Source organism: Barbatula barbatula, assembly GCF_947034865.1.
Source record: "Barbatula barbatula genome assembly, chromosome: 1".
NCBI classification, from domain to species: domain Eukaryota; kingdom Metazoa; phylum Chordata; class Actinopteri; order Cypriniformes; family Nemacheilidae; genus Barbatula; species Barbatula barbatula.
Genome location: NC_136766.1, coordinates 22,963,738 through 23,107,916, shown reverse-complemented (window position 1 = coordinate 23,107,916; position 144,179 = coordinate 22,963,738). Strand labels below are relative to the sequence as shown.

At 39.2% G+C, this 144,179-nt stretch overlaps 2 protein-coding genes across 8 annotated transcripts; one reads left to right on the top strand and one right to left on the bottom strand.

Moving 5' to 3' along the window:
* Positions 1-56,929: 56,929 nt before the first annotated feature.
* Positions 56,930-126,754, bottom strand: dysf (dysferlin, limb girdle muscular dystrophy 2B (autosomal recessive)). Of its 6 annotated transcripts, XM_079459148.1 has the most exons (56): positions 124,754-124,820; positions 124,422-124,670; positions 120,603-120,658; positions 120,432-120,523; positions 118,277-118,382; positions 117,255-117,369; positions 116,743-116,960; positions 116,064-116,192; positions 115,913-115,975; positions 115,754-115,804; positions 115,500-115,530; positions 115,197-115,312; positions 114,939-115,065; positions 114,757-114,860; positions 114,579-114,647; positions 114,448-114,491; positions 113,323-113,405; positions 112,222-112,337; positions 109,628-109,741; positions 109,342-109,519; positions 107,798-107,922; positions 107,002-107,108; positions 106,727-106,922; positions 106,415-106,561; positions 106,165-106,296; positions 105,828-105,994; positions 105,625-105,739; positions 105,360-105,465; positions 105,065-105,207; positions 102,997-103,170; positions 100,923-101,007; positions 100,758-100,835; positions 96,521-96,702; positions 95,011-95,151; positions 94,305-94,334; positions 93,867-93,899; positions 93,700-93,741; positions 92,367-92,468; positions 91,741-91,902; positions 90,957-91,122; positions 90,732-90,808; positions 74,293-74,391; positions 72,128-72,256; positions 70,367-70,522; positions 69,601-69,692; positions 68,935-69,105; positions 68,640-68,782; positions 66,901-67,040; positions 66,633-66,721; positions 66,432-66,527; positions 66,015-66,156; positions 64,599-64,698; positions 63,730-63,902; positions 63,315-63,424; positions 62,953-63,100; positions 56,930-59,497 (listed from the first exon to the last, which is right to left on the bottom strand). In XM_079459148.1, the coding sequence occupies exons 2-56, from the start codon at positions 124,513-124,515 to the stop codon at positions 59,441-59,443; spliced, it is 6,261 nt and encodes a 2,086-aa protein (XP_079315274.1). In that variant the 5' UTR covers positions 124,516-124,670; positions 124,754-124,820; the 3' UTR covers positions 56,930-59,440. The 6 variants fall into 6 exon arrangements, with proteins under 6 accessions (XP_079315274.1, XP_079315276.1, XP_079315273.1 ...); XM_079459150.1 differs by lacking the exons at positions 124,422-124,670; positions 124,754-124,820 and adding an exon at positions 126,612-126,754; XM_079459147.1 differs by having other exon boundaries at positions 124,422-124,820.
* Positions 126,755-136,693: 9,939 nt separating this feature from the next.
* On the top strand, positions 136,694-142,907 carry LOC306898974 (uncharacterized protein). Of its 2 annotated transcripts, none has more exons than XM_079464902.1 (8): positions 136,694-136,803; positions 137,833-138,335; positions 138,458-138,553; positions 138,710-138,943; positions 139,016-139,166; positions 139,705-140,016; positions 140,098-140,127; positions 141,027-142,907. In XM_079464902.1, exons 2-8 carry the CDS (start codon positions 138,009-138,011, stop codon positions 141,575-141,577), a joined length of 1,701 nt encoding a protein of 566 aa, XP_079321028.1. In that variant the 5' UTR covers positions 136,694-136,803; positions 137,833-138,008; the 3' UTR covers positions 141,578-142,907. The 2 variants fall into 2 exon arrangements, with proteins under 2 accessions (XP_079321028.1, XP_079321029.1); XM_079464903.1 differs by having other exon boundaries at positions 140,222-142,898.
* The last annotated feature ends 1,272 nt before the right edge of the window (positions 142,908-144,179 follow it).

The following is a 144,179-nucleotide window of genomic DNA, read 5'->3' as shown; positions in this document are numbered from 1 at the left end:
CCAAACCAAGTGACCAATTCAGCTCTGTGCTTCTCCTGGAGGACCACTTGAAGCCCGAAGCAGACTGATGTATAACTTACATTGCCACCATAAAGTAAAACAGTAAAATTTATTTTTCTATTTAGGAAAACCTATTTGCTTTGCTTCATTCAATACCCTGTGTAATGTATACAATCATCATCACAAGTGTTAGGGTACACCATGAATCAGAACTAAAAACATTGAAAGAAATAGGAAGAAACTTTCTAGCCTTCACCCTTATATATTTCCATGAGTTAGATCAAATTCGTCTTTGGCACAGCAGAACCATGTTTTCTTTGATCAAGACCCAATGCTTTATTTTCAAAGAAAAATATGTCTAATCTCCAGCACTCAACCAGGGGTAAAAAGGGCACATGTATGGCTTACAGACAATACCAAGATCATGTTAACAAAGCAAGCTGCAGGAGGTGTTTTTGCCCACTCCCCGTGTAGGAAAATATGTCAGTCTGTTGTGGTCTTTTTATAGTAACATGCTTTTAAAGGCCCCTTTGAAATAAATACATTTTTAGAACCATTTTCGGTGGAATGATTCCACAAAGAACATAAGAAAAATCACTCGGTTTCACAAAAAGGTTTGAAGTGGTACCTTCTTTAGATTTGAAAGAAATGGTTATTACATCATATAAGAGCCTATGTGTAAATGGGGAACCAAAAATGCCATAGAAGAACCATTCAGTCAAAGGTTCTTTCAAGAACCATCTCTTTCTTACCTTTTTATAATCCAAAGAACCTTCTGTTTTTTTTAAAGTATTAAATGTTCTTTATGGAACCATTTAGACAATAAAAGGTCCTTCAAAGCACCTCGAAGCTTTATTTTTAAGAGTTTCGTGGACAACGCAATCCTAGAATGTACTGTGTAAATATAAATGTATATAAACGCTCACACTTTACAATAAAGTTTAATTTGTTAACATTAGTAAATGCATTAGCAATATTAATCTTTGTTAACGTCAGTCATCACGTTTGTTCATTGCGCACAAACTCAATTAAACAGATACAACCAAATTGAACAGTGTTACCAAATAAACTCATTCAAAATATAGCTGTAAATTAAAGTGACTACATTTGTTCCATGTATTTTAGATAATGATAATGTCTTTTGATAATGACAAAATCAAATATGCTGTGAGGAGCACTAAAAGCTATAGAATGCTCCAAAGCACTTATAAAATGTTATATATATATGTCTCTCAGATGGCAGTGAAACAGCTGGCTACGCTTTTGACCAGACCAAAAGACTGAGGTGAAGACTGTCACCTTATCCCATTGAATTCTCACATCAGCATTATTGCAGCCATATAAAACTACCCTTCCACTGACACAATGACCCATGGGTAACATTCACACAGTTTTCTGCAAAAACTAAATTACTTGGCATGCCATCTCGACAACTCATTCTCCTTTCATCAGTCACCCACTCAGACGCTTTCGTTCTCCATCTCAGCTCTTTCGTTTCCTGGGCAGGTTATCCTTTTTTCAAAACAGTGAATGAGTAAACGTGCTTGCGACCTCCAGATGCTGGTTTGAATACAGCCACACATTATGCCCCATAGAAAGACACTTTATTTTCAAAGGACAAGACACAACTCAAAATCCCTCAAGGGGAAAAAAAGGAACAATAAGCATGAGCAACTCAAACTCCACTTAAACTTAACTAGGACTACGATGACGACTACGACGACTACGACGACCATGGGCGTAAATTTAATTTAACAGTAGGGGGGACAATAAACATAAAATTTCTTAAGAGCAATTTTTGAAGGGGACACAAATAATGAAGTCAAAATTGTATAAATATATGTGAACACAGAGGTATGCCTTGCTACTATCATAATTGTAGCATGGAGACGGCATCATTATCAATTTTTTTACTTTTCTTTGGATCAATGAAAAAGCCTTTTTTCTTCAAAACTATTTTTTGAAATGTTTTTTAGTTGTTTAGAATCAAGCCATCAACATACAACCACATCTAAATGCTATCTCTGTTATTGTGAAAACGTATGTAGTATAAAAAACAAACAAAAAAATAACAGACTGACTCCTAAAGCAGCAGAAAATAATGTTTTCATACTCATAATAACTAATCTGTTTTCATTACACTTGTAAAATTGACAGATCCAACTGTTAATTGGTGAGGCTGTGATGTTCGTCTGCTTAACAGCCACAACTCCAAAAACATTTAAGGGATAGTTCACAGAAAAATCCTGCCATTACTCACCAAATCTGTATAAATTTCTTTGTTCTGATGAACAGAGAGAAGGATATTTGGACAAATGCTTGTGACCAAATAGTGTTTGGACCCCACTGACTACCATAAGAACATTGCTTGTTTTGTTGTGCCAAATGTCCTGTCCCGGGGACTGTCATGACCCTGCCACAAGGCTAGGAAAGCATGACACAGAGGCAGGATCGTGACAAGGGCAGTGAGAATGGGGTCCACCGTACTTGGGCCTCCAGAGCTGGGTGATAGGAGGTGTTGGGGGAGGGGGTTCTGTCTTGTGTTTTCTCTGTAACCTTCCCCTTAATTCAAGAAAATGTGTTTCGCAGTGGGAGGAATGTTCCAGGGCTCAAAGCAGGGTAATAAGTGTGTCTAAGTAATTCCGGCTTAAGCATACAAAGCAATGAGGCCTCTTGCGTGTACTTGAATTAATATAGCACCACTATGGTGGCAAGAAAAGGTCAAAAGGGCTAACAAAGAATTTTTTGTTGTTCCAGGTAAAATCATTTTGTTAGATTTATTTTATCCCAAGGGAGAAAATGTGCCATTTATATGTTTTCCATGCCTCATTTAATCCCCTTTCAAAGCCTTAAACTTTGTAACGAATGCTGCCATGATTGTAGTTTAGCAGGGCATCTCCTATGATCCTTCAGGCCTTGAGCCGTGCCTTGCCATTGTACTGAGACTGAAGTTGAGCGTAGCAGTTCGACCATAAGAACAGACTGGCCTTAGTTTCAACTCTAAGCTCCAAAGAGCAAATTCTGTGTATCTGCTCTACAGCTCCTGTGGAATCGTTTGCACAGTCCCAGAGCTCTGATTGGAAAATCAAAGGATGGATCTTAGAGCCTGGCCAGGCTCCCAGGTGGCTCTAGAATCCCTTTTTTGAACCATGTGCTGTGTATGATGTTCTTTAAAGATTACACATTCTTCATTTCTTTGTCTATATCTCACTTTGATTCTAGTACTGTAATACTGTACACTCTTAAAAATAAGGCACTTAACAGCGATACCATAGAAGACCCGATTTTGGTTCCACAAAGAACCATTTAGTTTTTTTAGAAACCATCTCTTTCTAACCTTTTCATACCTTTTCTTTCTTACCTTTTCACAAAGAGCCTTTTGTGAAACAGAAAGGTTTTTCGGATGTTAACGGTTCTTTATGGAACCATTTAGACAAAATAGGTATTTCTATGAAATCCAAGAACCTTTTGAAGCACCTTTACTTTTTAGTGTACATGCTAGTTGTCAGTAGAAGTAGTAAATGTATAATAATCTTAAAATACAGAAGTAAATAGTTAATAGTTACGTTCTGCACCATTATATTGCAAGCACTTTACAGAGACCATCAGCTACTACAGTAAACACATGTCTCAGATTATTTAGTCCCTTTCCCTTGATATGGTTCTGTGAACATCTCTCTTACAGTATGCCCTCATGCTGAGCCACACTGTTTCATTTCCTGCATATTAGTCTTCAGTCCATTCAGACAACAAACATCTCATGAGATCTTTGCTCTCTGATTTTTCTTTCATTTAAACAGCTTGCCTCCACCGCATTGCTGTCTTGAAGCATTTAATCTCCAAGACCAGTCTGACTCTATCAGTGTGAAGGGATTAGCCATCTGAGCGATCTGATGGATGACTGGTTGACCTCACAATGGGGAAGAACCCATGAGAGGAAGTGAGTCTGGTTAGGAGGGCAGAACTACCCTGCAGGGTTGAGGCTCAATCCTATTACCTTTTCTGCCTTCCTAAACATCTATTTCACTCTTTTTCCCCCTCACTATTTTCACCCAATTCGCTCTGAAGCACAAAATTGTTGTTTGGGGGAAAACAGTAGGAAAATAAATAGTTTACAGGGCATTTTTCCAGTGATGTTTTGGTATTATTCAGATTGGGAAACGATTAAGTGTTGATGTCTTTTTGAAACATTTTCTTTAAATAAAAAATTAAACAATGCCCAGATTCAGATATAATACAACAATTATATGTTGTTTGACATACTGTATAAGATTAATTGCTTGGTTGGTCGGTGGGGAGTTACATTATATTACTCCATTCCTTTAATATAGGATTTCTTTCCTCCCCAATACTTGTCACATGAAATCAGCAGGCAGGACTGAGCACATGATGCAATGAAGGGATGAATCGAGGTGTTGAAACAGCGGGGCCTCTGTAGGACCCAAGGATTTGGCAACCTCTCAGAGCTACAGATGGACAGCTAATTACACCTTCTAGAATAACTGTGGCCTCAGAGTAAGAACTCAGGTGGGACAACATACCTCTCCCAAAATGACTGGTAATGAGCTTTCAACCAAGACAGACCTGGCGTTCAAGTGCCTTGATTTATTTTTAAATTGAAACTGTACAAGAGGGAGAAATTAGTAACATGAGCGTAAAAACATCTTGTCAAGTGCTACCAGAGGTGAATGAAGGACAAAGAACATTCATTTACGCGTTGTTGCAACATGTCAACCACAACAGGCTCCAAAGTGCTATTTTGAAAAGCTCCACTGAAAACATGGATAGAAATATGAGGATTCCCGAAGGTAACTGCCTTTGATCTATTTCACATGGCCAAGTAGAAACGCAAACGAACGTTTGGATCTGCTCAGTTTCTAAAGCATTCAGAAGGTTATTCTCAGTGTCCGTCTCAAGGCCATGCTTTAGTTCAAGGAAAGGTACATCAAATTTGATCTGGTTCTTTATTAGCCTTTGCACTTCAATACACTTAAGACTTTTTTTTTATTGTATGTATGTATCTTGCTTTCATCTTTATTTGCTTCTCAGGCAAGTTTAAATCCTACCATGCAGCCCATGTTTTGTACCAAAGGGGGTAATAGATTTCCTGGATGCAACCTTATCAGACAGTTGTGGTATTCAGCCGGAGCATCCTCTGGCCTCATCCCAAAGAAAGAGAAAAGGGGATGGTTTGACGTTCCTCTCTTCGTTTCCTTTTTGTCACTGGTCCTCTTTTTTAAAAGGGGGCTATTTTTGTCTGGGATTCTCTCCAAACTGTTCTCAGGTTCATTTCTCTGGACAGCAAATTAAAGATGTGCCGGAGATGGGGTCAGATGATACCACATGAAGAATTACGAATTCTCCCAAATGATCAACATGCAATAAAAGACAAAAGTCTTTCTGTCACGTCTACAGTATATCAATTTTTGCCATGACAGAATAATACAGCAAAAAAACTTGCGATGGCTTTTATTTGTCTCATAAACTCACAGGACTGTCTGTCAGCTGTTCCCCTGTGTGAATAGAATGTTACAAATCTTTATTTGTTCCCATGTGTTGCTGAACAATGTAATAAGTATGGTAAATGAAATGCTGAGAAATTCAATGAATCCTTTACTGTCTTTTCACAGTAATCACATCCCATCCTTACAGTACATTCTTTTTGTATTAAGCAACACCCTCTTTAAACCTTTTACAATTTATCCTTAAAATATGCATACGTTAAGTCAACAGTAACCCTATAGTATGCACAGTAGCGGTTTAAGGCAGAGGCGAACCGGGCAGGCGCCCGGGGCGGCATTTTTTCATGTCACATGAGGAGCGGCACCTTAAATAAAAAAAACTCTCTGCCGCGGCGAAGCGGTTTTCTATTATCTATCATTCATTCATTGTGCAGGGAATTGGCAAATTGGCGCCCCTGCATGTGTGTGAGAAGGGGAAAGGGGATTGTTCACCTCTGGGTAATAGTATGTTCACACCAAACACGAATGAAGTGTTAGCGCGAGTGATTTACATGCTAAGTCAATGCAAAGACGCGATGACCTACTTGCAGTGCGATTCAATAATATGAATTTTGTCGAAAATTCTAACAGCGTCAATCAGGAGCTTGCTCTAGTAAGGCCGTGATTATGACATAGCGAGCGGCAAAAGCCCATCCCATGACACGAATTCAATTAGTGGGCTAAAGTCAGTCACACACCTCCTCGACTTTCTTCCAAATAACGCACATTTTATTCATAATGTAATGAATACAGGCCTGTAGTTCCTGCACATTTGAGTTTTCTGAATTGTGTGAAATGGCTAATAAAAAAGAAGTAATACAAAACGATCAAAGGTGGTCTCGCCCGGGGTGAAATTCAATGTAGAATCGCCACTGAGTGTGCACATATTTACACTAAGTCTACTTTTTTAAATCTTGATATATGTGTGGAAATGTGGAATTCACACATTTCAATGCAACATTAGACCCCAGTAGTAATATACATACATTTTAATAACAAATAATCGAAAGTGGCATTAACTCAGTAAATGCCCTGGAGAGTTCTCTTTTTAAATGGAAAATACCATTTTAAGAAAAATATTGTGAGTCATTATGGGGCGGTGTCTAGTCCTAAAACAGGACTAGGCCTTAGTTACAGTAAATTTGAATATTCAAGTAGTTTTTCAACATATTTTACAAAAAACATTACTGGTGTGCATCCTGAGACAAAACAATCGCACTGATATATTTTAAGATATGTCAGTGCAAGTCAGTAACAGTGTTAGATTACTGTAATCGAATGACTTTAAAGTAAGTAAAGTAAGGGATGAACCTTATTTTTGCTGTAATTTAATTACAGTTACTTTGGAGTTGATTGAATTTATGTACACAATAATCTAAAAGTCTAACTTTAAAATGCATGAATTAATGTCTTTCTCACATTTTTAATACTTTGGTCGATTAATAAGAGTATTTTATGTAGTTTTACATTATTTATTTGAATGTATTAAGAGTGATTTCATTTCATTCACTTAACTAATCAAGGTTGATGTAGGTCCAGGATATAGAAAGTAATTAGTCATAAGTAAGTTAATACTTTTTTAGAGAGTCATTTGTACAGTAATCTAATTACACTATTGAATATGTAATTAGTAACTAGTAATTAATCACTAAGTTACTTAGCCAACACTGGTCAGTAAGACACCTTTAAGATAAAAGAATAGTTCACGCAAAAATTGAATTTCTGTCACCATTTATTCACCCTCACGTTGTTTCAAACCTGTATACATTTCGTTGTTCTGTGAAAACAAAGAACGAAATTTGGAAGAATGTGACATCATTCACTAGCAGATTAAAATTAGTTTTTATTCTGTTGAACACAAAATTCAATATTTTGAAGAAATTTAAAAGCACACAGTTCTGGGGCACCTTTGAGTACCATTAAAACTTTTCCTACTCTGGTAGTCAATGATGTCCCAAAAACAAAAACAATGTGCAGAAAATCTTTTGCTATTGAACAAATATTTTCTTTTATTTTGTATAATATAATGTTTTAGTTCCAGATTGTTGTTAAAACCAGTTTAAATCAATATTTTCTATTGATACTGTGATCAATATCACAATTGATTTCAGGAAATTGATTTAAGGGAAAAACATTTTGGCTTTGATTCGTTTAGGTATCACGTCTGTTCCGTCGTAATTGGTCTCTCTTTGTGTGGTCGGTTTTCAGTGCATCAACCTTTCAATGAACCTACAGACTCGCACCTCAGTTTCCCATGTACAGCAAAGGGTATCACGCACACTATCTCCATCTCTTGTCGTGCTGATGCCTGCATGTGTGTGTGGAGGGTGTGCGTTTCACTAATGTGAGGGGAAGGTAAGAGCTATGTCACTACTGAAAGACTGATAGAGCTGCACAAAAGGGAAGTTGAGGGCCACATTGAAGAGCGGACAGCGATACAGGGTGTGGAGTCAGGGGAGAGAGAGAGAAGAAAGACATGGGCTCAGAAGCATGAGGGTCAGAGAGATAGATAGAAAGAAAGACGAAGGAGAGATGAATGAACATTACAGAGGCGTCTGGGGTATCAGCTGCCTTGAGAAGCTCTCTGTCTCCGAGCCCAATTAAGGGCACAAAGATAAACCGGTGCTTCTTTTGTAGAAAAAAGGGAGGGCTAAAAAAGGGGGAGAAAAGAAGAAGAGGAAGGATCTTTTTACAGTCTGGAGACAGTTTTTATCTGCTAACTACCCCACTTTCTGAAACAGCCCCATTTGCTGTTGGCCTCCGTTTCTATTCAGTGTCTTTTTCTCTCTCTTTCACAGTTCGGGCCCGAGTGTTTGTCTCCACATGCATACTGTCCTCTCGCTGGCTCTGGTTTCTCTTTAAAGGGCAGTGGTAGAGAATAGGGGAACAAGGGAGCAAGGGCTTAGAGTATAATACAACCACTTAAACCTAGTGAATGAAGAGATAGATGTGCACAGGAGACACAGTGACCCCAGCCGGTCCCTCCCTTGATTTTATCACTCACTTTACCTTCGTCTTTTAATCCATCTTTCACTAAGTGGAATCACAGTGTGCCCCAACGTGCCTCATATGGCATTTTTGGAAATTCTGACAGTATGTCCATATACAGTAATGTGACTTGAACACATTCATGACACATGTCCACACATGTGCTTAAACTCGTTCACAACTTTCAAAACGAAATTGTATAATATATTAACCAGAATTAATATATAGTGCAACTTTAATGCAACAGCGAATTGTAACCTGTGAATATTCAAGTAGTCTTTTAACGGCATCACGTTAAAATGTATTCGTTTATTAAGATTGAAGAGCTAATAATCATGTGGTGAGAAAAGATAAATTAAACAAACCTAGGAATTCATCTGTATTTCTGGCAACAAAACACATCACAGATGCATAAAAGATTACATTAGCGCCATCTCATGGTAATGTGGGGAACAAAGGTGTACTGCAGGAAACGGCAGCATGCAGAAGGTTTATAGAAAAAAACTTGGATCTTATGTGGTTGTATTTTTATTGCAGAATTTACTTAGTATATTGTTTTAGAGAATCATAGAGTATGTGAGTGCAGAGTGGTATAGGTCTCAAGTGTCTTTTTACTGAGTACCATTACAGGTCTCCACAGCTTAGATGAGGTAAATTATAGGATTTCTGCTCTCAAAACTATTTACAGCTTGAGTTTAATCACGGTTAGGTTCATTTATCGTACTTGAGCAGAGACATTTAGTGAATACACTGAGGTTTGCTTTTATAACTGTGCTTTACTGGGTGCAATTTGTACGGTTTTAGAGGTGCATGTGGTTGAAAATGCGTGGTGCCTTGTAAAGTCTAATGAAAGTCAATTAAAAGATTCAGTTTGATTACATCTGAGCTGTAAAGTTTATGGAGTGGCCACTGGACAGCCTGCATAGGCTACTAGGCCAAAGGACTACGGTACAATGCAACAATTCAACAGGCAGTGTAGAAATAGATATTGTGTACAGCCAGTATGTGATAAATACAGAATTTTTTATTTACATTAGTTATTTACGAACAAACATTTTGCAAACCTTTGCTCAACAAGTGGCACATCATCTAAAAAGGGTTAAAACTATAAGCAAACTAGCACAGCGCTACAAGAGAAGAAAAAAAACACTAAATTTAAACTTAATGCAATAGAGTAACATTACATATAAGAATCAATCTCAAGCAGACACAATATATTAGTAGCCTACATAAATATCCTCAAATACAATTAAAATCAACCACATGTGGTCTAAAGTGTGACTTATTAAAAGTCTTCTGGAGGGAGCCTCTGGCTTATTTCTTTACAAGAAGAGTCAAAGCTAAAGAGTCGAAGTTTAGGAGGGTGGCACACTTTGTAGTCACCCAACATTAAATAATATCCAAATTATGTTCTTACCACTGAAGAATGTTAATACTAAGCCATAAAAGGGGTCAATAAAAGAGACGACTAATGATTTCTGCACACAACAATCCACACACAAACCTGCTCATTACCAAATACGGCTGACACGCACCGAAGCAAGTAGACTAGACCTATCATAGCGAATAAAGTTCCTCAGTTCCTTACGCATTTTTTGGACAAAACAGTTAGAGAGATGCTTGTAAATGTATTCCTCTTCAAAAATATGTGAAAAGGTACATTATGGGTACAGTATGAGGTGGCCGTAATGATGTGTGTGTGCACAAATGTTCCCGTATTAATAAAAGCTTGCAGAGAGGGACATTGTGACTCATTACTTCTCTATATACTTGCTTGTTCATTAATTTCTTCATACCTTCCTTCATTTGGTCGTTCACACATTGGTTCCAGGTGTGAGAGGGCGGGCAGAATCAGGCAAAGGTATGAGAATGTACTTAGGCAAGAATGTGTCTGCATATGTGTACATGTGCGCGAGGAGGCAAATAAATACCATACACTGCGGGGGCCAGTTTTTGTGGGTACCAGGGTGTTTTTTAGACCGAGAAAAGGCGTCTGTACTGAGCTTAATTGCCCCTCACGCCCCGAGGGAACCCAGTATCCAATGTGGACATAGTTTTAGGGTCTGGAGGGGGGCGTACAGTGTAGAGAAACAGAGGGAAGTACTTCCGCTGGCCCCTGTAGTCAACCGAGGGGGATCAGTGTGGGGTGTCTGCTCGAGCATCGGGGCCCTGCTTCTGAATTTCCCGCTGCTACATAGCCTAAGGGTTCGGCGACACCTGGCACATGAAGAGGGATACATGGGAATAGAAGCAGACACCAGAAATGATAGATATAGCTAGATTTCAGACTGAACCGTATCCCTGTGATATGGCAATAACAAATGTGTGCACATTTGTTCATTTGTATGATAACACTTACAAATTGATAATATCTAGCACAAACCCACATGTGTTGCATGTAATGCTCTTAAACCATTACAAATTTTATAGGCTTTTCTCCCTTTTTATCAGAGCACAGCACACACTGTGAGAGCACACACCCCAGCCTCTGTGCTCTGGATCTTAAACTCTTTCCAGTGCCAGTGGCTTAACATCCCAGGCACCTATCGTCTCCATGGCACCATCTGAATGTTCCCTTTGTTCAAAAAAACCCCAATTCCATTGACGTACAGCACACACAGACGCACATTCACATACTGTATACACACCCACAAAATTTACAGAATTATTAAATGACTTTACTGTGAGAGAATGAAATAGATGCTGAATCTACAGTAGCACAATTTGAGGAAAAGATGACAAAAATAAACACAGATTATTTAGTTTTTCTCACTTTTTCCACCAGTATAAGAATCAAGTGTGCTTGGATCTGCAGGTGGAGCATTTGTGCCCATGGGACATGGTTGAAGTGTGAACGCTATTAACGTAAACATTTCTCACACCCATTAATGTTTCATATGGTATATATGGGCTGGATACGACAAAAGGGAATGTTTTAATTAAACCGTGCACATCCACAAAGAGAATATTATATGTTAGATGAATAGTATTAATGTTTCACTCGCAGCAAAAATATGATATGTTTTATATCTTATCTGTATCATGAAATCTTCCATAAAACAAGGTATTAAATGAGTGCTTGTTGCAATTTTCCTTGGAGCTTTGGTTTCTCGCAAAAATCTACTGTAGCATCTTGGTTATTCTTAATTCTCTGTCGCCTTTGGCCTTGTAAAGCTGCTTTGGAACAATGTGCTTTGTAAAAAGAGTGTACGGATAAATTGAATAAATAAATTGAATTTAAATTCATTTCATCTTGTTGCAATGCGAGCTCTGTTTTAATCAAAAGAGCTCGTTCGGTATCATTTTTTTAATTCACTTTATTCAGTTTCTATGAATTGAGGTTACACTCACTATTTTTTTAACTGAGAAAAGCCATGACCATGTGTTCCAACAAGGTTTACTCTATTTAAATGTGCATGATTTTGCCATGGAAGCCAAGATAAACCTAGAGGCTACAGTAGAGTGTCTACAACACCATTGTGTCTTTTGCTGTGAATGAAAATCATTTTCCAATAGATAAAAGCTACAGTATATGCAAGAAAACAAAAGCTCAGTGCAGCAGGTGACACGTGTTTTAATTGTTCATGGCTTTCGTTCACGGTCACAGAGTCTCCAGTGTTCTATGCTGAATCATTATACTTTGCTTGAATATGTCCGAGCCTTTACTCCGAGTTGTTTGCCGTTGAATAGTTTGTGAACGTGTGAGGCTAAGAGTGAGAGAGTTTATGAAAAATGATGTCTCAATCTCATTTCCAGACCTGTAGTTATGCTAAACTTGGTGAGGTGATTTCAAAAGAATGACTCGATTTTTTTGTTCGGTGATGACTGCAATTTACAACATGGCAGCTCTGTGGCTGTTTGTTTAGCTGTAATCGTTGTGATCAATGGTTACAGGCAAAAGTGACTTAATGGAACTCTAACTGATGTCTGTCCCTTTGCACTTTTAACCTCTTTAGTGTTGGAAGGAAATCAGGACATCTGATAAATGTCATTTGGTAATCTCAATGACATGGAATTAATCACAATCTAAAGTGACTATAAGGTTTATTAATGAATATTCAATTGAACTGTAATACATCCTTTAATGTTTAAAAATGCTAGTCACTTCAGGTCAACAACATCAATTACATCAATTACACCAACCCACAACAGTAATGGTGGCTCCTTATGTAATATGTTATTGCCCTATTTGCCAGATGAGAGTTGCCAAGCACTGCCAGGTCTTTCCTTCAAAAATTGCCTTTCATCCCGGGGGACAGCTTGGTTTAAGAAAGGTTACGTAAATAGGTTAAGTATGAATAAAATTAAGCATTAAGTTTTAACAAGGACTCATTCAGCAGTGTCATTTCTTTGAGCTGAGAGGGGAGAAAGTCAACAGCCTTGAGTAACACAGCAGCTCTGACTATACAGACTGAGTCTCCACTGGGTCAAGGTAATCACATCCACATATGATTTCGATCTGAATCTGGCAATAATATGACATAAGAAAGAAACAGAAAAGCTGTTTTCATTTGAATCGAGATGAATTCAAAGAGTCTGGCTGTCATAGTAACTCCAGGCAACAAACACGAACTGAACTCTTTACATCTCCTAAATCTGTTATTCGTAGTATTTGATGCTGCTGTTTCATTTTCCAACATCAGAGTAAAACTTCCTCCAAACAAAAACTTTATTTGTCTCTGTGTGTGAGGTTCTAGTTATATAACAATAGTCTTTAAAGGGGAAGGGGAAAATGGAGAGTAAGAGAGCAGCATGCATAAGGCATGTTTGACAACAAAAACACAATTTTCAGTTTTACAAAAAATATATAGTTCACTCTAAAAGTGCTGGGTTGTTTTCAAACCATGCTCATGCTGGGTAAATATTGGACAGAACTGGGTTTTTCAACCCAGCTGCTGGGTCGTTTCGTTGGGTAAAGACAACCCAGCGACTGGGTTAAAAACAAGTGAGTGTTGTAGTGTGTTCTGTCCAATATTTACCCAGCATGGGTCAAAAACAACCCAGCACTTCTTGGTTTGTAAACTATGTTTGTAATAAGGTCAAGACTTACAATGTCAATTGACTAACTACACACCTTTGGATGATAAATCCGAAAGCAGACTCAAAACCTAGTGGAATATACATTTTGTGGATGTTTATTTGGTCTTCAGTGTTTCTGACAAGCTCTTAAATGTCTTTCGAAATGCCATGAATCTTTTCAAGTTTGGACAATCTAGAGACTTCTGATAAAACCCTGTACAGCCAAACTCAAATTGTTTTCGGGTGCAGTATGGGTCAGTAATGTTCCATAATCATGCAGTCTGTCAAGACAAGCACAAATAAACTCATTGGCTTAGGAACAAGACATTTCTATGCACACGTGTTTAAGTTTGAACGTTAAGTTAGTATGTTTCAATATCAGATTGCACAGGTACATTTTAAGATACATAAATTCAGGAGCAGAGGCCTTTACTGTAAGTTGAAGTGATACTTGATGTCTGACCCAATTGCTGCATCCCTCTTAGTTAAGCATTCAGAGTAAGCCGAGCAATAATAATTTATTAGAAATATTGTTTAATTACAAACTTTAGTATTAATATATACTAAATATGCCCATTCATGCACCGTTTTAGGTTAATTTAGGTGCTACTAGCAGATGTAGAGAAGATGTAAAATCTGCGGAAATATAGTGTATACAAACAAACAATGCACTGACATCTCTGATTTTGATTTAATATAATGGCTCAAACCCAAGAACAACCAAACGGCCACATGCACCACATGTTAATAAAATCTTTGCGCAGTGGGGCTCATGATCGCATGTTTTCGGTGCTGATCTCATACAGGCTGTCTGGCAGAGACAGGCTACGTTCGCCAGGCTGTAATGTTTCAGTCTGACCAGAAACTATTTGGAAGCAGGACAGCATTCACCGCACTTTCACTGCCATGGCACTCAACCACAAACCACTGGGGCAGCTGCCCAGGGCACCAGAGCCAGCAGGCTGGCAGAGGCTTTCCCCTGCAGAGCATCTCTGTGTTGGTTAAGGAGGCCCACGGATGTCCTTTTGCTCTTGGTTGAGGTGGGAACACCAGAGGAACAGGGGAACCGATTGTCGGCCTCAGACATACCACTTCAAAAAGGAACAGAATAACAGAAGACAACCCCTGGGTAAGTCTGTGTTCTCATTTCACTCCTACCGATGACTAACAACTGTTGCATATCTTCCCTCACTCATCGCCATATCTGTCCTCTCTCTAAGGCTTTCCATGGCATTTGAACTGGAAAGAGGGGCCTCAGCCAAATCATCAAAAGAATGTGGTCAACTCTGAATTTGACTAATGGGAAAAGAAGGCAATCTGATCATTTAAATGTGCTCCAGTCATTATATATTTATATACCTATACGTTTCAGACCACAGAATATGAAGAACATGGACCAAAATCACTCTCTGACTTTTGTTGGTGTAAGGATGGAAAATGCATACTAATAAGTTAGCATAGTGTTCCGAATAAATTAGATTTCTCTTTTTTCAGTGATAGTGGGATTAAAGGGACAGTTCACCAGAAAATAAAACAATTATGTTACAATTTACTCACACACAAGTTGTTTCAAATCTGTATACATTTCTTTGGTCTGAAAGATATTTGGAAGAATGCTTGTAACCAAACAGTTCTGGGCCACCATTAACTGCCATAGTAGTCAAAATGACAGTGTTCAACAGAACAAATACTGTAAATGTATAAAGCAATTTTTCCTACACTGTGGTAGTCCATGGTGGCCAAGAACTGTTTAGTTACAAACATTTTTCCAAATATCTTTCTCTGACACCACAACAAATAAATGTATATAGGTTTGGAACAACTTGTTCATTTTTGGGTAAACTATTTTATCAAAAATACCATAGACTATTTGGAAAATGTAAGAGAAAATATTTGTAAGAATTAGAAGGTAAATAGGAGATTATACTTTATAATTGCACTATAACCACAGTATAATTCCATGCAGTCAAGTTAATCAACATGTTTTTGTTTTTTTAAGGGAAAGACATAACGACTAGCACGTACTTTTAGCTACTGAGTTCATGGGCTGCCAAGTGCGTGTAACCACTTCTGGAATAAGAATAGCGGCCTTCCCTCAATACCGCGGAGGAACAGCTTCTGATGCAATGCGGAGCTCCTAATACGACAAACCCACACAACCACTCAAGCGACGGTAAACAAAACTTTGGTGACTGGCAATTGATGGTGAGCACAATCTTCCAAGATAGGCCCGGCACATTTAGTCATGCTTTTGTTTTGTTTTCATTTGGAAGAAACGGTCGACCCAGAAACTTTCCTTCTTCAAATCACATATTGTACTTACCAACACCATGTTGTTTTGGAGGTGATGACGACCCAAATGAAGCAAGTGGACAAAACTGGGCCGTGATGTAGATTGAGGCTGTAAAACCCCTGAAGGCAAACCTAAAACAAGGTTGTGGCTTGAAGTTTGCAGTGTTATATAACAGCTGGTAGTGTTCTGTGGGCCTGTTTGTTGAGGAGTACGATGACATCACAGGTCATATCAGGGTCAGTAGAGCAAAGTAGAGACTCAGCTTTCACCTAAGTGGCGATGTTTCACATTACCGTGCTGCTTCAGACTAATGTACCATTGTTCTTTAGAACATTTAGTTAACAGATTATTATTAATTAAATGTTTTTTTTTTCATTTTCAGAACAAACCATCTTCACAGTGCAGTTGGTGCTTTGGAGCACTTCACTGCATTGTTCTGATTTAAGTAGGGAATGTCTTTGTTGTTCGTTTTGCTGTTGAGTAAAGTTACTTGGAGAGAATAAAAAGAAGAAATATCACATTTCCAGCTTGCAACAATCCATTGAACATATATTTAGCAAATGCACAAATATACTGAGAGGGAGGGATGTGACAAAAGCTATCTTAGACCTTGACCTGCGGAAGATTTTCCTGCTCTTCTATAGCAAAGGAGACCTAATCGCGTTCTCAGCTACAGCTAGATATCAAGAATAGTTTTGTGCCTATTTATTAGGTTCCTATTTACTGTTTAGGTTTTAGGGTTGGATCAAACGCTTTTTGTTTTTCTCTGTCTGAGACATGCTCTCTGCAGGATGTCGGTAGAAGCCTCTGGAAACATGGCTCAGAACACCGATCATTCCTGAATGCTGTTTGAAAGCAATATGGTGTAACGTGCTACCATGGCGTATTTGTATTCAGACTCTTAACTTTTTCTATTATTAACTCCACAAGGATGTCCTTTTGGAGGCATGTTTGAGTCTAAATTGCACCGAACAAACACTTTTCAGTGAAGGCTTCAAGAAATGGTCTTGAGTTCACTTAAAGGGATTGTAATAAATATATGTTGTAGGTCAGAAGAGTTCAATGGAGAATCTGGATTTCCATGGCATGAACACAAAAACAAAAAATCTTTGAGAGGTTTTTCATGTTATGCACATTGGCAGTGCCAAACGTAACGGTTCATGGAATGGATTACTCAAGTCAGAAGATCTAAACTTCTTGTATTCAAAGAGCACTTCAAATAGATGTTTTTACAGTGAATTATGTATGGGCTCTTTTTCTCTCTTATGCTTTCTCTCATCTTTTCTCTTTATATTTCTTTCTTTCCTTTTTGTTTTTAGAGTGCCAGAGCCCATGCAGCTCAAAGCAGTGAGTTCTGTCAAACTGTTACTGCTCATAGATCCGCATCCCCTGACATAAGCAGTCCTCAATCTCAACTGGGCCAAAGAGAGACATATTATAACAAAACCAGCACACACTTGATACTTATAGTTTCTAATATTAAACTAATTTGCATTTAGATTGATATTTACGTTTTACATTTTGATGTATATGTAGATATTTACAAAATTAAAGTATACTTCAGACACATGCAGCTTTAAACACAAATGCCCAATCAAAATGGACGGCCAAATAAATACAGTACAAAACTTCTCACAACAACAATGTGACTGACATCCATTGATCAATGGAAGCAAACACATCCAAATTTAGTGAAAGAAAAGTGTTTTTTTTCCTCAAAATGTCACATAATTACGGCTTTTCATACTTTTCTCTCTCCAATGTGCTGGTAGAAAGTAAATGTTTCCTTAGCATTGCCATACTTATGAGCTCATCCTTTTTGGAAATCATTATTTTCCTGTAACAGTTAGGAAAATAAAAATAAATGAGGGGTAAAAATAAAAACAAACTATTTTACAGAGTAACATTTGATTGTGAAGGCATAAAAAACTGAAAAAAGTTCTTGTTTTCTCGTAAGAAATACACTGTACAGCACAACACAACATTCCTGAATCAAAAGGAATTGGGCACCCTGTAAATGAGCACACATATTCACAGTTTTGTAATTTGTTATTAAATATCTGTTAACCCCTTACCCGCTGTCTGCACCTGGGTCCTCTGTCCGTGTCTCACCACCCGTGATCATGACAACGTGTGAAAAATCTGTTAAAAAATCACTTAAAGTCTTCATTATGTTTATGAAGCTTTATATTTGAAATATTTCTCTTGTGTTTTACATCATCCTCTTGATTCTCAGAAAACAGGCTATTGAGTTCCTGGTTCTATGAAGTCCCTCCTTCCGAGACACTCTGATTGATCAAGCTGAGCTAGTCTTTTGTGATTTGTCTACCACTTAGAGAATGCGTGGAGATGTCCTGCCCATTACCCTGTCCATGTTCCTGGGAGCAGGGTCAATGAAGATTTTGGGATTCATGATGTCACTGACCCAGGAAAAGTGTGTTGTAGTGCAGAAGAGCTGTTCACTGTAGTCTTTCAAACGTGATGACTGTTTGAGAAAATATCTTCCTTTTCTGTGAATTTTGGCAGATTATTGTTTATGCTCAAACAGGCGTATTACTCACCAACTAAATTTAGAGAAGTGAAATTCCATCATGCCCCCCCTTTAAAGAATGGCAATTGCTAGATTTAAATATAGCACATCTGTACATAGATAAAGCATGGTTAAACTGAATTGTGTGTTGTTAATAACTATGATGTAACCAATAAGTAAATTCACCTCAGAAGGTTTTGTCTGATGAGGCAGAGAAGAATTCTTTGGAGCTTGTTACAGAAGCTTTTGTTTTTGGACACAGTTTTCTTGCATGATACTGTAATCTTGAGTATAGACTCATCTCCGTTTCACTCTGCCAATGTCTCCGTTGTACTGGTCAAGCTCCAGGCTCAATATTTTCTCTCATATGAGTCTGAATCGGAGTGCATGTCCGCCAGGCTTCTGTCTAGCAGAAGAAAGATGGCGTGGGTTCGAAGTCAAACACACCTCCCCGTCCAAAGCATATATGCAGAGGCTTTAGCAACCCATGCAGTGTGAACTGAAGGGTAATGGCTGTCACCATGGTAATGGACATTCATGGTGGTTGAGGGCTGTGATCCGGGAAATATGCGGCGAAGCAAAGAGGAAAGAGAGGATTTGAATCTGGACCGAACACAGCGAGACTTGGATTTGCTGAGCACATTGACATTTACATTTACATTTATTCATTTGGCAGACGCTTTTATCCAAAGCGACTTACAAGTAGTTTTATACAGTGGCACATTACTGCAGAGCAATCAGGGGTAAGGTGCCTTGCTCAAGGGCCCTTCAGTCATGACCTGCTGGCACTGAGATTAGAACCGGCAACCTTCTGATCACAAGCCCAACGCTCTAACCATTAGGCCACAGCTGACCCTGTTGAGAGACGGGACCACATTGAGAGACGGGAAATGTTGTATTAAGGCGGCAGTACTTTGAATATTATTACATTTTGTAATTCACCTCTTGTGGGGTAAATATAGTGCGGGTAACTATGTTATGTTAGACACGTAAAATACCACAACATTAAAAGGTCTTTAAATGTTCAGTTCAATCAACGGTGTCTAATTGTAAACCATTGTAGATAGCTGTCTAGTTGAATCGAAACTAAAATGAAATACCAATTAAATACAACACACAAATAAATTTGAACATTTCAGCTCATAGTTCACAGAGAACATATTTGAAAATGTGATTGACGGATGGCAGAGATGGTGTGCAAACTGTTGTAACTCAAGGTCACGTTTCCAAACCTTAATACGCCTCTCCTGTAACAAAGACACTGGAAGTAAGTGAGTCCCAGAAGAGCCCTGAAAGCCCCCCTCCTTTCCTTCCATCTCTTTATTACCCCCAGTCATTTTTAACAGGATTGTAAAACTTCCTTGAAAGGGTGTGAGGTTGGTTTACTGGTCTCCTCATCAGGGTCACAAGTATTTATTTATGTACTGGTCACTTGTACTTGAGCTTTTTATATGTTAAACCATTGAGACCAACGAAGAAGTGGATACCATGGATAAGGCATTTTAGTAATTAATCATAGCCTACCTTCCAAGAAATCTGCACTCAGTATTTCTAATGTACGAACATCACCAGAGCCATGAATGTTTCAAATGCACGTAAGACTTTAAATGTCAGATGATGGAAGTATTTCCAGAATATTCATTTTGACTTCAAAATGAGCAGTGTAACATAAGCTTTACAGTCTATTATATTATTTCATCCATAAACAAGCACTTTGTAAAGAAGCCGTAATTGTGGGTTACAATTTTTGTGCTCAATGGATTTCCATCCACAGGGTCAAGTTTTCAGAAATGTTTTGCATTGCAGTGGTGATGGATGTTCAGCCATTAACAACAAAACAAATGCTGTCACTTTTATGAAATAACCTTTGCACCTAAATAGTGCCAAATATTACCTCAAGGTACCAAGTCTATACCTAAATGATATTTAGCATTTAGCATATTTATATCCTGGTGACAGCTTTTGTGCCTTTTTACAGACAATGTGGCCATCTGGTGGGTTTATTCTCATAATACTTATTCATGTTTATAAGAATAAGGCTCATAACATCATCTGGTAGGTATAGATTTTTTTTGGTCTGAATGAACCAAAGCACTGCTTTGCTTCACATTCTCATTTCTTACAATGTGAAATCCAAACAGATGCGATATGATATATGGTAACGTAATTAGGATTTTTTCCGAACGTTGGTAGGCCTATATGTTCTTGTTTTACTGGATTGCAGCGTGTGTCAGAATTATTGAAAAGAGCAGGTCCGGCTGCTGATGGGTCCAGCTTCTGGTTTGGACTGGTAAGGAACAGAGGGTGGATACTCAACCCGGTCAGTGGTTTCATGCAGCCTGCGGTCAGTCTTCAGTCCAATGTAGGTCTCAGTGACACACACTGTTAGCATGTGTGTGTGTAATCCACAGAGGCCTCTGACCACCCAAGCACATCCATTCTCAAATGATCTGAGAAATGTGTTATTGTCTGTCTAAAACGATACACATTTGACAGATTCAAGGTTAAGGGAAGGTGAGAGCTTAATTTGTCCAAAAATGCACCCAAGCTTTTGGAAGTCCAGTGCCTTTTTCCTGTTGTAGTGTGATACTTTCTCAACATTCAAGGCATCTGATCAAATCGGACTATTCAGATTTAACCAGTTCAAAGTCAACATTAATTTAATGTCTGTCTTTGTAAAAAGTTTGGTTTAACAACATTTAAACATACTAGAAATTAGCTCCAGTCATCCCTGTTTCCATGTGTGTTTGCTTACAGGTGTGTTTAGTCATCTCTGGTGCTCACCGATTGGTGCCACAGTAACTCCAATTGGCATTTAAAAGACATGCCAGATTTAAAAGAGATTCAGATTTGTAACTCAGAATTTGTAACTGCTCAACAATATTAAGTGTGAAAAATATATATAAAATGTTATTATAATATTTGAGAAATAAAATTCTACTATTTACTCTAAACTCTGTTAATCCAGATATGTATTGAGTTTGATTTTATTCGCAGTAAATGACAGATGCGAATGCCTGAACAATGACAATAGCTGTATTGCCGTCACAGTACAGAGAAAAACAGGACAAAGGAGTAGGACAATCAATAGTACCAAAACAGTACATACCGGTGGTGAGGAAGAGGAAATGAATTTTTAAAGATGTGTCACATTGCCATGGCTGTGTGGGAGACATGCAACTTCCCACCACTGTAAAATGAGGGTCATTTTCAGTAAAATCAGGTATTAGTCAATCCAAGAGCGCTTGTTTTTGGAAGGAACACTACGGTCTTGAGGTCAGAGACCTTTTGCCCACACAACAGAGTTTCATCCTGTACACAGACTCAAAATTCCTCTGTATATTTTTCTCAGACGTTTATTACCACAGTTAACATTGCGTTCAGTGAACGCTTACATATGCCTCATCGCTTCCCATAATAGCAACGTTTATGTGTCCGGTCTATGAAAATACACACTAAACATCGGCCTGGTGATAAAGTCACTTCCTATAGAGATAGATCCGTGCCCTACTCAGCACTGTTGTTAAAAATTAACCAATTACTCTGACTCAAAAATCATGGCTGTGGGCTTCAATAAATATAACCTTTTCACCTCTCTAAAACAAGCCGTTTCATCCCTTCCCTCGTTTCTTTCTTTTTTCTAATGAGAACAGGGTGAAAAGTGCAAAAACATACCACAACAGAGCTTCGGCAAGTATTTACTATGAGAACATGAGCCATTATTCTAGAGCACATAGGCCTGTGAAATCCTGCCAGGGGATGGTGGCAATGTGTGTATGTGTTTGTGCATGTGTGTATGAGGGGGTTACAGATTTACTGCTAGAGTCAAATGGTCTCAGCCTCTCATTAGTCTTTATTCCTAGCTTACACACACAACGAGAGAGAGAGTTCCTCCTCCTGTGATAGTTTTAACAGACCTGGGCTACATGGGCCTCGCGAGGGACACCCGTGGGTCAAAGGGCAAACAAATTTTCTGTCAGATTTACAGGCGAAGCAAGGTTGGTGGCAGTGCAGTAAAAATGTTCAACACAAGTTCAGCAGTGCAACCCAACCGTGCAGCCCGCAGAGAAGGACAGAGCCAGCACAAAGGATATTAGCTCCAATCAGGTCCCTAATGGCATTGACTATAATGCATTTACAGTCCAAATATGATATGGATTATTGTTGAATGTATGGCCTTGTATGAGAGGTATAAGCAGGGGTTTTCTGTATGTCAACATTATGATAGTGATTATGAGTTGGTGTCTACATTAATGAGCGTCTGGTGACCTGCCTTTGACCAGAGTGGACCTCTGATTTAGAAATGGCCTATTGCTGACCCTGACACACACATACACGCACACGCACACGCACAAATCTGTTAATGGAGTGCTGATGAGGACATGGATATAGTGTTAACCTTAGTGACCCTCACCAGATTTCTGTCATGGGAAACACATGAAAACTCACAAAGACACACACACGTACATACTGTAGCACTAAAAGCCATTGGGCGTTCAACAACACCACAAGGTAAATGTGGCAGCATATCACTATGCTAAATTGTTTGGCCAGTTTTCCTAAGATGGGATAGAGATATTTTCAGTTAAGCCCCACCAGAGGTAATGCTGACTGCCCTGGCCGAAGTAAAGGCAGGACAGGAAACACTTTCACATTGATGTCAGAATGCAAATTCTACCCACAAACTGTGGTTTTAGTTTTGCTATTATCAAACAACACTATTAGGAGGTTTGGAGGATGATTCATGATAAATAAATATATACTGTAAATAATCATACTCTTCAAAACCACAACAAAGGGTTCCCATTAAGACCAGGATGAAACGCTGAAGGAAAGCAAATATTTCTAATAGTAAGAGCACAAAGAATTCACGTGAGATGATGGGGTGCCAAAAGACAACTGTTCAGAGAATGCGGTGCTCATCAAATAGGACATTTGAAGGAAAGACCTTCAAATCAATGTGGTATGTTAACTAGCCGAACAGTTCAAAGTAGTATGTTGTTTTGGCTCAGATCTTAGTGTTAAACAAGGAAAACATCTTTTAAAAACATTTCCACAGACACCCGCAAAGAGGAAAGGGATTTGTGTTTGATCTTTTGTCTCTTGTGTGTGTGTTAGAGAACATGTTTCGACTTGAAATTTTAACTTGAATTGTAATCACATCGTTTGACAGGCGGCTGATAAAAAGTTTTATCCGAAATATTATCTTTATGTCTCACCTGTCAACCCCTGAGCCAGAAGGCTAATAAGATGAGATTGACCCGTCTGTTCCTGAATATCAGACCCTCACACCTGTGCAAATCATCTTTGCATCACTCATCATCATAGCATATTTCTACCCACCTGTTGAGTGTATAAATCGTTGACCAACACATCAACTCATCACAAGCTTTTTAGAAAAAGTTTTCATTACAACTAAACTATTTCAAGCCAAATACTCCCCTTTGATCACTAACAGGATAGATTTCTTTTACTCATGTCAGAATTTCAGAGATGGTGAAAGGTACATGAGATGAGCTGCAACGAATGTGTTTTAGGTGAGCAGGTGGATTTGGTTCTACAGCATAACATCACACTCATGCACGTACTGTAGAAATCCTACTCCACTAACACCCTGTCAGCCTTCTTCTAACAGCCCATGAGGTCTGGATCAAGCAACTAGAATGCTTTTTGATCTTCTGACAGACTTTTTCTGACTTAAATTATTCCAATTGGCAGTATACTGCAAAAAATCTGTTATTAATCAGAATTTTTGTCTTGTTTTCCTGATAAAAAATCGAAACATCCTTAAAACAAGACAAATTATGACAAAACCTGGAAAGTATATTTTATCTTGTTCTATTGGTTGACTTTTTATCTACTTTTCTTTAGACCTGGCTAAATGTATCACCTGATTTATTATCATCTAAGTCTTTTTTTTGTAATGTTCACAGTGCACTGCAGTGTTTTTTCTCATGTAATTCTTCTTTCTTTCCTAAAACAGTAAAAAAAAGGAATATACTGGACAATATAATGCAAAAATATTTTTTTGTATTATTCAATATATTGTAATATACTGTATTAAATATATTTGAAATGATTATATGTATTTACATATTATAAATACATGTATATTAATATAAAGATAAATTATATTTTAAGTGCATATAGGTTCAAATGCTAACTCAAAATTAACTTGTTTTGTAACATATTAAAATTTCCTGCATGGCTTTCTGGAATACTTGATTCTGATTGGCCAATCGCTACATTCCAAGGTCAGATATTCCCAGATATCAACTACTCAAAACTAATAACACATCAATTGACATCATACAAATGATCAAACCAAATTGACTGTTCCTGTTCCCTAACGTTTTCCTTGTCTACATTTATTAATAATGACCTAATAAATATGTGAAATCGTATCGGGTCCTGATCACACTGTTGGGGTTTACAGGCTGCCTTGTTTATCATCCCTTACTAATTTATACTAAACACTAAAATAGTAATGCTATGTAAAGACAACATTGAGAAATACAGAAGATATTTAGTAAATATCACTGAATATAGCTGAAATATGATTTTCATAGAATTATTACAGTGCACAGTGATGTAGTTAGGAATTCTGTCTCGTATCATTTTGAGCCTCAGGGTATTGATATGATCTTCAACACACGCTCATTATTTACAGAGATTACAAGCAGATCTATCAGTTGATGGTCATAATATTATTTACCTATGAGCATTGGCGATAAGTTTGATTCATTGTTTAGAGTGAATCAAAGAATGGGGAAAGAAGAATGAATTGAACCAATGGAATGCTTTAATTATATGCGTCTGATTGGGTTAGTAATGAAACCAAAACACAATATTATGGCTGGCAGCAGGTCAAAGCACAGATGACCTCATCCTTCAGAGCTTTAACTTATTTGCTTTCCTCCTCTAGTTTCAGGACTGATGGAGATGAGAAGATCATTGGAGCAGTAGCCCGCATGTTGTGTGAACCCTTGCTTTAGCTACAGGCCACAAATGGCCTGTTTGGAAAACCATCAGTCATGCATTCATTCAAGAGTCCTCAAATGCAGGAACGTCACACCCAAATGCAGTTCTCTGGCATGGGCAAAACTTGTCTCAAAGATATACATTTGACTTGTAGCTTGTAGGAATGTCAGCCTTGCAGCTCTGGTTCTTCTCAGCGACCACTCTGTGCGACTTGAGAACAAATCAGAGATCAGCCTGAAGGAAATGAGTCCAAAGGGTAGATTAAAAAAGAGATTTAAAAGGGAAGAAATATGATGGTTTTAAACTATTCAGGGGAGTCTAATGGAAAAGTCAACAGAAGTGGTCTACCAGAGCTCCTGCAGGCCTTCAATTAGTGTTTCAAAACAGTAAGAACAAAGGTAGGAGAGTTAAGAAAGACACTGAGAAGATCCCAAAGTTACATTATATACCACAACGATATACAGTAATGTGATGATATTACAACATTTATTATACTTAAAACGTGGGTAATGCTACAGTCATAAGAAGAAGAACGTGAGGGAGCAGACACTGGACAGGACCACAGCCTAAACGTAGAAAAACTGTTAACTTCAGAGAACGAAGGTTCCTTGCTGGAGTCTTTCTGCCTCGCTCTCTCTTTCTGCGGGTTCTGGAAAGTTCAGGTTTAATGCTTCATTGATTGCAGATGTTGCAGCCATTGCGAAATCTAGAGTCTTCTTTCTCTCTGCGCCAGCTCATCCCCACTCTTAGTCTGGTTTGGTCTCCTCTCATAGCTTAAAGACTGATTGGGCTCAACCCCTCGAATCGATTCTCAGCTCGTAGGATATGTTGTTGTGGTAATGATGAAACAGCATGTTTGCTATTTCAAGTTTTCGCTAGCTAATGTGATTCTGGAAAATGAAGCCACAGGCCTAATTAGGTTCATAAGTATGCACACGGTCATCTTGAAGTCATTTGTGGACAGTTTGAGAAAAATGTCTAAACGGAGTTGAGTCATTAAGTCTGAATAAAATGAGATATTTGAAGCTAAAAAAAGACATGATATAAAATAATAAAAGGTTTTTTTTTGTTTACTGTAAATGTTGGCTTAAACTTTTGTTACATGATCATACACAATATAAGGCAACACATTATGTAAGGAAATAAAATCAGCTAGACACTATTTAAAAACATGAAACTGAAAGGGTTTATCTGTCATGGTTCTGCCTCCTTATGTCTTGATGTCCTAGTCTAGTGGCAGGATCATGACAGAGCCACGTGTTTTGTGTGGAGAGAAACATATTTTTGTCGTTGATGACATAATATGCACTCTCTCCAGTCTCATCATTGGCCCCGCCCTCTCGTTTCCTCGTTAGCTTTCAATTAGTGTTCATTCCCTACACATGCTTTGTGTTAATACACCTCTTGTTAGTCTCCCTATATAATGCCCTCGTGTCTATTGTCATGTGTGCATTTGTTGTGCTATGTACATTGTGGTGGTTTGATGTTGTGGCGTGGTTAGTATATTATTGCACCCTTGTGGCAATTGTTTTGGATTCTTTTGTTATAGGGTGTCTAGTTTGTGTTTTGTTGTTATCCCCATCCTGGGACTTTGTTTTGTGTTTAATTAAATCGTCTTTTGTTAACCTCTTCACTGCAGCCTGCATGTGGGTCCTTCCTGCGATCCTGACATAATCCTGCAAAAGAAAATCACAGGTTGACTACACTGTAAAACATTTTTTTATAATTTCGTTTTATTTTTACACAATTTCAAAAACTGTAACTATAACTGAGTTAATAAATACATGAAGAAATAATGTTATTTATAATATAATGAATAAATAAACTGAAAACATTTCACTTTGCAGAAGTAATTTTTTTCTGGTGCCCCAGATTTGAATAATGCAGTTTTTAGGACTTTTACAATGTGCAGCTACTTATAAAATAAATTAATGCGTAAAGCAACATGAAATTTACAACATGAATATTAAATTAATTTGTGATAAGAATAAAACTGCAAGGTATACATCAAATTACAGTAGCTTTGTGGGAGTTTTTTGACAATATTCTGTCATTATAGAAAAATATCTGACCACATTCTGAAATTCCTGATTCAGAGTCTAATATTCCAGACAATTAACTAAAAATATTTATTGTATAAAGAAAGTGTTGTTGATCATTACGTTGAAGCTTCGAATCCATGGCTTATGCCGTCTTTCTTTTTATTGATTCCATGGCAACATGTATGATGTGCTGTGCCTCAATTCACACTATCCGTCCTAAATAGTTTTCGAAAATATAATTAGTATGTCCCAAATCATAGTATGCTGAAATTAGTATTCTCAAATACCCACATGGTCTGTTTCCGGAGAAATTCAAAGTGTGAATCCATTGACACTGATGTTACCCACCACTCACTCAGGATGGCGGAGTTAAGTGACGCTCCACATAATTAAAAACAAAAGTTTGGCTTCGCTAAATTAATAAATGTAAGTATAACGTTAACATTACATATGAAGTAAGAAGAGATGTTTTTTTATTTCGTGATCATAGTCTCATCTAGTCAAACACGGCCACTTCCGTTTCGTGTTAGTATGTCCCTGTGCGTCTATACAGTTGTACATACTTTTCCATAACAAAAACAGTACATACCTTTAGTGAATAGTATAAGTAGACAAACTGGGAAGCAGACATAACAAATCCATCAACACTCAGTCATGTTACGAAACTGATTTTATTCAGTGATGGATAAACCTTCATGTCCTGGAATCTATCAGGAAGACTCAATCTGATTTCAGTTTTAAACTACAACAGCTCTGAAACAGTTTACCCCCTTTACATATGCCACCCTGAACTCAACCCATTCACTGGCAAAATGCCTTTGCTTTTTAAGATGTCTCTCGTTTCTTGGCCTTCTTGGCCTCCTGGTTGTTTTTTTGAACTCGATGGGAATGCTTAAAAAAAAAAGATACTTTTTACTGCAGAACATGCCCTGAGCACACTGTTAGTGAGAAAGATTTAAAGGGCCCTTTAATCAAACCCAGATCATGGTTCATGGCAGGGTCAGCAGGGCACCCAAAACTACACCACACCTATGTGTCTCTCAGAAACTGGGGATCTGTCCTTCTGCTGAACATCCAGGTGTGAGGATAAGATTTTAGGTCATAAAAGCTTTTGCACACTCCCTCACCCTGTGAACTAAACTCAAACCTCACAGCTATATAGTTCCACTAAATACAGGCTATTGGCGTAGTATTTTATCAGATCCCTTTTATTAACCATATTAACAAGAGGTGAAAAAAGGAAGAATGGTAAAACAACAGTAAAAAAGTGCCGATGGGGCTCCAGAAATTAATGAAGGTACGGTTTGTTCTGGTTGACTGTTTGTGGGAATTTTCAGGGTGTCAAGAAGTTAACATCCAAACTTATGAACTGTAACGATTGCAGTAGTAACACTGCTTTGGAAGGTTTCATTAGTTGTAGTCTACGCTAGAATAAACAATCTTTAAGACATTGCGTTTGTGTATTTAAAACCCATAAGATATCAATATATTTCAACAAACATGCATAAACACCTTTACTTTAATACTTAACTATTAGCTATGGTGCCCAAATAACAGAAAATATTAAGAATTAAGCTAGCGCCTTATGACTTAACAGCTTTATAAATAGTCTTAAGAAAATGATTAGCTGCAAATGCAGTATTCTCTCACCTGCTTTCTTCTGCTAGTGTCACATTCCTCACCTCTAGCACCTCCAGGGTGAAGGCATGAGATACAGAGCTCATGTACCAATAAAGAGTAAACGAGATCTGCTGGCTTTGAGCCCCGCAGTAAACTGAAGTGTGGAAAACCGTCCAACTGAGCAGAAATGTTAGAATGTTGGAATTTGATCGTATTAATTATTATCTGCTTGTGTTTGTTGCAAAAACAAACATGCCCATGAATTTACGGTTTAGTACAACGTGAGCTCGGGCCATTGATTGTAGATACATAGATGCCTCATTTGACATGTGAGTGGCGCGTACCTACATTAAAATTACATTTATACAAAACTATGCTCCAAGGGGCGTTCTTGAGCCTTCCTGATCAATCAAGCTCCCCGCATGTTGTTATGGAAACGACAGGTCTCTGCCATTGGTAAGCTGTGAAAAAGGTGCTTGACATGGGCCGTTTTTTTTTTCAGAAAAGTTTAACTTTTTCAACCTCAAAAAACGCCATGAGCTGCAGAAAAAGACGCTGGCACTTAAAAAAGCGCACAGGGCGTTTTTGAAAACACGGTTTACTCCAAAGCATTATTATGCAAAACAGACGCTAGCAGCTTCAAAAAAGAAGTCAAGTGTGAACAGGGCCTAATTAGGCAATACCCACGGAAAAACACGGCAAGGCAAAATAAATAACCCACCCACCCTCGTCAACCGACGAGCGATAGGATGATCAAGATTTGCTGCGCTGCCAATTTATTTTTGTTCGTTCTAGGGCAGCGTTGACTACCATTTTAATTTTGGAAGTCAGTGGTGCTACAAAAATGTAAATTGCTGACATTCTTCAAAATATATATTTTTTGTGTTCAACAGAATAAAGGAATGTGTACAGGTTTGGAACAACTCGAGTAAATAATGTGTTTAACAAATCTCTTCCGTCAACATCTGACCCATTAGGACAGTCTTCTACTTCATCTCTACTTTCCTACCCACCATGGTTGCCGGGTTAACCCCACATTGTGGTGCCAAACGTGTACAGTGTGAAACTAAGCAGGGGTAGAATGATAAGACCAGACGCTTAGCAACGGACACCCAATCAAAAACTGAACAGCATTTAACTAATTTCACACGCTTTGTTTCTTTGAGCAAGTAACATCTTAAGAGACTTAAAACTGCCAAAAAGGATTTGCGATGCGCCAGTTTTTCTCGTTGCAGAACAATGACGTATTCGGTTATTTAAAGTGAGCACACACTATTTTTGTTCAGTCGGTTTGACGCTGCAGTATTTATCCAATCATGACTGTTGACACCACAAATATGCAAATTAGATTGTTAACCCAGGGTTTAGGGATGTAAATGATCTCTTAACCCCTGGTGAATTATAAGCAGTGTGAAACGTGAAACAGATAACCCAGGATTCTGTTTACCTGGGGTTTAGAATAACCCGGGGTTAACAATTTCAAGTGTGAAATGCCCTTTTGAGTATGATAAAATGTGACTGAAATTGTTTGATGAATACAAATTAAAAATGGGAAAACACACATAGATACACAAAGTAGGCTACAATGTTTTCTTTCTAAGTATGCTCTTTTCAATCAAGTATGGCCATCTGCGTCTCAGGTATCTTGGAAAGTATAATGGAAATCAAATGCTTTGCTATACTGTGGTTCTGTTTGAGTACAGAAATGAATAAGAGATGTGGGTTTGTGAGATGCATGTGCAGCTAGAGTGATGACAGGTGGAACAGAAAAGAGGCACATGAATCCACATGGAAGGCTTCGGAGCTCTCAACACAAGCAGAAAATCCAGCAGTCTGACCTACCTTTACCCTTAAAGGAAAAATATGTTAAATCAAAAACATTCACAAATACTATCTCTTTAAATAACTATCCTTTAATCTAACAGGTCTAGACTGAGGAGCTCAGGTATAATTTAGGGATAGAGATTTTGTAAAAATGGTACAGTTTTGTGAAAAAAGAAGCACGAAGATCACTTTGAGTTGGATTTAAGATGTAGCCTACCGTTTCCAATGCGAATTCTAAAGTAAACCTGCTGCAAAGATTTTGACTGTGTATCTTCTTTCATCTTCCTCTGAGAATATGATAATACCTATTATTTTGTGATGAAATACTTAGCAAGGTTATCTTTAGTTATGTCAATAGGAATTTCTAAATTGTAATTGTCTATACATAAAACCGTATTTCTTAATTCCATTCCAATTCTGCAGACTGATCGGTGTGTGACATCATAGTCCTCTCGAACAGCTCTCATGGTATTTTGATGTCATAGGGAGAGATCTTGACCATCCTGGGAGGGGAGCATGATGAATTTAAGAACACTGGCACAATGTATAGTGTATATAGTCTTCTGAAAGTCTGAGCCTCATTGTGGCTTTCATTGATCAAGGACTGCCCAAGAAGCCAATTGACGTTTTTAGATATATAAATTATATATATATCAGGACATGATATATATATATATATATATATATATATATATATATATATATATATACACACATATATATATAAATATGTTTTTTAATTTACATATATAGATCGGTGGAGGCAGGCAGGAGCATGAGGGTAATAGACAGGGTGTGGGATTAGGACATGACCCAGGTCAGATTCAAACCTGTGTCCCTGTGAGCCAACAGCTCATACATATATAGTGTATGTGTCTGGAGCACCAACTTCAGGGCTACAGCTTTGTTTTCAAGTGGACCAAGGGCTTCCCATGTGGACCGAAGGGTTAGTGAACAAACTGTGGGTGGTCTGTGAGAGTGCATCACTCTTGGAGTTTTAGTTAGCAGAATGAAATTACTCAACAGTTGCAGAAACAACAAGCTTAGCACTTAGCTGTTTATGTTGCTGATGGTGTTTATATTCATAATCATGTCTGTCACAATGAATAGAATTAACAGCAATGCACATTGAACACACAATTATTTCCTTAACAATAATGAAGGTTTGGAGTTCAACTCTAACCTGAATTTCCTCTTGCAAGAAAGCTAATAACAAGAATTACATATTCTGGGATAGATGACATTTGATGGTCTAACCTTACTTTTTAAGAACTAAAGTCGTGACCAACCAATGATATTGGGGTAACTGGCAACCAATGGCATACTAAACTTTTAACCTTTTGCAGAATGTGGGTTTTCCTATTTCTGTTAAACAACCATAGAATGTCTTCATCAGAGTGCCAAAACCGTTCCCTTTCTCTCAAGACACACACAGTTTAATTGGATGTCACATCCAACATCTTCATACAACACACAATCACACTTCTTAGGAACAAATGCAATTGCTTACCTGATGAATCATAGTTTAACCTTTTAAGCTTTTTCCAGGCACATAAGGAATTAGAGGGGAGACACATTTAGCCAACAAAGTAAAAGATTGAGACAAATTCCAAGTAGGTTCAACCACGGGGATGCACAACGTCTCAGAACATTTAAAGAAGCAAGAAATCAAACAAAGCCACATCTGACACGTAGAAGGATTTAACAGGTCCCTCAGGAGGACTCCGAATTCATACAACAGTGTGGTCTGGAAGCGTGACCATCCACAAGAGGAATTCTGTCACTGGTGGAGAAAGAAAAGACATAAATCATCCTTTCTGGGACAGGCTTTGTGGTTCTAACCTGAAGGAGTCTGTAATTTATCAAACGTTTTATGGCGGAATGATGGACCTTTGGTGGGCTAAAGTGTTTTAATGACTGATTTAGCTTTTATGACACTAAGGGTGTGGTTGTAACCTGTAGACAACAAGACAACAAACTGAAACAACTGGAAGGCCTGTGAAGATACAGAACATTTACAAGAGATGTGCAAAAGATCAGATACCAATAAAGACGTCCTAACCTTGAATGGTTTACAAGGCAGAAAAAGTCAGGTCGGGGTCAACTACAGTATCTTTTGATTTAACGATCACATCAAGATTGAATAACTTGTATTTTTCATGTGTGTCATCTGATTGGGCGGAATGATGTGGCTGGGAAATGTTAGATTATAATCCTCCATAGGACATTATAGAGATACTTATTGCTATTGCCATAGTTGTACAGGTCAAACATCTTAATGCTCAACTTTATAACATGTTTGTGGCTATGTTTCAGATGTAAAAGTGTGCATCAAAAGTAACATTGGCTTGAAACAATGCCACACTCCCCCAATCATTGGGAATGCAAATCAGCCCCGAAACTGGGCTTGAAATCTTCAAGTGTGTGGCCAGTCTTGGAGAACTAAACTAGAAATGTAAAAAGTAAGGGAATCAGGCAAAAAGCCCATGTAACGGTTTTAAAGCCTTTGCTCAGACAGAGAGAGATGGTCAACCACACAGGAATGGAGAATTTTCCATTCTAATTTGTCTTTGAAAATGACAGCTAATAACTTTTGACTTGAGGCTGTTCGCTCTCACACGCACACAGGGCCAGTTTCTTTAAAAGAGACGCATCTAGTAACGGAATTGGCTGATGCATCGTCATAACCTGGTCCAGCTTTTTCTCTGCAATTATCAACATCCATTCAAATCCACTCTCTCGACTTCAGCTTCTTTATAGGCCTGTGTTACCGGCTGCATTCCATGTCTGGTTACCACTGGGAACAATGACCCCGGGAAATAATATAGTTCAGCCAAATAGAGATCACTTCTCAGACAATGTAGTAAATATCCCCTGCTTTTAAAAATATAGTTGTGACTCTGGCTAAATGACAGATATCATTCCTGCTTGTTCTGACATGTTTTATTTTGAGAAGGAGTCAATATAGAATAGAACATAAATAAGTTTTAACAAAAAGCAGTATTAAAATATATGAAGCAAAAGGAAAATATAATTTAAATCATCTTGGGGAAAAGAAAGAAACATATTTTCTCATATAATACAAAAAACTTGAAACTTGAACAGAAAGCAAATCTGAAGCGGCATTAAAAACACGAAAATGTGTATTTACACAGACCATTAATGCGGCTCTAAACGGCATAAATGCATTTATACAGGAATTATAATTATGCGAAATAATGTTGAACATAACTACAAAAGCACAGTTCTAACAATATGCTTTTAAAATTATGTCTTAAATTAAACGATATAAACTCAAAAAAACACTGACACTATTAATAACAATGCAATATTAATTGTAAATATTGTAAAAAAAAATCAGTACTGCTACTGTATTTGAAGACTGACTTTTATCAGTGAAGATATACATTTTTTTTTACTTTTGTATAAAATTTGTATATAGAAACATTTTAAAAGTGTAATTGAAAACTGTTTAAGAAACAGGAAAAGGATAACTAAAGTAAGCGTGCCTGAAAGCAAATTTGAACTGACTACTGCAAAACCGTATTTTAGTGTAAAAACCGTGGAGCTGCCAATCCTTGCCTGACCGTTGGTTTGAGCGACACTTGTGGGAGTGACCAGCGTACAGGTTGTTTTCTGTAAAGTAACTTACCTAGGGAAACGTTAATATGTCCGGTGTACATTTAGTTTCGCCTAGTTAAATTTTCAATTAAATGTTAACGTTGCTGCTCAGGAGCAATATTACCCAAGTTTAATATGCACTGTGCAGCAGCAACAGTCGAGCTGTTTCGGCGAGAATGTATGTTTTTAAAGTTCAAATCTGCAATCCGTTAATAAAAATAGCATCTTATTCGAAAAATTGTTTGGACGAATTCTGAGACATGAGCTCCAGGCGCCTAGAGCTCATGTACCTTGCCCAACTGCTTCCTTATACACCGGTGGCTATGATTGTAATGAACCTGCCTTCTCATGTCTTGATTTCCTAGTCTAGTGGCAGGATCATGACAGGTCCACGTTTTTTGCGTGGAGAGAAACATATTGTCAGTTATGACATAATATGCGTTCTCTCCGGTCTCGTCTCTGGCCCCGCCCCTCTCGTTTCCTTGTTAGCTTCCCCTCAGTGTTTCATGACCCACACCTGTTCCTTGTTAGTTATCCTTTGTTAGTCTCCCTACTTAATGCCCTCATGTCTATTGTGATGTGCTCATTTGTTGTTTTTGTTTATATGCCTTGTAGCGCAGTCGTGTCCTGTTTTGCTTGCGAAGGAACCTGTGGATTACCTTGCCCCTTGTGTGGATGTTTTTGTAGTAAATTGTGTGTTAGTCTTTATAGCTTAAGTATTTTGTCTTATGCCCCCTCGTGGGAAGTCTTTGTTTTCAGTTTTGGATTTTAGTTTTGTCAGTGTTTTCCCCATAGTGGGTGTTTGTTTTGTTTGGGTCATTAAAATCTTGTTAACCCCTTCACCGCTGCCTGCGCTTGGATTCTTCCTTCCCAATCCCTGACAATGATGTCTCTGTAGCGGTTAACCATAATATAAATACAGGAGATAATTAATCAAGCTTATGTTTATGACAACCAATCATTCAGACATTGCTACGTGTTTCATCCGTGTTTGTGTGTGTAAGTTTAGAAATTTTAGACCAAATGAGTGCTTTGATCAAGTTTTCATGAGCTGTTAAATGTAGCATAGCGGCTAATGTTTATGCACTTTATTTTGGAAATCTGCTGCTACATACAGTACATAAAATAAAATGAGCAATAGTTTGTAAATATTACAGGTCCATATTACTAGAACAATGTCTACATTTATATGATGTTAAATATTTATACTATTCTAGTGGTGTTCAAACTGTTAATTAATTTGTACATTGTTGTATTACTTACAGAAAGTATATAATATGCTCACAGGTGTATGTGTTCAATAAGCTGCATAATAAAGACAAAGAATCATCTGATGACTCACCCTGACCGGAGTTCTGTGAAGGTGAGAAATATCCAAAACTGGCCTTCGGTGGAATAATATTGCTTCAGTGAGGCAATCCCCAACAAAAATTACAATATTAAAAAAGTCACATAACTATAACCATGGGATTTTGTGCCCATAGACATCTAAGCCCTGGGCCTGCTCTGTGACATGGACTGTGAAAGTAGAGGAATATAAAACTGCCATCTTTGCCATTCTTCTGTTGATGAGGTAGCCTACGTCTAGAAGAGGTACAAATCTTTATTTTGACAGCTGTAATTGTCACGGTTTTCAGTCAGAACCCAGACGCAGGCAGTTAAAGGTTTAAATAAAATAGACTTTATTGAAATAATAAACCTGCGATGGGGCAAACAATAAACTAACCCGCGAGGGGGCAACACAAACAAGGTCCAGGATAGTATAAATAATAAGTCCAAACACATGACAGAGAGATGGTTAACAGGAGGTAATCCAAGACGAATACACGACAAGGCTAGATAAAACAATTAACCGACACCGGACACTAAACAGAAGGGAACTATATAGGGACACTAACCAGGATGATGATACAAGGCAGGTGAGAGGCAGGTAAAGGGAATGGACACTAAGGGGAAACTAACAGTGAGATAACGCAGGGCAGGTGAGGGGGATGAAACACAAATGGGACAAGCATGATCGGAGAACAATAGAAAACAATACTTTTTGGGGAAGTAGGGGAAGTATAGAGAACCGGCTGGGTAGCCGGCTGGAACGGCAGATGGAACGCTGACTGGATTGCCGGCTGGAGAAGCAGCTGGATCGCCAACTGGATTGCCGACCGGGACGCCGGCTGGACGTTGCCTGTACTGGTTTGGACGCCGGCTGCAAAAGATGGGCAGGAATAGATGCCTGCAACTGGGCGGGACTGGATGCCTGTGGCTGGACCGGAGCTGTAGTTGATGCTGGGGTGGACGAGATAGCAACCCCTTCTTTCGTTTCTTCTTGGAGTAGCATAAAGGGCATGTGGCAGGCTGTGGGGATGTGGTGGGGGGCGTGACTAGCTCCGAGGCGGAGGAGTCAGAGGCCGTCCCCCAGGACTCCCTTCTACCCCGCTCACCCCGGAGGTCGGCTGGTAGGGAAGGAGCGGTCGAGTCCCCCAGGGCCAAGCCGCCCATGACATGAGAATCTGGGATGCACGGCACGGGGTTCAGCACCATGGTGGCTGTGACGACCCGCTCCACTGGAGAAGGACTATCGACTGGCCTCGAAGAGATTCTGGCAAACCGTCCGGCGCCTCAGGAGAGGGAAACAGTGCCCTACCAACGCTGTTTACAGTGGAGGTGGGAGGCTGTTGACCTCAACTGGGGATGTCGTCGGACGGTGGAAGGAGTACTTCGAGGATCTCCTCAATCCCACCGTCACGTCCTCCATTGAGGAAGCAGAGGCTGAGGGCTCAGAGGTGGACTCGTCCATCACTCAGGCTGAAGTCACTGAGGTAGTCAAGAAACTCCTCAGTGGCAAGGCACCGGGGGTGGATGAGATTCGCCCTGAGTACCTCAAGTCTCTGGATGTTGTGGGGCTGTCTTGGCTGACACGCCTCTGCAGCATCGTGTGGCGGTCGGGGACAGTGCCTCTGGGATGGCAGACCGGGGTGGTGGTCCCTCTTTTTAAGAAGGGGGACCAGAGGGTGTGTTCCAACTACAGGGGGATCACACTTCTCAGCCTTCCCGGGAAAGTCTATGCCAGGGTACTGGAGAGGAGAATACGGCCGATAGTAAAACCTCGGATTCAGGAGGAACAGTGTGGTTTTCGTCCAGGCCGTGGAACGCTGGACCAGCTCTACACCCTCTACAGGGTGCTGGAGGGTTCATGGGAGTTTGCTCAACCATTCCACATGTGTTTTGTGGTTTTGGATAAGGCATTCGACTGTGTCCCTCGTGGCATCCTGTGGAGGGTGCTTCAGGAGTATGGGGTCTGTGGTCCTTTACTAAGGACGAATTCTGTCAGAGCCGGAGGGTGTCAGGTTTGGGGACGACACGATCTCGTCTCTGCTATTTGCGGATGATGTTGTCGTGTTGGCCCCTTCAAACCAGGACCTTCAGCATGCACTGGGACGGTTTACAGCAGAGTGTGAAGCGGCTGGAATGAAAATCAGTACCTCCAAATCCGAGGCCATGGTCCTCAGTCGGAAAAGGGTGGCTTGCCCACTTCAGGTTGGTGGAGAGTTCCTTCCTCAAGTGGAGGAGTTTAAGTATCTCGGGGTCTTGTTAACGAGTGAGGGAAGGATGGAACGGGAGATTTACAGACGGATCGGTGCAGCTTCTGCAGTAATGCGGTCAATGTACCGGTCCGTCGTGGTGAAGAAAGAGCTGAGTCGCAAGGCGAAGCTCTCAATTTACCGGTCAATCTACGTTCCTACTCTCACCTATGGTCACGAGCTTTGGGTCATGACCGAAAGGACAAGATCCCGGATACAGGCGGCTGAAATGAGCTTCCTCCGCAGGGCGGCTGGGCGATCCCTTAGAGATAGGGTGAGAAGCTCGGTCACCCGGGAGGAGCTCGGAGTAGAGCCGCTGCTCCTCCACATCGAGAGGGGTCAGCTGAGGTGGCTTGGGCATCTGTTACGGATGCCTACTGGACGCCTTCCCCGGAAGGTGCTTCCGGGCCCGTCCGACCGGGAGGAGACCCCGGGGAAGACCTAGGACACGCTGGTGGGACTATGTCTCCCGGCTGGCCTGGGAACGCCTCTGTGTCCCCCCGGAAGAGCTGGAGGAAGTGTCTAGGGTGAGGGATGTCTGGGCATCTCTGCTTAGACTGCTGCCCCCGCGACCCGGCCCCGGATAAGCGGTAGAAAATGAATGAATGAATGGTTCATATTCCAACTAAATGAATAAAATGTATAAAGTTGGTGGTTTGAAGAAAATAAAAGAATATGTTGAATGTTGTATTTTATGCTATTGCATAAATTGTTAGCCTGTCTGTTCATCGACAGTTTAAATGAGAGAAAGTCAATGACCATTTCTCACACAGTTTTTTTAATTCTCTTTATATAATCTGTCTAACAATGTACCGGTGTCAGTTCCACGCCAACATAGACAAGCCTAGAATGGATCTTGTAAGCTTTGTGCCTGTAGGCTCATTAACATCATCATGGTGTGTAAAATGGCGTGCCAAATCATTTACATTTACATCTAGTCATTTTGCAGACGCTTTTATCCAAAGCGACTTACAAAGAGTTCAGGGGGCGATAAGCGACATTTCATACAAGAGTAATAGTACAATAGGTGCTAATACGAAGTTACTAGTTTCAACAAAAGCTAGACCACTACCTGTTGAGAGAAGAGGGTTAGTGTACTTTTTTTTTCTCTGTCTGTCAAGTATTCACAGAAGAGATGAGTTTGAAGTAGTTTTTAGAAGGTTGTGAGAGATGTGGTTGACTGGACTGATTTAGGAAGAATGTTCCACCAGGAAGGAGTTGTGTAGGAGAATGAGCGGGAAAGCGATTTACTGCCCTTATTAGAAGACAATACAATGTGCTGCTCATTTGGTGAACGCAGGGTTCTTGATGGGGTGAAGGAGGGTGTGAAAGTATGCTGGTGCAGATCCAGTGATAGTCTATTCATTCACCTTTTGTTCTTCGGAACCTGGGAAGCATCATCTTTAAGCTAAGCAATTTATCGCTTACCTACTGGACCACACACGCATATCAGTGGAATCGCCTCCTGTATACGACTTACCTTGGGCATTTAGGTTGAAGACATAGGTGTCTAAAAGAGGTAAGGTAACCAAGGTAAGTAACTCTGACTTTTCCAAATTCACATTTTGCCAGGTTTATAATAAAATTAGCAGTGGCAAGACGAGAAAAAAGTTCCTTACTTTGTGTCACATGATCAGTCCAAGTACTACTATATATGACCACATCATAAAGGTATGCATCACATCCACGCATCCTGTATAACACATGATTTACGAGATGTTGGAACATAGCTGGAGCATTTCGGACTCCAAATGGCATAACGTTATACTGTAAGAAATTATCAGGTGTCACAAATGCAGACAGTTCTTAAAGGTATCTGCCAATATTCTTTCAAAAGATCAATTTAGCTCACAAACTGAGCTGAAACAACTCGGTCAATGCAATCATCACACCGTGGTAATGGATAACAATCAGGTTTTGTAACCGCATTTCATTTTCTATAGTCAGTACAGAATCGATATGCCAGCAGACAGGGGGAACTCCTTGCAATAAAACCAGGGTCAGCAAGAGTATGAGTTAATAGATATTCAACTTCCTTCCTTAATATTTCTCTCTTCCTAGGATTAACACAATATGCATGTTGTTTAGTAGGTGATGCTAAACCAACATGAATATCCTGATAGATCACCGAGGTTTGATTCGGATCATCAAGAAATAAAGAAGGATACAAATTGATTAATTGAATAATATATATTCTCTCATGAGCATTCAAATGAAGACCAGATAGTTATTGTCAGAAAGACGTTTGTCAATGTTATAGGGACCACAACATTTTTCTTGAAAAGTAGTGTTTACAACATGCAACAATGCCAACACCTGATCACCTGGTTTAAGTCTCCTCCTTTCCGTCTATCTATTGAACAAACGTTGCATTTTCTCTCAGACTTTCCTAATCTACGTTTAGCAGTGGCCCTGGCTTCATAAAGCCTACAACAAAAACCACTGACATAGTCTAAAACATTCTCTGTTTTCAAGTTTTCATAGTATTCCATTCATCTGCCCCTGACGGCATGTCCAAAAATCAATTCATTTGGACTAAATCCAGTGTTGTCCAGTGTTGAGCAACTTCCCTAATTGCTAATAACAACCAAGGAAGACCTCTTCCCAATCTCCACACAATAAGAGCGTAAGAGAGACTTTAATGTCTGATGGAAACATTCAAGAGCTCCCTGACTTAATGATAATAATAAGCACTGGATATATTGGTCTAGTCTTTAGTTGTTGTAATGCTTTAGATAATTGTTTAGACATGAAATTTGAAAGAGCCTTCAAGACAGATTTAGTTGTGATTGACCTTAAAGGATATGCCGAGGGGTAACGTGTAGATTAACACATAACTGTTTACAAAAACTCATGTCCAGCTTTTGAATGAGGTAAAGGACCAACACAGTCAATGATACAATTTTCAAAACATTTAGCTAATAGGTTGCAATGGAGCAACAGGAATCGTCTGGTTGGGCTTACCTGTCTTCTGACATGTATGGCAAGTTTTTACATAGGACGACACATCTTTCTTTAATTTTGGCCAGAAATCTGATTTATTATACTGTTATATGTTTCAGCACACCAGTATGTCCCACTACACCATAATGAGCCAAGTCCGATACCACTTTTCTAAACTTAGTTGGTACTACAATCTGCAACACAGGGTTAACAAAAGAGTCCCTGTTTGAAACCACCTGTCGATTTAGCAAACCTTCACTCAGTATATAGGCTGAGGACTCCACCGTAGGAGTTTCTTTAGCTTTAGACTTTACTTTTTGTGCAGTATACCACCTGTCAAACAATCCCTCTTTCTCTCGGGCAAACTCAACCAACATCTGTTGTTCTCATTTCCTTGCATTTCTAAATCGTTGTCTTTAAGATTTAGGTACCAATTCATAAGCATATAAGATTGCAGTTTTAACAATGTCATACTGTCAAGCTTGTTCATCACTTAGAGCCACAAATACCTCTTGAGCTTTTCCAGTAAAAACACACTGTAACATAAGTGGCCACACTTCTTTTGTAAAAACCCTTTTTAAAATTAGCTAAATATCGATCCACATCCTTCTCTGAATAAAGAGGCACAAGACGAATATTTTTGCAATATCAAAAGAGAGAGGGTATCAAAGGAGGGTCACCATTTGTAGGAGATTCCTCACATCCAGCCATAACTTCTAGTTCTAATTTCTTAAGAGCGAACGCATGTTCATTGCATTCAGGTTCATGCGCACGTTCACGTTATGCCTTTTCCAATTGTTTTAACTCGATTTGTTGTTCAAGTTTACTAAATTCTATCTCTTTTTACATTTTAATCTCTCGATCAGCCCTCCATTTCTCGATTTCGATTGTCTTTCCTGGCGATGCACTAACATCTCCAAATACACCTCTCTTAAAAAGTTGATAACTCCTCAGACGGGTTAACAACAAACTCGTCAACGATGGAAGTAATTATCTTTAAGAATACGTAATTTAATAATCACAGAGAAAAAGAAGAATCTATGTGAAGACCACTAATTTAATGTTACAGTAAACCTTTTACTAACCCTAAATGCATTTCTGTCCATCTAGTTCTTGCGTTCCTTATACTGGGAAATGACAAACCAAAAAAGAGTGTGCTACGGAGGCCACATCCTACCACAAGGGGAGGTTACATGTGGAGACACCAACATGCCAAAAAATGCGCCAGCCCGGGTAGGGGGGACCGAACCCAGGTGGGGTAAGGTCACAGATTCACCGACAGGGGAAACAAGAGTGAGGAATTCAACATACGGGACGACCCTGCAGGGAAGTCACTACAGACTCACAGTCTGAGTACGTGGTCCAACTGAGCGGGTGTACTGGACTGGAATTTGTTACAACTGGTCTGTTACCACAATTGCTAATGCTTAGCGATGGATGGAATGGCTGTACTTTGCCCTAAGGGGGAAGTAGGGAGACTAGAATAGCACCCAACCTAGTTGCTGACCTAACCTGGGCTGATGCGTCGAGAGAGTGCGTTTTCAGTGAAGACTTTCGAGTTTTCAACGAAGTAGCAGACGGAGGCCATCAGGCCCCTCCCCGCCGCAACTCAGCACCTGCCAGGGTGTCGAGGTCCTAGACGGCGTCTCCATCCCAGCAGCCCCGCCCCAACATACCGATGCCCCCTCCTCAGGTGGCCCCCCGCGGAAAGAGATCTCAACGGAGGGCATCAACTCCCTGCCAACAGCCCTCAAGGAAGGAGCCACCCGGGAAGACTAAGGACATCGGGCGCAGCTCCAGCCATGCAAACGCTGTCAAGCCGCACTGGGACGGTCCTTGCCACGCCCCTTCTCAGGGCCTGGCACCAACTTCGTCTCCAGGAGAGCTTCCTTCTCCCTGGGTGCCCACAGCATGCAGCAGGCTTTGTGGTTATCGTTCCAAAGGACTTACTTCGTGTCTCGATTCTCCCCAGGCAGGGGAGGCGAAAAGAGGGTACGCCAAGAGACGACCAGGCTTCGAATTTATTTGGTCGACCGTGAGGGAGCATTTAAGTTTGTTTTATTTTTTGTTTATTTTATTAAAAGCTTATGTTGCGTTCGCCGTTATCCGCCTCCTTCCTTCCTTTAATTGAACTGTGTTACAGTAATTGTTTTTTACATTTTTACAATATTAACTTATTTATATTCTTATTAGACATAATATTTAATGTTTGAAAACAGGGCTAATACAGAAGAATAATTAATTAAGACTTTTTCCGATTTTATTTCAAGTTTCTGAAAAGGAAAGGATTTAGTTTTCCTTTTATAAATTAAAAAACAGACCAGTTTTACAAATTATGTGGAAATAAAACATTAAATGGTTTGGAAACAGTATTACTTTATGAGTGTTTAGGTACTGTCCTGGGCCCACTAACTTGACCAGAAATGGCTCTATGGTTTTTAGAAAAAGAAATACATAAAAAAGGAGTGGATCCAAGTGGAACGTTTACCTTAATTATGGAGGGGATGACTCTGGAATACTGTGACTGGCTTTCAATAAAATATACAAAAGGCCTTAATTTGAAAGAGAGATGCGTATGTTTGTGTGTGCGAGATATCAATTTAAAATTCAGGCAGCCTTGTCTCTGTATTGCTCCCTAGTGTGGAAAAAGCACCACCATATGAACTCAAGGCAGTAATAAAGACTTGAAAAATGTGATGGAATAAAGGAAAAAAATCCTGACAGTGGAATTAAGGAGGAAAGACATTGGGCACATTTGTGGGAAAATAGCTGTCTGTTGATTAGAACCAGCCATCTACAGTACATACTTCCTCAACCACCTTACAAGAACAGCATGACCTCCAAAGCACATGCAAGCAAAATAGCTACAAGGAAAAAATCATTAGTGTGCTGTAGTTGGAGGAGATGTGGGTCAAAAGTGTGAGTTGTGATATTTCCTTCTAAAAATAATTTTACAGCGTCAGTGGAAGTTTTAATGGAATCAATAACAAGACCAAAATGTTTGATATAGATTTCAGATCACTTTCAGGTCATGAATTTACAACCTTTATTATTTTTCTGCTCCACAGGGCCCGACGGAATAAAATTGAATAAATTGCTCTTTATGTAGGAGGTAAGCCTCAAGCGAAAAAAACTTGACATAAAGTATGAATGTGTCTGTACATGAGCCATTTGTTGGCAATGCCGTTCCCGTGTTAGTCCGTCTTGACTTTTTCCAATTGTTCCTCAGTAGAAGCTTACAGTCTGCCTGAATAAAGAAGGTCTTGTTCTGGAGAACGTGGGTGGCTAACAGAGGCTTCTACACTCTCGTTGCATTTACTTCCCCATGAAATGTAAAAAACATTGTCGGAGCCTTTGGCAAAATGTGAAAAAAATGAAGTAGAAGAATAAAAACAGACATTCAGTCGTACAGCGTCAGAATGACTGGTTTTGGGCTCTACACTAAGGCAAAGTTGCCTGTAAAAATGTCAGTTTGGCTTTCATTCACCTCTCTGCTCTGTTTCTGTTGTAAAACTGAATGTATAGACATGGTTTAAAAAGGGAACGTGGCAAAAAGATGGATTCAATGTTGCAGCATAAAGGTTTTGATGCACTAAACCATTTTCATTTTTTTTAGTTTATAGTGTCCAGGGTCTAGGCCCTGTCTTTAAGCAGCACAGTAATGCCTTTCAGTTTTAAGCTGATGGATCTGCTGATTCTCTGACAACATCCATGTTTGACATCATTACTGGCTCCCGTGGCTTTGACAGTGACCAATGGACTTCTTCCCACATGAACATAAACATTGATCTGCTAAAATCGTTTTTCTCTGTAAATACACACATATTTTTCTCACTGAAGCCATATTTTCTCTAATATTCTTACACAATCCTAATGAATGGAAAGTTCCTGTGTTGCACTTTTGGTGAATTTAACAACATTTGTAGTGCCATTAATTATGTTCTTGCAACAATATGCCAATAACCTCCATAAGGCTGCAATGGAAAACAATATATTTATTTTTGAATAAAAATGGAAAACAGATTATTTTAATAGGTTTTATTCATGGTGTATTTACATTTTAGTTAGGTCATTTAGCAGACACTTTTATCCAAAGCGACTTACAGATGAGGTAAACAATGGAAGCAATTGGAACAGCATAAAGGACAACAAAAGGCACATGTGCAATCAAAAACCTAGTCTCATTATAGCCTACCACAGTATACAGAGCAAAGCTGTACTTATTTTTAGAAAAGAGAGAAGTCAGAACTGATCGGTCAGGTGTTTTGACGGAGGAGATGTGTTTTCAGACGATTCTTAAAGATGGCTACAGAATCTGCTCATCTTGTTGCAGCGGGCAGATCATTCCACATAAGTGGAACAGATCCAGAGAAGGTAAGCAAGAGTGAAGTTTTACCTTTTTGGGATGGCACCACAAGACGTTGTTCGTTTGCAAAGCGTAGAGGCCTCGCGGGTACATACGTCTGCATTAGCGAGTGGAGATAAGGCGGTGCCGAACCAGTGGTGGTCTTGTAGGCCAGGAGCAGAGTCTTGAATTTGATACTATAGAAGCGAGCCACTATAGCCAATATAGGGAGCCAATGTTACTTAATGAAGACTTAATACTGTATATGGGAGGGTTGTTTGTGTATGCTGTTGCTGTGCTGTTGTCTTTTTTACTTTTACTGGTCTTACATCAGCATAGCATCCACGAAATAACACACTTTGTATAATACTACTAACTAATAGATTACACTATAATATTTGTGTTTAAACAAAGTACTGTATGGCATGCTATTGGTTGTTGGAAAGTTGTAAATATGGAGTTTGACCTGATGGCTTGCAATATTAAAATAAAAAATGTCGAATATAATAAATGTACTGCACTTGTTTCGACCTCAGAAATACATGCAAGCTGAGGCCCAGAACACAGTTAGGAAAACAACACTTCATTACCCAGACATCCTGAGGGTATCATCAGTCACTAAAGGACCAATCACTCACCCTCTTTTGGGGAGAGTGCCTTGTACACTACACAAACACAACTGTGTATACAGGACCCATAGTCACATACTGTACGAAGACACTAAATCCAAAGGAGCAATCAGATGTTGGGCTACGGCATATAAACTCTTCTCCCTCTATGTTACGCACACATTACTAACACATGCACAGACACTCACCCTGAGCAATATCTCATCATTAATTTTCCTCTGGAGACACAACCTTTCTAAGTGGAATAGAAAACAAAGGCAGTGCTTATGTGCACTCTCTTGTCCAAGTTTCACTTGTGATTTATTGTGATAACAGCAAAAACGTTCGACTTGGCAGTCTCCGTTTAAAATTTTTACAAAGGTGATTTTTTTTCCTCGGCTGTTTATTTTGGTCGTAAGCTAATAGCGGGGCCTCTGACCAGGGTGCTTTGAATTTCCAGCTACCGAGAACAAGAATTCAAGTATTTTTCAACAGCCCTGCTTTCTATCAAATATTGTTTTTAGCAGCAATTGTATTAATTCAATTATTAATTTTATTATTTTATTCATTATACATTTTTATATTTTGCTTCCTGTTTTACCTTGAAATCTCAAATGCTTCCATACTTATTAGAACAAAAATAGTCTTGGCACAGAATATATTTATGTGGAAACCCCTCTGATTTGAAATATGAATGTAAATATTGGCTTTATTTTAATATCAAACTGGAAATCAGGAAATTTTACGAATTTACAGCCATGCTAATATTTCTCAGGATTTTAAGGAACTAGTGTAAAGAGGATATTGGGAGGTCCTCAAAATAGCCTTTCTTTGTATTCAAAACAGGAAAAGTGTGAAAGGAGGAATGAAATCTCAGTTTGTTGCTTTAATGAACATGCTGTAAGAATGCTATCAACAGACTTTTCTTGATTCACGTTCAACAACATGTGCATATTTTTTGAGGCCTTAAAAGTTTGTTCTGCAACTCAGTTTATTTTTAAAAGTTATAATTTACAGCATTTTAAAATGGTAAAATATAAAAGATGTCAGTGAGAATGTTAGAAAAAGGCTTCTTCAGTCGCAATTCACTTGGACTTTACTTGCTTGAATCCATCATTTAGAAATATGGAAATGAAATGCAATTAAATTAAATGGTGTCTCGGGGCAACAAGTATTCAACATTCTGCTCTTTGTGTTCCACAGAATTAAGAAGTCATATGAGCAAATACTGGAAGGGGGAAGCAAGTAAAAATATAAGTGCTTAAAAGGTTCTTCACAGCAATGCCATTGAAAAAAATGTTTGGTTCCACAAAGAACCATTTAGTCAAAAGTTACTTAACTCTTTCTAACTTTTTTTAAATCTGAAGAGTCTTTATTCACCACAAAGAACCTTTTGCGAAACAGAAAGGTTCTTCGGATGTTAGAGGTTCTTTATGGAACCAAAAGGTTGTTCTATGGCATCGAAGAACCTTTTGAAGCACCTATATTTTAAGAGTATATTTACAGTAACAGTTTGTACATATAGCCTACCTACTACAAACACTAGTGCTGTATTACGTTATGCTCAGACTCTTCCGCTCACTATGCCATAGCAAACCATGAGAGCTTCTCAATGGACCTGATGAAATGGGTTCTGCTTGGTTTTGTTTATGCTGGCTTTTCATCCCTCGTGTTAATGGTCCATTTTAAAATTGCTAAAGAGACGGTTGCCTGTTCCAGGCATATTGTAAGACTAAAGTGAAAAGAAATATTGCCTGCAATAATGTTTTTTTTCGCCAAACGTACAGTTGTCCCCTCTCTTGACATTCACAAAGACTAACACAGACACTAGCAGAATATGTAATGCCATTTTTGTATATTTAGTGCAAAGATGTGGAAACAAATTAAGAGACCATTTCAAAATGGTTTTCAGGTTTTAAGATGTACTTTATAGGTGTCTGTTTAGGTTAAATTATAATTTTAGTTTCATTATGTGAATAGTGAACTATTTATCTCCTAAATTTCTAATAAAAACAATTTATATTTGCAGAAATTGAAAACTCGATAAACGTGCTTTGTATTTTCTAAGATATCAAATATTAGTTCTTACTCTTCACTTTTAAGCAATACAAAAGTAATATTTGTACATTTAGGCTATTTAGGAAACTTTTTACGTGATAACCTTGATTTTTATCAAAGGTCTTTCACCTTGCTGTTGGTCACTCCTGAGGTTTGATTTGGTTGAAATTCAACAGAAACTGGACTGAAATGGCCACAATACATTTAGAAATGCCGATTAAATGAAAATTTTATACATTGAATTATAATTCATTCATGTATTTTAAGTAATACCTGTAATGTAAATATAAATGTCAGGTAAACCTCTCATTGGGTCTCATTTATGAAACACTTGTAAATACAGTATATGAGTAAATAGGCCTATACTGTATGAGTGAATTGAACGTAAAACGGACCTTCCTGAAAACTCTTCTCTGGATTCACAAACACTTTGTAAACATCAGATTTGACAGTAAAACGTGTGTATGTTAATTATTCATTAATTTAAAAATGCCATATGGAGCCGAGATTTTCATGCAAAACCCGGAAGCAATTGATCGTTCTAAATTCTATGGGTTTTTGAATGGGTTATTGGTAAATCACTCAAAATAAAATCTGTGGTAAAGAAAACCTCTAAATATTTTCAAGATTTATTTTTATGTCATAAAACACACCAGTTATAACCCGCTCGTGATTTTTTTAAAGCCTTATTGTGTCTTAAAAACGACGGTTGCTAACAAGTTGCTCAAAGTGATACTACATTTGGCTGGGACTGTAGCCCGAGTGATTACTTACCAGGGAACACACTTTTAATGAAGTTTGAGAAAGTTGTCGGAGGCTTGGTGGTAGTGACATTTATATCAATCAACCTTAAGTGTAGTCTGTCTTGCGTTTCTGGTCTGTCGCATTCACATGCGTATGAATTAGGGATGGGCAATATCTTATTGTTTGCGATACACTGTTGAAAATTCTCCTCACCATAAAAATGTGTCTCCATGCGATAAGAACGATTTCTAGTTGAACAAAGTCTAGTTGATGATGTTGTTTTGTGCGCGACTGATTCACTGTTCAGCCCTGACAGTGATGTATGAAGAGTGCCATGGTAGGGTACAAACAGCACTGTCTACGGCAGATTTTTATGCAGACATGTGGAGTAGCAGAGCAACTGAGCCGTACATTAGTGTTAAGGCAGAAGTATGGTCCATTCATTAACTTTGCAGTTACGCTGGCCCACAAGCTTTTTTTGTAACAGTAAACGGGTTCTGCTACTATTGCTTTGGTATATTTGATGCGTGGAGATTTACATTCTCATCTACATGTCAATAGAAAAATGTGTTTTTCTTTCGACTCCACTGCAGTTATAATGCCACTCCTGTCTGAGGATACACGCTGTGATCAGGCTCAAACGCAGACAGACGCGCGTCTCATCAGAATATAAGCATTTTGCCATTTTGAGCAAAAATAATGCTCTCCATAAACCTAATCCAAAAATTGTCTGTACATTATATTAATACCCAAGTCGTGACTTTATAGTCAGTGTTGAGGTAGCAACTGAGGTGGCAAAGCTCATTTTCAGGGTGGCCGCAGTCACCCGGTGCCACCCCTTTGGACACGCCACTGCTTTCCAGTGAAACAAGTTAATCGTCAATCAGTATTGACTGACGAAACAGACTTTGTGTTAACTTCTCCATTGTTGTGTAAGTGTGATGGTTGGTCAATGTACTATTTGTCCCGCCTCTCCTCCACTGTGATTGGACAGCGGTGTTAAAGGGTCAGTGATGAGTTCTGCATTTTAGATAAAGTTAAAGAGAAGAAAACAAAAGAAAGACTCTTGAAGTATCACTATGATACACAGTGCATAAAGGCGTTGTAATCAGTTTGTCTAAAAGAAAACAACGTTTGAACCATTTTTTGTTTGAACCATTTAAATGTGGTAGGGTGGAGGTTTACATTTTTGTTCCCACCAACAAACATTTTGAAAATACGAACATTTTTATGAATCCAAAAATTTACATCAGAACCTTAAGAATGATTTATGAAAAAAAATATTCTGCTAGTGTTTTATGAATGAGGCCCATTATTTGTTCAATTTATACCCAAAACAAAAACTGTTTTTTTATGAGAACAGTCAAGGTCCAACTCACACGTACATTAAACGCTAGATATATTTCCTCTTTCATTCTATTTAATGACCATGCAATTTTTTAGACGTCTGGCATATAATGTGAATATTATGCCTTGACTGTAAAAGCCTGTACCCTGAGCTGTAACAGATTAACTAAGATTTGGCTAAGCACAGAACTCCAATAAATGCCAGCCTTATTAAGCAATTGTTATTTGTGAATCATTTTAGAAATCCAGGAGCACCACTGTGTGAGAGAGCAGTTACTGCAACTATGAACACAAATGTTAACCTTGACCCTAGCAACCATTTTGATTGGATCCATCGGTTTATTATTGTGTCTTTGCCAGACTGTAAAGGACTTTATTCTGCATATTTCCTCTGCCTCTAACAGGCTTCATCCCAACTTGAAGTGAAATGCTCTGTGGCCTTTTGGGAATTTCTAATGGAAAATTGGAGGCAAGTGGCCATTAGGCCCATGCATTTCAACCAAACGATGCCAAGATTACAATTTAGGAAAGCCGCCTCAAATAAGAAGAAAAAGGAGAAAGACAGCAAAAAGATTTCATTGTCTGTACATTACATTAATACCCAAGTCGTGACTGTATGGTCAGTGTTGAGGTGGCAACTGAGGTGGCAAAGCTCATTTTCAGGGTGGCCGCAGCCTCTTGGGAGCTGTTTTCCAATCCCAGCTGGGATTAATGCTTTGTGAATAAGATGCTTTTGTCATGAAGGATTCCTGTGGATTTTTCCATTTTATTAAAGCAATTGCGTCATCATAACCACAGAAAACAGAATCTTAATGTGAGCACAGTTTTTGAGTTGGTGGAAACTGATGGGCCATGTTTTAAATTGAGGGAGACAAGACAGTGTTGGACAGTTGTTTGTGTTCGTAACACCAGCATTGTGTAGAATTGTGAACATGCTGAAAACTGTTGAACCTCAACAGCTGCCCAGACTTCAATTGAAAAAGTAGATTTAAAGTAAATGCCAAAATCTCCCCCCCCCCCATATTACTTACAATGAGAATTCAACGAGCGACAAGCTGAAACATTTTTTTCTTAAATCTTTATTAGCATTTTTTTTCAGGCTGGCTATATGTGTGCACATATGGCAGGCATTAATAAAAAGACTTATGCTACAAAACACGGTTTGGTTGATATATTGTTACTAAGCTTTTCATAGGTGTAATTGACAAGAAAAATTACAATGGTCTACATTATATTGTTCAGCTCACACTCAAGAATTAGTTTCATTCAATAATTTTAACTTTTCACTTGTTGTAAATCGGAAAGTTATGTATGGTGGTTTTGTAAATAAAATATAAAACATTAAAACACAATATAACACTGGTGCTGTATTGAGACGCCATGCAGCACTGATGACATCTGGTTTAGTCTTTTGCAGGCTAGGGGTACCGCACAGGAAACTATACAATCCAAAGGCCACGCTTTAGTTACTGAAATTGCTGAAATAAATTCCCCAAATCCTGAACTATTTTGATCAAAATAAATGTCAGTTTTTCGTAGTTATTTACATTTTTAATCTATTGATTTGTGTTTGTGCATTCTTTTTTCTTGTAACTGAGCACGACTTTCTATATACATATTGAAATATATTGTAAGTACATTGCTTAGTTGTGATTGGTTGAAGAGAGCAACAGCACGTGTAACAAACGTCATTATGTGTCAGGATTTGGACACGGAGAGAATGAAACACTGAAGGGAAGCTAGCAAGAGAACGAGAGGGGGGGGCAAAGACCAGACTGGAGAGAGCGCATGTTATGTCATGATCACAAAAACAATCTCTCTCTCCACACAAAACAAGAGGTACAATTATGGTTTTATTATATGATTTTATGATTACCAGAAACTGCTGTGCCTTTGATATTTGAAGCCTGGAATAAAAGAGGTTATGATTTAATAATCTCCAACACGTAAGGTGTTAGTCTTTTCATTATGGAAGCGTTGGCTAAAGGCAAATTCCTTTGCTCTGGATTCAAAGGCATTCTTCACAGGTCAGACACTTGCTGTTGTGGAGAAATGACAGACTTTGTTCCCATGTTGAATCGATACCTTGATTGTAATGATTTTTGTCTAGAACACCATGCCTTGTAAAGAGGGTTTGAAATGAACATCCGCCAAATGCGGGTAAAACTCACCTATGGCGGGTAACTCCGTTAAATCACAAGCCAGTTTGGCGGGTTATGTTTCATAAATGATATTGACTCACTTTGAAGTTCGAGTGAAAGGGATAAAAGATGAGGATGTAAAGAAGGACATATGAAATACAGATTTGATAATAGTGCAAATGTGTGAATCAGAAAAAGTCAGCAATGTTTTCTTTACGAGCTCTGAATGCCTCCTCTGCAATGAGGGGAAACAAAGCAGTAGTTGGCAAATGCAATACACAAATCCTAAATTAATTTATTTTATGAAATATAATAATCACCACTATTAAACCCAGAAAGGTGGTTTTGAATTTTTTCATAGATACCATTCCCGGAATTTATAGAGGTGAATGAAAGGTTAAAGGAATTTGGAGGGAACCACACTTGGTAGAACTGGAAACAAATGTGCAACAAAAAAGCAGCATCAAACATATTATATCATAAAGCAATGCCAGCTGCCAGTCATTTGATCTATTATAGTGTTTTGTGATAGTAAAAGTTCACTGAGCATCTGTTTTCAAAGGCATTACATTTGAAAAGAGTCACAGAACCTGAAATAAATTGATAATAAAAATAAAACATAAAAAGCAAAAGCTACATTTTGAGACTGGACAGCATTCCAACAGATTTCAGTTTTACTCTGAAAGGTAATAAAGATGTTAACATTGTTTCTTAAAACATAATTTCTGCACCCAACACACTATCATTTTCTCAGTTTTGCATCAGTAAAATGGAATGATGAAAATGTATTCAAACTGAATGAAATAAATGGTAAAGTTTTAGTCTTGTGGTTTTGGTTAGGAAAGCTCCAGAAAAAAAAGAGTTATTTGGAAACAGTTCAAAAAGGGCAAAAATAAAAAATACTGTATAATTCATAAATATTATTATGTAGACAAATGTTAAACTCATGACTTCAAATGTTTAATAAAGTTGATGTATTTTAATATAATTATATATGTTTATGTTGATGAGGTTAAGAGGTTGTTTAGAGATGAGATAATTTTTTCCTCGGATCTATACTGTTAATAAGTTAGTGACATTTCCATAACATACTGTACTCAAACCGACTATATTTCCCACCTAGCTGATTGGAAACCATAAAAATGTGGTCTGTTCAACCACTCAAATAGTTCCTTATGAATAAGAAAAGCTTTCAGCTTTAATCAGTTGTGTAAATGACAACATCACACACTTCTGATGGTAAACTTTATTGAGCATCCTGTTTTGCTGAAAACTAAACAATTGAGGGTGCATCTGTAGCATGGGCAAAATGAAGTGGTAAAACCAAACACCACTGGGGACAACAATGACATTTTCCACAACAAAGGCTGCATTGTTCTGGTTGGATTCCAGGATTGCGGAGAAGACAACCCGAAGGAGGAGCTGCAAGCGTGACGCTTTTAGACTCCCACACTTAGCTTCAAAGTCAAGGGCATCTTTCACTTCCTGTTAGCTGACCTTTAATGCTTCCTCTTGCTCCAATGAGAGGAAAGAGACTGTCTGTGTGGAGTTTGGTTCCCAGGCATCATAATGTGTGACTGATGCCAGTAACAGAAACTCAATAGCCACAAGTCACATACTTGCATCTCTAAAAGTCCTAGGGGACGACTGAGCTCATCCTTCCTGCTCTGATGCACTATCGTCTGTCTATCTTCAGCCTTTACATACCATAGTAACTACACATGTAGAACTGTACATTTATAACTTCATAGCTGCAAGTTCCCACCAATGCCTTCTCATTCGTTTTCTCTTCATGTTCTCTTGTCAGGCTCTCAATAATCAGTAATCTATTTGGAGATCGGGCTGTTTTTGTGGATGAGAACCAGGCCTTTATTGTCATGGTGGCAAACTCATGGATCTGGACAAGGATAGGCTATGAGCCAGACCCCTATTTAAAGAATGCTCAGTAGAGCATCACTTTTGTGTAGCACCCTGCTACTTACAGAATGCATGAAGCGGGCAAACTATTACGCATACTGCTCTATAAAAAACACCTTTTTGTAGTTCGAATTCTGAAGAGGGAATGAGGGTAAGAGGGCACAGTAAGGCCACCAGGCCTCTTGTAACAATAACGAGAATGAAACATTGAGAGATTGAAATTCTCGAAAATTATTTCATTCATTTTTAATTCCAATATATTATGTAACTTTCACAAATGTTTTAGTAATGTTGTGAAACAATACATTTCGCCTTCTCTTTGTGTGGTATAATAATACCGTTTGTATCTGTATCTAGTCATACAAAGTTCTTTCCTTCATCTCTGTTTCTGCTTTATGGTTGATCTGTTAACTAACAGCAGAGTGGATATTGTTAGGGTTAGGGAATAGATTGTTGATCTAGTGAGATTTTTTGGAAGAACTAGTAAACTAGTTGGAATACATAATTGGATCTATCAACATGTTCCAAGTCAAACCTAATGTATGATGAACATACAAAATTACATTATATTTTATTCCGTAATTGTATGTAAATATGTATGTTATTGAAATAAAATGTCTCAAAAAGACTACTTCAGGAAGTATGCTTGAGTTCAGCCACTGTCAAAACAAGAGCATGAGAAACTTAGGTGACTCAACACATCAAAAATTTAGTGATTGCTCAGCTTGTAAAATTATATAGCTTTTTCCATTTCGCCGTTCAAAATTCCACCTTGTTTATTCTGTTGATAATTAAGTGTAAAATGAGATAATACATATGTATATGCTTGCAAAAAGTGCTTTAAGAGGCCACATAGCGAGACTATTATGCAGTTAAATGCCATAAAGGTAGAGAATAAACATGCAACCAATACAAATCCAAAGGCGGCTAATTGTCGACGTCCAAAATCATCAATTTCTCAAAGCACCCATGATGTTCCTATTGTGTGGGGGTTATTAATCTATTAATTCAGTCTGTGTGGATTTGGTCTACTGAAGTGAGATAGCGGCTGGGGACAATCTCGCAATTCTCTAAAACTGTTGGCAAGGTCAGAGCAGTCAATGCAGATGTGGTTTTATAGGAAAAGCTTTTTGATGTTGACTGTCTGGATTTTTCCATGCTCTCATTCGAGAAACATAAAAAATAAGTTCACACTGTTGACCCCAAAGATCTTTTTTCCACAAGGAGAACAAGACTCACTTCTTGGGTTGTACGTCATAAATCACATTAGAAGGGTAAAATATATTACGAGCTTCTTGCAAAAACTATTGCAAAATGCCTGATATTATTATAAATATTATCATTACCACGTTACCATGTTATCATGCAGCATCAGAGGCTACAGTCATTAATAAGAACTTCTCAGCAGGTGATATCTGATATTTCCCCAAATTGGAAGGTAGTGACAAGGGTCTGGCTCCTGTCTCCCACCCATACAGAATATGGACAGCGGTCAGAGAGCACAGGACGTTCAGCAAGGCTGAAATAACACACCCAAACAAAGCCTGACATTCATACGCCGGTTATCTACACAGGCCAAAGTGTAAAAATAAAGCGAGAGAGATGTACAGAAAATGTCGCAATTAAGTAAAACCTGAAGTTACATTCGATGTTACAGGACTTCAGAAGTTCCTCCACAGGTCAGCAAAGAGAGAATATTATAATACAGACTTCTGGTTATAGGTGGATATAACTATGATGTGACTTTCTTTATGGGCAAACGTGGGACAATACCTGCACAAGAGATAACTCATTACATTGTGGAAAGGTACTGTATTAGCCTTTTGAGGTTATTGGTTTTCTCCTAGCCGGAAAAAAAACTTCACAACAGAACTTCAACAGAACTTCCAAAAATCTGACAGGCTAATGAGGCAGTTCTGTCCCTGCAGACATATAAATTATACTGTAGGTGCCAAACCGATGTATTCCAGTCAAGTTGGTCTTGTTTATGGAGAAATCCAGAATGCATACTGTTGGGTGTACAACCGGAAAAGATCCTTTGGACCTTTAGATCAGGAATTATTAATAAAACACACATCAAATTTAGATTCTGTGTGACTGACAGATGATATAACTCTGTCTCTTGTCTCCTTCAGACTGGGGCATAACAAAGCAGCAGAGGATTCTGTAGTAATGATGTGGTTTCACTGGCTGTCAGTTATATCACTCTCTTGTAATGGGTACTATGAGGTTCTATGTCATTTTTCTACATTACATTACAGTACAGTTCCACAAAAACTGTCATACTCACCAGATTTACAACGTTATAACATTTAACATTTCCTCCCTACACTGTTAAGAGAGAGTTAACAAGACCCTTGTAAGAGCCTACCCTACACAAGACCAAAAATTTGCTTATTACATTGTTTTAGCAATGTAACAACACTGTAATTGACATTGTTATAGTCTCAGAACATGTTAATTGCCTAACTAACAGAAAACATCGTAAAAAAAGTTCTTTAACTAAATTAAGTAGTTCCTGGCTCTATTAATTCGTAGTTTGGCCTTGAAGTGAGTCTTATTTGCTTAAGTCAAATACCCTGACAAGTGTGTACTAAACTGTGGCTTGGCAATACAAGGATAAAATGCACATACTCCAAGGTGGGCCATGTCCTAAGAGGTACTACTGTTTACTTATCCAGATTTCACTAGACTGGCCTGTATTATCTGGTTTTCTCATGTTTTGTAGAATCTGGCAAATAAGGGAATACTTAGATTAGGCTTCAATCAATTAATCATTTACAAATAGCTCAAAATGAAATATGAATAAAATATGTAAAAGACGGATATGCTTTGAACTGTATACAGTATATTTGACCATCACACATTAAACAGTCCTTACAGGAAGACACACATAAACCTTTTGCACAGTGAATTTCCTGATGCGCAGAAGCTACAGTATAAGGCAATTACAGTAGTTCCAACAATGAGGCATAACAGTAGAGGGTAAAATAATAAATCAATTCAAATAATAATACAATTATAACTCATTACCATGTTACAGAATAAGTTTCATTATACAACATTTTTTTTGATTATCATAATAAGGGAACTGTAACTTGCTAACACACTCAGCATTCATCTTTACATACAAATAAAAATAGAATCATTACGTTCTAACATATTTATTCTCATGTAGTTAAATTAAAAAATAAATTGTGTAGATTTGCGCAAAATCTTTGTAAAGTACTTTAAAAACGTTGTACTTTTAAAAAATGTGTGCAAAACCTTACACAAAAAAGTAAATCCTATAGTTGTTTTTTTAACTTTGGCACCAATTGAATTTTACTTGTGAAAAAAATAAGGGAGCAACTAAACACATATTTTTTATTTGAAAGAAAATATTTTACTGTCATTTATTAATCTTGCAAGTGTTTACAGTATGTTCTTGTTTTTTCTGTTATTAAAAGGAAATATTGCCATTTTTCCCTGATAAATGAAATATATTTTAGTGATATTGCGGATACATGCACAGATATTCAGATGAACACTGCTGAATAAAGGAAACATGAACTAATAAAATCTAAGCCCTTATTTTCTTCCCGTCACTCAGTAAAATTGTGTAGGAATGCATCTATTCACTATGTGTACAGATCATATCGTTTCGCTATACCCTTAATTTGTTTAACATATATGTAAACATTTATGGAGATCCTGCAGATTTACCTGGATTCACTTAATGTTCTAAAACTTACTATTCAGCATGCAGACAATGATTCCAATTGGGTATATGAACATGGATCAATGGCCTATTTCAGCAAAAATCTCAGACGTCTCTGTTACATCCGGCACATTTTTCACTTGGCCACTTCAAGATGCACATAGGATTACAGTCAATGACATGAGTCAAATTATCCAAACACTGCATCATACATCGACAACCAAAAAGGAGAAGCGCTTCAAGCTATCTGTCAAGCTACATCCATAAATATGACAAATCATATTGTTTTGTAAAATTTGAACGTTTTCTCACTAAATACATCGATATCACTTATTGAAAAAGCAGCTTAGCGCTATGAGAGCATAAGTACTGTACGTCATCCCCCTGTGTGCATATACCCCTTTGAGTCATTCAGTAACCATTTATTTTGCACAGACAACAGAATTCCACATACTGCGAGAGAACTTGATTTGAATTTCATGACGTTTGTTGGCTGTTTACTCTTTTTAGAGTAAAACTCTTTTTTGGCCCACCCTACCAAGGGCTTTCAATATTCTGTAAAAACATGAATTCATATAATTATCCGGAAAATAAAACAAATATATCAGTCCATGATAGACATTTATCAGTAAGTGTGAGTGATGGATAAAGATTATTTGTAGCAAAAACTCTGCGATAATTTATTAGGTTAATATTTTTGGTATATACTGAACTAGTTAAGAGTGGCGCTCACGACCTGGTCACAAAGGGCAAAACAAGCAATTTGTGTATTTTACCTTGCAATATTTCTTTCTCAGGCACGTTTAGCAGCCTTGCACCTTTTTCCAGATGTGTCTGTTCATGTTCATACTTCCACAGTCCAATGTGAAAAGGCACATGTGCGTGAGTGCAACATTTATACAAGTAAACAACTCTTTTATCTCGCGCTCTTTTCCGCATCCAACAGTGCACACACATACATACACAAACACACGCAGTGCCAACCCGCAGTTGACCCCAAATCCATTTAGTGAGGATTTCGCTAAAGCAAAATAACAGTGTGATAATAATCAGAGGTGGGGGCTTACTGACAGCGGGGGCTCAGCTAATAACCAGCCTGTCTCGGACCTTATAGGCCAACAGTACAAATCAGGGTTTAACCCAGAGACCCGGCGCTGTTGAAAGGAGGAACGAATGGTACGAGGCGGTTCTCTCGCTCCCTCTCTGCGTGAAGGAAGAAGAAAGACGCATCTGGCTGTGAGCAAAAGCGCAGAGTTTTATAGGAGACATGAAAAAGGATTAAACAGGCAGAGATGAAAGTGTAAGTGGGTGTCAAAGAGAATACTGAGAAAGTTCAGGCCCGGGTCAGATGCGGGGCAGAGAACTTAGCCTGTGATACATGTACTAGCACACGCATACGTTTTGCATTCATGCATTTAACATTATAATAAGCAAATTCACACATGAAGGCACACACGCAATGATTCACATCTTCTGTGTCTGTCTTCGGCTTTCTCTTGGGTCGAAAGCCACAAGTACACACTGTTTGTACAAGGAAGAACTTGATGTTTCTCCAGCAGGACTGATAAAGATGTGTGGATAGAGTTTCGGTATGGTGGGATAAGGGAGGGGTGTGTTTCTAAATCACAATCACTTTCTTACTACGTTCCCTTTCCCAATCCACTGAAGGGTCCGACCATCTTCATAGCAGCATAGTTCTGTAAAAAAGACAGAAATACAGTTTGGAAACACAAAATGTATGTTTTTTAAATGAGTAAATTATTAATTCTGAAATTTTGGTCAAAATTTAGCTTTTTTCACATATTCTTATTTAGGCTACATTATGTTATAGATTTTAAGTTGTGTACAATTTGGGGACGTTTTTAGAAAACAAAAAATAGATAAAAGTCTATGAAGACTATAAGGTTCTATTTGTGAGTTCATCAGCATGCAAACAATCAGGAACAGCTTTCTTTGAACCCTGTTTTTTGTAAGTTCTGTTTGTAAGTTCTTCTATCAGTATATGGAATCCAAAAACTTTAAGCTCAATATCTCAAAACTGCTTAGAATATAGATGGAACCTTATAATACCAAGGTGATGATTTATGCAGTTGACTAATAAACTGTGGATGGTCTGTTGGCATGTTGACTTATAAACAGTGCTTTAAAAATGTATGGATATAACAAGAAGAGATAAACAAAAAGATTTCGGTCAAAAACCTCTAATTTACAGTACTACAAATGCGTGGGGAGCAGGGCGGGACGAGAGCAGTGGGGGAAAGGCGCGAGGCCTGGTCCTCTCTCGCCCATCTCTGTTGGCGCTCCTCTCTTATGCTTCCGGAGCTCCTCCGTGAGAGATGTGAGACCGGTGCACGCGCAGCTGTCGTTCGTTATCACTCGTGTCACCGGCATCACGCCATTCCCTCACTGTTCTCGTTCCACCCTGCTCGCCACAAAATGTATTATGGTCAAACTGAAACTGAAGCAAGTCAATTGTTTTTATTAACGGCATATTCATCATCTCTCAGAAGTCAGTGAATAACTTTTGACATCTAAATAATACAAATAATAAAGTGCGTTTCTATTTTTCCTGCCTTTCTTGTAAAATAGTAAATTTGAAAATGTATTGATAACAACAATAATTATATTTCAGCATGAGAAAAACTACTATGACTAAAGAGCCTACAAACAGCGCCCTCCACTATTATTGGCACCCTTGGTAAATAGAGCAAAGAAGGCTGTAAAAATAAATCTGCATTATTTCTCCTTTTGAACTTTTAATAAAAAAAATCTACAATATTCCAACATTTCATTAAAGTAAAACAATTGTAAGTGGGGGGAATATCACATTGTGAAAAAAAAGTTTTTTCTAATACACCCCGGCCACAAATATTGGCACCCTTTTATTCCAAACTTTCAGCAACCTCTATTTGCATGAAAAAAACAGCTCCGAGTCATTTCTTTTGATGTGTGACGAAGTTTGAGAATATATGGCAAGTCATCCGACTCTATTCCTTCATAAAGAATACCTTAAGATCCTTCAAATGTTTGTGCTCTCTTATCTTCAGTTCATCCCACTCATTTTCTATAGTCTTCATCCCAGCGAACTGGGATGGCTATGGCAGGATTTAGATTTTGCATTTAGTGAAAATTTTTCCGTTGATTTCGAGTTTATTTTGAACCACTGTGCTGATGTAAGATGTAACCACGACCCATTATAATATTTCTAGCAGAGTAAGTCAGGTTTTATTTGTTATTATTTAATATAAAACATTATGCCATGTATCTGAACAAGATGTCCGGGGGCTCTGGTATAAAAGTAGGTTCACAACAATAAAGATCTGGCGACATATTTAACTGTGGACATGGGGCATTTTTTTCCCTGTGTCCACCAAACATATATTGTTTTATATCTGCCAAAAAAAGGTTTTGTTTCCTTTTACTGTTTGTTTTTGCATGAGAGCAGAAGATTTGTTTCTTGAACAGTGTCCCAAACAACTTGTGGTGATGGAGGTGCAGTTTTCCATTTAATTAAATGCTTTCTGACCCTAAAATTCAACTGATTACTGCAATTTTCCATCTGTGCTCTTTGAAGAGTCTTTGGCCACTCAAATTCTTCTCCTCGCCGTGCATTGAGACAATATAGACACACATCCTGTTTCAAACAGATTTTCAACATCTCCAGTCCATTAAAACTTCTTGATCATTGCCCTGATGTTGGAAATTAGATTTTTTATTGTTTTTCTATTTTCCTTTTTCCATAAAGCCATTTTGTATTTTGTGTAACTTAACAGAACTATATTGCACATCAGAACTCTATTCTTTGCTTTTATGCATTGTGATAAATGATTAAGGGGGTTTTGACTTTGTGTTACTATATTTATTCTCCTGTGCAACAAGAAGTCATGACTGGACAACATCATGTTTCTAGTCACCTTGGGGTTATAAGAAAATGTAAAAATCATATATATAATTTTTTTCTCGTAAGAATGCCTAAGGGTGCCAGTAATTGTGACCAGGATGATAAGGGGAGAAAATCCTCATGTTATATTTCCCCCACTTCAATTCTTTTTACTTTAAAGAAATGTTGGAATATTGTCGATTTTTCAATAAAAGATCATAAGGAGAAACAACGCAGATTTATTTTTACAGCCTTGTTTGCTCATATTTACCAGGGGTGCCAATAATAGCGGAGGGCACTGTAGACTGCTGGAGTAACCTTTAAAGAAACATAAAAATAAATTTTGGTAATCAGTAACACTATTAGTTTAGGACGGGTGTGCGGATTCAGCAGAATTTACTTTTGCTTTCTGTGATGCTTTTATTCTATAAAACAATCTCTGTGTTTTGCTTAAAAGTACAGTATGTTATGGACGTTTTCAAAGATCAATAATGATTTTCAGAATTCCCAACCCTATTTTGCATAGCTGCACAGAACCTAAAACAATTATCACTAAAACAGGTCTATTCTATTCTATTCCAGTCCAGACCAGTCAACATATAGAGGATGTTGTAGAGCACTGTTTCTCAACTGGTGGATCGTGACCCAAAAGTGGGTCACAGAGTGCATAATCTAAAAAACAACATTAACAACAACAAAACCTAATTCGATTTGTTTTTCTGATGCAAGACTTTTATTTTGAAAGACGTGCGTGAAAGCGGTTGCAGATACCCAAGCTATTTTAAGGCTCGCTGTCCCAATTCAATATCTGCGTTTAGGTGAGATGTTGTCAGGCTGAATGTCAGTGTCAATATTCTATCCTTTTTTTTAACAAGTTACGAAAGTTTTTCACCTCAGAAAAACGAACTATCCTGTCCTGTCAGACGTTATACAGTGCTATACTAACGCAAATGTGGCAACGTGTGCTGTCTTGGAACGGCCGTGATGGAACGGCCGAGGCAGGTGACGTGGGTGATAATAAGCATCAGCTGCGCGTTGCACCGATCTCGCATCTCCCACGGAGGAATTTCAGGAGCATAAAAGGACGAGCAACATGAAGTTACGAGAAGAGAGGACAAGGTCTGGACTTTATGTTGTGTTTTAGTGTGTTTGTATGGCCGGCAGTCGACCGTGAGGGACTTTTGGTTTCCCTGAACTACACTCAGAGAAATCTGATCAAACACATCACAATCACAAAAACATACCATACAGCGCAGACACTCAGAGACTTACAGGGAAGGCGTAGAGAAAGACTCCCAGGAAGAGAAAAATGAAGAAGAGCACAAAGAGGCCCAGAATAAGCCACCTAAACCTCCTCCACACAATGAACCTAAATGTCTTATATGGGGATGAGAACCATATAAATGAGGTCTCAGGACGCCTAGAAATAGAGAGAGAGAGAGAGAGAGAGAGAGAAACAATTGATTTACATTCATCTGGCAATCTTATAAAAAAAATTATATCCCAATAATCCCAATATAAATTGTATATTGTAAGTACCACTTTTAACCACAGGAGGGTCTAAAATTGACATCTGGTGTGTTTTGTGTAATTTGGTGAAGAGGAATGCCTGTGATTAGATGTGCTTGACTTACTGTGGCTCCTCAAGATGAGGATTCATGTTTGGCTCATCTCTGCCGAGTCCTGCTGGTCTCTCTTCCTGCTCCTGCTCTGAGACGATTTCCAGAGTCATTTCCACCTTTCCCTGAATGAAAAAGAGAGAGACACCAAAACAATGAGTGGAATAACTCAAGTTTACAATCTTACACTGTAACAGTATTTAAATCAATGTTTCGAATACAGATAAGGACAGAAGAGCCTGAACACTATGCAACTATTTTCTGCACTTTTTATTCATTATTTTTCAGCAAAACTAAATATATTTTTTCTGTTGGGGAGCAGTGAGAAATCACTAAGCGATTAGTGTGTTGGACCCAAAAGTGAGGAATGGTACGATTTCAGCTAAACATTGGATAGTTGTAACATTCCTTATTATATGATTCTACTTACAGCAAGTATCTTCTCGCCTTTACTGTCGCCCAGGCATGGCCACCAGCCCTTAACCGTCTTTTGCTCAAACAGAGAAACCAGCCTGTCTTGAGTCTGAGAAAACATCTCCAGACCACATTTCTCTGGCGATTTTGCCGGACTCAGCATGTGGTTGAGATCCATCTCCAAACAGCCTTTAAAGAAAAAAAGAGCCCAAGGACACAGTAAAAAAATTAATTAAGCTCCCACAATTTATTTTTCCTATCATTTAATTACAGTCAGAAAGTGTCCGACCTCAGGCTTCCAGCTGGCAGCGGGTCTTTTTCTGTGGGGTTTCAACATTGTGGCCGGAAGCTAATTATTTCACAAACGTACATAGATCAGTGTAGTTTATAGATGGCTTTAAGCCGTCCAGATCAGAAGGTCATAACTTATTTTTCTTTCAGTTGTGCTGACATGTTGGAAATTAGATTTGGATGTATAATAATAAAATGAGTAGTAAAGATGTTGTAGTGGACTCGTGTGGTTTGAATGATGTATTTGCGCCTACGGTCACGCTACGCAACGGCGTGTGGGGTGACCTCACAACGTGAAGGCTACAGGTTAAAGATTTTGGAAACCATCTCCCTACGCACACATAAACTTATAGACGTGCATGCACTGAAGGTTAATGACAAAAAACCACACGCACGGCCCAATCAGTGTGGTCCCGTCCAGCATAAAGTTTTTCCTCTGTCATGTCAAGGCTGAAAAATATACTTAAAAAACAGCTTTGCGGTGTTGTGCGAGGTTAACGCGACTGATTCTGCTGAGGAAGGCAGAGCTGAGAGTCATGTGCCCCTGGGGACAACCGCTGGGTTTGAACCGTAGTCTTATAAAGGATTTCTTACCGAGGAAATCATCAAAGGAGAACTTGTCGTTGTCCCAGATCTGGATAGTGAGTTTAGGAGGCAGTTTAGCTTCAACTTTATCCAAACTCCAGAAATGCTCCTGCGGAGAGACATGACAGTGTTAACTGTTGAGAGTATAAATACAAATATTTTTGCTCATGTGAAATACCATAAATAAATAGATAGAACCCAATATATTTTTGAAATAATCACTTGCATTTATTGGTACAGTAGTCAAAAACACATGTAACCACATCCCATCTATTGTGTAATTACAATGTGGTCATTCTCATTTGTCATCCCACAACCTACTAGTTAGTACCTTAAGGGGATTGTTCACCCAAAAATGAAAATTCAGAATTTTAATTTTTGAGTGACTATCCCTATAAAAATGGGCTCCGCTCCTATTAAATACGGAGAGGCAGAAATAAACAGACAGCTCAAGACAAAGTGTAAAAATGATAGCATCTACGTGCAAAGTAGAATTAGAAAGCGGGTGAGAGACATAAAGCTAGAGCTACGGAGAGAGCGACCGAAGCGTGAGCGACTTCCATTACCGCCCCGAAACTGCGCCCTGCCGCCAGACGGGATTCCATAGTCATGACGACATTCCCACCGTTCTGTACTGTGCCGTTGATGAATGAGCGAACAAACAGAGTCTGGATAATGAAATAGCGCTTCACAGAGCTGCACTGCTGCTCATCGCCGGTAAACAGCCCATGTCGGTGCACTCATTCTGCCTGACAACCGCACAGAGCCCCATCAAAACAAACAATGCAAATAAGAACTCACTTTCAATCCATCACCGTTTGTCTGTGGGACTTATTTCATGCAAGAGAATCGGTTTGTTATGTATCGGTTCTATTGTGTGTCACGTCCAACGAGCCCCAGCCAATATGGATCTGTCTTCTGACAGCTGTTATAATGGGCCGCTCTAAATTTAATGGGTGGAACCGCTATCTTCAATCTTACCATAACTGATCTCCTGCCTGCCAAAACCTCACTTTAAGTGCCTTGTCCATCACAACTGTTTTCCCTGAGCTGGCTTGGCTGAAGTCTGGACTGCGTTGCTTGTTCGGGACATGGATGTTTGCCAGCTGCAGACTGCAACTTGTCAGGGTTTAATCTGCTGCCGGCTGCAGTGATATCCTTTAAAATGTGGCGGATTCATAGACAATGCATGACCTATGGATTACCTATTCAGACTCAATTCAGGCCCTTCACTTTTTTTTCAGTAACAGGGCTAAAACCAACACTGACAGAGTGTCTAAACCTTAAATCACACCAAAGCTTAATGTTTCATTTAATTTCACCTTTGGTTAGATCTTTCTCAACTTGCTATATTTACTGTTTATTGCACATGCAGCACAGAAATTAATTTAAAGCTGTTCATAGGTTAAGCTCCAAATGTATCACCTTCTTATCAACCGTGCAAAGCTGTTCAGCAGGTAAATATTGGAAGGGGAAGAGGAACCTCCAATTAAAGTTGCCTTCACCACCCAGAGATCGATAGTGGACGTCTGTCTTCGGCTTGTACTCTTCATGCCCGTGCATCCAGCTACCATTGAGAAAATAACATTCACAGTTAGCCGACACATCATTTCCAACACATTTAGAAGATAATGTTACTCATTGACCTATGGCTTGGGTCCCCAGTTGCCCCGCAACTGTATTTGTTGCTACCTATCGATAATTTTCGCACTGCACTGTTACTATTGGTCGCAGGGGCAACAGACAAACAACAGACCCATGATACGGGAAACAAAAACAACTTCATCTCAGTGCGGTTCATACACATAAACCCAAGAACCCATTTATGACACTCATATGTACCCTTTCACATAAATGTCACTCATCTTCTCCCCGGTAACACTGACATCATCCAGGATAACATCTCTTGTGTTCCATATAATACAGCGCAGGAAGAACCTATCGGAGGGGAAAACACAGAACAATAGGATTCAATATACATAATAATCTGGGGCAAATCAAATAAAGTGAACAAAGGATTGTATTGAAAGACGATGTTCTTACTTTTTGGCTTTACGTGGTGTAATATTGAACGGAGGCCCTGGTGGGCCAAAAGATTTAGGGAACAAGTCCACCCACATTTGTAACCGTCCCTGGGAATAGGAAAATAACAGACAGACATGGCATCGCATGAAAGACATAACAAAGTGAAGAGATATGAGTGAATGTTTCTCAAAATTTTAAATACAAATTGGAATGAGTGACACACTATAAAAAAACTCCACTTTGGCCAATTTTGAGCTTTTTGGGAATTAAGTTCAGACTGTGTTACCTGCTCTATGTCAGGCTGCAGGGGGCTGTAGAGGGGTCTTGTCTCGACGTGTTCAGGCACCAGCCCCTGCCTCTTCAGCACCAAAAGAGCTAGACGCTCCTGATCCAGTCCCAGGTGAGGGACAGGAGCTTTTCCTTCATCTAAGAAGCAAATGTTATCAATTATTAAGGACTTTGTAGCTCATATTGACAGTTTTGAATACATTGATTTGATCTTGATGCACTGTGTACCAAAGACAACCATGCATTGTTCTCAGTTGTTCAAACAAACACAACAAAATTAATCTAGATTTTAAGATTTTACCTTTTTAAATGGGCTAAAATGAAATTTGGAAGATTCTCCTAATGTTTCATTGTAAATTTCAACGTAATGTTATTTTCTGTTAAAACCACAACTACGTAACCTTTAATTTGATATGAAGAACACTTGGCCATCGACTTTATGAAGTCATAACCGAGCCAACACAAGCGCAAGATTCATAAAGCATTTCACTTCTACAGTCTGAAATGTTTATCTTGCCCAGTTCCGTAGATGATGCGTTGATTTCATTGCTGTTGATCTAAGAAGAGATTTTCCCTTTCGAAACGCAAACAGAAAGAGAGAGAAGAAAAAAATGAAACGCCTACAGTTTCGTTTATGGTTTGAAACCCTGTGTCACGTCCCTGAGGGAAACATGGTCAGAGTGTGGAGAAAAGAGCGAAGTGGAGGAAGACAATTTCTGCCATGAAGCTGAATGCCCAAAATGGCCACCTGATAATTGCTTTGACGCGCGGGTTGCCGCAGTTACGTGTGGCAAACAAAGAGACGTAGTATTCTGCGGTGGCGAGACGCAGGAGGCTGACGAGCTCGCCACAGTGTTGACCTTGGCTGAACACGCCGGCATGCTAGTTACCATAAATCTGAGGCCGACCACGTCCCAGAGCATCATGGAAGGGAAAATGGCTGGAGTGCCTGGCTCGGGCCTAAGTGGCACCTCACTGGTTGAAAGGCAGCCAATGGGAATTTAGAATCATGTAAGATCTTAGAGGTCAAACCAGAGGTGGAAGGAGGGTTTGATGGAGGTTACACACCAGTAAAAACAACATCGTAAATATCAAATCGTGAACTAGCATTAGCTAGTGTTAGCTTCCCGAGGGCACACTTGAGAAACGGGAGGGCGTGTCAGATTTACTGTGGTAAGACATTAAATATTTGCTGCGAATGAATGACGATGTCAGAAGTGCTTTACATTTACACGAGCCCTTCATCTTCGCAATATCGTACTTGTTTTCTTTTGACGCAGAGAAACTCATTCTTTCCTCTCGCCGCAGCCAAGCAAGACCAGCCAACCGGCCTCCCCAACAGCTCTGCGATCCCACACACACAGATATGATGTACGGCACAAGTCGGGACGTCTATCGTTATTCTTGTTCTGTCAGTGTTTTCACAGAACCGCACTTGATTTTGTTTTTTTTTTATGACGGAAGATGTGATGGAGTCGCAGTGCTGCTTTGATTAGCTCTTACTCGTGACTAATGCTTTCAGCAGCTCCAACGAAAAGACTTCCACTCTCTCTTTTCACCATCCAGCAGTTTGATAGGTCACATCGCCTGCGTTCATTCGCGTGTGCGTGCATGCTCACATGCGTTCTCGTGTCCTCTTTGTTAATGATATTCACAGTATTATTGGTGGCAAAGTCATTAATTAAGTTGAAGGAAAGTACAGTAGATCAAGTGAATGCGCATGTTTAGGACACTGACCAAGATCAGCAATGGTGTATTCCTGTCCTCTGAAGTAGACTCTATCTTGCTTATAGACCGGAAGCTTGTAGTTTCGTCTCTCGCACAGACGATGAAGTAACTGGGTAGGTTTCAGCTGATCTCGCCACTGGTTAACCCCAGACCTAGTGCCAGCACAGACAAAACAGGGGGAAACAAAACATCTGAAGGTGTATGTACTGTGTGTCAGCTATTGGTTGAGCTAACATATCCTCACATGATTGGTGTTAACACTTTAAAGAGGAAGAGTGAACGAATGAGCAAGTAAGATTCTTACAGACAGTAGGACTGTGGCAGGCCGCAGTGAGCACCATGACGGGACAAGAAGCGATTCTCCAGATCGATTACGGTTTCTCCTATTTTCTCATCTTTAGATATCATGTCATAATCATAGAGCGTGATCTTCAGGTCCTTCTCCAGAGGCAGAGAGCAGGTCAACTCAAACATTCTGAATGACAAGCAAAAGAACTAAATTTCAACCTCTTTCCGTTGGTGGGAATTACTCACTCCTTTACTTCACAAGACATTTGACCATTTATGGAGGCATTTGTATACTCAGTATTAGCTCAAAATGCAGTCATAGTTTAATATTCTTCCTTCCATTAATTCGATATATTATTATTTGATAATTATTATGAGTGTGGCGACCCCTGCTGGTTTCATTGTCAAACAGGTCTGTTAATGATGTGTTGCTGTGTGTCAAATAAACTATCCTTATGGATATAGTAATTGTGAAGATTTCAGGTTGTCTCTCTGAAGGGCTCGTAAGACTGGCAAATCGAGCTTTAATGAGCTTTTAAGCTTTAAATTAAAAATACCAATGGGGTGTACAAACATTTTTGTCTGATTTTGAAGTCCTAATTTGTAAAAGATTATACACAATCATAGTAAATTGCTTTTTCTAGTATGTACAAAAGCAGAGAAAAAAGAGAGAACTACTCACTTTCCAAATACAGGGTCCAAAGTACAGGGTATGTAATTGTCGTGGTCATCTATTGATTTCTTTCCAAGCGTGATCTTAACATAGGGGTCACACTTTGAAAGAACGAGACGTGTTAGTTATGAATGTGTTAACAGACACACACTCACACGGACATACAATAGCAACAATATCCAAACCAGCACGCCCTCTCTTTAGCGGTGGAAAAAGCACCACACTCACTGATCAGAGCCTGTCTCGTAGGCAGTGAGTATATGTGTGAAATGTTCCATATCATAACTTCTAGCCTGAGTAGGTGATGAAAGGACGTCATCTTAACATATTCGCAACTAATGGAGGGAAAGCCCATCTGACACAGGGCCAGAAGTGGTGGCGTGTTGGCCGGTTATCGGGCTGCGACTGAGAGTTTATGGTTGTGGGTAAAAGGGTGGCTCCATGTTTTTATAAAGCAATTTCTCAGCTCTCTTATGACTCTGGCACTGCGGAGGCTTCGCCAACGGCTAACACTCATCTGGCTGTCAAGGCTCGGACTGATGAAAAACTTAAACTTAAAAAAATATTGAAAATACTGAAAGGGCGATGTAATAACCTCTCTTACTCCAAAGCCGTAAATACTGTCAATCAACATGATATGGCATTTATTTCTAGATAATGCCATTTCAACTCAACTGTGTATCATTAAGAGCACTGGAAAGCAAAAGTCTGGTAAGCATTTTTGTTTACTTTTTGAATATGATGATAAAGAGTATTTGGGTTATGTTGTACCTACCTTGCCATTGGCATCTTTGGGCTGTAGGTCATAGGCCTGGATTATGTACACACGTACCAGACACTCCTCTGTGCTGTTTGGTGGGAGCTTGCAGAACTGGCGCGGGGCCGTGGGCATCGAGGGATCGTCGGGCAGTGGATAGATTTTAAACAAACCCTAACAAAAGAAAGGAGAGAAGTAAGTAGTTAAAAGTAAGTAATTTAAGACACAATCTGATTTCCGTTTTTTGGTGACCTGTCTCGGCCGGCAGGCAAACCCCGAATTTATTTTGAATCCACAAAATTTTGCTTCCTCAAAACATACTAGAACCACATATAATCCACATAAACCAAAAGAGAAGCCATGCTACTAAAATTAAAGGTTTCGACTGAAATCAAAAGAGGGTTTAAGCTTAATGCCATTCACTACAAAATGAAAATTCATTTACTCAGCCTATGCTATTCCAAACCCATATTAAACATTTTTTTTTCAGTTTTTCACCAAAATAGATTGATTCAGAGGATTTGGTAGAGAAAAAAGAAGAAACAGAAGTCACATGGACTACTAAATTGTGCTTGGCCATACTGTAAAAAAACTAACTTAAAAACGTAAGTTAAAAAGCTGCCTTAAATGTAATCAGTTAAGTTAGGTTAAATTAGCTTCATGAGTCAACTGAACTGACTTAAGAAATCCAGTTCTATTTTGCTTAACTTACAAAATTAAGTTATACGAAATACAACTTATTTTTTAAGTCAGTTAAATATAATTTAAGTTCAGTTGACTCATATTTGATTTAATAATTTAAGGCAGCTGAAATTGGTTTGAAAAATACGGTGTAAAACCTGTTGTATAGAACACTGGAGCTAAAGGATTCTGTCTAGCATCTCCTCTGTGTGGACTGGAACAACACAGTTGTAAAAACATTATAACTTTTTTTCATATTATAATTAATAAATGTTAAGATGCAACATTACTAAGTTTCTCCAACGATACCAAATATTTAGAGTAATTCTGAAGATTAAATGAATATTTCTTAACTTCTGAATGTTATTTATTAATATAGTTGCTAATAATATTGAACACTAAACTGGAGATGTTTCTTAACATTTTCTACATATAGAGCACAAATGTATTGCATTTTCTGCCCACTTTTGATTAACAGGATATATCGGCCCTGATAATCGTCTTGTTTTACACTATGGGCCGATGGTCGATATTGTGAACAATTGCTTTCCAACAACAACTGATTCCGATCATTGGCTGATATATCAGTGTGTCTCTAGTTTCAAGGAACTTTAGAGAATAGTTTTTTGTACTATAGAATGTTACATAAATAATACCTACTGCATTTTACTGCCAAAAGAGTTATTTTTAACTGTAAAACATACAGTAACCTACAGTACAACAAATAACCACTGAACTCCTTTGAAAGAGTGTAAAGTCAAGGACACAAACAAAACGTTCTCGCTATTTGAGTTCAAGACAGTCCACATTCAGGATTGCATGAGACTTGTTCTGTGCAAAGCATCTAAATTAGAGAATTGTTTAACTACAAACTTGACAAAGCACAGACAGTACACGTCGGGGCAAGAATGCGTTCAGTTTAAGCCGACTTTTATATCCGATCACGGCATTAGCTAATTAGCATTGACACACATCTCTCGCTTCATCTGGCACTGTCTGGACGTTTCTCTTCCTGGAAACCGAGAGCACATGTGATATTGCTTGAACTGATCTGGCGGCTTCCAGCAGGACTTTCTGAGAGGTTGCGAGTGACCCTACCTTGAACTCTCCAACAATGGACGGATCTTCGCTCTCGTCCTGGGTTCTTCCACGGTAAAGTTTGAAGGTTTGACAGAAATCAGTCAGCTTCTCAAATTCTTCGACCTTTTCCAGCTCCGTGTCATACACCTGGGAAAGAAACGATGGGGTGTGAGTGTGTCTGAAAATGCATACATGTTGTAATGTATGATTTGAATTCAGATTTTTAAATCTCTGATCCGCTCTGGGGCTAAAAGGACAAACACTATGCACAAGACATCTATTGTTTCATGTGCCAAAGCAGAATTGTGGGCTCTGGAATCTTTAATTGTGGGTTTAACATTTCAGATGCAAGTCAAACAACCTCAAATGCACCATTAATGTAAAATGATCTGGAAATTCCTTATTACAAGAACGTTTAAAAACAATAAATTGCTTAAAAATGGGAAAATATGCAGTGCCGTCAGCGTAAAAAGCGGCACACAATTCTGACAACCATACGAAGGAATCCTCTTCTGGTTCTCTTTCTCTGGATGACTCACTCGGCTCTGCAAGCCCTGGTCCTTACTACCCCGAACGTGTGACACTGCACACATCTGTATCTCGCGCTCTTTCACTCTTTCAATCTGTCCCTCAGGCACCATTAGCCCTAAATAACAGCCGATCTCAGCAGTTTGAGGAAAAGCGTGTTTGCCTGTCACCGCTCTTGGCGCATGTGACGCGCTCACACAGAGACAGCCAACTATCAAGTCCAGCCGTGCAGGTAGTCCTGAGACACAAGCACTTGCCAGATGACTAACATACACATTAGGATTGGAAAGGTTGGAAAGAGCGACTAAGGCAAAGAAAGGGGGGGACGTGGTGACAGTGGAGATACCCGGACAAACCAGGCAGAGATGGATGGGGATGATAGGGAGGTGGGGGGAACGGATGATGACGTCAGTAACAGAGCCCTCGTCTGCACTTGGTTATCCCGCTGCGGCAACCCCGACATGAATTCATCGGAAAAGTTGGGAATCTGGCAGCCGAGGGCTCCATTATAAATGGATACGCTTGTGGGAAGTGGGCTGAAGTAGACTGGAGTAGGGGTAAGTGAACATTTGAAAGTAGGCATGTGCTCTCCCTAGGGAGACCACAGAGCTTTGAAGTTCTGGTGTAGAGCTTATGTTTCGGTGACCTCTGATTCTGGCATTCCCATGTTTGTTTTTGCTTGGACACTGATAATGTCGCTATAGTAACAATGACATTTTGTTGGCGTTTTTGTTGACAGTTGATGTAAACTCTGTCATAATTTAGAATAACCTAGACACTATTGTTCATACGATAAAACAGCTTTTGAAGCTACATGACAGCTTTTTTTTTAGAGAGAGAAAAAACAACAGAACCCTGCTTAAAACACAATCAAAAATAATTTTATGATATAATGTGTGTCAACTGGTATGTGATGGATTCAATTGGTAGGATATTATCTGGCAGATGGGAACCAATAGAACATCATTGCATCAAATTGGAGTATGCCCAATACGCACTATAACATGGTTTCCAATGGTATTTTAATAGAAACCATTCACATTTTTTTGATGGTTTCTATTGTTTTATCAGCTTTCCTTGATAAAAAAAACAATAGAAACCTTCCCAAAACACAATAGAAAATGTTATGGATTTAATGGGAATTGTATTATTTTAATGGAAACCATAATGGTCTCTGCTGGTATGTGATGGATTCTTATGGTGGGATGTAAAAAAGTATTGGAATAATGGCCAAAATACACTACAATAAGGAATTGTGTAATGTTTTAATGGAAAGAGCTAATAGTGGTATTTAAATGGAAAACATTAGACTTTCCATAGGGTTTCTATTTGATTTTTTTGCAGGATTGTCACATCATTGAGCATAGTATAATGTCCACATTATGTCAAATCTTTAATGAATACACAAATATATCTGAATAATTTGTTCATTAATTGAACTAAACCAGTTCTTGCATTCAGCTCACTGACTCAATTCAAGCAGTCAAAAGCAAGTAAATGATGATGAATCTTAATATTTTGGCAAATTATTCTTTGAAAACTCATGTACAGTTTAACACAGCTTGAATCTTTTTTTCAAAGTCACTGTTAATGTAACACAATAATGCATTGCATTAAACCTAAAGCATTTCTGCACTCTGTCTGTGTTTCCTTACCTGCAGTGTATCAAGTCCTTTCTCCAGATAACTTCCACATTTGTTCCTCTCACCTGTGGAGGCATAAAACTTGCTCCACCAGTCCATAAACTCATCCTGCTGTAGAGTAAGAGAGGAAGAATACCAGAAAAGAAGAAAGAAAACGAAGAAAAAACATTAGAAATATGTATATGTAAAGAAGCTCTGTACAATTGTACAGTAAGATCCTTCACATCCCTGAACATTCTCTGCAGTTTAACAGACCTAATGAAATAAGTCAAAGCACGTTCATTTCACAAACAAGAATATCTAGTCTGAAAGCAGTAAGAAGACTCAACTTACCCACCGTGCCATCTAAGCATGTCCAACAAATTGAACACAAACAATAAGACAAGATTAGATTAAAAAGTGAAGATAGAAAGAGTCAAATATACCCTCAAGTGTCAAAATGTATGAGATAAATGCATGCATGAGGAACAGTGACACCATCCACAGACCCTGCTTTCCATAACTTAATCTGCTTTTCCATAAGTGACTGATAAATCATTCCACCGCTGTGAAGCTGGTAATTGTAAGTATGTCACAAATGAAATCACAATGACAGCCTAAATTTGTTTTGAGCACTTTCCTGGTACATTGATGTTCTTCTAGAATTGAATGTGCCAATCTCCACTGATAAGTCTGGCCAGCATTCGCTCATTCCATGTGGAAAGAGAGAGAAATTTTCAAAGGTGCCACAAATCAGGCAATTCCCATATCGGCCAACACCACATTCTCATCCAACCAAAAGACTAAAGAGTGTTGTTATAGTACGGGACAACACCCTCTGAGAGTGACAGTGCGTCATGACACGAAACAAAAGAGCCGTATGATGTCTGATTACTGTGTGCTGATGTGAGCCAGTGTCCTGCCTAAGTGCCAGTTCAGTTCACATTATAACTCTGTTCCATAACTCTGTTAGCCGTCTAAACACATACTGCTCTTATTGTAACAGCATCCTAACTGTCATAAGAGCTCAAAAGTGACTGATTCGGAAGTACCTACACAATACAAATATGGTGCCACACCATACCAATCACAATTTATTTTATTACAGAATAACATGATATGCTCACAGCACACACGCAGAAAAGCAAAAACCTACATATTAGTATTACATTTTTTTACAATCACTAGGTAGGACATATTTCTCAGTGGTACATTTTTTTCCAAACTAACAGTTCTCCTAACTAACTTTCAACTTGCACTTAAACTACCATAACACTTAAATTATGTTACTATGTTGTGCAATTGATTTCTATTTGTCACATTTGTGAAAAACTCTGGGAAGTAAATTATCACTTGTATCTCTAATCAGAAATCCTAGGATTTATTTATATATAATTCGATGCCAGGACAGGGTTACACACACATTTTCTGTCCTGGTCTGTGGACCCCCTGAAGTAGCCTTGGCCACCCCCTGGCAACCCGATATATAAAACTCTAGCTCCGCCACTGAATATCGACCAAAGACAACGCAGGGAGGCCAACGGAGGAGGGCGGGGAAGCGCAGGTTCAAAAAGAGGCTGCCGTTTGCATAAAGAGGACATCCATCAGTACACAAGTCAGTTTGATGAAATTTGACCATCTGTAGTAATAGTTCATGGTTTATGTATAACAAATTGTAAAAAAATAGTAAATATCTATAAAGTCATATTATGTTAGACTGTGTTTTTTTGTTGTATTTTTGCTCGTGTTTGGATAGACCTAATAAGTATTTGTGCACAGTTGCGTGCAATGTTTGTATACTTTACCCACCTCCGAGTATACTGGGGGTCTCGAGCTGAAAGACTTGCGTGAATGTTGATTTACATCTAATTGCTTTGATAGTATTTGATTTTTGTAAAATCACAATATATTTCAATAAGGTATTACAGTAAAAATATATTTATTTGTTTATATGTATTGTGGTAGGTTGAGAACTTAAATTGAACAGGTTTGATGTCATCACTGTATACATTTTGTGCCAAAGTCACTTCAGGAGCCTAATATTTAACAAAAGGAAACTATCTAACTACACCTTTATCTCACATTCATCTTTAAAGATGTGTGTCTGACAGATGGAATAAAGGGAGCTATTCCCAACAAAAACGAGATACTTTGAAGAAGAACAAGATATCCTTACTGGCAAAATGTTTTGCATACTCAGTCCACCCCCATTCTTCTCTCTCTTCCAGGAGCAAAGTTTCGATCCCTTCATTCCAACTTTTTTCAGCCATGACAAGGGAGGTTAAACAGTAGTAACAAGAATGGCAAGAACTGGCATGAGTGTTTTTTAGTCTTAGCGGTTGGGGTGAATGCCATAGTGGCACGTGTTTGGTGGCTAGCTGGAGTGGCTGGTGGTGTTATGTTTAAGTACATGCCATTGCCGCACTAAGGAATGTGCGTGTGGTTAAAAGTCGGGTGAGATACCAAGCACTCCTGGAACACAAGTCAGAATAAGACTGTAGGAAAGTAAAATATATTTTACTCGGATTAGAGAGAAAAAAACAACCGGACTAATTCTGCGTTGGCCATGTTTACGTTAGAAATAAGAAAAAAGAATGAAATAACAGATAGTGGTATTTCCGTAATGCTTTAGATTACAGCCCACAATGTACCGCATTTAAACAGGATTAACAGCGTAACTACTTGTAACAATAATATACCTCTACAGTACATATCTGTAGATAAAGGTGAACAATATGTAAAGTTTAGGGAATAAAGGCGTAAGAGTAAGGACATTTTTTTAACATTCATGAGGGAACTGCATGCCATATAAACATCCAAATATACAGGTATAGTTTCAAAAGATCAACATTGATTTTTCACATTTTATGAATAAAAACTCAACAAAATAACTCACAGCGACCAACAATTCCAAAACCAATAAAAAAATGCAGTAGCTAATTTATGGGTACATTGTGATTACAAAAATGTAGTGCATGTTCACGCTAACATTGTTGTGTAGCATACTGCAGGTTATTCATACAACCTTTTATTAAAATATATACCCCTTAGTTTTAGAATACTTACAGTATAAATGTTATTTTGAATATCTTGACTTCTTTTTTCCCCAAACTTTGCACAGTGTTCCCCTTTACCTACAAATATGTACTGTAGAGGTACATTATTGTTACAATTACTTACATTGTAAAATTCTGCTTAATCATGCGATGTGTTGCGTGCCGTAATCTAAAGCGTTCCCGGTATTTCTCAGAAAGAAAAAGAGGGGTGGGCAGAAAACTAGCAGGAAGAGAAACAGGAGGCATGATTTTAGGGGGAGGGTGTGCTGCCAGCCCGTGCGTCTACTCCGAGGTGGCACGCAGGATTAAATGAGAGCGGGCATGCTGTAAGGATTTGCAGTGTATTGTGAGCAGAAGCCTTCAGACTCACTTAAGCTGAGTTGGCCTGGCTGTGGGGCAGTCTAACCGGCTCTGAATAGTGCTTTTCATAGCACTGCCACATGTCTCCTCTCTTTGTCTGACAGAGCTATTAAAGTGGAGCCTTAGGACGCAGCGAAAGCCATGTTTCCATTTGTGTTACCGTGCGTACGTGTCTGAGGTGTTTGTGTGCGTGTTAATAGGAGTGTGTGTGACTGAGGAAATAATGTTCCATTTTGCCTTTGAAATTATGTGAAATGAGAGTGCGTACATGTAGGTGTGCGTGTGTGCCTGGTCACCCAGACACTTAAAGTGCACCAGATGCATGTGTTTAGTTATTCAATACTCCCCCAAAACGTTTTAAGGCTTAGGGGTATTATTACAGTAAGTACCACACCAGAGAAAACTAGACCTGTGTATATATTGTTGGATGTGTGTGCTGCTTGACACACAGTCAAACCTGATGTTATACAGATGAAAAAGATAATGTTAGGAGAGTAATACGATTTCCAGCATTGCAAATGGTCAGGTATGATCCAGTTCATGCCTCCCTCCTTTGTGTACCAGTGGCAAAACCAAGTGGCCGTTTCATGTTTTGGGTAGAGAGCCGATAGGTAATATTCATGAATATTAATGAAGTGATGTATTAGTTGGTCAATGAAAGAAAGTGAGTACTCGCCAAAATATATTTACCTCTGCAGCTTGCGTGTGTATTCAGTACACTGGCGATGCAAATGTTTGGCAGGGGTTTCTCGCTTGTCATTTACGGAGCCAAGCAAAACGAGAAGTTGTCTGGGGTTGCGGGGACTTCTAAAAATTCTTAGAGTGTGTGTGGGGGTTAATGTTGTAATGGTTTCTATGCCTCTGGACGGCTTAATACTGGAACAGGGTGGTCGAAGAGGCAGTGGGAAAACAGAGGTTTTCACTGCTCCTTCATTTGGTAAAATGGGTACGAAGCGATTCTGCATTCCTGAGGAAAAGGTTACTGTAAGGCAGGTATTGTTGGTTTTGTTCGAGTAAAAGGGCTCACATGCACCAGTGATGAAAGATAAACAAATAAAGTTGGTAATTACTGAGCGAGTAGGCTTTTAACATAAAGTATGTTTTGAATATACAGTACAGACATTCCGTACAGTCTGATTGGCAGGTCATTCTGAAATATAAACAATATCAAAAAATGGCCTCAAGAATTTGTGACACAGGGTTGGAGAAAAACCTGTTGGTTCTCGCAGGTTCAATTTCTTCTGTGACTTTAAAATTCAGTACTCCATTTCTCATGAATACTGTGATGGAGTGCAGTAAAGGGTTTTTGGCATATTGAGTACTGATACATTATATAAATACTGTAGTACATCCCAACTAAAAAGAACAGCATTAGCATGACATTCTAGACTGGTCCTGTGTGGTCTATACTGGTTTAGTAATGATCCAGCTGGAAGCTTGCTAGTTAAACTAGTTAGAAAACCTAAATGGTACACAGCACAAAATTCATGTCAACCGGATACGCTGACCTTTTCAGTAGGTTTTAAATGTAGACGTGTTTACATCTTTTAAATGTGTACATGTGAATCAAGTCGATCTTATTCATTTTGAGGAGAGCCCTTGTTAATTAAAAACAGGATTTAGGTGAAGTGTGCTGTACTCCGTCACTGTCTACACATTTCCAGTAGAGGGAAGGCATTTTTTTAAGTAACCTTTAGCATTTTTCATGGTCTGAAGAAAATGAAGCCACCAACCAATATTCCATTTTACGAGCAACCGCACTTTGGATGTTTCCTTTTTTGTCTTTCAAAACTACTTGATTGGGATGTCCAACTACTAAAAGTAAAAAACTGGCAAAACTGTTAAACGCTATTTGCCCTCGGGAGCGTTTGAAGGCTTGGCGAGGAAAATGTCACAGCTGTTTAACATTGTGAGAAAGCTGCGTCATCATAGCACAGGCTTTGTCTATCATTGCTTCTATAAAGAATCAAGGGCAGAATAGAATCAAGAGATACATTAGATCTTAACAGACCTTACAGGTATGCATACAGTATGTACAGTATATGGGAATCATGTACAGATCAAACTGATCTAGAAGTTTTAACAAAATACTTTGATGAGGAAGTTGGACATCCCTCTTCTGGAGTGTACTACAGCCAAAATACATGGAGCCACCGGAAGTACAATGTTCAATAATTAATCACAAAAAAATGGAAAAGAACCAGTTAGAAGACCATGCACTGGAAAGAAATTTGCTGCAGTTATACAACTAGTTGCCAGTAACTTACTGTAGGTTTATCTAATATATTGTCAACAGTTTCTTCATAAATGAACATCATAAAATAAACATTAACAAGTATTTATCTTTACATGAGAAAAAACTTTTAAATAACAGCCTCATGCAAAGCATTATGGGGACCAGAAATCCTTAGCAACCATTTTATTGGTTCCCAGAAATGCTTTGCATGGGGCTGTTTTTTGTTCATTTTTTTCCGTAAAAATAAAACCTTTTTATTAAAAAATAAAAAGTTAATGTTTAATGTTCATCTTTGCACAAACTGTTGCCAATAAATTACATACATTTAAATCTACAGTAAATTACTGGCAAACTACTGCCAGTACTACTGTGATTTTTTACAGAAATGTTTAACAGTAGTAAAAACCATCCATCATTCCTCTTATTCGGGGCAGAACCAGAGTCTTTACCCTGGCTCACAGAAAGTCTGCATCTTCTAAATTTCATTAGTGGAAAACTGATTGAATACACATTTTCTTCTCTCGCTCTTTTTCTCTTCTTTTTACTCTTTCATTTTTCTGTTCTTGACATTTGACTATGAAGGGAAATGCACTGGGAATCTTTTAAAGGCCCTATTTACTTTGGCTCTGGTGAGAGAGAAAATTTGAGTTTTTGTTCATCTGGTTTGAATGTTTTCTAATAAAATAAATATCTTTGTTTGCAAAAAAAGTAACCTCTAAGTTTTGGCAGGCAGATGCAGTGAGTACTACATTTAGAGTGTGATATAAACAAGAATTTGTATCAAAGGATTCTGCTTAGTCTTAGACCGATCTAATGCAGTCAGAAGGACTACAAGTGAAGCCCTGAAGCTATAGAGATCATGTGATTAGGACCGAACCGGACTATGCTAAGACCTGCATGTCATCCAAGAGTAGATAGCTCTAAACAGACACAAACAAAATCTTTGCAAACTATTCTGAATTATTTCTATTTTCCTCTAACTTAAAACGTGCAGAAAGAAAAAGATAGTTTGAATCCATTAAATCGTCTTGATCTTAACATCCATCTCTAGTTTCCAACGGCATGGAGGAATCATGATCTGCAACCAATCTGAAGTGTAACATAGAGGACTTTACTGACTCTGACAAATAAGAGTGCAATTTAACTGTGCTTTGGACATAAAGCTTGTTTAATTTAAGTGGAATGGTGAAGGTCTGCTATCATTGTTTGGTGCCGATGTGAGTGTAAAGAGAAAATGTCTGTTTAATAACCAGTGAGGGCATCTGGATTGTGTGGAGTTTCAATGTGCAAGTGCCTCAGAGAAAAATAATGTAATAATCAACCAAAATCGATCTGTACAAAATCACATGTACAAAATCCTTGAGTTAAAAACTTTTTCAAATATTACCATATTTTTTACAGAATTACACTGTGCAATAGGGTAATGTAAAATATAGTTGAATGATCACATCATAGTATGTACTGCATTAGCAAAAGTATTCAAGCACCCCACAACATAATTTAAGTAATTATTTAATAAGTATTTTTTTTATATTTACCCATGAGTAAAATGTGCATGTATACTGTAAACATTGTTAAAACAAGATACTCTACCGAAGAAGTATAAGATATTAAGATGTTCTTTTAATGTGTTTCAAATAAATGTGTATTTTTTCACTCAAGCCAAAAGTACTATATTTTTTCAGTGTATTTTTTTTCAAAATAAGAATTACACATCAACAAAACAATAGTGAAGTACAATTACAAAAATCTGACACTTTATGCATGTGTCAGACTTTGGTCTGGGCGATGTCACTTGTCCATGCATAGTCATACCATAGGCATGCAGCACCAAACACAAGCTAAAGTATACTGAACGTATAAATGGCCTGGTGACTTTGTCACAACCCTTTAAGCTATAAAGGGGACATGTCATGCGTCACATACAAATAGACAAAATCGAAAATATAGGGGAGACCGTGGAGAGTTGTTACACGAGTTGTCACGGGGCTATACATTATAAATGTTGAACCAAAAAGTCTTAAAGTATGCATAATATTTTCTTGCTATGGTAATCTCAAACTTATTATGTGATTAAAAAATGTAATTATATGTAAATGCTGTAACTTTTACAATGTATTAATCTCATTACGTTCATGTATGATGTTCACAATTTCCCCCAAAAAAATATGTTTCAAAAATGATATACTGTTTTTGAAAATGATATATTATTTCAAGACCACAGTTCAGATGTTGGGAAAATGTTAGCAGCTGTTAAATAGCGAAACGCATGTCTTGGCTACAAAATCATCATTAAAACAAGAAACATTAAGATAATGAAATCTGTAAAACTGGAGATAACAGTGTGACAACTTGCAGCGATCTCCCTTATGAGGTCTAGTCATGATGAAAGGAAGGTTGCAGAGAGATGGGAAGAGATGAGTAAAGTATGATGAGCTCATACATACGTACATGGAGACTGGACTGAGAGGACGAGATGTTAATAATGGCAGAACTGGTGCCGTCTGCCTGCTATAAACCAGAAGCATTATGGTTAGGTTGTTAATGTTAGTTAATACCCTCCATCCGCTCAGAAACTATAATATGAAGGGTTATATCAAGAGTTATGAACTGTGGTTTTCTGGATTCGATGCACAGACCAAGCAAAAACACACAACAACATGTGCACAACATTTTTTGCCATTATATTGGCGTTACGGTATATTGTCTAAAATATTCAAACTTCCAAAACTTTCTATTTCAATCTGTCAATATCCACAAATGAAGAACAGTTTTTGGAAGAGCAAACTGTGCTTGAGGTTGTAATTGGGATGAACAATCATACTTAGAGGCAAATCTAATCATAATAGTTGAATTACACTACGATAAATACGTTGAACAGAACTCTACCAGTTTGACCCTGGCCGCTATGGTAATGAGAGTTTTTTACAGCATAATGAAGAATGACATGACAACAGAGCAACACATTGCATCAGCTGGATCTATGGATGAAGTCAGATGACAGCATGTTTTATGGAGCAGACAGTGGATTTAGTCGCCAGGTCTGGAACTCCCAAACTAAGATACAACAGAGAGCGTCAATGAGGTACAGATGGCACCCTTACAAAAACGCTCCGATTCAAACCTGTGGTTTGCAAACTCAGACAAGACTATGTTTCTAGCTGATAGATAAATCATTACCAAGTTCAAGACCATGAAATGTGATTCCCTGATGAAGAATGACACCCCAAGATTGCTGTTTTTACTGGATGGTGTTCAAAAGTGAGGTTTTCTTCAATAATCGTTCAAGCAGATGAAGAGAAGGTAGAACAGTAAGACGAGTTCATACAGCAACACAAGCGCTAAATCGCATTAGCTGCAGACACAACACACTCACACATTTGGGATTTTGCAGGGTTGGTCTTCCTAATGCTAAATCAAAACAGTGTTTTCTTTGGAACTGCTTGTCACAATAGCACCACGCCAACAACACTATTGAGAATTCATCTTGAGGATTAAGCAATGGAAAAAATCATTTAAGAGCATCCTCTAAGCAACAAGCAAAGTTTTGCATGAAATAACAACAGTTTGTAACAGTAGGGATGTAACTGTTCACTCAGCTTACGATGCGATGCAATGTGATTCACGATACTGATCTCACGATTCAAACAAATTACAAATGAACAACTGTTCTTTTCTCAAATGTCTTTGTACAAATGAATACAGATCAATATCAAAACTAAATTGCAATTTTAAAACAAATTCCAAATCAAATAAAAAAATACAATCAAACTACGACTTTGTCTGAGCTTTTCATAACTGTTTTTACAGCGGCCCCTGTCATTCAAAACATGTACTGCGATTCATTAAACATCTGAACTGACTTTAATCATAACATATAATAATTGATTTTCAACTGGTTCACTGTAAAGCGTAAGATCCCTGTATATCTCATACACATTAATGGAATGTATTGTTATAAATCACATACCAAGGGCAACAAAATAAATGGTTACACTTAATAGTCCACTTTAGACATTATACTGACTATAAATAACTTTGCAACTACAGGTCAACTAACTTTTATATGGTGTATGAACACCAAAAGCAAATGTAATTATTTGCCGGAGTACAATAAATACAAAAGCCATTGCAAATAGACAAAAAATGTAGCAGGCTAAGCAAATCAGGTAACGTGATCGCTACAAACATGTGACATTCGCCTCAATAGTGACTTCCACAGAAGTTGAAAACTCAAGCAGAATATTCGCACAAAGACCTTAGTGAAAAAGTGTGGTTTGATATATCCGGATGCGTAAACCAGTCTTAAGAAGCACAGGAATTTTTGTGGCAATTGCCAAGAAAACATTGTATGGGTCAAAATTATAGATTTAATTTTAGGCCAAAAATCATATTAAACAAGATAATGTTCCATTTAGATATTTGATACATTTCCTAACGTAAATATATAAAACGTTTATTTTCGCAACTGGATGCAGCAAAATTGCTAACAAAAATAGGGTTAGAGATTGGAAGAATAAGTGGACATTTAGTTACAAAGTTACTTATAGTCAGTGGAATGTCTTTTAAGGGATTATCAAAGTAAAGTGTTAGCAGACATTAAAAGGATATGTACTCCTGACTGTTAGTTGACAAAAAGTTGCAGAGTTACTTATAATTGTAAAATATTTACAGTATAGTGGCCTATTTAAATAAAGTGTTACCAAATTAATTAACCAACTTAAATCAAGTTGAAAAATCAATATAATATAAGTGCAAATTTCTTAAAATACATGTCAACAGAACAATACATAAACTTTGTTTTAGAACTTAAAATCATATTTGATTTCACAAAATGATCAAATATGAAATAAATGTAAAATCAACAGAAAATGCCACATAGTATGTGGATGTATATGGCAAAAAATGCAGGTAGACACTGAAAAAACACTTTTTCTAAACGGTGCGTCTTAGACAGAGCTTTGCACTCAGATGAGTCTCTGGTAGATAGCATCTGTCTCATAGACTTTATTACTTTTACTGGAACACTGTCATGATTCCGCTCTGTTCTGACGCACATGGTGTGGATGATTACAACGCCATGGTAGACTGCTGCTACAAATAGCAGTGTCACTCTGCCAGAGCTGTATCTTCCCATGCAGCAACCACATCCTGGTGAAATTATATGAAATCAAGCTTACGTTTTTACACCGCAATCTAAATACAATCAAGAATGCTGGGTGTAGTGCTAAACACGGGGCCATCTGGAAACAAAAGGACTAACTACTCTTATAAGTGAGAGACATGAATAATTACCATTTCTACAGTCTCTCTCTCTCTCTCTCTGGGCTGATCTATCATGTCTATAACAGAATATCCATGTAGTCTAACTAGAGAATGCTTGTAAAATTGGTCACTCCCTTTAACAAGCCATCAACCCGGTTGTTCATAAACTGGGACCTGTTCTCAAAGGCCTGTCAGAGTGCTCTAATTCCCCCAGAGTCGACCCCTAGCAGGGGTGGTGGCAGTTATTGTGGCGCCGGTGGTGAGCAGCCAGGAACGGGGGGAGACGCAGTTGCCCAAGACGAGGACTAACCACATCAGAGGGAGGACTGTACCCTTGCAGCGCCTTCTGCTGTATTGTGCCAGGGCATAATAAATAAAACAAGAGAGAGGACTCCACACAGGCACTCGGCAGAACAGCTAATTAGGACCAGGCCCCATTCTTTGCTGTTGTCCTCCAACAAGCGTACATATTAGCGGGGCCGTTCACCTCTCTGAACATTATTACCCTGATTCTTTCCCCGTCTGAAGGCCTTTGGGCTAAGCCACCAAGACGCAGTATCAAAATCCAACCATTTCAGTAGTTCGACCTCAAAAACCTCTTCAAAGGTCCTCAACATCGGTACTTGCTTTTAGCATCCTGCTTCCAGGGTATACCGTTTAACCCCCTCAGAACCATAGAAAATCCACAAGCCACCAAATGGGTGTTGCTTTCCCTTGTGATGTTGTGCTTGGCCTCACCTGCTCCAAGTGACAAACCTGATCCTTCTAACCAGAGTTTGTTTGGGAGCACATGGCAATAGTGGGCCAAGCCAGAGTGGAGTCTTCGAGGAGCCGATGGGCTTGAGTTTCATTTAATGCACAGGGAAGTTTAGAGCAGCTTTTCCATACTGCTCCGTACACCACAAAACACAAGGTATTAGAGGTGAGGATATAATTCTGTTATAATGCTGAGTGTTTTATGCCCGCTTGACTCTTAGATGTACATTTGAGATTGATTGAGACTGTCTGAGACTTGTTGTCTTGTTGTCAACATACTGTTACTGCAATAATTTGCAATGTTTCAGACATAAAGATGGACCAGAGAGAAGGTGTTTGTCTTCCCTTCTAAACCATCAAAAGATCAATCTTGATTTTTTACTGTGACCAGGTTCCAAACAGTAGCCACGTGAAGAGGAATCATATTTTCCTCTTTGGCTTTTCTTGCTTGTCCTGGTTTCCCGAGTGGCTCACATCAGCCTCAGGCTCCCACTGGAATGTCAGGAGTCAATGGGAGACTCTGGGATGAAATTCCTGCTTTGGTTGCTTCTCTTACCTCTAGTTAGACAGACCCCTGAATCTTTATTCATGATCCAGTCCAGGATACTGGTACACATTTTGCTACTGTATATCAAACCTGCAAATGTATATAGATGAGATGGCAAAAACATGACTTGCAAATGGAATTAATATCGTAAATGTTTGACAGCAGGTTTAAAAATGCGGGGGTATTTGCCATATTTGAGGCGTATTAGGGTGTATGTACTGTAGCAGTACATTTTCTCAAATCTGATATGCTGAGAATTACAATTTCAGTCAAACCACCGTTGGTGTGTTCAGTCAAGACCATTTATCTTGAGGATTTGGACTGAAGCTTTGGCAAGTGTGTTTGGGCTCTTTGAATTTTTTTATTTTTGTTGGAGCTGCTGAACCCACTTTTGTTACGTGACACTTCGGATTCACCAAAAGACTTTTATCACATACTGTGGAGTAAGAACAAATTGAATCTTGTTCTCAGATTAGATCAACGGTGGGAAGTGTAGATGAGCCCCATTAATTCACTAGAGCTGGGTGTAGGCTTGAAATGAGCTCAATAGGGCAAGCGTGAAGTATTCCTCTTTCCACTCTGCAAACGACAGACTGCCTCACATCCACAGGGAAGCACTGGCAGCCAGGCTGGAAGGTCGAAACCTAAATAAACCAGCTTTGTGACTACCATACATTGCCAAGGGAACCATGCAGTCCTGAATTCGATATTCTTGTCTCGTTTTTCTTCCAGCATCTGAACAAATAAAGGCTGAAAGGTTAAGGCTGAGACATGGAAACAATTTTTCAATTTTCGTAATCCCTCTTGATCATTTCTTTAAACATTGTTTTTATTTATTTGGTGGGAGTATTTTTAGGCCGTAGTTATGAGAGGGAATTGATGACAGCGAGGAGGCGTCATTAAATCTGGGCTCTTTCTTGGAGAGTGAAGCATGTCATTGTCTCAAGATGGTGCAAGCCTTCATCACAGATACCAAGTGCCAAACAGTATTCCATCACTGGTAGTTCATGATTTCATCACATCCCCACCCCCGATTATGCCATAAATTGACTGACATGGTACCATAGCAACATCACAAGGCACAAAATCTCTAAAATCTTGCATCTTATCCACCTTATTTTTGAACGCGGAAATAAACTATGTGACGCATTTCCTTTTGATCTTGAGATTTCTATTTTATTAGCTTGTCAGTGGAAAACAATGGAAATGGTGTCGCGGGAGCACACTCAAAACAACATTGAAACAGCTCTGGTGAATTTTTTTCACACCCGAGATGTATTACATAGTGGGAGGATGAAGTGGCCTGATATACTGTATCATATGAAGATTTATTAAGTAATTTCGTATTTTCTCTCGGAGTTGAGGGTCTTCGATGGACAACTATAAAAATCACAGACACGCAAGTTATCAGTAACTTACTTGCACAGTTGGAAAGTCGGACGAAATTTGTACATGACATAGACCATGAATTCGTGTTTTTAGATGTGAATCCCAGTCAAAGTGGAGTAAACATTCCTGGATCCTAAATTTCTGCCTCTGAACAATGTTTATTAGTTATTGTAGTCAATAAAGTAAATTCTCCAGGAGAGAGGGCATTCAGTAAGCTGAAATAATAAATAATGAATGCAGATCATAAGATGCGAGACATCCAGATTCAACTCTGGAGCGTGGATTATGGTAAAAACAAATGTTTTGTAGAAATTGTTTCCGTTTTTTTACCAGCTATTATGGCAACCTCTAACTGCAATAAGAAAAGCGTGTACCTTTGGGTTCCATAATAATGATTAACTAGCCAGTCAAAAGAGCACACTTGTCTCACTCGCAATACTACTGCCATTAGCTATAGTGGCTCACAGGAAGTCTAAACACAAACAGCTCAAAGATGGCGGCACCCACATTTACGCCTAAAATAAGGTGGATATTGCGATTTGGGATAAGTAAAACTTTTTTTGAGGGTTAGGGTAAGCTAAATAATGTTACGGAGGATAGTATTAGGGTCACCTGGCCTGAATAGAAATTTCTACACATATTGTGTTCTCCAAAGTAGCTCAATGAAGGTGAACTTAATGAAACAGAATACATGAGTTTTGATGCTTGTTTTAAAAATATATATATATTTATAAACCTGGACTGTAATTTGTGCTGTGATGCGACACTACTGTTAAAGAATGCCTGAATGTGCTTTAAGCCTGCTACACTGACACTGGTTGTAAAAATGGTTGTAGGCCGTTTTTGAATCTTTCTTACTGTCCAACGTAGGATCAGCATTTAGGTGCCATGAGTACAGAAATCAACATGATTGGTTCACCTTTCATGATGGTCACCTTTGTTCTGGGACAGCCTAAAATCAAACACAGCTTTAAACGGTATCATTTTTTAAAGCTAAATCACAGCATACTTTCAGAACAATTAATAATGCAATGAAAAGAAAACAATGTTTTTAGAGTGAATTTGTTAGCATTAACGACATATATAAACATGCATGCTCTAAAACTAAAAATATTCACATTAAATGGGTGATTTGCCGGAAATACGTGTTTTTCTTTGGTGTGATATAAGTTGCCCATGCATGTATTAGACACGTAAAATTGCCTAAATTTAAATTTGCCTGAAACACCTCTTGTAACCCCACCCGGGTGACTCTACGTCAGTTCGTAACACGATTTGACCAAGACCGCCAAAATCTAAACATAAGTAAGGTGGGTGGTCTTGTAAATCTCATTGTACCGTCACGGGCGCAGCTATGCCGCAGAGACGATGTGTGTTTCGTTGCGAAACGAAAGCCTCTATGTTTGCCCGTCCAAATGACGAGGCAACTAAAAACAAATGGTTACATTATATGTGCAATACTGTTCCAGAAAAGTACAGTCGAATATTCAAGTGTGTGCAGCGCATTTCACTGATGAATGCTTCACGAACCTGGGAGAGATCAAGACCGGCTATGCACGGAAGCTTTTGTCAAAAAGTGGGGCAATTCCAACAGTTAAAACTCTGCAAGGACTGTCTGGTGCTTCAGATTCGCAGGCTGTTAATATATTTTCATTGTAAAAGACTTTGTTACAGACTAATGCGAGTTTGATGTTGTTGATTCTTTGTGTGTTCTGCAAATGCAAACACGCGCAAAACGTGGAAAAAAGACAACATACGTCCTGATAATCAGTAATTCTGTTCCAACTAGGGGCAACAAATTTTGCGTTTATATTGGGGTTTATTGTTTTTGTTGAGTCGCGACGAGACATGGCATAACACTGGTTGATCAAGAAGGGCTGAAGCACTCGCGGTATTTATTATGTTACCATTCCCTGCTGTAATGAGAGCTTGATTCTACATCACACAAACTCTGTATGATGTATATGGTTGTTTGTTTATAAGAGACATTACATTTCTGTGCAGTAATCATAATCATAGCACACCTCGCTTTTCAGAGTGATGAGCTTTGTAAAAAATCTGCGCGTTTCAGAGAGGCGGAGCAAAGAGGAGATACAAATATGCCCGGTATGTAGAAAATACAGCGTTATAAAACCTTAAATCGTGTTTACACATTGTATTACTTCTAAAGCAAACAATAATATTTGTTTTAGCCACGTCAAATGACCCCTTTAAGAAAATAACCAAAATTGATCGATAATCTTTATGACATCATTCTGTGCTTTAGCTTCTGATCAAATTTTTCGGACAAATCGAAAGCTCTGTAGAATCTCGAAAATCCTCGCCCCTGCTTTTGGCTACTTTAAAGGGGCAGGAGGCCTTCATTATGTCCCGCCCTAATTTCCATTTTCAGTCAATAAAAGGTGCAGGGTCTTTATGCCAATAAATGGAACAGTTTGAAACATCATTTAAATAAAGAAAACTTCTTCTAACAGCACAAAGAATTAAAGTCAATACTGTCATATTCAATATAGTTTGTTTCTCTCTTCAAGAAAGTATCTTGTCACTAAATACAATGGCCCTTCTTAGTGCAGACTCTCAAAATGGGGCAATATCGTTACCCATACTTTCTATTGGATGGGATATGATTGCCAAGTTAGGCTAGAATTGTACTTAAAATCCACCGATAAAGATGTGGAGAAAACTGGTGCGTATGCTCAGAAGTGCTTAACCCTGCCATCACGGCATAACTCATACTATAACAAGGCTCTAAAGGAAACCTGGAGAAACCCAAGCTATGTGACACAAGAGCCACCAGCTTGCAGTCAAAAGTAGGTTATGAGTGATGTTTGATGTTGCATGAAAATAAAGAAACGGAGCTCACCTGACCAGGAATGAGAGGCTCCTTGTCATCAATATCAATGAGAACTTCATCTCTAGGGGTAGGAGCAATTGCCTCTTCTGCCACGAAAAAGTAGTTTACATTATTTAAAGGCATTTAAAAGATAGATACCTATTTAGACACCTTTCCTTAATATTCTTTCTCTTTTACCTAGCCAATATATTTTTTATAATTCTTGCCATCATCATGCAGGCCAGGATGTCTTACCAAAGTCTTCTTCTGTAGGGTCCCTCTCCAGGCTCTCCGGCTGGCAGCGGAACTCATTCAGCGAGCGGACCGTGCACTGGCCCACCAATGGCCTCCTGCCAAATTGCCGGTTGTCTATAACTTTGATCACCAGTGGTGGCATGTAAAGCTCCTCCTTAGGCAGTCGCTAAATCCAGAGAAGATATGAACACAGATGCGAGGCTCTTGTCAGTTTTAATAACTTAATTATAATGCAATTGACTTGATTTATGTGTACATTTCAACGCTTATTGCAGGGAAACTTCCTCACTGTGAAAGCACTTAACACCCCAATCTGATGCAAACATGTCATTGTATGGCACAGGGATGACCAAGACTGACAGGGCAAATATCTTTCCCAGTCAGGCAGCATTCCTTTCACGCAATGCCTCCCAGTCTTAAAAGAGCAATGAAATCCAGACTATCTCTTTAGATATAGACATCGACATTGCTGGAGAAGACAGTTACACTGCCAGTCATCAGTGCAGAAACACCCACTATGTGAAGGAAAGCGTGACCACATTGTATATAACTCTGTCACAACTGCTTAGTAGTTTGCTGTGACACAACATTTGATATCTTAACCAGATTTTCTACGTTAAGAATCTACAAGGAGAAATCTTCAAAGAGGGTTCAGCCAAGGTTCATAAGTATTCACAGACAACCTTTGATACAATAGCTGTCGTATTTATGCAAGTGATTATATTAAAGCCTAATCTTTAGTAAAAGTAGCTGGTTTATTTAACAAAAGCCACAGCGATCTTACCACATCAATGAAGAGGATGTTGTTATCAAAGTTAGGGTTCTTCTTAGCATTTCGAATGACACACGACTGAAGCACACATCCTCCACATTCCACCTGAAGAGTGGGAGATGTTACACTGGCCAACTGGAAACTCTTCAAGTTACGCAAACCCCACGCCAGAATCTAAAGGTTAAAATATTTATAATATATTATACATAACGTAAGAAAACTTAGTCACATTCAATGTCCTGATGTTCATGTAACATCATCAGGTGCAATATTTGAAGAGCTAACTCATCAATTAAAAAAATCACGTTTTTATAATGTTAACATTTTATAATGTTGTTTTTATTGTGTTTCATTCTGTTAGTAAACTTTTTTTAGTTATTATTGCTCAAATCAAAACAAACCAACTGAAGTATGATTGATATAAATTGGACTGCACAGTAAAACATTATCTCATTTTGGAACCTAGTATTTCTTCCGCAGAACGCAAAACAAGATATTTTGGAGAATGTTGTTAAGAGCCCCCATTCACTTGCATTGGTTACAAATGCTGTTCTGCTACCAACATTGTTTCAAAATTTATTTTTTGGAAATTTGGTGTATATAGTAAATAGATGTGCTGAGGTGATTATTGGGCTAACCTCGATAGCAGTGCGCTGCAGGACAGGCTTAATGCTCTGCGGCACCATGTAGACATTAGTTTCTCTCTGCGGTGGTGGATAGGGCAGATCTGAGTCGTCTTGCTATATGACAAAAAGAAAAGGGCCAAGCACAATGACAAATAACTGATCCCTGGATGACACAGCTGGATTAAAAAAGAGGTGTGAAAACCGGAATTGATCACTTCCAGCAGCAACAGAAAGAACATCATGTAATATGTCAATCACAGTTCACTATTGAGCTAAACAACATAAAACAAACCAGATACGCCTCCTCCCTTTGCTACGGCTTCATAAATGGACACTACTGTTGAATACAATGGTGACATTTGGAGATCAGTCATGCAGCATTAGCTATGTTATGTCTAATTTAAATGAAGTTAAGGCACCGATTGAGACGTCAGTCATTCTTAAGGGGGCATCTCTAATCTGGTTATTATTAAGAACGTTTTCCAGCACTTATACAAGGCGTTTACACGAAGCCAGCCAGCCCGACGTGGCGTCTTTTAATACAAATAAAGCATTTAGAGAAGGCCAACGTATTCAATGGTTACACACAGAGCATTCTGAGGTCATGCCGTTTCTTTCAGCAAAAAGAAAGAAGAGTAAGCCGTAGTACAGAGAAAAATGAAAATGTTCTGTGATTTATAGTTTGCAAGCTTCATAGATTGCCATTCTATAGCAAAGAAAAGACCAAGCAATTTGTTTGGGTCATAGTCTCTGCCAGTGTTTTCTTTGACTATTGCCAAAATTATGTAAATATCCTCGCCCCACACATTTATACAGTATATCTAATGAGGACATGCTACTTTGAAGCCTTATTCTAGCGTGTTGCTTCCATCATTTATATCAATGTGTGTCTTCTTGAAATGCCAATGCAAAAAAATGCAAATCTTTGTGCGGCCAACACTGATTCCAGCAGATAGGAGAGCTGGGAATACGGCCGGATCAGAAAGGGCTCTCGATTTCCAAAGAACCTCCCCCAAGATCTTATCCCTGGCAACCCCTATAAAAATCTTGACGGTACACAGAAGTACATCCAGTTCTGAAGGAATCCACCCACCAGGGATAAAAAAATAATCTACATGTGAACATCCCTTACCAAAGCCTAATGAAAACCACTGGGAATGAGATTTTGGAGCAAAGGTTATTGATCCCAGCTCAGTATCTTATGTACCGAGTAGCTGTAGAGCAAACATTTGGAGGGCTGTTTGGTCGCTATAAGGGTCTAAATGACATTGGTGAGGATCACGCTTTGTGAATGTTCCTGTGAGTGTTTGTGTGGGTGTGTGTGTGTGTGTGTGCTGAATTTTACCGATTGCTGTTGACTGTCTGAGATGAACCCTGGAAGCACAAGCTTGAAGATGCCCAAAGTAAGCAGACATGAAAAATAATAAAAAAGAAATGACAAATATTTAATTATCTATTTTTTAATTATTTAAATTATCACAATAAATTATAAGATCTCCTGTCAACACTAACCTCATCCATGATATGTGAAGGTGGCATATCCCCCTAAAAAGTGGAAAAGAGATTTTCGCATTTAATATAAAATACATTTTACAAGTGCGGGTATTTTGAGTGTGTGGGTGGGTGGTTTGACTGTTCTAAGCATGCACTCTAATTCAATTTCCCTGTGATTATACCACTATAACTGATGCCAGCTGGGCAGGTCTACCCTGGGTGGAGCCTCTGGCACTACTGGCATCTCCAATCAGACTCCTGGTGCTCTGCATTGCCCAGACGGGGCCTTTCGACTGAACTCAAAGCTGCTGATCAGTGCCAGTCTCCAACCAGACAGCACTAGTGAAACCGGTTCAGCGTGTGGCTGGTTGAATGTCTGTCTTTGTGAGTGTGGATGAGACGGAAGAGGAACCCCAAAAAACTGAAAAGGGGCAGATATAAAGAAATAGTACTTACGTCTTGACCGGGGATGTGATGAACTGCAGGCTGAGAAAGAAAGAAAGAAAGAAAGAAAGAAAGAAAGAAAGAAAGAAAGAAAGAAAGAAAGAAAGAAAGAAAGAAAGAAAGAAAGAAAGAAAGAAAGAAAGAAAGAAGAGCTCAGTGGTTAGAGCATGGTGTTAGCAACGCCAAGGTCATGGGTTCGATCCCATGCATTGCACATACTTAGAATGATGCTTTGTGAGTCGCTTTGGATAAAAATGTCTGCCAAATGTATACTTTTAAATGTAAATGTACTACAATAAAAACACCTAAATGACCTGCATTAATACACATCCTGTATAAATGTAGAGCAGTTTTTAATTTTAAGCCATATGTTGTCAGCCACTGGTACAAATACTACTGCCGGGGTGAATAACCACTAAGCTTCAACTGTGGTATTGCGAAACCTGTGATATGTGCCATGCAAACACTTGTGGCTTTGATTCATAACAAAATCATCTCTTTCAACAGAGACCCTGCAGACAACAGCTGGTCTATACAGTATGTGTCCAAAGGACACAAAGAATCCCATAAAAAACCATCACTGTGGTCATCGTAATGAAGAGTGACCTGAGAACACTGACTGTAATTATGACCAAACACAAACAGCACTAAAGTAAAATACAGCATCACCGATGATTATAGTGATTATAATAATGATACCAATCCAGATAATTCTTACCTTATCTCTGCGGATTAGTTCGAAAGCAGCTAGCATTTCTCCAGCAGCCTTTCCACCTTTCTGGATGGGATACCAGGCGAGACGAGGGGAAGACATCATTGACGGTTTGCACAAACAACGCCCCATAAATTCATCAGCACCCTGCAGTGCAAAGGTCAGATTGATCAATTGATCAAGGATAGATTTTTTTACATAGATATTGATTTCATCCCAATACTTTATAGCACGTGGAGGTCTGTAAGACCCTCTGAGAATGGTGCTCCCCAGACCACCCTTTTTGTTGCCTGTTATCACTTTCATTTGCACCAAAACTAGTGTAAATGGTTCACAATCACTTATGCTTACTTACCGGGTTGATTGATAGTCCTGAGGGTTAACTGACTTGGTGTTGAGCTGTGATGATCAGGTGTTCCCTTAATTGTTTTGAGTAGTGTAGTTCATTATGTGCTTTGTCAAAGAAACCAAACTTAAAATACAACTGTAGTTTTAAGCACATTTCGATGTTTCGCATCCATAAACAGAGATAAAAATGGCAAATTAAAACAAAAAAGGAAATGGACCAATTTCGCATTAGTTTTTTACTGTTTTGGCGACCTTTGAAAACATTAGCATTATATTTCATGGAAGCCCAGCTATTGTGACTCTTAGGCAAACCAAAAAAAACAGGTGATGAATAGTTTATGATAAATATGAATCAATTACAATCATGGTTTTTAATACCATGGTTATTGACCATACCGGTTTGTAGTGACACCCCTAGTCAATACTATTTTGACATTAAAGGGCTGATTCGCCGGAAATACGTGTTTTTCTTTGTTTTTGGTGTGTTATAAGTTGCCCATGCATGTATTAGACAGGTAAAATTGCTAAAATGTAAGTGTCGGAACAAAAGATGTACTGTATTTTATCTAGAAGCAAATGCTCACCCAGACCTGCCTGAAACGCCTCGTGTAACCACACCCCGGCGAATCTACGTCCATTTGTAACACGATTTGACTAAGACCACCCAAATCTAAACGCAAGTAATGTGGGTAATGTCGTGTTTATAATGGGGTTTATTGTTTTTGTTGAGTTGCAACGAGACATGGCTTAACACTGGTTGATCAAGAAGGGCCGAAGCACTCATGGTATTTATTATGTTACCATTCCCTGCTGTAATGAGAGCTTGTTTCTATCTCACACAAACTCTGTATGATGTATATGGTTATTTGTTTATTAGAGGCGTTACATTTACGTGCAATATTTGACCAATCACTACGCACTAGTGAACTGGCCAATCACAGCACACCTCACTTTTCAGAGCGATGAGCTTTGCAAAATATCAGCGCGTTTCAGAGAGGTGGAGCTAAAAGGAGATACAAACATGCCCTGTATGTGGAAAATAGAACGTTTTTTATCCTTAAATCATGTACACATTTTATAACATCTAAAGCAAACAATAATATTCGTTTTAGCCGCGTAAAATGACCCCATTAATCACACTGACTTCTAATAACTAACAAAAACTCACATATGTGTCCTGATCATAGAGTTCCACCACAATGTTTGGAGGGCTCCGCTCAGTTACGTGAGGATCTCCAAATATTTCCACTTCATAGAAAATTAGGGTCTGGTCCCAGGTGGGGTTGAGCGTGTTCCGAACCGTCACGGTCTTCTGGCTCTGATGCAGGAAGGATACAGTGGCATAGGGATCTAATCAAAGTCAGAAATCAAAGGTCACAGAATTAAATTGTGATCTCAGTGATGAAGCATCAGATGAGTTCACACAGCATGCAATGTGCATTTGTACACTGTAAGAATGTAAACTAAACTGCCAGCTGAAATGAAGAAAGTCTCCATCAGGTCAGATGGAGGTTACTGCCACGTTGATGGATGAATGAAACGGAAAGAACTGAGTCAAATGTTAGGAGGGATATGCAGCTATTAAGACTGCAGCGGTTATTTTGTATTTTCTCATCAGAATAAGGCTTCCAATGCATAAATAGATCAAATAAACACAAGTATTTCAGATTTTCTTGGGTTGGTAATGTGTGAAAGGAGTTGCCAAGAATATAACATAAATTATGAAAGTGAAAAGAACCAGAGATGCCCTTACAGTGCTGAGAGAGTGAGACCACTCTGAACTATAGTAGGATGTAATGTTTGTACAGTAGGATGTTGTTTGGTTGTGTGTATGACAGAAAGAGTATGAAGATGAATCAGTGAACTAAGATGTGTGTGTGAGGATCTCTAATGTGACAAGTATGTTTTAACGGAATAGGGAGGACAATCTATATTTCCTGCCATTATATCACTGTAAACCAAACCTGTATGTTTTACAGTATATTGTACAGTGTTGGATACTGGTATCAGAATAAATGTATCCCTAGTGAATAGTATGTGTATATGTATAAATCATACATTTTAATATACTGTAAATGTGAACGAGGGGATTTTTTTATTTTGATATTTTAAAGCTCTTTAGTTTAGGTAAAGTATAAGGATTGTATACCAAAATTAATTCATCACAAAAGATAACCAAACAACATGGCCTTTGTTGACTTTCATTGTATGGACACAAAACCCACAGAAGAACACATTTATCAAAATATCTTCTTTGTGTTCCAGGGAAGAAAGAGTAACTGTCACATGGTTCTGGACAGAACCCAGATGCAGGCAGAAGAAGAGTTACCGTAAAAAGCTTTTATCAAATCAAAAACCCACAATGGGGAAAACATGCACAAAAACAAGCAAACAAACACTTCCCACAAGGGGGACAAAACAAAGTCTTTAGAAAAGTGAAAATAATAAGTTCACAAACTCTAAACAGAAACCAGGGTAATCCATAAAAACGAGGACAGGTATAAAAAGGTGCGCAATACCTGTGAGCCGCTAGACATCAGTGTTGCGAACCAACACAAACAATGCACCGACACTGAACAGAGGGAAACTGGGACTATATAAAGGGAGAGACTAACGAGGAGTAATTACATGGGGAGAGTGGTGACAGGTGATGGGAATGAAACCCTAACGTGATTGAACAACTAAGCAGGTGATGGGAATAAAACCCTAATGAAACAATTACGGGAGAAAGGAGGGCGGGCTGAGAGACATCACAGGAGGATACATGGCACCAAGTAACAACATAAAGCCACGTGTCTCCACACATAACACAACAGAAAGCCGAAAAACGTGGCAATGTCATGACTCTGCCCAGTGAGCTAGAGAACTCGAGACAGGAAGGATTATTTTTATTATTATTGTATGAACTACCCCTTTAAGGGGCAGAAAATAAAAGAATGAAATCATCTACATTGGAATGCCAAAAATTAGTGAGAAAGTCTACATTATTATTTCAGACGACAAATCATCCTCAGCGGGATCACCAAGTTTCACTTGGGAGGAAGCAACAGACACTTTTCCCAGCTCTGATTAAACAACCTCACGTACACACCAACACACAAACGACTTCCCACAAACACAGTGACTCAAATAAACAAAGGGATACAACAAGCCACGGGGAGAGTGCACTGTTACCCAGGAGCCAATGGGAAATAAACACAGGCAGTGTCTAATCTGGCTGCTTATGGTGAACACAGTAAATAAACGATCCTGCCCAAAGGCATTGTGGGACTGGACACCACCATGTTAGATGGCTGCCCACGTGTATAACTCAAACATGATGTATGACCCAAGGGAACAATCACTTTAGCAAGAAGAAACTGAAGATGCTGCTATGGATTTTCTCATGTATCTATAGCCTACAAAGTCACTGAAAACACATAGATTGACTGTAAAATAAAATAAAAACAACGGATGAGTGGACAAAAGGACGGATGGATGAATGAATTGATGGATGGATGCACTTTTTAATAACTGTGCTAACATTTTGTTGACATCTGAGTATAATCCACAGCCGGTTTCACAGACGTTAACAGAACAGGGCCTACAGCCATGTACCATCTGGCCAGAACCTCTGCCTTCCTCTAATTCCCCTCCAGTAGCTAAAGCATTGATGCAGCTCTCCATTTTTCCTCCTTTATAAATATTGCGGTCCATCGATCATTTCATTTGACCAAACTCCGTTTCAAGCGTACCAAGGACAAGTGAGTTCTGCTTCCACTTGAATTATTCATTTTCCCCAGAAGTCAGAACGCAGTAAAGCAGCTAGCCTGGGGTTTGTGCATCAGGAGACTGACCCCAAACTATTTGTAGATTTGTAATCAGAGTGCCAGACTGCTCTGATTTATATCAGGCATGTATTTTTAAAAGGATCCTCTATGTTTTTTCATCTGTGCCTGTGGGTTCAGAATGAACCTTTAACGCATGGCCTGGGTAGCTACATTTCCAGGATTAAGCAAAAACAAAAAACAATATACTTCAGATCTTTCTCCACCTCAATGTCTCTCTCTTTCTATTTCTTTTTATCATTGTCAGTTTTGGTCCCGTTTTACTCTGTATGGCTTTTCCATGCATGAGATTTATACCGGACATCTCTAATGGGTGATAACCTGTGGGTGCATTTGCCGGTATTTTAATGATGTGGGGAAGTCAGAGTTAAAAATGTCACAACCACATTTGAAGGCTTTGGACCACAGCGGCAGGCATGCTATGGTTTAAACTTTGAGACACTTTTATATTTCCATTTTTCAGGCAGTGTTTTTGGTCCAACATCAGAAATCAGCGACAGTGAAAACTCAGTTTGTGTTTATTAATATGTAATTACAACGTAATAACCAGGCCCATGCAGAATATACATATACATGGGTAGTTGACAAACAAACCGGACCATGTGTCTTATGGTGTGACTGCAAAAATGTGGAAAACATACTTTTAATAATACATAATTGTGTATTATTCATATTTATATTTATAATTTAAAATCTTATATGAGCGATTTAACTTTATTGGGAGTTTTGTCAAAATGTTTATTTTCACAGCATTGTAGATAAAGACAAATGCAAAGCAACACTCATGAATTGAAGAAAAGGAGAAAATTAAACACATTGCAAGCCAGATTAAATCTTGCATTGCTTGCATATTCCACATGTCAAAAGTACATGTACTGACTAACACACCATGGCTTTGGCTTCATTTGTTTTTCAATGTGTTAAGCAACCATCTGATTTGTTTTATCGTATCGAACGTTCTCTTCACTTCACTTATTACACTTTTATATCTCTGCTGCCAGCATCTGCTCTCGTGGCCACCACTATAAATCCACTTAATGTCTCCTCTCTCAAGGCTGCACTTGACCCGAACTGCCTCAGCCCAACCTGTGCCAGGCACAATATTTCACCTGCTCTGACGTAAGCTCAGTCACGGTTCCTCTACCATTACATCTCAAAAGACTTCACTTTTATGATTTTGTTATTTATAAAATGCTCCTATTATGCTGGGAAATGCTGACCTTTCTTCTGTTTTTACAGAAATATATAAAATCATAAGCTTTTATATACAGTAGGCATCTTGCTTTATGTTAATTTTAGCAAAATGCCATCACTGGCACCCCGATCTTCATGCCATATGCTATAATGGTTAGGTTTAGGGTATTTGAAAATGAATGACTAGTGATTATGTTTTTGGTCACGTGAAGAACTTTTCATATATGTTCATGTTTTTATAGCGTACAAAGCACTATTTGTTTCCTGGAGTTTGACTTTGGAAATGTTGACTCGGAGTACTCTTGAGATGTCTGTAATGGTCATGTTTGGCTCATTTGTCTACTCTTTCAACTCTTTCTTACAGTGAAAGTACCAAATATTCACCTGAAAAACTGTCCTTGTCCATTGCCATCAGGTCTCTGGCCTGATACAAGTAGCATCGCAAATGATACAACGTCCCGCCTGAGAAATAAAACAGCAGTGAGTGTAGCCATTGAACTCTCTTACTTTAAATGAATTTAAAACAATTGCCAAGCATTTGTAACTTACTATCAAAGAAGCATGAGATGGTTGGTCGGTTGACGCCAAACGTCGTAACCGACTTATCATCATTCTTTTCATCAGTAATGTTGCTCTGTTGACAAAAAGAAGAAGAAAACTTTGAGACCCAAACAGACGCTCTATGTTCTTTCGACATAAATGCTAGACTGACACATTTTGGCCTCCGGACAAGATGAGGCGTTCGAGTTGGATCAGATATCAAAATATTCCGACCAAAAGGGTAAACAGAGAATGTGTTAATGATGACAGTTGTGGAAACGGCAACTGAATATACACCACAAACCACTGGCATGAGGTGATTACGTGTCACCACCCCAAGACATTGCAATATCATTTTGACACATACGAAAATCCTGACCTTCACTGAATAAATTGCCTGATGATGTCTTTAAACCAAACTAAAACTGCTATGTCATTTGTGGCTCACTGTATTTACATAACCCAATACCCCTTACAGTTTTTTGGAAGAAAAGAAAAGCAAATATGCCTTTAAGTGTGCCCGCTTAAACAAGAAGAGAATTTCAGTTCTGTCAATTTCAGTTTGGATGTAACTAGATCTTACTTTTGCACTTAAATATCGATATCAGGTAAAGTATTTTTTTAATAAAATATCAGAGATTTCAGGTCAAAGGTATTATAGTTTACTTTTTATAATATTTCGAATTAGTTTTTATTTGTAACTTTTTAGTGTTGTTTATGTTACATTCAAGTGAATTTCTCACAATTTTTGATATGATCTTTTGGCATTTTATAATTTTTGTTTGTTTCTTTTTAATGTTGCTATACATAAGAATATGTTTCATTTAAATTTTAGTCTTAGTTCAGTTTTTTATTATTGTTCATTCAATAATTTTAATGCCTAAACGTGAACTCATTTCAGTTTTTTGCTGATGCAACATTACTAGATTCTGTTTTAGATTTTTTAGAATCTGACTAGAGTTTATTTCAAATTAATTCAGTTATTTCAGAAAATATTAAGACTTCAATTTGATTTCAATTAGTAGAAATTTTGCAATAGTTGCACTTAATATATGAGGGCTTTTCCACCTTCATGCCAAACCGTTCTTGTTGCTTAGTTGTTCCACTCCATGCCAGCCGATACGTAAATGGTTTCAATTTGCAACACGGGGCTGATAACGGAACTTTGTAGAATGTAAACACATATGCGTCACTCACTGCATTAGTAACGCAAGAGACTGAGCTATGTTTTCGTTTCTCTTGGAACCCCCAGCCACAGCTAAGTTAACGTTGTTTCCTATTTTAATAATGCGCTATTTTACCTACAGAGAGAAACTTGTACCTAGGCAACCCAGTAACCAGTCCTGAGGGTCGTATGGGCTATATGCATGACTTCTGTGTTTCAAATGAAGAACCCTATGCAGTTTCCGGTTGGGGACAACCCTTCTGAAAATTGCCGTCCGAGAACGGTTTTGTAATCGTGCTGTGCTGAAACAAGTTGAAACATAAACGTTATCGTTTCAGACCATGCTTACAATGGTTCAGCGTGATGATGGAAACATGCTCTATAATAACCATCTTTCAGGTCCCCTCAAGTAGCAAAGTAAAGGGAATCCCCCACTTGAGCTCTGCAAGGCACTTGGACCTTTCAGCTACACCACAGATCAACTCCAGACTTGTAAACCCTCAAATGTGAAGCCAGCCAAGCTCAAATGACAGCTCATGCCATAGCTGCCAGGAATAGATCTGTAACAATGGACCCAGCGGACCCGACCAAGAGTAAAAGAATAAACATATGAACTGGACGTTTGACATGTAACCTCTTTCATGTTCACTGTTCCATCTCTGCTTCCCTGTTAATTATATCCCATGATGCCCTTATTTTACCAGGCTAATTCCACTTTGCTTGCCCAGACACTCTCAGCACCTCCTATTCGTCCAAGCTCAAAGCCCTCCACGCCCATTCTCACCTCTGCCATGTCTCAATTGCGTCTCATTCTCCCTGCCCACTTTCCTTTTCCTCCATTACTTTTCATCTCTCTCTGTCACTCAGTCTCACTTTGATTTCCAGCCCAACATCTTTCAAATAGTCAACCTTCATTACCAGTGAACACTCCAAAGCAAAGATGGCGGCTGGCCCCGTCTTTTCTAATGGCTCCATACGACGTCTCCAGCGCCGGCGACGATAGGAATCAGTCTTCTTCTGCTTGAGGTGAAACTTCCAGCCAACCAGAGAGGCATATTCCCAGCCCTCACGCTCCGACTCGTCCGGACGCTGCTGTAGGTGGACAAGCGCATACACACAGTAAACATTAAAAAAATTGGTGGTAAAATTGGTAGCAATACTTGTCTAATGTAATGATCTGTATGGTACTAAAAGCATTGCTAATGAACAGTGTTTAAATTACACATAGAAGACATAAGAATTTTTAAAAAGGTGAAGGTTAGACCAGTGAGGAATTGTGGTTATTTAATAGATGTGAGATTCATAGACTGTTTCTAAATCTGTGTCTAAAGAGTGCCACCATGAGGACAATTCAAGTCATTTACTGTACTTACGGTAGCTAGAAAAGCAACTCTTAAATGTATGACTGTCACTGCAATGCTTAGCAAAAACATATGAATTTTAAAAGGAAATTAACAAGAAGATTAAAATGATTAAATAACTGAAGTGTGACTGAGAATAGTACTTTTTGAGGCCATCGTTTCAGTAAACTAGTAAATAATTCAATATAAGGAAAAGGGCTGTCATAATCATCTGATGGCAATTATTTTAGATAACTACAATTATTATGAATCTTCAAGGGTGATCTGTAGTGTCTGCAGTTGCCATACATCTACCATCCCTGCTTTGTTTTTAATCTTACATCATACGTGATTTCCCTAACATTTCAGTTGTATTAGCTTTGCATTTTGTGTGTTAATCAGTTAAATTAAAGTTATAAATAGGAGGCTTTGAATTGTTTCAAGGGGCTCTTAAAATGTTAATAAACAAAACAAAATAAGCATGAGCAAATTAAGTAATATCAAGCTCCAAATTCTCTCAGAAATTGTGGGGGTTTGGTTGCTCAGACATAAATGATTTATCACAGTTAGTGATTATATAGAAATAAAGCAAACAAAATATGTGTCAATTTGTATGACAATTATTTATAAGAATAGTCAAGACCTTAAGCAGAATGTGACATTCTTTTGTAAATTGGCCAATTAAATTCAACGTGCAAATTCCTGTTTGTGCTGAAAAAAAATATATGTAGCCTAATTGATTGTAAAGGGGGGGGGGGGGGGTCGCACCCTGGACGCGGAAACGCCGAGCCGACAAGCGCAGCGCCATTGTTTGTAAAAAATAAACATTGTTTACACACACCGGCGCCACCATTCCGTGCCTGTCGGCGGCGCTCTGCTACAACTCGGGATGCAGTTATGAGTCCTACACAATGCGCCACTCGCATAATTAAACATTCAATTAGATGTTCTTTGACTGAAATCCTCTTTAATGTACACACTGACTTCGCCATAAACTGCAAGATGCATTAATCTGTTTGGGGAAAACGGCGCATTAATACAGACAACCTCTTGATTCTACCACATTAATAACAGAGACTCATAGTGCCTCCACATCAGGTGTACGACCCCCTTAACACCATTAATATTTTTGTTATATTTATTTGTAATATTTATTTTTAGATTTATTAACCAAGTGCTCATGATCCAGAAAGAAAAAAACCTTTTTTCACTTGAGTGAAATTCCCAACTCTTTTATCTTGTTTCTCTCTCTGTCACACATACCCATACACACACACTCTCACACAGATGATGAACATTAAGCATATTTGCGGCAGAGCTCTAAAGTCGGACCCAGGTTTTCTTGCCAAATGGAATAGAGTTGTGGGATTGATTTCAGATTATTCTCAGATATCATGATTAATTATGTGTCATCTCAACCTCCATCTGCCTCTAACCAGATGCGTGCAAGGACAGGAGAAGACCCCCTGAAAGTACACAGAGCTCTCTGTGTCACACCATCCTGAGCTTTACGAGAATTCAAAGGGAACTAAACAAAGCTCAGACAAAGAATCTTTTTTTTTAGATGCTCTCATTATGAAAATGTTATTTATTAGATTGAAAACAAACTGAGAGTGGTGACATGTTGCTAATGACTGATGAAGTACTTTTCGAAGTGCTTCCATCTTCTGCATATCTCTACGGCGAAGTCGGATCCAGCGTCTGCGGCGGTTGGTGTAGTACATTTTCTCAGATGGAACCCAGGACTTTGGCCGGCGGTCGGGCGGGAGGGTTATTCCATATTCCCACCCTGCAGGTGAGGCAGGATCCAATAAGGTTTTTTGAAGTAGATTTATGGCAGAGATGTTTTGCTTTTGAAAATCACCACTATATATTAAATAATGAGGAACAGAACATACTGGCTTCTGTGTGCAGGAAGAAGTTCTAAAATAGTTTCCATACCTTGATCATCCACTGCACGCTTCAGATCCTCGCTCCACTCAATATCCTCCCAAACCCAGCCAGGAGGACACTCAATCTCATCTTTGGGCACTGCTTTTTCTCCATTCTGCAACCCAAAAGACACAAAATGAACTAAGGGGTAAGTCCCTGTCAATTGACTAATGTATTCTAACATTTATTCAACTCCTCTGGGAATCATTAAGAAAAACTGTATTTACTGTAGAAGAAAACATCAGTTTTGTTGTAGCATTTACACTGTACTGACCACATCTGTGTAGCCCTCTGACATGCCAATCCACTGCCCGCCAGGCAAGCGCATCTGATTTTCAAATACTTCCTCCAAAAAGCTTGTATGACCTGCATCAGCACCATAGAGCATTCTAGAATAAAAAGAAAAAGGTACTATGTTAGATGATTTTTATTGATAATCCATATTATTCATATATAATGAAATAGGACGATACTCACGTTTTCTCTGGACTGACAAACCAGTCTCCTGCCCAGCTCCATCCTGGAGAAGGTTTAAAGTTTTCTTTTGATAGTTTCAGCCTGCCAGTCACATCACTGAATTTGGGGTAGGTCAGACCCGTCGTACCCCAGTTCCCCACCAGGGCTAATTTAGTCTGGTTCTCATACTGTAGACCCAAATAATGCATATAGATCCGTAGCTCAAAACAACATGAAACTCCGTTTTAAAGCAGAAGATCTCTACTAAGGAATAATTACAAATAATTATTCGATGTTTTAATTGAAATTACACAGTAGGTATACATTTCTAGAGTATGTGATATAATGGTCCACTCACAGTTTCTGCAAACACAGATAGTTTGCCTTCTGCAAACTGGTTGAAGAATTTGACATCAGCATTGAGTCCAAACCAAACCTTCAGCCGGATCTGAGCTGGGATCTTACTGTCTCCTCCCTCATCCTGCGGATACTGAACACACATTGTAAATGTACATAGAGACTATTTATCAATACATCTATTAATCCTGTTTCATTTGGCAATTACATGTATTATTAGTGCATGCTTTGCCTCCAAATTGTGTGTTTACCTTCATGAAAACTGTCTGAAGTTGGCCACAGTGTTTACCACAGTAACCATGGGAAAAGAGAACCTGATGGGCAGGGATTCTGTGGTAGGCCACTCTTTTGTCTCCCTGAAGCATCCAGATTATTATATCTGGCAGACTGTTCTGAGGCTGGACGACAGAAAGACGACAAAAATGATTGAAAGTGATGAAATAGCTCAAAAGAAATATGCTAAGAAATAGAATAATGTTTGTTTATTCATACTCATGTCGTCCACATAAGCACCACTACCCTGACTGAGACATGAAATTCGTATTATCTCATTTGTCATTCACCTCTTCAGCGAGATGGTGTAGCCGCAGGGTCCAGTCCTCAGCCTGCTCCAGCACTGTACTTAATTCAGTCTCAGGGCCGTGTTTGAGTGCCACTGCAGCCTGCACAATCTGCTGCATGTTAATCTTTCTCAGATTCCTCAGAGCTTTATCCAGCTGAGTCGCACAGGACCATGTATTCAGCTCAGGGAGCTCCTCGCTGCATACACAAAGAAGATAGCATCAGTCTGGCATAGCATGTCTGGTACACCTGCACAAACAATTGAGTCTATCAGAACCTGCAGTCAGCTATGACATCATCAAGCAGCTGGACAACCCTCTCCTCCACTTCCTGTTCATCACTTCTTGCTTTCAACTGCAACTGGACCTGCTCCAGGTTTGACTCCTGTTACATCAGAATATGCTTTATTGAATGTGTTTCAGTGAAAAAGAAAAACTGAAATGTTAATATGCTAACACTTTACAACAAGGTCCTGTTTGTTAACATTAGTTAAATGTCCAATGTGTAAGTTTTTGGAGGACCTTTGACTGAAATGCTATGTAAGTTACATAATTATGTGTTCAGATGTGTACAAAAACGGGGCTATGAGCTATTTCTATCTACATGCTCTTTTGTATGGGGGTCCCCTTACATTTAATTTTCTTCAGTGGCCTTAAACGGACAAACTGCTCTACAGAGCGTGTTTCGTAAAATACTTTTTCTCCTTCGGCAAAGAAGTGAAAACGTGACGACATCTTCTGTGTCAGCCACCGCAGGGCTTCGAAAGCAAGTTGATGGAAGTCGTGCTTTGGCGGCCATGTTTGCAATACCTCTGGGCAGTTATTTACATTACATCGTAGTCCACAGTCCTATCTACTTGAATGGAGGAAGGCAGATATACTTGAAGTCGCTGGCTAAAACTACAATTATACAGTATTTTTCCTAATAATAAATAAACCTAACATGAACTGTATAACTTTGGTTTAAGAAGAAACTTTTTCGAGGACACTTCATTGCGCACAGGGCTTCCTTCGCTATTCACTGTAATGGTAGTGGCACATCTTGATAATATTAATATCCTTGATATTACTCACCAGTCTATCTACTATGCTGAGCAGCATGTTTAGGGCCTCTATGCGAGGACTGATTTCCTCCCATTCTGATGACAAGACCACCACAGGTTTCACATTTCCCCAGGGCAGGTAGTAATAATGACAACCTGTAAAGCCATTTAAACAGTGGAGCTGAAGTTAGAATCATGAGGTTGGTTCACTTTTTATAAAGTAGTTCACTAGCGTGTTTATTGACTTCAAAAACATTGGGTACACTGCAAAAAATGACTTTCTTACTTAGTCTTTTTTTCTTGTTTTCCAGTAAAAATGTCAAAACATTATTGAATCAAGAAGCATTTTCTTGATAAGCAAACTGACCTATATATTTACACTCACCTAAAGGATTATTAGGAACACCTGTTCAATTTCTCATTAATGCAATTATCTAATCAACCAATCACATGGCAGTTGCTTCAATGCATTTAGGGGTGTTGTCCTGGTCAAGACAATCTTCTGAACTCCAAACCGAATGTCAGAATGGGAAAGAAAGGTGATTTAAGCAATTTTGAGTGTGGCATGGTTGTTGGTGCCAGACTGGCCGGTCTGAGTATTTCACAATCTGCTCAATTACTGGGATTTTCACTAACAACTATTTCCAGGATTTACAAAGAATGGTGTGAAAAGGAAAAAACATCCAGTATGCGGCAGTCCTGTTGCCGAAAATGCCTTGTTGATGCTAGAGGTCAGAGGAGAATGGACCAACTGTTTCAAGCTGATAGAAGAGCAACTTTGACTTAAATATCCACTCGTTACAACCGAGGTATGCAGCAAAGCATTAGCGAAGCCACAACACGCACAACCTTGGGGATGTTTCCTTGCCACACTTTAGGTCCCATAGTGCCAACTGGGCATCGTTTAAATGCCACGGCCTACCTGAGCATTGTTTCTGACCATGGCCATCCCTTTATGACCACCATGTACCCATCCTCTGATGGTTACTTCCAGCAGGATAATGTACCATGTCACAAAGCTCGACTCATTTCAAATTGGTTTCTTGAACATGACAATGAGTTCACTGTACTAAAATGGCCCCCACAGTCAACAGATCTCAACCCAATAGAGCATCTTTGGGATGTGGTGGAACGGGAGCTTCGTGCCCTGGATGTGCATCCCACAAATCTCCATCAACTGCAAGATGCTATCCTATCAATATGGGCCAACATTTCTAAAGAATGCTTTCAGCACCTTGTTGAATCAATCAAGAAAATGCATCTCGATTCAAGAATTTGTAGACAATTTTACTGGAAAACAACATGAACAAGAAAAAAACACTAAGTAAGAAAGTGTACTAACAGACTCCAGCTAATTTGCTAATTTCTTCCCCTCGGATTTTCAACACTTTATATATTTCTAAATAAAAAGTACATAATACATTTAATCTATTCATTGATGTATTTTTGGCTCTTAAAAAACAAGCAGCAGTCAGAGAAAACCCGAGGGTGTAATCCTTCAGAAAAAACTATATTTTGAGATATTCTACCTAAAACTGTTCATTTTCATATAATAATCAACAGGTGGTTTCTCACCGTCAAACACAGCCCTGCTGAACTGAGTGGTGGAAGCCAGAGGCAGACAGGTGTTGTCAAACTTGTTGCCATAGTTACCAATACTGACTTCAAACTGAACAGCATCATCCACATCCTGAAGAAGAGTGGCTGAGTAGAATGCAGCAAATAGAGAGTATTTCCTCTTTCGCATGAATTTCTATGAGACAGAACACACAAAAAGTCAATTTACCTCCATTAGTTCACATGAGTCCAGGACTGATGCAGAACCCAGTGTCCTCAAAGAAAAGACTAACTGATATCTTACCTCCACCACCAGAAGATCATCAGAGTGTATGTCTTCAACCTTTTGGTGCCCCTGATCAGAAAGCTTTGTTATTAGCTCCAAAAGTATGCGCCCTCGATAAGCCACACCTTCTCCCTACAACACAAAAAAAGAGACATAGCACCAGGTTGACCCTCATCTAAAACAGAGGTAGTCCACATTTTTTAAACAATATTAAACACTGTATTATTTGGAACGTCACTTTCGATAAAAGCGCCTACAAAAAGGCTCAAACATTGTGAATGTGTACTTAACGTTTAAAGGATAATTCCCCCCAAAATGACAATGCCGTCATCATTGACTCATCCTTATATTGTTCCAAACCTGTATAAATGTATTTGTTCTGTTGAACACAGAGGAAGATATTTGGAAGAATGTCTTTCAGCAAACAGATCTCATCCCCGATTTACTGCCATTGTAGTGAAAATAAATACTATGAGAGTCAATAGGAGATGAGATCGGTTTGGTTACTGACATTCTTCCAAATATCTTCTTTTGTGAAGAAATTTATACAGGTTTTGGAACAATCTGAGGATGAGTAAATGATGACAGAATTAAAATGTTGGGGTAAATATTCCTTTAAGTCCTTGATTAAGTTTGTTTGGGTGTGTTTTATAAGGGTCGGCAGGGTTTAAATAGGGCTGGGGAGTAGGCTCCCCACCAGTGTGCAGCTCTTCTGGTGTTATGGAGCGGCACTCCGTCGTGCCACAGTATAAATCTCAAGTTGAAGTACAATTCATTCAACTTTTTTAGCCTTGTTGTCAGTATATACACTTACATTCATAGTTCGCGAAAAAACGGATCTATACTTAGTAACCCAACTCGCAGTCGCACATTAAGCATGTGCGCGCAGAAATCATTCATTGCGTTCCATTCCGAGGTGATCATCCCTATCCCCTACTCCCTTTGAAGAGTAAAGCTCTTGATGTGTAAACTCTGAAGGGGAAAATGCAATTGAATCTCTTAATATTTTCGTTTCAACTTCAATTGGTAAAAAGAGCAACAAAACAACGTAATTTTCCCTTTATTTGGAGTGACGCTTTGTATGGTGTCCCCTTTTTTTCGAAGGGCCCAAAGTTCATTTTTGTTTCCTTTCTGCAGCATCCCGCCTTGCACTGCTTATTTGTGAGTTGTAGACATTACACGCCTGTTGCATTAAATACCCCATGGATGATTTTACGTGCATCTATTGTCATGATCCTGCCTCTCCTTGTCGTGGTTTTCGAGTCTTGTGGCAGGATCATGTCAGTCCCATGTGTTTTGTGTGGAGAAAGAGCATTGTTTTGGTTTGAGAAGCCATGCTCTCTCTCCGGTGTCACGTCCTTTAGCCCCGCCCCCTTGTTTCCCTGTTTGCAGTCCATTAGTGTTAGTCTTGTCTCCAGCCCTGATCCATCCTTCCCTTAGTGTTTCAGTCCCCTCACCTGCCTCGTGCAATCCTCCTGTTAGCTTTCCCTTAGTGTTTTATCCGTGTCACCTGTGGCCACTCTCCCTGTGTCATCAGTCCTTGTTAGTGTTTTCCCTTTATCAAGCCCCAGTTTTCCCTCTGTCCCTGGTCGGTTCATTGTCATTTTGTCATTATCGTACCTCCTCACGTCACCTTGTTGGATTATTCCTGTCTATGGATTATCGTGTTTGTTCCTGTTCTAAGTTTGTGGATTTTGTTGATTTATTATTCAAAGGACTTTGTTTGTTTTGTTCCCCTTGTGGAGAGTTTTAGTTTACACTTTTGTCTTGTTTTAGATCATGTTCTCCCCATCGAGGGTCTTTTGTTTTAATAAAGTTTTTGTTATTTAACTCTGCTGCCTGCGTTTGGGTTCTGTCCACACACCGTGACATCTATGTTATTTTTTAGGTTTTCATATATCTGACTTTAAGTACTTTACAAGCTGATACATTAAAGTAAAGATAATGATAATGCCCAACTTTCGTTTTTTGGAAATGAACTTAGGACATGTCCACGTCATTTGGGGATCGCAATCCTCCTTTTGTGCACGCACAGCTGACGGATTTAAGATTTGTTTTAAACAAATGCATCGATTCATGTCAGAAGGCCTTTATTAACCCCACAGAGCCACGTGGAGCAGTTTTTTGACCGTTGGATGCACTGTTTGGAGCTTCAAAGTCTCATCCACAATTTACTCTCATTCTAAAGCTTGGAAGATACGTGGTATTACAACTCTGAAGGCATTATTCTGAAAGAAGAAAGTCAAATACAAATAGGATGCCTTGAGGGTGAGTTAAACATGGGGACATTTTCATATTTTGTGAAATGTCTCTTTAAGGTTTATAATGTTGAATTTTTTTTAATTGCAATTCCATAGAAGAACCATTTTTGTTCCACAAAGAACCATTCAGTCAAAGGTTCTTTAAAGAACCATCTCTTTATTTCTTTTTTATAATCTGAAGAACGTTTTTTAGCCACAAAGACCTTTTATGAAATAGAAAGGTTCTTCAGATGTTAAAGGTTTTTTGTCGCACCAAAAGGTTCTTCTATCGCATCGAAGAAACTTTTAATGGACCTTTTTTAAGAGTTTTTAAGAATCACTTTGCATTATAATTTTTTATATACATCTCACCTTTCCAAGATTCAATGCCTCGTGCGGGTCTGAGAAGGCGCTGAATTCTCTAGGGCTTCCATACAGATTGATGTAACAGGGGCCAAAGGTCGGCAAAAAACCTAAATTGTCATCCACTTAATGACACAAAATAGAGAAAAGCACGAATAAGACAGAACCCACATTATAAGCATTAAACATGCATTTAAAAATTATAATAAATGAAATTATAACCGAATAATCATGCAACCATGTGCTTGTGGACTTCTACAGAAACTCTTTGCCACAATAAACACCTTAACCAAGAACCAATAGTATTAAAGCTACTACTAACACCTACAACCACCCTTTTCACATCTACAAGCACAGACCAAATCTGAAGCTTAAAGGTACAGGAAGGGAAACACACATATTTAATATCAGAGGCACATACTGGTACTGTGGATGCTCCTGGAAGTAAACTCATCTGAATGCAGAGAGAAATACAAGATTTGATACAAAATAGTAAAGTTGAGTGCTTATGCTAAATGTCAGTGTCATGCGCATGCCTTCAGTAAGAGCCGTCCCTGTAACCAACATACAGTTAAACTTGACACCGCACTCACTCATTGCAGCCCACAAATTTACAAAGATATGTTAGCCACACTTAGAACCTGCAAAAGGTTCTCTAACATTGCTTCAAAACTCCAACATTGTCACGCCAAAATTCCTTTTTCACCTCATTGACAGAGCTTCGATGCTAAATTATTTGTGTCTACTTCAAACTACAACTCACAAGCAAACATCCTATTCCCCACAATGCAGTATCATACTGAAACAAATTCATAAATGACAGACTGTACATTAACAGCAACACCAAGTGCAACACAGGACACCAAACCAGTAAGTAAACAACAATAATGAAATAATGTTTTCCCACTGAGACAGTTATAATGCTTTGTTAGTGTTATATATATTATGTCACAAACCAACCCGGCCCACTACACAAGGCTGCATCAATGTCATATTATTCAACTTTGTACAGAAACTGCAGTACAATTCAGTTTAGAGTTTAAAACAAATGATTTACCACTAAACAAAACAGCATCACACATTGTGGGTACTCTAAAGAGCATTGCTCACCTTCAATCGCTCCTCCAGGGGCCGAGATTTTGGACATACACAAGTTTGTAGTTCCAATTACATCATTGTGGCTTGCTCGGTCCCTTCAAGAACAAGAATGACATGTATAACATGTTTAATGACTTTATGAAGTTTTTATGTGTTTTCATATTGGACAACGTGTGTTTTGGCAGCATGGAAATAAATGTCTTCATCTTATGTTTTTCAATTACTCACTTGCAAATTACCTAGCAAACTGTTAAATAGGCTTTTAAACATGTTACATTAGGGTTGGGTGTTACAATCAATCCCAATGTGTGAAAATGTATTCAAAACAATGAGATGAAAACATCTGTTAATTTAATAAATCGAAATCATAACTGAAATTACAATATTAGCAAAAGTAATTTCCAATTATGATTTTTTTTTTGTTTATGATAGTGCAGCATTTTCTCATAAATCTATATATGTGTGTTGATGTACACGTATAATAGAAGGTTAGATGACGGATGGCTGGATGATAGATGTGTAGATATATGTCTCTAATAGACAGATGTACAAACAAAATTCACCTTTAGTTTATAGACAGATTCATAATAAGTTCTCTGTGTTTGAACAGGATTTTCTAGCAAGTGTTACAACTAACCCTATGTCTGTAACTATGAACCCCTCCCATTGGGTCAACGTTTGCACTTCTGTCACTTATACTGTAATACACTCTTTAAAAAAGTGCTTCAAAAGATTCTTCAATGTCATAGAAGAACCTTTTTGTTCCATAAAGAACTTTTAACATCCAAAGAACTGTTCTGTTTCACAGAAACAGAAAAAGGGCCGAAAAAAGTAAGAAAGAGATGGTTCTTTAAAGCGCCTTTGGCTCAATGGGTCTTCTATGGCATCGCTGTGAAGAACCTTTTAAGCACCTTTATTGTAGTACAAGAGCAGTATGTTCTAAAAGCAAACTTTAAGTGTTCATTTGTAGCAGCTTGGCTAAAAATCTGATTAATAAGCTTAAGTATTTTAAGAATGATTAAGTGATTACCAAAAAGCGTTACGTTCTTCACCTATCATTTGACATACACAATACAATCTACCTGAAGTAAAACTGTTTATGTTACATAAATGTAACAGAATTTAAACCTGACTCACCAATCTAAAATTCGTATCCTCATCTTTTCACACATGGATGGAAACTGGAGGGAAAAACAGACTGTTAATAGATTGAATGATGGATTTGTTTGGCAGACAGTTGTTTAGTGGTGTTGGTATATGTCTCTTACTCTAATGGGTAGCGTGAGACTCTGGTTCCACTGAGGGTTGGCATTTTTCTCCAGAATCTTAGTACCGATCTATACGTATATCCAATTATATTACCATTAATATAATAGAACAGTACAATACTGATCCAGTATCTGAACAAATGAATAACAATGATGTTTTAAACCGGACATTACGTACCGATTTTCCTGCAAAGTTGATCTCCACCAGTGGATCCACAAGGTTCTTTCTATTGGACTCAAAGCCAAGAAACTGTTTCACTCCGTCCATTAGAGCATCATCCACTGTACCAGGAAGAGAGAGACGAATGACAGTCACAAACAAAAAGAAGAACAAACACATACAGACAGCGTGTTACTTACTCTGAGGAAAGTCTTCTGCTCTGTACACTCTGATAGTAAAAGTTGCTCCTCTTAGTGTAAGACCAGCTGGTCTCAACAAGTTCCCCTCAATATCCTCCTTTTCTTCCAGACCCTCTTTCTTATCCATCTAACACACACACACATTTATGAAGCATTCATGAAGCATTTATAAAAGCAAAAGTAAATTTTTTAAGAAAACGTCCCCTATTTAAATAAAACAAAATAAGAGTGGTAACCGTTTATATATCTATCACTCACTGGAGGCTCATCACCGGCAGCCAGCACACATAAGCTGGCCTTCAGATAACCCCTGGCCCCTGCCGACAGATCATCAGGGTCTGCAAGCAACAGCCATTTCCTCAGAATAGCATGTTCTGTTCGATGAAAAAAAAACTGTTGTTTAAAATGGCATGATAAAAAACACTGGAGCGTTTCCTTTATAACAATTTAGAAGAAATGTGTTTCTTTGAATCCTAAAACTGACTTTAAATGAACATGACAAATCCAGAACCAGTGATTTATATGTTCTGAAACAAATTAAAAGGGTGCAAGGCCACTTACTGTGTTCATTGTAGACCATGCCAACATCCAGCTGAGAGAAAAAACACAGAATCAGAAAAAAATGCAGAATCAGCACTATTATTAGCAAAGACAACGTTGAGAGAGAGAAAAAAACACACGAACCGAGCCAGTACAGACAACAAAAACAAAGAAATCCTGGAACTCATTGCAAATCAGATGAAACCACCAAAAAATTAAGCGATTAAAAAATACAGAAGAGATGAAGGAAAAATAAGGAAACAAAGCAAATGTACCTTGAATTCACCAATGACAGAGTCTTTGCGTAGTGACCTGGAGTCGACTGCCTTAAAATGAACATGGACAGCACGTGAGGCTTTCGCTTATGTAAAACATATTTGGATTAAGAACATTTCAGTAATAAAGATAATAATCATGGTATTAACAAAACTTACTGTTATAAATATGGGTTCATCAAAAAGATCTGAAGGTTTCTCAAAAAAGTTCAAAAAGAATGTCTGAAAAAGACAGGCTCATAATTCATATCATTGCAATACAAATATTGTGTGAGAATCTACCAGTGAAGTGGCTGAAAAAATAATATACCTCATCAAAAACAGGATTATTGCCCTTTTTGATGCGTGTTCTTTTTGTCTGGCCTCCAACCGTAACTTTGACAACAGGTTTAATGTTAACACCAGGCAGTTGTCTTCCCTCGATGATGCGCAGACGGATCTACAATCAAAATACTTATAATGAAGGAACGTTTCTATGCTTATGTAATTGCAAGCACTGAGAAATGCATGTGCTGAATTGACTACGGCATTGTGAAAGAAACTAAGAAACTTTTCTTTAAAGCGAAACATATGAGAATCCCGAAAGCAAAAACATTGTAGTTAGTAGAAACATTTTGAATTAATTCATTACAGTTAAAATCAAATTCAAATGAAGCTGTAGTTACTCTTGGATCTGCTCTAGTTTCCATTGCTCATATTAACAGAAGAATTATAGGGAAATAGCAACTTTTGCCACCACAAGATGGCAGTATGTTCAAACCAGGCAAAGAAGGAAAAAAAGGGTCTTACAAATTGCTGGTCTAGTAAGGAATTTTCATGTAACATGGACATTTAATAAGAGAGTCAAGCAATGTAAGTACATTTTGTGCGTAATAAATGAACAATATCGCGACATGTCGGAACAAACTACACTCACATTCACAACAAAGCAGAATGAAGAATAACTGGACACACAAACACACAACAAAACTAAGATTACTTATACACACCTGGAGGTCCTGTGGTTTGTTGGATAGCGGCGATTTGTTGCTCTGTCGCTTCGTTTTCTTTAGGCCATGGTTAAAGTTTGGAGGGGCTCTCTTTGGTGGTGCCGTGGGGATGCCGATGTCCTGACCCTGAGGTCCTGGGACAGGTTCAGGCTCCTCCATCACCTCCATCATAAGCATACTCTCAGTGTCCTCCTCACCCATAGTGTCCAATGAGAACACTTCGCATACACACAAAACCAACATCACACACACGTCTGTATAATAAACACAGCTGGACACAACCTTTAATGTCTAAATATGAAAATATAAAAAAAAGAAGATTATAGCAAAGAGTTATATCTTTTCAGACGAGTCATATTAATTTCATATATATTGTGTGCAGCTGGTTGAAATAAACGATAGATGTCATTGTAGATTTCATCACAGACTTTCTCCACAAATCAAATATCATTCAAATTGAGCATGAATTCCGCTACGGTATATACTGTAGTGTGCTCTGTTCATAAACAAACCTGTAACAGTGTCTAGCTCTACAGGGTTGTGTTGGGCCTCTGGCTGTGGAGGAGGCTGGAATATGGGTGCCATCCCTGGAGGAGGGATGTAGGAAACCTGCAGGGTTACCGTGGCCTGATAGAGGAAACAGAAAACATCATCATATGTGCAGTGCAATAATGTGAAATTCAAAAGCTATTACTTATCTAATAAAACCCTAATAATTGTATTCCATTTATTTCAATTGAATTAAGTTTGTAAAAAACTAAACTTCAAACAAAGATGTAACAATCTTGGGTGGGCTGAGAAAAACATGCTCCTCGCTTGAGTTGTTTTTGAGATAAGACCGGCGTCAGGGTGATACCTTATAATGTACTTTCCTGGAGTTATTTCCAGGTTTAGCTATTTCAAGAGCACACGGATGCAAAGGAGCTAAGAAAACCAACTCCACCTTTCCCTCTCCTCCTTTTTGCTTACCACCACTTAATTCTAACCTTCACACATACACAAACACACACAATGGCAGGAAACGGCTGTCATTAAGTGAGAAATGGCCTAGTAGTATTTCTTAGAAAACTCTTTCCAAACTTATAAGAAATGCAGGGGTGACATGAGTTAAATTTGGTTGACTATAGGGCGGTAAGGGCAGACGTGGGTTCTTCTATAGAGGTTGGTCTTTTCTTAGGTTCCTGTTTTAAAAACAGACTATTTATTTAGGTTTACGGGGGAATGCATTAGATCAAATCTGCCAGGATTTCATTACTAAATAGGACTTATGGAAAATAGGGCCTAAGACAGCATTGTATTTGAGTGAATGTGTGTGATTTTTTTCTTTTGAGATACCTAAAGTCAAAAGAAAAGTGATGCTTTTATTGCTCTGGACATTTCTCTAACATAAGCAGTACTGAATGCAATATGCGCACATGAAGGTCACAGACTGTGCCTGACTGTGCCTCCATCAGTCATAGTCAAAGTAAATGTAATAGAAGGGCGAATCAGCTCTGAAAACAGAGAGAGGAAGAGAGAGATGACAGAAACGCACCCCAGTAGTGTTTCTTTTGGTATCGAGCAGGGAGACAGTAAAAGTAGCTGCTAGGTTTGGAGCATTGAGCACATCACGAAGAGCCACCCGACACTCCCCTAGGAACCTGTGCAGACACATAAGGAGATTTGTTAACATCTGACATACTATTTAAAGGCCGTGGATTAACATTGCATGCCATTCAGTGCCGTTTTTTTGTAACACTTTACAATAAGATATTTGTTAACATTAGTTAATGCATTAGCTAACATGAACCAGCAATGAATAATACTTCAACAGCATTTATTAATCTTAGTTCATGTAAATTTCATCATTTACCAATACATCATTAAAATCAAATGTTGTGTATGTAAACATTAACATACCGTCAACTTACATGAATCATTGTATTGGCCTTGACTAACATTAACAAGGAATAATACATGCTAAAAATCTAAACTGTTCATTGTTAGCTAATGCATTTGTTTGTTAAAAATTTAAATAAAACTTAATTTTATACAATAAAACACTTTATTGTAAGGTGTTACTGTTTTTCTTAAAGGTGCTGATGTGTGATATTTTGGAGGATCTATAGAAAGAAATGCAATATAATATACATAACTATGTCTTTAGAGGTGTACAAAGACCTTACAAATGAAGCGTTATGTTTTTCATTACCTTAGAATGAGCTATTTCGATCTACATACACCGCAGGTCCCCTTGCATAGAATTCGCCATGTTGTTTCTTCAGTAGCACTAAACGGACAAACTGCTCTATAGACCACATTTTGTAAATACGTTATCTCCTTCGGCAAAGCAGCAAAAACTTGAAGACCTTTTTTTTCTGGTTTCTTTTGTTTATGTATATTGATATAGTACATTCTTTTATACAGAACGTATGTATGTTGTTCATCTTGTGTTGTTTCTACGTTTTTTGAAAGCAAACAGAAAACTTCTTTGTCTTGTGTCAGCCACCGTAGTGCTTTGAAAGGAAGGGGGTGGTGTGATCCGTGTGTGATCTGTTGGTTGCAAGTCACAACCCCACCGCTAGATGTCACTAATTTCACACTGCTCCTTTAAGTTAATGATGTGTACACATGAGTGAAGCATCTGACTCTGTGTGATATTTTTCAATGTCTCAGGGTGTATGGCAAAGATGAGATACAACAAACCATACTGACTCACTTCCTGTGACTGTTTCCCTCCATCCAAATTGCTCTTCCTTCCATTTTTCCATTTTTTGCCATAACTATTCTCCAGATCATTTAAGTTGTATTTTACCTTGTTTTGTGTGTTACTCATAAAACATATAAAGATAATGCTTAAAAATACACTTTTTCATGTCATATTTGTATTCATTATATGTATTTTTGTGTTTAAACCATTGACTTGCAAACTAGTTTTACTACAGCTGAGAACAATACTGAATCACATCCTATAAATATGCAAGCTTTAAATGACTGTTCTAAAAATTATTTTCCAGATCTAGGTCGTAACTTTTTTCATTTTCAAAATGGACCTAATAATAATCTTAATGGATTAATGTAATGTACAAACAGTGACATATTTGTAAACACCTAGACATGCCAAATGAACGGTGCAAATATGATTTAGTCTACCTTGTATTTCTGTAAAATTTAGTTTTAGGTTTTTATTCCATATCAGAGCAATTTGATAACATGCAGCACCATTTAAATAACTGACTTTGGGAACAATGAGGATAAAGGAATGCGTAGCACAATAAAAGTTTGTTTACCACATCCCATACTATTGCCACAAGTAATTTAAACAATGAAGCATTCTATAAATTCTTCAGCGCTCCCAACTGTATTGTTGAGCAATTTTTTGCCATGATCAGCAGGCAATTGACCTGCTATTGCGCAGTATTAAGGGGCCTTCTTGTTTGACATACACTTTGGCCACATTTACACAATGCATTTTTGAAATGTTTTTGTATGACAGCGCTGTCAAAATGATCTGCATTCACACGGATCTGAGAAAACTGATAAAAACACTGTATGCATGCCAGGCCAGTAGATGGCAGAGAAACATGAAGTGCCTGCGCAAATAAAAATAGGTTTAATCCAAAAGTGCTTTTTAATACCCCTGGTCGAGAGAGAGAGAGAGAGAGAGAGAGAGAGAGAGAGAGAGAGAGAGAGAGAGAGAAAAACTTCACCTATTTCTGCCCATCTTCTCATGGTCCTTGACAACAACATGAATCTCTGCTGCAGAATCTAAGGGCACACCCTTCAAGTCCCACTCAAAGCCCTGCGAAAAGGAAAATAAAAAATAGAATGACGGCAACTCTATTAAACACCTCATTTTGTTAAGTTTAATGTGAACCAACCTCATTCCACACTGGGTTGACATTATTTTTTATGACTTTGGTCTTCTTTTTCACCCCTGCAGAAAAAAAGATATATGTTATGGTGTATAACATATGGTACACTTCACATGTTAAAGGCGGGGTGTCTGATTTCCGAATTACGCTTGTTTAGACAATGTCGGGCTGAGTACCAAAACAACCTTTAAGCCAATCAGCTGTAAGGTGTACAGTGAACATGATGGACATTTGTCGAGCCGAGCACTGATGAAAGTTAAAGATGGGGTAGGGGTGGGTCTGTTTTGGTGATTTGAACAGCAATAGCGACTAAGAGAAATCGGACCCCGCCTTTAATAGTCATATCAATGGTGACTTCAGTCAAAAGGGGCACAGTGATGCTTAAAATGGCATTGTTGTCTTGTATTGACAGCATCATTATGTGTAAATAAAGAAATACAAATAAAAAAACCCTATGCAAAGAATGCTTTGTACCTAGGGAAATGGTCAGATGGGGGCATAAAGTGTTTCTGACATAAAATTCCACATCCCCAGTGGCCAGCGTCCAATAATAGTCATAACAATAAGTAAGAGCAACAATGGATACAAACTTCCACTTGACAAATACACATGAAAGATATGCACGGGGACTCAGATTAAGTATAATTTAGTCAGGCATTAAGTCTGTCCTCTGAAGGACACTATGGCTGGGTTTAACAGACAATTAGCTTAAGACAGGACTATGCCTTAATTAAATTAAGATATTTAAGTCACTTTAATAAAAATGCCTTGGACATATTTTAAAATATGTCAGGGTGAACATTGTCTGTGAAGAGGCCATTCATAGTTGATCAATTGTACAAACCTAAGAGTTGAGCTTTAAAGCCCTTTTGAAACAAGATTTCTATCCATGCAAACTGATAAAATGCTTATCATCCTATTCTGTCTGCAGAATTGAAGAGGTGTGAATAAAGCAAAAACAAGCATCTTTGGCATAGTGGGAAAACCCTTTTGCTAGCCTAGGCCTGATATGGACCTGAAACCCTTACACAAACCCAAAGCGTACAACAAAAGATTCAGGAGAGGGAGAAATATTTGCCTGCCATGACCTCCTAAACCAGAGTATGAAGAAAACTATTGGGAATGTGAGCATCAATCAGGTTCTGTGCGTTTTAAACACAACTAAGAAACTTAAATCGATGGATGAACTTTGAAAACTGCATGGAAACAAAACCTGAAGTAAATGTTGTAGATATATAAATAACTGGATGCCTCATTCAAGTGCTCCAGACACGTTGACGTGTCTGTCATCTTGGAACGGTCCACTGATGTTAAAATGCCACAAGACTGTGCAGGCGTGGCTTTGACTGTGTAGGCGTGGCACAGGGATTAAATTCCCCAAAAATGGGATACCCTTTTGATAGCAAAATTTTACAATTGTATTTGCCGTACTGAAATACTGAATAGATTTGTAGATAATATTATGAGGATATCATGATTATGAGTATTTTAAACAATTTTACAGTATTTGTTTACATAAGCTTCACATATTTTTTAATAATGCAAAAATGCCAAATAGACTTCTAATTTGCAAGTCGGGTATCTTCTGCCCCCCCCCCCACAATATGGAATATTACTGCTTTTTTATACTGTAACTCTCTTTTGCTATTTTCCTCTCTCTTTCACTGTTTGCATATACTGTTGCTTACTCAGAGTTCAAATTAAGAACTCTTGACAGTTAGACCAAGAGCATAGTTTGCATCTCCGAAGTCTTTATATGGAGATGGTATTTGATACGAGGCCTGAGAAAAAACACTTACTGGAGCTCTTTTTACTCCCTAACATTCACAAACAGGCCTAAACAGGAAGAAGCATGTACACACACACAATCATAATTAGGAACATGAGATCCCACAGATTAGAATGCTATTAAAGTCATTACTGGAAAGAGAAACTGGCAGCTATGCACAACTGAAGTCTAAACTGCTAAAGTATCAAGAACAAACTAAACAGAACAACAAGCAGCATGAGGAGACCTCACGATATGTGAAAATCATGTTGCAATCTCAACCCCACAAGCGGTGACCTTGTCTTTGTTCATCTCTGAATAAAGGCCAAAATGCCTGATTTTCCTTCAATTGTTAAGTGTCAGTGTTTAATGAGTGGACAGGGTGACTCAGTGTTGAGCGACAGACACCCTTCAGATAGGCTACCGAGAGGAAGTAGTACACAAAACATTACATGACAAGTTGTGGCACAATGTGTGTGGATAAAAGAGTATATTTGTCTCTGTATAGTTTGTTTGGTTTTGCCTTCTGTGTCCCATGCCTGTGTTCATTATTAGTTATTAGTCCATCCCTTGTTTCTGTCGATTACTCATTCAGTTTACCTGTGTTCAGTTTAGTCCCTCATTAGTCTTGATATTTATACCCCTGTTCTGTTCGTTCATTGTTAGCTATTATTTGTGTTGCTATGTGTTAAAATACCCTTTTTTGGGAGATTGTACGTCTCCGGTGTGCTTTTGTATACACATGTAGTACACATATTATCTCATTTTTAACACATTGTGTCATTTGAACACACCGAGTCGATTGTATGAGTTGATTGTGTGTTAAATAAATAAAAGGGGCAACACAAGGTCAAGTCAAAAGTAACATGTGTTGTCCTTGACTAGACACAGAAATGTGTTAAGTTAGGGACAGATTATGTTGTTCTTAACACAAGTGCTGGAATCTCCCCAGAAAATGTAATGCAATGAATGAATCAGCAAACATCCATAGGATTCACCCTGCCTTACTGCACAAGAAAATTACCATCTAACTGACTGTGCCAAACTGTTAGACCCCACAGATCCAAGGTTTTGATCCTGTTCACCAGTTCTTGCAGTAGGTTTCCCTGGTTATATTGCCGTTTGTTGGATCAGTGTGAATTCACCTCCAGACAGAACAACAATAATAAACATAATGTAGAATATGGACAACGTATACAATCAAATCAATACAGCGTATAAAAGCAAGTGAATACATAAAAAAAATGAATCAATCAATACAATAGAAGTCAAAGGGGACCAACAGTTTTTGGTCACCAGTGTTTTTCAAAATATGATCTTTTGTGTTTTTCAGAAAACAAATTCTTGAATCAAAAGTAAAAAATGAACAAAACAAAACAAAACCATGCAGTTCTAATTTATAAAACTTTTGACGTATAGTGTGTTAAGACTATTCCCAGTGATCTGTTAAAAAACAGAGGCAGGAACTGCATTGTTTTGTAAAGCATCCTGAAAGAGCTTTCAGCCAACAACCAAAACATGTCAAACTCAAAACACACCTTAAAGCTAAAGCATTCAAATGTACTTTTTTTTAAAGTTAGTGGTTGTTTTTAATTGTTATTTAGACATTTACATGTAATGATGAGTATGTTGTTACCATAGAAACCCAACATACAAAACATGCGAACACAAACAAGTTCCTGTACATCAGTGTGCAAGAGCAGGAAATCTGAAACAATGGGAGGAACTGTCACTCAGTTTGTGCGGGAGTCTAAAAGTAGTGAGTGTGTCATTCATTCATTCCATCATTCACAGCAAAAACCTAAACTGATAAAAAATCATGAGCTCTAGTATACATCTACATGAGGTATTATCCAGTGTTACAGTATCCTATTACTTGCTCCTGTTTTACTATTAAGGTTTGCAGTTCTAACCTTAAAAACTGAACGCTGTTCGGGCATAAGGTGGCTCTCTAAAGACTCAACAATGCAGGTGAGTGACAATTTCCAGCAGATTCTCGAAAAACTAATAGACCTCACACTGGTGTTAAATCACTGGTTTCTGGAGTTATGTCTTACCTCTAAAAGTGATGCTAGCAAGCGGGTCACTATGCCTTTCCCCCTTCTCTACATTCCTTAGGTTGGTCGCCCTCTGCAGAAAACACCTCAACATGTTGCCTTGATGCCCAAACAACTCTCCGACAGATTAGCAAGTCCAACTACCATCAGATCACTGAAGAGCCGAAGATCCTGACCAGAATAGATAAACGTGTATTCTGATCTTTAGGTCCAAAGATGAAGATGAGTGTAACCTCAGCCCCTGCAATCCTGAGAAGATCAATCTCTATTTATTTGATCATGAGCCTGAGGTGCTTAACAAATGTGTCCCTTACAATAACTCACATGCTTACCAGAGATTGTCATGTAAGAACTTACTGAGCCAGAGAAGACAATCTTAGTTTGGACCACGCTTGAAGTGACCCTGCCCATAACTCAAGAGGAAACTTAAACGTTTCCTGCTGGCCTGTTTTTTTCTTCTCATCCACATTTTAGTCTGACATGTAGGAAATAAAACCACGATAAAGGCAAAAACGATAAAAGTGCCAGTATTTCTGTAGAACACAAAATATATTATTATGAACGTTGGTAACCAAACCGCACTGGACTCCATTGACTTTCAATGTACTGACATGAAACTACTAAGACATTTCTCAAAATATATTATTTTGGTGTTTCATAGTCAAATACAGGTTTTGAATGACATACATTCCTTTTTTGGGTAAACTTTCTTACCTCTCTTATTGGCAGTAGTTCGCGTTAATAGACTCTAGGTCAATTAAAGCTTGTTACACATCAGTAGACATTTTTAGTAGAGGAGCACCACCTACTGCCATGACTTAACGGGACAGCTGAAGCTTCAATGAAAATCTCTTTCTGAGATTCCTTAATCAATCAATTACCACATTAAAAAATACTATAGTGTACTTCAGTGAAATGCAAAGTTACTGTAGTGTATTTTAGGGGCTTTTCAGCCTTTATTCCTCTACACAAAAGTGAATAATCAAAAGGGCAGTAGTGAGTGACAAAGGAAGTAAAGGATCAGGAGATGACTCAGGTAAATAAAGCGCATGTGCACAGACCACGGCTACAGCTCTAACGTTTGAGTGTTTTTAACCTTACTAGAGCACATAAAGTATACTAGTATGTTTACCACTGTTTATTAATTTAATAAAGTTAGTATATACTACAGATCACTGCAATGTACTAAAGCAATACTCAAATATAATTACCATCATAAACACTCTTTTTTTCATGTAGGATAAAAATGTTGATGTGGATTTACATTTTTTATTTAGATGCAGATTTCAACCTGCATTTCTGTATTTACCTGCCTATAATATAATAATTGTTTGTTCTGTAAATAAAGTGTTTTCAGATTTGAGAACAGGCATCTGTATTGAAAAATCTAAGCAGACATGTTTTACACTAAAACGTTGGCAACAGAGACGGTACAAAAAAGCACAAGACTAAAAATGTACTCTGAATGAATGGAATGCTCCATTATATTGATTTTTAAATCATGATTTAGCACTTTGACCTTCCCTGCTGCTCTCCGTGAGTCTGCTTATAATACGATTGCCTCATGACTTAAAGCTACGACAAGCACTCTATTGAGCAAAATAATTGTATTTCTCAAACCATAGGGTGGCCGAGAGCCTAAGTGTATTTGTGTTGCTGAGACAGACATTCATAAAAATGAGGGTAAATGCGATATTTGATTAAATCAGACTATTGCGAAATACCATCACATGTTTATTATGTTTATATGATTTTACAAGGTAGAAACTCGACTGACACACAGGTGGCCCAATGGTCCAATCCACATTTATTATGGGCCACCAAACGCTTTGAAAATAAAGCCATGAGCACCCCACACTGAACACAAGCGCTGATGACGTAGCATCTCTTAGAAACGCAGCACAGCCCTGCAGAACGATCACACACACACATATTCCATGTGCAACGGGACACCCATATATATACACACACAAGGCAGGGAGTCACTGCATCTGCTTTTCCAATAATAGCCCGCTTAATGGAATGTGGAAGGTAGGAAGACAGACCAACAAGAGGGAATATAAGAGAATGATGTGATTGTGCAGAAAATAATATGCCATTCTGAGACAATCACAACTATACACATTGAATTTCACAAAAAAACAGCTGACAACCTTGAATACAACCCAGGTCCAGCCCGCTGGTGCCTACCTTCATAAGTGATGGTGCTGTAGGCATCACTGACGTCTTCATCGTGCGTGAGCACATTCTGGGCACACAGGATAAACACACGCAGCATGGGTGTACAAAAGCTACAGTACAGCAGGATCCACGACTATTCCAGCAGGACTAGTGACACAGCAGAGCAGAGTGCACTTCTGTCCAGTGCACAGACAGACCACTAGGGGTGTGTCTAGATCCAAATAAGCTTTCAATCCTTCAATCCCAAGACAAGATAATGGACAAAAATAATAGGAAATGAGAGAGAGGCGGCAAGTGAGAAATGAAGAGAGACGAACTTTGCGACAGACCAAGTTCCTGGCAGCCTGCGTGCACACACACCGGCTCTTAACCCCCTGACTCATGTACTGTACACACTACCCTTTCAATCAAATTCTGCAGCACTATTTAAAGGGATAGCTCACCCAAACACAAAAATGTTCTCATCATTTATTTATTCTTGTGTCAAATAAAACCTGTATGTAAATCTTTTTCTTCTAGAACACAGAAGAAGATATTTTAAGAAATGTCTAAGTGGTTTTGTGTTCTTACAACGAGTCAGTGGGGGCTGCTGTTTGGTTACCAGTGGTGGACGAAGAACACAAACCATGTACTTGAGTAAAAGTACAAAAGTATTTGCCTTCAAATGTACTCAAGTATCAAGTATTTTTATGGCTATAATGTCCTATTATCATTTTTGTCACAGACCTCTTGCTTGACTCAGTCTACTTGAAGACACTAATGTCACTCTCAGCACACCAATCTATTATTAAAATTACATGAATTAATCAGACAGACACTGATGTCTATTTAAATTTTCATAAGCCCAAAACCTTGAAGCCAATCAAAATTAATTAACAGGACTTGAGAGCAGTTTCGGTTTAACATTTATTTGTTACAGTAATCCAAGTTTTTATTTAAACTTAAACTTGCAATGGAACAAAAGGATAGTAAAACAAATATGTTCTAATCTAAGAGGATTCACTGAACCATATTACACCACATTCTCGCTAAGTAATCAGACTTCCCTTTCTGTTGGTCTCTCGACGTTGTGTCGAACCGACAGATGGGGTTCGCCCTTGAGAACCTATCATCTTCTGACTATTTTGAAAAGGCCAATGAAAATTGGCGAATGAAATTTGCATGCCGGGCTCCGCCCCTGGATATCCGGGTATAAAAGGGGAGCTGGCGTGCTCATTCATTAACCTTTTGTTCTTCTGAGCCTTCGCATCGAATGACTTCAACAGCTGATATCTTGACGTGGTGCAGTGGATTGTCCCTTCCAGTGATCATCCCCCCTGTGGAGTGTGATAAATAAGGAGACAGGAGACGGAGATGCATCGAGTCAACTTTACTCTCCACTTAAAACAATAAAACGAACAGCGAGTCAGAGTAAACAACTACACACCGGTAAACCCGGAACTACGTAACCAACACAAAACACACCCCCTTAAAGGAACAGTCCCTTGGTGAATGTCTCTTTGCTTGTGGATCACCACACAGGCCCCCCCAGAATTCACCCACACAAACATAGACAGAACAGGCCCGAAACCAAGTACAACACAGAGCCTAAAAAAAAAGTCAACGTATCGGGGGGCGGACCAAGCGGCCATAACGGCTACGCTTAACCGGGGAGGGTAAGGCAAGGGGTAGGGCAGGTCTTGAGGTTGCCGCAGGGGGGCGCCCTCGCCGTGGGGGTTGGGCCAGCTGAAGGGGTTCGCCAACATCCACATGAGCAGGCTTGAGACGGTCTATAGCCACCCGCTCAGGTCTACCCCCCATATCCACAACGAAGTTCTTAGACCCCCCCACCAGGACACGTAAGGGCCCATCGTAGGGGGGCCGCAGCGGGGTACGATGGCCATCGTGGCGAATAAAAACGTACTTGGCGGAGGGCAAATCCTTGGGGACGTAGGACTGGGGAAGACCATGGCGAGACGTAGGAATAGGCACGAAGGCATCGGCAATGCCCCGGGACACAGCCCGCTGAGAGGCCACTGACCAAGGAGCCGTTGCATCTGGAAGAAACTCCCCCGGAACTCGCAGAGGCTGGCCATACACTAGCTCAGCGGACGAGGCTTGAAGATCTTCCTTGGGGGCGGAGCGAAGGCCAAGCATCACCCAGGGGAGGCGGTCAGCCCAGTCGCAACCTGTAAGGCTGGCCCGTAACGCGGCCTTCATGTCCCGATGAAACCGCTCGCAAAGGCCGTTGCTCTGTGGGTTATAAGCAGTGGTACGGTGGACTTTCACCCCCAGGACCTCAGCGACCGCCGTCCACAGCTCCGATGTAAACTGTGGACCTCGATCCGAGGAGAGGTCGGATGGTGTACCGAAACGGGCCACCCAAGCCATAACGAACGCCCGAGCGACATCAACTGAGGTAGTAGAGGACAGGGGAACCACTTCAGGCCGCCTGGTGGTCCTGTCCACCATGGTGAGGAGGTAGGTGTAACCACGAGAGGGGGAAAGTGGGCCCACTAGGTCCACATTCACATGATCAAAACGCCGCTCCGGCACTTTGAAGGTCGCCAAGGGGGCCTTGGTATGACGAGTCACCTTCGCGCGCTGGCACGCCACACAGGCAGCCGCCCAGGCCCTGACATCCCTCCGCAGACCCGGCCAAACGAACTTAGCCCCCACCAGCCTAGTAGAGGCCTTCACCCCCGGGTGGGAGAGGCCGTGGATGGCATCAAAAACCTTACGCTTCCAGCCAGCAGGTACCATAGGGCGCGGTTGGCCAGTAGAGACGTCGCAGAGGAGTGTAGTGTTGGCAGTGTCAAAAACCACATCTTCCAGGAGCAACGCTGTAGGGGTCGTCCTGTAGGCTTGCACCTCTGAGTCCGCAGTCTGGTCCGCAGCCATAGCAGCATAGTCAAGGCCCAAGTGGACAGACCCAGCAACTGCCCGGGAGAGGCAGTCGGCAACAAAATTGTCTTTACCGGTCACGTGCTGAATGTCAGTGGTTTGTGGTCAACAAAAGCCGTGAAACGCCGGCCCTCCAACAGGAAACGGAAATGACGGGTGGCGAGGAAAAGCCCCAGGAGCTCCCTGTCGAAAGCACTGTACTTCCTCTCATTGTCACGGAGCTTCCTGCTGAAAAAGGCCAGCGGCTGCCAGGCTCCGCCCACCCACTGTTCACACACAGCCCCCACGGCATAATCAGAGGCGTCTGTAGTAAGCGCAACTGGGGCAGTTGGAGAGGGATGCGCAAGCAGAGCAGCGTTGGCCAGCGCGGTTTTGGCAGCATCAAAAGCCTCCATCATCTCTGGGGACCAAGCCAACACGTCGGCAGGCCTCCCACCCCGCAAGGCGGCGTACAAGGGTCGCATAAGTTGGGCCGCATGGGGGAGGAAACGGTTGTAGAAATTCACCATACCCAGGAACTCCTGCAGGGACTTCACTGTGCGCGGGCATGGAAACTTGGCGACGGCTTCCACCTTGGCAGGGAGGGGAACAGCCCCCTGGGGGGTGACATGGTGGCCGAGGAAGGTGATGGAGGACCGGCCAAACTCGCACTTGGCTGGGTTGATGATGAGACCGTGCTCCTCGAGCCGGCCGAACAGCTGTCGAAGATGAGCCCGGTGGTCGTCCACGGACGCGCTTGCCACCAGAATGTCGTCCAGGTAAACAAATAGGAACGGCATATCCCGCAACACAGAGTCCATGAGGCGCTGAAACGTCTGCGCTGCACCCTTGAGGCCGAAAGGCATCCGAAGGAATTCGAAAAGGCCAAAGGGGGTGATGACTGCTGTCTTGGGGACATCCTGCGTGTGGACTGGCACCTGATGGTAACCACGCACCAGGTCAACCTTCGAAAAGATAGTGGCACCGGCTAGGTGGGCAGAGAAATCCTGTATGTGAGGCACAGGGTACCGGTCGGGGGCGGTGGCATTGTTCAGGCGACGGAAATCTCCACAAGGACGCCAACCACCAGCAGCCTTGCTCACCATGTGTAGGGGGGAGGCCCACGGGCTGTTGGAGCGGCGCACGATGCCGAGGTGCTCCATGGTAGTGAACTCCTCCCTGGCGATCGCAAGCTTGGCAGAGTCGAGGCGCCGTGCTCGTGCGTAGACTGGGGGGCCAACCGTGGTGATGTAATGCTCCACGCCATGCTTAGCCACCGCTGATGAAAATGTGGGCGTGGTAATGTCAGGGAACTCAGCAAGCAGGCGTTGATACGGGTCCCCGGTAGCAAGTGTATTCGCCAGACAGAGTGCCCCCACCCCTCCCAGCGTGCAGGGGTACGAAGCAAAAGAGAGGGCGTCGATAAGGCGGCAGTTTGTAACATCCACCAACAGTCTGTAAGCGCAGAGGAAATCTGCCCCCAGGAGTGACGTAGATACAGCAGCCATGACGAAATCCCAGCCGAAACGTCGCCCGCCAAAACACACTTCCACATACCTCGTGCCATAGGTACGAATAGGCGTGCCGTTAGCAGCGTCCATCGGGGGGCCATGCCCGCCAGCCATAGTGTCCACAGGAGTTGCCGGCAATATGCTGCGTTGAGCCCCAGAGTCGACCAGCAGCCACCGGCCAGACAAGGTGTCGGTGATGAATAACAGCTTGCATTCACCGCCAGCGCCCATAGCTGCTAATGAGCGCCGGCCCTGGCTTTTCCCTGGGCTGCAAAACTGCATGGTTGGCGACACTGCTTGGCCTTGGCCCCAAACCTAGAATGTTAATAACACAACCCATCCTCACGCTGTCGGCGAGCTGTCACAGCGGCTGCGGTGTCCGGGTCATCCTCGGGGGGGGGGAAAGGGGTAGACGTGTGGTGGTGGGGTAGCAGCGAATGGACAAACTGCTGCCGGTTGGCGAGGAAAATCCTGTCTGCCTCCACAGCCAGCGCCCGGTAGTTTCTGGAGGAAGGGAGGGAGGAACTGGCCAGCGCAGTGCGCACAGGTGCTGGAAGCTGCCGCAGGAATATGTGGGCGAAAAGGAATGAGGGATCCGCTGTGCCCAGCACAGCCAGCATTCTCTCCATCAACTCTGACGGCTTGCCGTCGCCCAGGCCATTCAGGGACAGCAGGCGATCTGCTTTTTCCAGCTCCGACAGTTCAAAGAGTTGCAATAGGAAGGCTTTGAGTGCGTCGTACTTGCCGTCAACCGGAGGTGCCTCTAACAGCGCCATAGCCCTGGCCGTCGTCGAGGCATCTAAAGCCGCTACTACGTGGAAATACTTCGTCACGTCCTGAGTTATTCCTCTCAGCTGGAACTGTGCTTCGATGTGCTGAAACCACGGCCGAGGGTTTTGCTGCCAAAAGTCCGGTAATTTGATGGTGGTAGCGTAGACGACACCGCCATTAGCCGCGCCGCTAGCCGCGGCATTTTCACTGCCGTCGTTGTGGGACATAATTCCGCCGTATCCGACTCGAGTCAGGGTCACCAATTGTGGAGTGTGATAAATAAGGAGACAGGAGACGGAGATGCGTCGAGTCAACTTTACTCTCCACTTAAAACAATAAAACGAACAGCGAGTCAGAGTAAACAACTACACACCGGTAAACCCGGAACTACGTAACCAACACAAAACACACCCCCTTAAAGGAACAGTCCCTTGGTGAATGTCTCTTTGCTTGTGGATCACCACACCCCGGCGTTTCAGCAGTTCCAGAGGTGTTCGAAAAAGAGCTTATTTCTAAAAGAGCAAATTTCTTCAGCGCGGCATGTCCCGCTGCTCTCGTGGTTGCAACTCCTTCATCGAGGAGGGGGACAGACACGATGTCTGCGTCAGGTGTTTGGGGATCCAACACGCTGAGGCAGCTTTCGTGGAGTCATCCTGCCCGCACTGCGGGCAGATGACTATACAGACGTTGCGGTCACGGGTGGCTGCGCTCTTTCGAGGGCCACCTCGTCCCGCTCTGCGACTCCCTGTGCCATTTTTTCCCGAGGTCCATGAGGAGATCACCTTTTTCGGCTCGCTCCCGTCAAGCTGACTCTGTCGCCCTCTCTTCCCTCGATGGTGGGGCAGCTAGAGGCTACGTCGATGTCCCCCAGGCGAAACGTGCAGTCGCGGTGCACCTGTGCCCGCAGACGGCGGCCACCTGGTCTAAGCCTATAGGGTTTCCGCATCGCTGGTGTCGAAATCCTACAACGCCGCTGGACAAGCTGCCTCAGCTCTTCATGACGACACGCAAAGCCGAGTATAAAATTGGAGAGGTTGGAGAATAATCTCTCCCCTTCCACACTGAAAGTGTATCCAGCCGCAATTGCCGCTCATCACGAGCCAGTTGCTGGAAAACCTCTAGGGCAGCATGACCTGATCATCAGGTTCCTAAGGGGCGCGAGGAGGCTTAACCCGCCTCCGAACCCTCTTGGTACCTCAATGTGGTCCTGGCGGGCCTTCAGAGGCCTCCCTTCGAGCCCCTCGGAGAGACCGCTCTTTCTCATCTTACAATGAAGACGGCTCTCCTGGCTACGCCCAACACCTTCGCGAGGTTCTACAACCTCCGCGTGGAACTGGTGTCAGCTCGAGTCTTACAGGGTAACACTAGGTGAGACCGGCAGCCGGTAGGGCGTACGCCTGCGAAGAGCGCCATCCCCCTCTTTAGGTGGGTCAGTCCGCAATCATCTGCCTCCCTTCTTTCCCCTTGGGCGAAGAATAGGCAGTCCATCCATCACTAAGCACTCAAGGCAGCGGGCTGAGCGAAGCAGCCTGCCACCTTTGGCGGGCCCAAGCTGAGTTATCCACGTGTAGCTCTAACCGACCTCAGTGCTCCAGACATAGTAACCCCCCCAGCAGGGTGGTTCCGTCTGAGATTCCGTCATGAGCTTTGCTAAAGATTGTCACGCGGCTAGTGCTGTGGCGTTTTCAATAGGAACCCCATCTGTCGGTTCGACACAATGTCCTTCATGTCACAACAATAGCCGTCCGCTGCAGCAGTCACGAGATGCTATAAGGCTCCTCACTACAAAAGGTTAATGAATGAGCACGCCGGCTCCCCTTTTATACCCGGATATCCGGGGACGGAGCCCGGCATGCAAGTTTCATTCGCCAATTTCATTGGCCTTTTCAAAAAAGTCAGAAGATCATAGGTTCTCAAGGGAGAACCCCACTGTCGGTTCGACACAACGTCTCGTTCCCTCCATCAGGGAACAGAGGTTACATACGTAACCGAGACGATTTCTCCAACTTGAATTCTTGAAAGCAGACTATTGGTTATGTAAGAATCTAGCCCATCTTCATTCCTAATAAATGAGACAGGTGCTCTCATTCTTTTCACTCAGAGAAGGCACTTAAAAATGAAAGACTCGTTCTTCTAAAAAATAAAATGGACCGACTGATTTTGAAAATGTAGTAGAGTAAAAAGTAAGATATTTCACTTTGAAATGTAGTGGAGTTAAAGTAAAAGTCTCCCAAAATTGAAATACTTGAGTAAAGTCCAAAAAAACTACTGAAGTACAGTAACGAATTACATTTATTTCGTTACTGTCCAACACTGTTGGTTACCATCATTCATCAAAATATCTTCTTTTGCGTTCTGCAGAAGAAAGAAAGCCATACAGGTTTGTAATGACATCATTTCATTTTTGGGTAAGACTACTTTTGGATAGCCCTAAGCAGAGTGACCCACAACTTTTGGGAAATTTGTGTTGCTTTGCACAACAATAGAGATTATAACCTGAAACATTATAAACAAAAAGATTAGCACAGCTACTTTTAATGTACTGAGCATCAAATTTATGCAAACTTTTATGTTTTAGTTTTTTTGTTTACTGTTCTATTTACCTGTTTTGTTGATCTTCTTGTAAACAGTTACCCAAAATATTTGAAAGTGCTTAAAATTTGCAAACTTATAAAAGATAACGATAGTAGAGCATATTGAAACACACAATAAAGTATATAATACATACAGTACAAAGCAATAAAATAGTTTGATTTGTTAAACATTAATATATTAATTCACCTACAATACTATTTAGAAGCAGGAAAAGGTCTGTGTGACGAGCAGGCCAGTGGCAAATCAGCGTCGCCAAGGCAACGGCGCAATCAAGCCAACTCACCTGCAGATCGTCACCACCTGATCCCCATTAAGCTCACCCTTTTTAAACAGAGGAAGAAGAGGAAAGGGTGAGTTTGTTCTCCACAGAGACGCCTTGTTAACTTGTGATATTTCTTCCTTCTCTAACAGAGACCAGCGGGTGAAGAAGCTACAGTTGATCTGACTCGACCCAACGTCTGATGTGACGCAACGTCAGAGTCTATGCAACATCCGTTGCTACACAACGCCTGTACCACTTACCCCACTGAAGCACGAGCACCCGTAAGACTTTGCCGGACTGAGGACGAGCCATCTTCCCCACGGACTTCTCTCCAGGAGTCCCCTACAACACGCTGCCAACACAATAAACCACCCTCCGGGGCTAAAATTGTAAAGTTCTGTGTCTGTCTCGTCTCTGCCTGCCACACCTGTTTCAAATTATTTGATACATTTGTATGAGGTGATTTCACTTACATGCTTTCCGATATCACTGAACACTACTCGTCTCCTTTAAAGATGTAGCTTCACACGTAGGTTCTGGCATGCTCTTTTTGCTCGCCAGATGACAGTTGGGCCAATAAGGGACTAAGAACCCTTGTTATGAAAAGGGAATCCATGTTTGAAATTAACTTCCCGAAACCTGTACGAACCCTGGCGGAGTGAATGGAGCACAGAAATGCTGAGGGAGCCTCTGGCATTTTAATTTCGTTTTGTAGTTTGTTTATTTTATTTAATGTTGTTACATTCGCCACTTCCCGCCTCCTCCTTTGTAACATTGGTGCTGAAACCCGGGCGGAAGGAGAGATATGCTGTCGGCGAGAGTTCGCTGCTGAGGGGTGATCGCGGTGCTGAGGAGCCAGTATTCGTCAGGTGGGACGGAGAGCTCACTGCTATGTTACTGGGACAAGGTGGGGTGGCTGACGTCTGAGAGGGAGCGGATCGCAGGGGGCTTGAGCCTGCTGCCATCCACCATGAAGGTGAGGAGCAGGGAACTGGGAACCAGCTGCCAGCTGCCAGCTGCCCTCGACTGGAGGAGCCATGGCTGGCCGCCAGGAAGCAGAGGAGGATCGAGCCGTCCACCGAGCATCCAGGTCCATCGCATGGCAAGGAAGAGCTTCTCGGCTGGCTTAGGACCGAACGACGAATTTTTCTTTCTATTTTCCTCTCTCCTCTATCTGGTCTCTGTCGCTCCTTGTGCTTCCGGCTCCTTTTCTCTCGTCTTGGCTGTCTCTACCCCAGGCCCTGTGGCCGCCAAGACTGGCCCCGGGGGGTAAGTAGAGCGCAATCTCGGGATTACCCCCCCGGCCTACGAGGGGCGATGGGATATATGGCGACCAGGGCCTTTGTAACAGGCCGATAATTTATTGTGCGTTCCTACTAATAACTTCACTGAAGCAGCACATTTAAAAGAAGTGACGGTTTGGAATTAGTAACGGAGGTTTGTTTTACTTTTACGCTGGACTGGAATTGGTGGCGGAAAAACTAGTTCACCATTTCCTATGAATAATTCAGGTTTTAACGACACTCCGATGTTGTTTCTGATTTATTTACACACTTGTGACGTCAAACTGTTGTATAAATGCAATATTGCTCTCGTCATGTGATGTGGCTTTAAAACAGTGGCTGTGATTGTTTGTGGCCTTGTGCCTTAGGCCTTATCACAGCCATCCTGATATACTGTTGAGCCCCATCACTCATATTTGAGCAATATTGAATTAATATCTATATATATATATTTTAATGTTGAACAAAATGTTGCTTTCAGAGCAAATAAGCATTTGATAATTATTTTAAATATGTCACATCAATTATATATATTTAAATGTAACACTAAACACTTCATATACTGCAGAGGACCAAAGTGCATACCTAATTTTTTCCCCTACCTTCATGTTCTATTAAACTGAGCCTAGTGTTCACTAAATTTGAATATTCTGAAGTGAGTGCAAATGGTTTCCGTGCATTATTTCCAGCAACTTGTACGTTTTTAGGCCAATTTCCCCACAGACAGATACCACATTAACCACTTTGGCACAGGTACAACGCTTAGAGTTTCACCGACTTTTTACGATGAAATGAAAGTGAAACTTAACACACCACATGAGCTAAGCATACCAGATGTGAGGTTGTTGAGTTCTGGGAATTGAATGAATGAGGAGTTAAGATCTATTTTCCTCCTGACTTTAAGACAGCACTTACAGGTGAGGCCAGGCAATGATTTTCAATTGATTAAAATTAGTACAGAAATCATTATGCTGTTTATAAATACTCAACAAATTTGTTTACATATTAAGAAATGTTACTTAAATATGGGATTAGAATATAAACTGTGGCCAGACAATTTTAAATAAATGTCAAATCAAAATATATGAGTGTTACAATAATAAATATATGCCCGGTTTCACACATAAGGTTTAAGACTATAGTCCTGGACTAAAATTAATGCTTGAGTTGTCTTAGCTATAAACAACTTGCCCAGGCATATCTTAAAATATATCAGTGCAATTGTTTTGTCTTGAGATGCACAGGTAGTTTTGTGTATAAACAAAAAATAAAAACTATTTGAAATATCCCAATTTAACTAAGAAATAGTACAGGTTTATGCTAAGTCTCGTCTGTGAAAACGGGCAATAGAATTATGTAAGTGTAGAGTAGTATTTATTTTGCAGGTTGCTTGTGTTGCCACATAAGTAAACCAACAGTAATGTGATGATTACAAAGAAGGTTATAATACATTCATAGATTTTTTTTCATTGTGTAATCTCCAACATAATTTCATGTAACATTTCATATCAAAACAAAACATGACTTCTGTCTTTGAATACTGAAACTGGCAGTATCATTTCAGTAGCAGATTGTGCCAGAAGTTTGTTTTCACTATAAACAAAACTAAACAGATGCAAATACTTTCAATTTCACTTACGGGTAAAACGTAGTGATATGTGTATGCCGCCCTGAGACCTTTATGTGTCATTACAGTATTAAGCGTATTTACATTCTTATAAGGTGATATTTCATATGTAGTAAATCAAAATTATATAGAATTACATTCTCTGAATAATAACCAAGTATTACAATACTTACTTATATTACATTTATGTTAACAAACAGTAGCCAAAGCTCATATTTACATTGTTGCATTGTTTGTTATACTAAGTTCTTTTTCATTACGTAAACGTCCTGACCCATTTTAAATCAGCCACATGATGTCACTGTTTCTTTGCTGACAGCCAGGGCTTCCTCCAGCTTTTCCAACAAATTAAGTGTCACTGACCAAGTCACAACTTCATGTGGACTCAACTTCTGTAAAGTCTGTATCGATTTATGCTGGGACATTTGAAAAGAATTTGAAACGAAGCCGGAACTGAAGATTAATACAGAGCTTGCGAAGCTTGTGGCTGATCGTATGAAGATGCAAGAAAACACCAACAAATCTAATGTTGCATGTGACTTCTGCTGTCAACACAAACTAAGGGCAGTAAAGTCTTGTTTGCAGTGTATGGCCTCCTTTTGTCAGGATCACCTGGAGAATCACAAAAGTGCACCCAGACGCATGAGGCATAAACTGATCAGCCCTGTGGAGAACCTGGAAGATTACATCTGTAACAGTCATGAGAAACCACTGGAGATGTTCTGCCGAGATGATCAGACCTTTCTGTGTCTGTTCTGCACTGAAGCAGAACATAAGAGTCATGACACCGTTTCAATAGAGCAAGAGAGTTCGCACAGGAGGGTGAGACAAAAAATCGTATACATTTTTTATTGGTTCACATTTTGGTTTGCTTGTCAGTCTATAAAAGATCAAAATTACTGCAGCTGCCTTAAAATGCAACTCACTTCTATTACTGTCTTCAGATTCAGTTGGAAAAGGAACATAGAGATGTCAAAAGGATGATCCGGAAAAGACAAAAGAAGATTGCGCACATTCAAAACATAGGAAAGATAAGCAAGGTGCATTGTCAGATATAAAAAGAATACCGTATCTAAAGACAGATATGAATAGTTTAACATGTGATAGTTCATTTCAAACCGTAAAGGGTGAAAATGGGTGAACAATCACTTTAATTTCATAGTGTTTCATTTTAATGTTCTTCTCAATATAACCAGAAAAAAAGTGAGCGAGATCAAGAGTGCAGCGTTGAGCTCTTCACTACTCTGATCCGCTCCATTGAGAAATGTCAGTCTGAACTGCTTAAAATATTGGAGGAGAAGCAGAAAGCAGCAGAGAATGAGGCAGAAGATATCACAAAAGAGCTGGAGAAGGAGATCATTGAATTAAAGAAGAGAGACACTGAGCTGGAGCAACTCTCACACACTGAGGATCATCTCCATCTTCTTCAGGTCAGTGTTCATTCAGTACAGCAATCTGAATCAGAAATCACTCATACTGAGGCATATCTCCTGCAAATGTAGACGTATTCATCAACTGCATGCAGCCCTCTGCAAGTTAAGTCCTGGACCCACATCAGCATCAACACTGATCTTAACACAGAAACCCTAAATAAAACTCTTACCTGCCTCCAGGAGAATGTCCAAATGGAAGTGAAAAAGATTTTTGAGACCAGTAAGTATTTTGTATTGGAATTATATATTTTAAAAAATGTTTGTTTATTTATACAAGTTATGAGAAGATTCACATAAAATGTGATTCAAACTACATTTTAAATTCAGTAAAAAATGTAATTAAAAGAAATGTTCTTTTTACGTAAAACTAAATTTTAAAATAAAACAGATTAAGTACAAAATCAGTGCTTCGTTGTTAAAACATTTGCCCTAAACCTGTAAATGTGTCTAGTTTTCTGGTATCTGCTCTGGGTGGCATAATAGCTAACATAAAGCTGACACCATACTGTATGTAGATTATATTCTACAAGCATATGAAAAACGTTTTAAACATACGCAGATTCATTAATAACAGTACTTTTTTAAATCATTTTAATTCAGACTACAAGCTCTATAATGTATTAAAAGAATAATATTTCCAGTTTATTTATCAACTGATTTGTTTGATGGATCATATTTCCCCTTTCCATACTGTATACCGTCTCTTTACTTGGTGAATATTTAAACGTTCCAGTAAATATTAAAATTCAATTTCCCAGCTCAACCTTCAGTCATTCAAGAATTCAACTTTTTACCAACACCTACATCTTCTGCATCAGTGCTTGGAGAGAACAGTATTGAACCAAATTCCGCGAAAGGCTTATTTGTTTTCAGCAGCACAAATAGAAATTCTCTTATGAAGCTTTCTGGCACACAACAAGGCACCCTAACAGATTTCTCTGAAACTAAATCCAGTAATGTTCTGAACGAAGAAAAAATCTACTTTACTCTGGGTAAAATGGATAAAAGTACTTGCTTTCCGAAGAAAGATGTAAAAAGGAATAAAGTCAAGCTCTCAAACTTGGATGTGGGTAAGACAAATATACTCAATATGCTTGTATTTTGCTAATATTAACATTTATGTGTATTAATAATCCTTTTGTCATCACCAGATTTTAGTACAATAAAGAAACTTTATGCAGGTAAGAAACATGGGCTAAATAGAGACCTTTCAGATTCAGCCTGGACCGCTTATGATGTGTTTTATAATAATAATAACACATTTAATTTATATAGTGCCTTTCCCAAACTCAAGGACGCTTTACGATGACAGTGGCAAGAGACATATAGACAATAATACTGACAAATTACACAGGTGCTCAGTTACTACATGTCATGTGCGATTGCAATTGTATACCACATCAGCTGTGCTAGCACTTATTGCAGAAAACACAAATCAGCATGTACGATTACAGTTGCATTTCGCAATAGCAATGCTAACATCCAAGTTCAACTGTAACAGAAAGCAGACTAGGACCTAAAGTATATGTTAAACAGAGGTTAGTTGGTTTTGAGGTTAGTCTTAAATTCATGCAGTGTGCTAACTCTTCTAAGAGTTAGGGGCAGCGAGTTCGAAAGTTTAGGAGCCATTACAGAGAAAGATCTGCCTCCAAGATATATCAAGCTAAACAGCAAGGCAACAGAGTTGAAGTTTGGTGTATAGAGTCAGGTCGGCAGGAGGTATAAATCTGTATATAACGTCCGCTTAGCAGTAGTCCTGAAAACCATGGACACGGATAATTCCACCAATTGGCATATTGTAAATAATAAACAGTAATGACCCAAGAACTGAGCCCTGTGGAACACCCTGTTTGAATAGGACCGTGGGAGATATTTTGTTATGCATGGTAATGTAGTATTATCTGTCCGCCAGATAGGAGTGGAACAAGATAACGCTATTCCTGAGATGCCGATCTCTGAGAGGCTCTTGAATAACAGCTTGTGACAAAAAAATTCGAAAGCTGAGCTGAGATCAAGTAGTAAGACCTACCGTACACATAATTGGAAATTGGACGAATCTTTTTATTTGAATCTTTTTCAGTGGATGTGATTTTGGATCCTAACACAGCTTATCCTAAACTTAATCTGTCTAAGAATGGGAAACAAGTGAATTATGATGGAACTTGGAGAGATGTTCCGAATAATCCTGAGAGGTTTGATCGCTCTGCTTGTGTCCTGGGAAGGGATGGATTTTCCTGTGGAAGATTTTACTTTGAGGTGCAAGTTGGTGATAAACCTGAATGGGACATAGGTTTAGCTAGAGAGTCCATTAGCAAAAAGGGAAAAATAACAGTGAGCCCAGAAAGTGGGTTCTGGACAATATGGCATAGAAATGGAAATAAATACATGGCTAATGAATCAAGCCCCATTTCCCTTTGCCTAAACCAGAAGCTCGAGACGGTGGGGGTCTTTGTGGATTATGAGGAGGGTCTGGTCTCTTTTTATAATGATGAGACCAGGTCTCATATCTACTCCTACACTGGACAATCTTTCAATGAGAAACTCTACGTATTTCTCAGCCCTTGCAACCCTAGAGCAGGTGTAAACACAAAGCCTCTGATCATATCCACCACCAACCCGCATTGTAATTAGTAAACCCCTTGATACAAGTGTAGAGGTTTAGGGCTTGGTTACATCCACTTCAGGTTTTTGATTATATTTCATATAGTTTAACCCTTGGGCATATATTAAAAAAAGTCACACTTATATTCTGAAAATGGACAGAAATGTCCATGTCAAAACACGGTCATAAAAATTATATATCCATATTTTTTTACACATTCAACATCTTATTTGTTTTCACTAAAATCAGTTCTTATCATAATTACCAAACATTCATGAAGTTTTAGAATTTTAACTCTTTAAATACCAGTTTGTTAACATGGTGACCCTGAATTATTTTCCATATACTTAATGTGAAGCTGATTTTTATTATGTTTATTATTATAGTCATGAATATATGTTATAAATCAATAACAACAATCGTTTTAATGCATTGTTATTTTTTGAGCCGTGTAAGATTTGAAAAAAGAGCTCACACTTAGGCTGGAAATGTACTGTAAAATGCCAATGTCCAAAAACGGGCATACACAAATTATATATCCATATTTTTTCACACTTTTAATGACTTTATTTTTCATCATAATTACCAAACATTCTTAAATTTTTACAATTGTAACCCTTTAAATAACAGTTTGTTTACATTGGGTTTGTACAAACATAGTTTTTTACAGGTCTTTTACTTTTACAGAAAAAAAGTATTTGTGAATTTTGAAAAATGTGCTCACTAAATGCATTTTGTCTGAAAGCAATGAAAAATGATTCACAGTTTGGACTGCACAGACTTCTGTTTCGCTGAATGTGTGAAGAGTTTTGAAAACGTGGCTTCAGTATTGAACAATGCTTGTGAGCAGGTGAAAAAAGCTGTATTTGGTCCACGTCATCTATTTAGAAATGAATATAAACATATTAAAAATATATTAAGCTAAATGTATATTGAATGTAGAAACTATGTTGGTACAAAAAAAATGTAAACATTTAAACATACACCTTCAGCACAGTCAAGTGTTTCAAAACTTTTGAAGGGTACTGTATATTAAAGGTTTAGTTGTTTTTATTTTTATGCAATGTGTAAGAATTGTATGGGGTTAAATGTCTATTATTTTGTTATTTCTGTTATATTTGTGTTATCGTTGCAAAACCTGCCTGTAAACATTTCTTATTATCGTACCTTCCTTAAATTGAAAACCACTAGATGGCGTGCTAGTATTGTGTAAATTTACATCAGCTTGCTTGTAAAGCCTATACAACTAAATGAAAGAATATGTAGTTGGTTAAGATCCTTTCATTCTGAACTTCTTAGACATCCTTCTGGCTCAATGATGTTTTCAGAAAATAAATCACATTAATGTTTGATCCATACAATCTTTATGTATTTATAAAACTAAAGTCAAGATATCCTGCATGTTGACTGATATGTCCATAGAGCCACGACAGAGGAAAACTGGGCATTTGTTTGGGTTTAGAATAAACATTGACAATAGTGTGTCTTTCATTTTAAAGCTCTAACAAAACTCCAAATTCCTAACTAACAGCTCTACATCATTCTTTGAACTCACTCTTTGACTCAACACCTTGTACTACTACAAAATCCTAAAACACCTCACCCCACCATCTGCTTTTCTGCGCTTCCCTCCCTGCTCCCGTTCTTTTCATTCCCCTTTCCCGAGCTAGATGAATGAAGATCCCCAGCAGCACAATGGAAGCTGGTCTCGTAGGAATGGCAGAAATGTCTGAAGTCAGCAGGAGGCTGGTGGCCATGGGCACACACCCCCTGTGACATCACAACAGACCGCACATTCCGCCAATTTCCAGACTCCAGATCTCCCCTGCTGGTATTCCTCACTTTTCCAAATGAAGCAGGACATTCGTTGAGATCTGAGAGACGAGTGTGAGATTTCCTGCATTTGTTTATTTAACAGCAAAAGTAACATCCAGTTCCGTAAACCCAGAGGTCTCATCTTTGTAAACCTGAAAAAATCAATCTTACAGAACACTTATGTTTCCAAACATCTTTTCTCAGCTATATGTACTGTATGATAGGATCCCAGTATGCCATTTTATTCTCCTCACGGAGCATGTTGTGTAGAAGAAAAGACCCCCGGTGTGGTCAGCCTAATGAGGACTTTCCATAAATGGAAAATCAAAGCAACATTTTGCACTGTTTGATACATTTGATATTGGATTTCTCTCTTATTGGAGTGTCAATCCTCTCCTGGCTCTCTGTCTTACTCTGCCTCTCTCTCTCTCTCTCTCATTTTCTGTCTCACTCTCTCTATTCCTTCTTCCTTCATTCTTTCTGGCGGGCATTCAATTTCACACTTGGGGGAGCAGAATGAGAGGAAGGTCATGGCTGTGTCAACAGAGGCCAGCATTTTTTCCTTTTCCTTTTTTCTGCTGATACAGAAAGAACGAAGAGTTTTAAGTATCTCTCCTTCACACATTCTAGGTAGTGATTCCTTCACTTGAGTCTTAGTGTAGTTGTCACAACTGACCAAGAAACAGGGGTTACCAGAAAAATGACCTTTCATTTAACTTTCTATTAACCAACCCTAAGAGAGGGATACAGCATAAATACGGCTACTGTTCCCTGTTCCACAAGCTGTGAAACTGCTTGTAGAGGAAATGTACAATT

Bases quoted from the DNA above. Each gene is read 5' to 3' on its own strand.
- dysf (XM_079459147.1), bottom strand. From the start codon at position 124,515: ATGTTGAGGTGTTTTCTGCAGAGGGCGACCAACCTAAGGAATGTAGAG. The intron at 114,648-114,756 runs GTACGTAATGTC...ATATACGTATAG, and splicing joins TCAACTTTGCAGGAAAATCG to ATCGGTACTAAGATTCTGGA. The intron at 105,466-105,624 runs GTCAGTACAGTG...TTTGGGTTGCAG, and splicing joins CAGAGGGCTACACAGATGTG to AATGGAGAAAAAGCAGTGCC.
- LOC306898974 (XM_079464902.1), top strand. From the start codon at position 138,009: ATGAAGATGCAAGAAAACACCAACAAATCTAATGTTGCATGTGACTTC. The intron at 138,554-138,709 runs GTGCATTGTCAG...CAATATAACCAG, and splicing joins ACATAGGAAAGATAAGCAAG to AAAAAAAGTGAGCGAGATCA. The intron at 140,128-141,026 runs GTAAGAAACATG...AATCTTTTTCAG, and splicing joins AATAAAGAAACTTTATGCAG to TGGATGTGATTTTGGATCCT.